The sequence below is a fragment of the Rhea pennata genome, chromosome 21, assembly GCF_028389875.1.
Source record: "Rhea pennata isolate bPtePen1 chromosome 21, bPtePen1.pri, whole genome shotgun sequence".
Classification (NCBI taxonomy): Eukaryota; Metazoa; Chordata; class Aves; order Rheiformes; family Rheidae; genus Rhea; species Rhea pennata.
This window is the reverse complement of record NC_084683.1, coordinates 3,035,302-3,176,418: the sequence shown is the minus strand read 5'-3', so window position 1 is coordinate 3,176,418 and position 141,117 is coordinate 3,035,302. Positions and strand designations below refer to the sequence as shown.

At 52.7% G+C, this 141,117-nt stretch overlaps 3 protein-coding genes and 2 pseudogenes across 3 annotated transcripts; 3 read left to right on the top strand and 2 right to left on the bottom strand.

Annotated features, from left to right (window-relative positions):
• The first annotated feature begins 40,403 nt into the window (after nt 1-40,403).
• On the top strand, nt 40,404-53,739 carry LOC134149713 (alanine--tRNA ligase, cytoplasmic-like; annotated as a pseudogene).
• Nucleotides 53,740-53,897: 158 nt separating this feature from the next.
• On the top strand, nt 53,898-54,693 carry LOC134149712 (exosome complex component MTR3-like; annotated as a pseudogene).
• Nucleotides 54,694-58,924: 4,231 nt separating this feature from the next.
• LOC134149711 (heterogeneous nuclear ribonucleoproteins C1/C2-like) lies at nt 58,925-67,200 on the bottom strand. The gene is given in 7 exon segments (XM_062592925.1): nt 58,925-58,963; nt 60,872-61,038; nt 61,417-61,476; nt 61,479-61,529; nt 62,034-62,182; nt 62,605-62,655; nt 67,193-67,200. Coding segments are annotated over 7 exon segments (525 nt in total).
• An 8,119-nt stretch (nt 67,201-75,319) lies between these two features.
• Nucleotides 75,320-126,630, top strand: LOC134149710 (heterogeneous nuclear ribonucleoprotein C-like 2). Its single transcript, XM_062592923.1, has 11 exons — nt 75,320-75,337; nt 76,228-76,291; nt 76,493-76,605; nt 83,392-83,502; nt 85,918-85,995; nt 120,810-120,922; nt 122,884-122,934; nt 123,356-123,504; nt 124,014-124,137; nt 124,506-124,671; nt 126,592-126,630. Exons 1-11 carry the CDS (start codon nt 75,320-75,322, stop codon nt 126,628-126,630), a joined length of 1,026 nt encoding a protein of 341 aa, XP_062448907.1.
• Nucleotides 126,631-130,818: 4,188 nt separating this feature from the next.
• LOC134149709 (exosome complex component MTR3-like) lies at nt 130,819-131,640 on the bottom strand. The gene is given in 3 exon segments (XM_062592922.1): nt 130,819-131,014; nt 131,016-131,523; nt 131,526-131,640. Coding segments are annotated over 3 exon segments (819 nt in total).
• Between the last annotated feature and the right edge of the window lie 9,477 nt (nt 131,641-141,117).

The following is a 141,117-nucleotide window of genomic DNA, read 5'->3' as shown; positions in this document are numbered from 1 at the left end:
ATCTGATTGATGTTTTGTTTGCACAAAATGTTTTGATGCCTTATGATGTGGAAAGTATAACTGCGTTGATTTTAAGTCCTACGCAAAAGCTGATATTTAAAGATGATTGGAAGCAACGTGTTGAGGTTGCTGCAATGATAATATAGACTTAGCTGATGGCGATCTGTTGAGTACAGCTACGGTTGATATGTTGCTTGGGCAAGGGCAACACGCTACCCCTCAAGTGCAGGCGCAACTACACCGTCTCATTTTGCAGCAATCCCAGCAGTTGGCACTTGCTGCATTGAAAGCTGTACCGCAAATGGGAGCTGTGGTCCCTTCTTACGTAAAAATAATTCAGGGCTCTTCAGAACCCTTTACAGAATTTTTGGATAGGTTGTGACTAGCAATAGAAAAATCTCCTAATTTATCACCAGAAGCGAAGGCAGCGGTGGGGAAGGATTTAGCTGTTCAGAATGCTCGTACGGCATGTAAACGAATACTTGCTACATTACCTCGCACAGCAGGACTTCTTGAAATGATAGAAGCGTGTAGCCACGCTGATCTATTAACAGAACAAGATAAGGCAGCTGTTCATGCCAAAGCTTAGGCTTCTGCTTTCGCTGCTGCCCTAAAGCCGCTTTTGCAAGCACAGGAAAATCCTAGGCAGCATCTGGGGGATTCCTTTTTGTGTGGGTAGTGAGGTCACTTTCGTGATAGGTGTCCTCGAAATAATAATGCTGGAGATTTACGGCTGGGAGGAAATAGGGATTCTAACTTGGTATGCTTCTGATGTGGAAAGCCCGGGCACATTGCCCGAATGTGTAGATCTAAAATGCATAAAAACGGCACTCAGCTGGGGGTGAATGATCTGAACAATCCGGGAAACTTATCATTGAGCGCCCAGAAGGGGGGCGTTATGAAACAAATACCCTTTCAGACCGGCACTATGGATGCCTTTCCCAATTTCGATCTGCCACGCGAGGAAGTGCTGGACTAGATTTGGCTGTAAACGAAGGAGTTACCTTGATTAATGATCAAGTTCAAGTAGTAGAATCTAATATGAAAGGACCCTTGGGATTTGGGTTGAGTGCCCTTTTGATTGGTCATTCGTCAACTTCTGTGCAGGGGATTTTTGTATTACCTGGCTTAGTTGATGCTTATTATACAGGACCGATAAAGATTATGATTAAGGCCTTTTTCCCTCCAATATTTATAGCAAAGGGTACCTATATTGCTCAGCTAATTCCCTTTTGAAGTATGGTTCCAAATCCTGGAGCTATAGAACGTCAGGAAGGTGCGTTTGGTTCTACTAATGATCCCCAGGTATATTTTTCTATTCCTGTATCTAAGGAAAAACCCATGCGGTGGGTAACCTTTTTAAACCCGGATGGACAGTTGTGGTAGGCGACACGGGGCGCTGCGGAAGATCACGGGATGTGACGTCCTGACGAGGCAGGGCTAAGACAGGAAAAGACAGTGCGAGCGCGTATATAAAGAATTGTAACGACGCAATAAACGCCATTTGCCGCATCCTCCCTAGGGAGTCAGTGTGGTGTGGCCCAGGGGCGGGTGGGGTTGCGGGCTCCTGACCTCACCCTAACTCTGGGTATTGTTGCGATGGCAACAAAGTGGAGACCCCGACGTGATAGGGTGAGGGTGGTCGCCGGGGCGACGGGGGTGGCGCCAGACAGACGATGGAAGCAGTGATTAAGGTAATTCAAATGTGCGCGAAGGAATGGGGAACTTCTGTGAAGTCGAGCGCAATTTCGGCGTGTGTTGAACGCCTAATCCAGAAGGGTGCTGTGCAGCGCCCTGCTGACATTCTTATCTCATCAAATTGGCCTCGGTGCTCCGAGGTGTTAGCAGAGCGGACTATGTCCGGCCACTCGGGAAAAGACCTTAAGGCTTGGGGTGTTGTGCTTACCCTGCTTCGCCGAGCGCGGGAGGACCAGGAGGCTTGGCAGGCAGCACGGGGCTTGCTGTATAACTCACAGCCGCAGGGCACCCAAACAGGGGACCCCTCGAACTCGCCGGGGGTATCCAAATCGGTGACGCGAGCGGCTGACAGCTCCGATGAGGACCATTTGTCCCCATTGGAGCCGCAAGTTCTGCCGGTGCAGCCCGTGTCGGCTGCAGCGCTGCAAACACGTAATTCTACACCTCCTGGTTATCCTTGGGAGGAGTTGCGAGCCACCCATTACACTCCGAGCGAGGGAGGATTGCCTCCTGTCCTGGAAGAGCCTGAGAGTGAGGCAGACGCCTCGCGTCCATCGGCCCCCATCGACAGGCGTCCGGTGGTGCCTGCCGATGACTGGTTGCCGGGATGCTTGATTAAATATAATTGGGGAGCTGAGGGAGCACCGTGGGGAGAGAGGAGCAGGACAGAAGCTGATGCAGACATGCAGAAATTAACGGAGCAGTTACAGCGTATGCGCGGTCCATCAGCAGCTACGCACTCGTCTGAGCGACAAGATGTGGGCACAACGAGGGCGGGGGGTGAAGGAGAATGGAAAGAACAACAGGACGTGGGGAGAGGTGGTAGTCAAGACAACCCAGACAGTCAAGGCCACTCAGAACTTAGCTCAGACTTGCGCAAGGTGCTCGAGGTGCTGCAACGATTGGAGGAAGAAGTTGGGAGGCAGAAACGTATAGTGCAGCAAGGGGGTGGGAAGCGAAGCAGTGACACAATCCAGCTGCCCAATTGGGACCTTGTTGCTAAAGATGTGTTGCTATCTGGTTTGGCCGTCCGCCCGGGAGCAGCAGTACAGATGTTCCCTGTGACTGTAACTGCAGCGGGGACGGAGTGGCGGCCTTGGGATGCTAAAGTGATTACACAATTGATTAAAACAAAGGCAGAACACGGCCTGAATAACCCGCTCATGCAGGCAATGCTTGATAACCTGTTGGGTGCAGGCCCGGCCACCCCGGCGGACTGCCGCCAATTAGCGCAGATGATTTTAACACCGACTGAGAATGTCCTGTGGAAAGAGCAGTGGGCGAGTAGGCTACATCAAACGTTGATACAGGCGACGCAAGATCCGCAGAGCCCCCTCAGGCACTCCACTTTGGGGCGCTTGAAAGGGTCTGATGCAGGGCTAACCGCCCAACAGCAAGCGGCCGGTCTACGGACTGCAGAATTGAACGCCACAGCGCGGGCAGCCCGTGAAGTGTTCAATGATCTGCAGCGTTATGTGAAACCCCCCGAACCATGGACACAGGTGAAGCAAGGATTAACGGAAAATTTTGCCGATTTTTGCAACCGTTTGCAGGCCTCCCTAGAATCGGCAGCAACCTTGCCGGGGGAGGCCAAGAACGCAATTATGCTAGAGTGTATTCGTCAGCAGGGCAATGAGCAGACTAAGAGCGCACTGCTCACGGCGCCAAAAGGAGCGTCGATAGGGGCAACCATAAAGCATGTCTTGGAGCATGCCCAGAATGTGCCGTCCAGAGTAACTTTTCCTCGCAAATGCATAATGCATTTGTGCCCCACTCTAGTGTGCTAGCGGCCATGATAACGAAGATGCGGACGGCCGCTCTGCGTATGTTTGGTACCGAACCCTCCACTCTCTGGCTCCCGTATAAAACCCAGTGCTGGGAGGAGCAATTATGCAACCAGGAAAAAATAGTGCTAGCTTTAGAAGGATACCCTGGGAAGATACGATGTGGGCCAATGCTCCAAGGTTGGACTCACTTGCGCATTATTCACCCATCCGCGTCAGTCCGAGTACTGACGCGACCTCAACCAGGCCTGACAGTCTTTACAGACGCCTCGTCACAAATGGGCCGAGCGGTAGTTGTATGGCAAGACAAGGGTGAATGGCAGTCTGTTTCTGCCCAAGATACCGCTCAATCAGTACAATTTTTGGAGGCAAAAGCCATGTGCCTGGCTCTCGACTTACCGTATGAGGGCCATGTAAACATTGTCACAGATTCTATGTTTGTCTTTAAGCTCCTGGCCTCCATGGCCACGCCCGGCTGGGCGGGCACGGATATTGCCTGTATGCTTGAGAACCATCTACAGGATCGCGGAAGTACTGTGTCCATATTACATGTAAAGAGCCATACCAATGTCCCTGGATACTACCAAAGGGGTAACGCAGTGGCAGACCAAGCCGCGACACGGGTGTACACCCTTCAGGATGCGCGCACACTCCATGACCACTTTCACATAGGTGCACGTGGACTAGCCAAATCGTGTAACATTTCTATCTCGGAAGCCAGAGCAGTGGTAGCCACAAGTCCATACTGTCAACATAGCCCTTTGTGGGGGGCGGGAGTTAACCCTCGAGGTCTACAGCCTAACCAGATCTGGCAAACTGACTTTACCTGGTATGCGCCCTTCCAACCGCAAGCGTGGCTTGCCGTCACCATTGATACGGCCAGCACGTACCTTGTGGCTACCTGTCACCGTAAAGCAACCGCCAAAGCCGTACAATCTCATTGGGAAACAACAATCGCTGTCTTGGGACTTCCTGAGGTCATCAAAACAGACAATGGAGCCGCATTTGTTGCTCATAGTTCCCGGGAGTGGGCCAACAAATGGGGCATCCAATTAAAACAGGGAATTCCATATAACAGCCAAGGTCAGGCCATAGTCGAATGTACCCATCAAGTTCTGAAGCAACGCTTACGGGCGCTTGGGGAGGGGGAAGGATTGGGCATAGGTGGGAAGCGTGTCCCCTTACCCCTCCAGGCCAACCTTTTAGCTCGCGCACTATTTGGCCTGAATCATTTTGTGCGCGGGGAAAATCGAAATGCTCCGGTCGACAAACATTGGGCCAAAGCAGCGGTGGAAGATGGCCCTCCAGTCAGGGTTCGAGATCCTGAGTCAGGGGTCTGGGAGGATGGTTGGACCTTTATAACAGGAGGAAGAGGATACGCGGCGATCCGCAAGGGAGAGGCAATACGCTGGGTACCAGCGCGGTGGATACGTCCTGATGTCCATCAATAATACTCACCTTAGTTCTCAAGTGTCTTTTGCAGGTTCCGTAAGGAGGAAATACGTTCTTGTGACTGGCTGATATCATGAAAGCAGCGTCGCGGGAAAGAGAATGATGCCGAGTGCACAAGGATTGGGAGTTGCTATGCACGCTTAGCTTTGCTTTAGGGCTTTCACCCTGGCTTGAGAATTACAAGGCTGCAGCCCGCTTACAGCACTGGCATCCCTGGCCTTGCCGCATGTGTACGCAGCTTGCGGCGTACAATTAATGAGTTACGGCGTCCTCACTCTGGTTATCAACGTCTCCTGATGATTCAAGAAACAACGACTGTATTGTAGCATGGAGAGGGGGACTTGTGGTAGGTGACATGGGGCGCTGCGGAAGATCACGGGATGTGACGTCCTGACGAGGCAGGGCTAAGACAGGAAAAGACAGTGCGAGCGCGTATATAAAGAATTGTAACGATGCAATAAATGCCATTTGCCACATCCTCCCTAGGGAGTCAGTGTGGTGTGGCCCAGGGGCGGGCGGGGTTGCGGGCTCCTGACCTCACCCTAACTCTGGGTATTGTTGCGACGGCAACAGACAGTCTTTTTCTTGCGCTGCTCTTCTTGACACAGGGGCTGATGTAAGTATTGTTCCACGAAAAATTTGGCCTGTTTCTTGGCCACCGCAGGTTTTACAGATGTCTATCATGGGGATTGGTGGGTCTCAGCCCACTTGTGTAAGTGAGAACTTTATAACAATACAAGATACTAAGGACTTAGCTCTTACTGCAAAAATAAAGCCATATATAGTGGACACCCCTATATTACTTCTGGGGTGAGTTTGTTTATCGCAATGGGGTTTAACAGTAATCACATCTCCTTTTTAGTTGCGGTCACTGATGAGGGACAACCACCCTTAATAAAATTGACATGGTTAATTGACAAACCTGTTTGGGTAGATCAGTGGCCGCTTACCCAAGAAAAGTTGTCCCATCTGCATGTGCCAGTTCAGGAACAACTTCAGTTAGGGCATTTAGAGGAATCTTTCAGCCCTTGGAATACCCCCGTATTCGTAATTCCTAAAGAGTCAGGAAAATGGCGTTTGCTACAAGATTTGCGAGCTGTGAATGCAGTAATGCAAACAATGGGAGCACTTCAGCCAGGTTTGCCAAACCGTACTATGATTCCTAGTCACTGGCAGATTGTGGTGATTGATTTGAAAGATTGTTTCTTTACAATCCCACTTCATCCTGCTGATAAGGAGAAATTTGCCTTTAGTGTACCATCAATTAATAAACAGGAACCTTATCGTCGATATCAGTGGACGGTACTTCCCCAAGGTATGAAAAACTCTCCAACCATTTGTCAATATTATGTGGCTTGGGCTCTCACCCCTGTGCGCCAACAGTATCTTCAGTGGTTGATTTATCATTATATGGATGATGTCCTTGTTGCAGGCTCGACCCTGCCAGACGATGTAATAACTATATTGCAAAATGCTTTGGCTCGCACCCATCTTGTGATAGCAATAGAAAAAGTCCAATGTTTTCCCACTTATAAGTATTTAGGATTGACAATTACTGATACTATAGTGCGACCTCAAAAACTACATTTGATTACTAAGATTGACACCTTACATGATGTACAAAAGCTTGTAGGTGATCTACAATGGTTGCGACCTTATTGTGGGATCACTAATGAGGATTTACTGCCTTTGGTCGAACTGTTCAAAGGAGGCGGTGGTGCAGAATCTAAGCGTGTGATTACTAGTAAACATCAACAAGCTATACAAAGAATAGAGCAGAAAATCTCCGCAATCTATAGCGGAAGACGAAAAAAGGGTTTAGCGTATCAGTATGCTATTTTAAATTCAGAAATCACTCTCGCTGCAGTTATTATGCAATGGGATGAAAAGGCACAGGATCCTTTAATAATTCTTGAATGGATTTTTCCACCATCACATTTCTATAAAACTATTGTGACAAGATTGGAGGGAATATCCTGGCTGATTAGAAAAGGATGCCAGCGGATTCATGAGCTGGCTGCAGGGGATTTTGAGCTTATTTACGTGCCTTATACTGAAGAACAGATTGTGTTTTCATTACAGGAATCTCTACACCTTGCGCTTGCGTTACAGGGATTCGCAGGACAACTGTCTTCCCGATATCCTTCACATGCGTTAATACGAGCGCAGCTTTCTATGGAAAAAATGGGACTGTTATCTAATGCCCCTGTAAACGGGATCACTGTTTTCACGGATGCTAGCTCAAAAACGCGAAAAGCGGGATATGTTTGGCAACAAACATATCAATGGCAGGAGATGGTGGTAGTGGGCGAAGGTTCTGCACAAGCGTTAGAACTTCTTGCTGCGCTAAAAGTATTTCAGCGCTTTGATAAACAACTTATAAATATTGTATGTGACTCATTATATGTAGTAGGTATTGTTAAAAGAATTGAGCGATCTTCTATTCGACAAACTGTTAATACTGTTTTGTGGGATTTGCTTTCGTGTCTTTGGCATGTGTTAGATGCGCAAACCTTCTCTTATTTTGTTACTCATATTAAAAGTCACACACCTATTTTAGACGGCTTAGCAGAAAGTAACATTAGAGCAGATAAATTAGTTTCCATGGTAACGATACCTGATATATTTAAACAAGCTGTACTTTCACGTGATTTTTTTCCATCAGTCTGCAAAAGCTCTTAGTCGGCAAGTTGGCTTAACTATGTCTCAGGCGAAGAATCTTGTATCAGCATGTCCATCTTGTGCCCCTTTTTCTTCGGTAATAGTTGCTGGAGTCAACCCGCGTGGTCTTGGACCTTTAGAATAATGGCAGACAGATGTAACGATCATACCTAACTTTCGGAATCAAAAATATGTACATGCTACGGTTGATACTTACTCTCAAATGTTATGGGCATCAGCCTTGACTAATACGTCTGCCCGCGCTGCACAGAGGCATTGGACACAGTGTTTTGCTGTTTTGGGTATACCGAAAGTGATAAAGACTGATAATGGTTCTAGTTATATAGCTCATTCTACTCGTCGTTTTCTTCAGCAGTGGGGGGTGAGGCACCTCACTGGTGTACCTGGAAATTCGACTGGACAGGCCATTATTGAACGAGCACGTAAGACATTGAAACAACAATTAGACCGTTTTGGCATTATCTGTCCTTAATTGGTTGAACATCCGCAGTGATTTGCGAGAACCTCCAATATTGCGACATTTACGACAAAGGGCTGAAGAATCACAAGAAAGACCTCTGGTGAAATGGTTTCGTGTACAAAGAAATGAATGGGAAGGCCCAGTTAAATTACTAACATGGGGTAGGGGCTATGCTTGTGTTTTGACAGATATCGCTCCTGGGTGGATACCTTCGAAATGGGTGAAGCCTTGGAAGGAGCTTCTCAGACAGCACGAGCAGCAAGAGAATGGACCATAATAATAATAGTAATATGTGTGTTTTTGTGTGTTCAAAAAACAGCTACTCTCCCCTTTGCAATGGTGCAAACACAGCAGAGACCAAATATGTGGGTCACATGGGCGAGAACGGTAGGAGTGACTGATTTTTGTTTATCTCTTTCACAAGCTGGTAGTCCATTTCGGACCTGTCTCCTATAATCGTGCCTGGCCCTATGCATTACCTCCTGGTTATTTTTCTTTTTAATCTGTGGAGCTCGTGCATGGGCAGGAATTCCAGCTTTGCTTTTTGGAGATCCTTGTTATTTAGGGAAATCAGCCTTTTTAGTGCCCCAGAGACAACACTTGTAATATATAGTTGAAGCTTTAAAAGGATCTAACACAACATTTCCCTGTAGAGTGAAAAGGGCTGTTTTAGATGCAAGTTGTAGTGATACAGTATCCCTGAGGGGCCTGCCCTGAATATAATAAGCTTGATATTTGTACCCCAACTTACTGCTGTACATAATGCCAAAACAATTTATGCCTTAACATGCTGGGCAGGGAAACGAGTAAATTTAACATCGAAAATTTTGTATGACTTGGCCGTCGATTTAGATAGTGTTCAAAAAGCTACTTTACAGAATCGAGCAGCCATTGATTTCTTGTTGTTAATGCATGGAAATGGGTGTGAAGACTTTGAGGGTATGTGTTGTTTTAACTTGTCTGATCATGCAAAATCAATTCAAAAACAGTTACAAGAACTGTGGGATAATATGGGAAAACTACATTTGGAGTATGGTTTAGATGAATGGTTACAATAATTGGGGCTTCAAGGATGGTGGAAGACATTGATAAAATATTTGTTCATTGGTATAATAGTGTTCCTGGTATTTCTTATTGTCTTTCCATGTATGATACAAGGCATGTCAGGACTTCTAAATAGTATGATCGAGGCGGCCTTAAAATCAAGAAAGCGGGGAGGTGTGGGATTTGCTTGTCTCAAATAAAACAGAAGAATTGTGGTATAACGACAGATGTGATGGAAATACACAAGTATGAGAATTTCTGGTGACCTTGTGAAACCAAAACAAGATGTGAAAAAGGACATGGAGGAGTTCTCTGGAAGGATAAGCGGCTTTTGATTTGTTTTAGTGGACTTCTTAATGAGCTCCCATTGTACTCTTCCTGGATTCTTGCCAAATATGCTGTTATATGCTCTCACATGATCTACAAAGACTCTGCAGCTTGATTGCAGCTTATAAGTACGACCGCTTGCACAATAAAGATGGACATTCTCTAGCATTCACATTGAATGTGTGGTGATGTCTCATTTTCTTCGCAACATCAGCCCTAGTCCTGGGGGTGCAGCTGGCAAGTGGCAGCATCACCCCACTGCTCAGATGCCTCCCTCCCATCTGACCACAGTCCCTTTCCTGTGGGGGGTAAGAGGAGCGCAGAGCAGACGCATCCCATGACTCGGATGGCAGATCACCAATAGCACCTGTCTCTTCCTTTGGCTCAAGACCAGCTTGGAAGGTTTTCTCCCTGGAGCTTTCCAGGGACAGCAGTGTCTTCCCTGCGCTGGGGAGCAGTTGGCCAGCTGGCACAGAGCAGGCTCTGGCACTGCCACCACCACCCCTGCCCAATGCATACTGACCAGCTCCCTGCAACCCCATCTGCCTGCTCTCAGCACGCAACAAGCCATGAGTCTGTGTCCCCCCTGCCTGCTCCCAGCATGGCAGCCATCTCTTCATGGGCACTGCCACTGGGTGCTCATGGGGCTTGGCAGCCTCGCGCCCAGCAGCACTCGCATCAGCGCCTGCTAGGGTACCACAGCCAAAGATGCCACAGTGCCGTCAGCATCCCGCCTGGCCTAGTCCTCCAGCCAAGGCCCTGCGCATCCACCACATCTAGGGCCAAAGGGCGAGTGGGCCGTGTTGTGCTCAAGACAGCTCCTTTATCACCTCCCACTTTCTTTCCTCCACAACAGCAGTCAACCAGATGCACCTGCTGCATCCTGGGCCACCCTCTGCCTTCTACACTCTCATACAGTTACCCAGCTCTTAGGGGGCCATCAGCCCACTTTTTTGCTACAGATGCTCAAAGGCCCCTGCCTCAAAGAGCTCACTGACCACAGACACGATCTCCGAGCACTACACAGGATCCTTCCAGGCAAAATCAAACAGGCACTGCCCCATCTCTCTCCAGACTCTCCCACTGCCTGCGCCAACTCACAGGGTGCTGTGCACACCGCAGAGCGTTTTATGCCTCAAACACACAGGCACGTGCTTCTAGACTTCGCTGCGCACACTCGGTCTGAGACTCGGCAGGTTGGCGCTGTGCTGGGACCAGTCGTGCCCAGCTTGGGGGCCTCTTTTTCACCTCCAGGAGGAAAGGCAGTCTGCTCCCATTTCCTGGGGCAGCAGCATGGCACACCTCACAGCACGCTGTGCTGCCCTGGCCCAAGGCCTCACCAGCTTTGGCATCTCCTCTGCACGAGCCGCTCCATCTTCCTGCATTGCGGGCAGCCTCCGTGGCGTCTCCTCGGTCGTGATGGTAGTTTCTCTGCGCAATGCCTGCAAACGCAGCAAGGGCACATTGTCCCGGAGCTCACTAGAGCAATGAGGCCAAGGTGCTGCTGGGTCCCCACAACAAGCCGCACAGAGGGCACGCATGTTCTGCACATGCAGGTCCTGCTCAGGCGGCATGTGCGTCCCCTCCCAGGACCGCAATTGCTCCTGCCTGCCTCGGGGGCACCCAGCACAACAGGGCCCTGCTGCCAGCTGCACCCAAACACGGGCACGCTCCAAAGGCCTGAGGACCCTCATCAGGCACGGGCTGCCCACACCACCCGCAAAGACAGCCCGGCCCCATGGGCACGCCTCACTCGCATAGTGTACGCGCTAGTGCTAGCTCTTGCACACTGTCTCACAGGGAGACTACGTGCAGAGCCTCCACTTCTCTCACTGCTTTGACTAGGCCCCTTTTTTCAGCTGTGCTACAAAACCTCCACCAACAGACTCATCTGCAGAGCCCGGCCAAGCTACGCCTGCAGGTAGAGCAGCTCCAGAGTAAGGATGTTGGGGGCTATGATAGGCGCTTACCTTTTTCTTGGATGCTCTGGGGACTGCACTTGTCTTTGGAATCCTTGGCAGGGGCTGGAAAGGAAGGAATATTTGGCACAATGAGTTGGAAGCAGCCTTCTTTGGCCTTGTGCAGATTAGAAGGGTGCTCCCAGGGACAACCTGCCTATCCCAGCTCAACGGACTAAAACTCTAGAGGAAAGAAGAACAAGTTAATAGCCCAAGACCCTCAAATCCTTTGAAGTCAGTCCCAACACTAACTGCTCCCACCCACTGTGCTCCACGGTGCCCCTGGTGTCAGGGCTCAACAGCCTGCCTCCTCCACAGCATCCCAGATGGAAAACCTTACAAGGACAACAGACGCCTTGGCTGCAGGGATACCCATGGCAGAGGGCAGCTGCCCATGGCCACGCTGAATACTAGGCCGCCCCCACAGCCTCGCTAACACCTTTCGCAGGAGCGTAATGGAGCAGCTGCATGGCCAGCCTGCAGCTCTGAAGGCAACTTGTCCTTCAGGGAAAGGTGCAAATGCACCACAAGCCTGCCCCAAGCCCCACGCAAAGGTGGGTTCCCAGTGAGGCAATCCAGAAACGATGAAAGGATGGGTCTGGTTGTTGGGGCAATGAGACAAGGCAAGATGATCTCCATCTCTGCCCCAGAGCCATGCCTCCTCTGATACACATGTTCTGGTGCAGGAGCTGAACGTGACACTGTGTTCCTACACGCACCCATGACCAGTGCCTGGTCGCACAGCCCCTCCAAAGTCCTTCCCGACAAGGTCTCTGGCCTCAGTTGACTGCTTTCCTGATACCTGCACACCGATGACGCTGCTCACCACATCCTGCTCTGCCTTGTGATCCTGTGTGTCTCCTGTCGTGCCCTTCAGAGCCTGAAGGAAGGAGGCATTTGCAGGAAGGGGGATGAAGCCAGCCCTAGTCCTGGGGGCACGGCTGGCAAGTGGCAGCATCACCCCACTGCTGAGACGCCTCCCTCCCATCTCGCCTCAGTCCCTTTCATGTGGGGGTAAGAGGCGCACAGAGGAGAGGCATCCCACGACTCTGATGGCAGATCACCAATAGCACCCGTCTCTTCCTTTGGCTCAAGACCAGCTTGGAAGGTTTTCTCCCTGGAGCTTTCCAGGGACAGCAGTGTCTTCCCTGCGCTGTGGAGCAGTTGGCCAGCTGGCACAGAGCAGGCTCTGGCACTGCCACCACCACCCCTGCCTGACGCATCCCGACCAGCTCCCTGCAACCCCATCTGCCTGCTCTCAGCATGCAACGAGCCAGGAGTCTGTGTCCCCCCTGCCTACTCCCGGCATGACAGTCATCCCCTCGTGGGCACTGCCACTGGGTTCTGCTGGTAGTGTTCACTCTTGCCTGCTGTCTATGTGCAGACCCTCGATTTTTCTCACTAGTTTGAATACAGCTTTTTTTTTTTTTTTTTTTTTTTTTTTTAGTCCATGCTGGAAATCTGCACTCCTCTACAGAGGCTGACCAAGCTACCCCTCCGTAGAGCATGTTGAGATATACGATAGATGCTTATGTTGTTTTTACTTGCTGTTGGGCCTTGGATTGTCGTTGTGATCCTTCCTAGGAGCTTAAAAAGAAGAATTATTTGGTACAATGAGTCAGAAGGTGCTTTCTTCAGTCTTTTGGAGATTGACAGTAACCTCCCAAGGACAACATGCATATCCCATCACAGGGAATAACTCCAAAGAATAATCACAACAAAACAGCCCTCAGCAGGTCCCCAGTCTGTGCGGACTCACCACAAACCGATCCCATTGCCCTCCTCACTTGCCACGCTGATTAAGGCTGCTGAGGTCTGGCTGTTCCACTGCATTCCAGTCCCCTCCATGCACTGCTGCCCGCCCCAGGGACACAGGGAACCCCCTTTAGCTGCAGTGAGGTTGAAGGCTTCTCCTGGCTCTGGGTGATGTCCTGGGCCCAGCAGCCAACCGGGTCCAAAGTGGGGGCTGTCGGTGGTGTGGTGTCGATGGCAATCGGCAGGGGTGAGCAGGCCTGTGGCTCTGGGCTCCTTGCCCACTACAGCATGGGCTGTGGACTCCTGGCAGGGCTTGGCACAGCAGGTGGCCTGCAGTGCATGGCAAATCTCTGGCAGGACCCATCAGAATTAATGCTTTTACTTACCCCTGCACTCTATAGCGACAAGACAAGGGACCAGTAGCCTGCACGTAACATCCTCCTTCCCACTGGTGTCTGGGGGAGTCTCCTCTACTCCTGACTTTCCTAAACACTTGCATGGGGACATTCATCCTTGGGATGCTGATGTGCTGCTTGCCTCTGGGTGAGATGGAAGTGAAACCCTCCCTTCCTGTTAGCTACTGACCTCTGCCCATAGGGAAGACTCTACAAAAACCTGCTCACCAATCAACACCCACTCCAAAAATACCCTGATACCGCCCAATCCTTTGCTCCAGAAGTGGGTCCAGACCTATCAGAAAGCCCCATCTTCCAACAACACCCTGTACCGTGGCTCCCACCCCACATGGCTCAGCTCACTCGTCTGTGATCCCCCCACCCAGGGCTTGTGGGGCCCCCAGGGCCTCCCTTCCCTCCACTCCCCAAGCCCTTCCTTGGTTGCAGCAGGGAACCCGCTGTCCCGATGCCTTGCCCCCAGCATGCCAGTCTTACGCAGGCAGGATGTCAATTCAACGAGCGGCAGCTCGGTGCCCCACAGGTGCCCCCAGGATCACCATCGCTGCAGACACAAGCTCTGGGAGGCTGCACACCCAAGCTCTGCTTGCCAGGAGAGCAGCCCAGAGCTGAGAACATGGAGGGCTGTGAGGGGCGCTTACATTCTTCACATTGGGTTTGTGGACTGGGAGCCACATCCTGCCTGGCTCCAGAGTCTGCCAGATTAGAAACTGTCAGGTCAGTGGCTCAGAAGGAGCCTTTTATGACGCTTTCAGAGAAGAAAAAGAATTACAGTCTCGGCACACAGGGAAGCTGGAAATAAACCTGTGCATTGCCCCAAAGCACTGAGTAGGCTTTAACCCTGAAACACCCTCATTTCACCCACTCCTTTGCTCCAGACGTGACAACCTGACTTAATCCTCCCCTTTTAGCTCCAGAAGTGGGGAGAAACCCACCAGTTACCCCCATATTCTGCAGTGCCAAGCACCGATGCTCCCACCCCAGCTGGCTAGCTAGCATGGGCTTCTGACTCTCCCCTCCACGGTCTGCCGAGTGCCCAAAGCTGCCCATCTCCCCACTCCCCCAGCCTTTCCTCAGCACAGCAGTACATGCTGCCGCTGTGCCTTGCCCCAGCGTGCTTCTCTTACGTGGACGGGATGGGATAACATTTCAGCAGTCACCATCATGGTGCCACCCAGGTTTCCCCATCGGCCTGTCGTCCTGGTCTGCTTTGGTGTCTGGAAGCTTGCCATCAGGGACTGCAATGACACACGGTTGCCCGTGCTGAGCAAAGGGGCAGGTGGGAAGCTGGGGGATGGGGCTCCCCCCGCCCCCCCAACAAGGAGGGACCCACACCCAGGGCTTGCAGAAGATTCTGCTCCAGGGGCAGCTGGCAGTCCTGGCACTGCCAGCAACCCTGTCATTCCCCACGTGGCACCGCACAGCTCTCTTGCCCCACATGCTGACCCATGACAGCCCCACCATCCTGCCCCACAGTAGCCCGCTGCCCTGCATGCTGCCCCATGACACCCCTGTCCCCCCACAAGCTGCCTCACAAGGGGCCCTGGCACCCTGCATGCTGCCCCATGGCAGCCCCAGCGCTTCCTGGGGAACCAGGCAGCTGCTCCTTGTGCTTGTGTTCCTTTTTCAGTTCCAGCTTTCTGTAGCACCCAGGCTATTTGCACTTTAAAAGCACAGCTGGCGAGGCACCCACAGGTTCCTCTGAGGGCACTCAGGACTTTCTATGAAGAGGCACATATTTCCAGAGCTCCCACTTTTGCACTGACACCCTGCATGGTGCTGTGTCTGCCTGGGCTCTCTTACCCTCACTCTACAGACAAGCAACCTCTCCTGCCCCTGGGGGCTGCCCTCACCTCAGCCTCCTCAGTTCCACCAGTGGGCAATTGCCCCTGACTGCTGCTCTTGGGCTGCCCTCACCACTCCATCCCAGCCTCCATCTTGGTTCCAATCTTGATCCTAGGCCCCATCCCATTTCCAGTCTCCATCCTGCTCTGAGGGAGGTTTGGCACCACAACCCCCATCCCATACGTGCCTGGGCAGAGCACGCTATTTGCAGTCCAGGATGGCTCCAGACAGAGCCTCTTTTGTTAGACTGTTTCCACACTGTTACTCTGCACAGCCCCATTCCTGTCTGATACTATCACTGGCTTGAAATGTCCTCCCTGGAGACACCCCGAGGAGCCCTGCTACAGCCTGAGCTTTGGCCAGCACCTTGAGCTCAAACCTTGCTTTTTGAGAGCCTCGAGCTTGGCTCTCCTCCCACCTAGCCTGCAAGCTGCTGGGGGGCAAGGACTATAGCCAAGATGGGGAAACTGAAGCAGGGAGGTGGTGCTGAAGGCACAAAGATGGAGGAACAAGGGCACAAAAGAGCCCTTTCTCCTACCTCACAGGGAACACGTGTATCTGGCGGTCTTCGCCACAGGATGCCAAAAGCCTGGGTTTTCTTTTGTCTCTGCCCAGTAGTAGGAGCCGAGGTCTGAAGAAAAACAAGTGAGCTGCCATCAGTGATGGGGCACTGGTGGGGCACCACAGCCCACACCAGGCTGGGACTCATCAAGGCACACACGATTTCAGCCACAAAGGAGCCAGTCTCTGTCTTTCCCTGGAGAGCAGGTCTTTGTCTGATGACGCAGGGCTGCACACAGCACTCAGATGTGGCTCCTGCAAGATGCACCAGGCTGGTGTGTGATGGACCTGCCACAGTTGGTGTTCCCCAGCAGGGATTCTCCTCATGGGAGGAGAAGGGCCACGACACACTCTGACCCCAGATTCTGTCCTGGGAACCGGGGGTGGGGGAGGCAGTGCGTCTTCCCCATTGCCTCCAGTGCCAGGAGCTAGGGGTGCTTCTGGCCGTGAGGCTCTTACCCAGCTGGCTGTGCTGCAGCTTTGCCTTTCCTCCGCTGGCTGTCCGCTTGCCCGTCCCCCAGCCCTTCAGCTGGCTGAGACACCAGAGCCACAGGTCCCAGAGGACGGTCCCCAGCAATGTTAGAAACCGCCTCATGGTTCCCTGCTGGGGAAGGGGACAGAGCACAGCTGAGTGTCTCCGTGCCTTTGTTGTGGCCTCAGTCAAGGACAGGGCAGGGACACACCTCTCCAGGGGAGCAGGGCAGAGTGCCTTGAGGAATGGAGGTGCTATCCCCGAGTGTATGGCCAACAGAGAGAGGAGCCCATCTTGTGGACCCCCAGCCCCGCAATGGGGCTGCTGCAGTGTGACGGACTGCATCCCTGTGGCTCCAGCCCTGGAGGATGCACCACCCTGAGCCAGGGCTCTTTGCACTGGTCAGTGGCAGCCTTTTGCCTTCGTGTCAGCCTTGTCTTTGCCCAGAGGCTTTATGGGGCTGGTGCTGGGCAGTTTCAGGCATTTTAGGACTGAAGGAAACGTTCTTTCTCTTTGATGGAAAGAGTCCCTGCTACAGGTACTCTTGCCACATGCTTGCACCCAAAGCTATTGCTTGGATTTTAAAGGAGAGCATCAGCCATGTGTGTGTCCCAAGGACCCTGACCAGCAGGAGCATAAGCTCCCCGCAAAGCTCTCCTGCGATGGGGAGGGTGCCTCAGGGGGGATGTCTGCAGCATTCAGGTTGGAAGAGCTGTGGGGACCCAGGACAGGACAGCTGTCATGGCAACAGCACCCAAGGTACTGCTTTGGTCCCCATCTGCCACCCCCCCAGCAGTCTGGAGATGCCGGGAGGAATGAACCCATCCCCCAGACCCACAGCCCTGGCCTGCTTCCCATCCCATCCCAACACATCCAGCACCTCCTACTGGCTGGGGCTGTGGCACCCTCCTCTCCATCCTGACTCGCCTCCTCATGGCTTGCGCTGAGGGGGCAGGACCCTGTCCTGCTCTGGGGAGAGCCAGGACCCTGCTGCTGCCCCACGCAGCGCCAGGGACTGTGCCTGCAGCCTGGCGCATCCGTGTTGCCATGGCGATAACTGTCCCACAGCGATGGAATCAGGGCTGGGCTGGACCACAGGGCCGAGGGGGGCCCATAACATCCCCTCGCAGGCAGGACGGGGGCTCCCAGCAGGGATCGGCCTCAAAAACAGGCAGAGTCCCCTCCTCCACGGCATCTGGCCTCAGCCCTACCACCACTGTCCTCGCAGGATGGCTCGGAGGGGGTAACTGGGGATCCCATAGTCCTGGGGCACCGCTCGACCCCTGTTGCAGCCCATGCTGTGGCACATGCTGCCCTGGGCTGTTCCTTGTGAGGGCATGGGGGGGTTGTCACACATTTTGCACAGATTGGTGCTTCCCAAGCAACACATTTTTTACTTAAAAATGCCGTTACCAACACTGTAATTGGAGAAGATCTTTACCTGTTTTCTCTTGGGATGCCAGAAGGTTAATAGCTGGATTAAAAAAAAAAAAATCTCCAAAACTTGTGTCTCTCTTGCCTTGAATTAAGGTCTCTGAAGTTGCATGCAGACTGCTCTCATTACCACGCTGCTAGTGAAAAGAAGGCTTCATTCTCTGGTGATAATTGGAGGGAAAGCGCTCACGTTTCCCAGGGAGTTTGCAGTGAGCATCTGTGCTGGGCATCTCAGCATCTGCCTTCCCCAAAAGGGCAGGCAGGAGCTGTGGGCACAGAAGCGGTGCCTCCAGTCCCCTTGTGATATGCTCCAACAAACAATCCTTTCTGCCCCTACAAACAACAAAAAGGGGCCCGTGCCCACAGAGCTCTTGCCTGAGCAGCTCTGCTGATGTGCACACACCAGCCCTGCACAGCACTTGTATAAAACCACCAATCTGCATTTACCTCGACGGCCTTTGCCCACAGCCCTGGGCAGCCCCTTACCCATAACAGGCACACATGAGTGCTGCCTGCTCCACATTTACTGCACAACTAGGCTGCTTCTCCTCAGGGGACTGCTGGTGTCTCTCATTTTGGCACTGGGTGTAGGTTTGCTGAGGGGCACTCTCCAAATCTACCACCAAGAAGCAGCCTGTGACCTCCTTGGGGGCGGCCAGAGAGATTTTCAGTTTCTTTGGCACTAGGGTTGTGTGCAACAAACTCCTATCTTTCTTCTTTGGCCTGCAAAGCCACTCTGGCTTTATTACACTGCATTACATTTCCAGCCTTTTGTAACATTCATAGTTCCTTCCAATGTGCCCAAGATGGCAAGACAGTTTGCTCTGAGCCTGCTGTGCACTTGTGACACTGTCAGAAGAGGTGGACTGCATGCCAACACGTAGAGTTTGCGCATGCATGAAGGGGCAAGAGCAGGCATCATTTGGAAGGACTGGGAAAACTGCAGGAAGGCAATGACACAAAATCCCAGCCACGCTGTGCATTCGAGCAGTACCTGAACTAATTATTCTGCCTTAGGGTACCTCTTGGGTTTACGTGGGAGCATAGCAAAACGGAGGCAGTCCAGAAGGAATCCTAAGAGCAATTTAGCAAACATTGTTTAACATCTTCAGTAAGGACCTAGGTAATAAGACCAAAGGAATCCTAGACAAGTTGGCAGATGACAGAAAAGGGAGGGGAGTGGCTGATTCAGCAGATGCTTGTGCTGCCAACCAGAGGCACCTGGACAGGCTGGAGAAATGGGCAGAGAGGAACCTCACCGAGTTCAGATGAGAAGCAGCTTTCCAGAGAAGGACCCGGGGGTCCTGGTCACAAGTTGGTCAGGAGCCAGCAATGCGTTCACGTGGCAAAAGGGGCCAACAGCATCCTGGGCTGCATTAGCAAGAGCATTGCCAGCAGCTCAAGGGAGCTGATCCTTCCCTTCCACTCAGCACTAGTGAGGCCCCACCTGTGGAGTGCTTTTTCCAAATCTAGGCTCTCCTGTACAAGAAAGACATGCACCTGCTGGAGAGAGTCCAGGACAGGGCTATCAAGACGACTACAGGTCTTGCACATCTCTCATCTGAGGAGAGCCTGAGAGAGCTAGGACGGCTTAGCCTGGAGGCAGATGGCAGTGGATGGATTGCTGTGAGCAAAGGAGTTGGCCAACATGGCAACAGAGACAAGAAGGTGCTCCACTAGCAGGTGAGTTTTCCAAAGGATGAAAAGGAAGTACAAGGGGCCTCACATCTGGATGCCGAGCATTAGAAATGCTAGGACTAAGAAAAATGCAGAACACACTCATGCACACCCATCCTAGCCACTTCTAAGCTAGACGAGTCCTTGCTTCTTCACATCAGGAAATTGTTTTCCTGAAAGAAAGAAAACTACCCCACAATAGCTCTAGAGCAAGTGAGCACCCCCACCACTTGGGCCTCAGCATCTCAGCTGAGCAACTGCTCTTCCCAGGCTCTCTGCCTCAGGAGAGATAGTGAAATCCTCTCACAAGGGCAGCCCGAGGAACAAGCACATGCACAAATTCAGCTGCACCAGGCAGATGAGGCAGCTGCTGCCTACAGGCCCCTCTGCTGTAGTCCTTTGACCCCCTCTCCCTAGCCCCCTCAGTGTGCTCTTGTCCTGACAACAGCCTTGTATTCTCCAGCTCAGATGGGGAGTGCAAGGAGTCATGGGTCAGTGCCAAGGAGCAGGAACCTGGTCGTCTGAGGTTGCGAGAGCAGGAATCTGCTCACTGATTTGGTGCTGACGTGATGTAGTGTGGAAGGAGCAGTTCGAATCTCCTGAAGTGCATCTGCACAGGCCCTTCTTTCCTCTCTTTGCAGGCATTCCTGCCCTGGGAAGCTCGAGCTCTGAGCTGAGCTGCAGCAAGGCAGCCATCATCAACATGTCCAGCATTGTTGATGGCTGGACAATTGTTGGCTCCATTGAGAAAATATGTTTCTGGGATAATGTGCAGTATATCTCATACCGCTGCAGCAAGGTACTGCCACGCTGTGCTGGCACAGCGTGAGCCCCCAAGCTTTTTATCTCCCAACCCCCCCTCAATCCCTCTTGTGACTCCCCTCCCTCCCTCCTGCCATCTCTTTCCACTTGCAACGGTTCTCGGGAGTCCCTTTCTCCCTCCCACGGCACTCGCTTCCTTCCTGTCCTTGCCAGGAGATGCTGTATGCCACTTCCCAGTGCCGTTCTCAGCTGTGCTGAGTGCCTGTGCCTTGAGACTATGGCAGCACTGTGTGTCGCAGGGAGCTCTGCTTGCCTGCCCTCCTCTGCCCCTGCCTTGGGGTCTGTTCACGTTCCCTAGGGGAGGGCACTGTTTTCCTCCCCACAGTGATCCTTGTGGTGCCTCCTTGCAGGCTGCTCTGAACATGCTCACCAAGTGCCAGTCCTTGGAGTACCAGTAGCACAGCATCCTTTGCGCTGCTCTCCACCCTGGCTGGGTGCAAACGGACATGGGGAACTCAGCAGGACACAAGGTAGGATGTTTTCTGGGCAGGTCCAGAAGAACCTCATTGTTCAGGAACCCAGAGCATCCTGAGAGCTGCGGGGCTCCAGTGGAACTGTGTGGACAATGCTTGGAGCTTGTAGCACAGGAGGGAAGGAGAAGGCAGGCAGGGAGCCTTCCTGCAAAGTGCTAGTGTCTCCTCGCTTCACTCACCCCAGTGAGCTTCAAGCCACGGGCTCAGGGAGGCGTTGGCTGAAGCAGGAGCCTGCTCAGACCCTTAGAAGGCCTTGAGCACAAAGTTGTGTTTCTCCTCTGTCCCTGCAGGCCCCACTGACGGTGGACATGAGCGTACAAGGAATGCTGAATGTGCTCTGCTCCCTCTCCGAGAAGGACACGGGGACTTTCCTGGACTGGGAAGGGAAAGCACTGCCCTGGTGAGACACCAGCCCAGCGTCATGCCCAGATCCTGGCAGCAGGTCCCTTTGCTGCTGCACTGTGCCCACGTCCTCAATAAACCCGTGTCCATGAGCAGCAGTGCTACCGTGTCCATCTGTGACTGCAACCGGATGTGTGTGGGGGGTATGAACTTGCCGAGGGCAGCCTTCTTCCTAGGCAGGACTCCTTAGCGTTTTGTGTAGCAGTGCCACCAGGCTAGCTCTCCTGACTCATGGCTGTGCATGGGGATCCCCATGAGTGACGGCCTGTGGGTTCTGTGGGAAGGTAACCATGCTCTGGAAACATGGTCTCCAGGAAGCAAATTATCCTGGGGCAGGTGTCCCAGGCTGGTGCCCATTTCTGAGGAGCTGGGTCACGCAGGGGCTATGGGGCCCACATGGGTGCTGAGGAGAGGCAGCACAGGGCTGGCAAAGACCCTGAGCAGCCATCGGGCTCCCTTTCCCCCAGCTGGCTGTGCTCGCATGCCACATGGACACCACTCCAGCCTGGGATAGCTCAGTGGGGCTGGGGAGTCATGAGAACTCATGCGCCCTCTCCCCACATGGCACTGCAAAAGGGTTGCTCTACAGCAAACTGTGTCCTGCCTCCTGCATCCTCTCCCATGGGTCCAGAGCCCACCGGGAACTCCTGGTCTTAGCGATGCAAGATGGGACGCAAGGCACTCGCACGGTCAGGGGGCAGAGCAAGGAGAGCTGGCCTTCAGGCTCAGCCAGAAGCTACCAACCCATCAGGGAGCTCAGGATGGCATGTCCTGTCCCTGTCTGGATGCTCTGCGGATGCAGCTCACCCAGGATGTGGAGGCTGTTAGCTGAGGCGAGGGCTGGGGAATGGTGCCCGGGGCATGCCCAGCTGGACAAGGTTCCTGCAGGGAACAGGGGAGCTCTAGCCTGAGGACAGTGACCCCCAGCCCCTGGGAGGGCAGGAGGGAGGCTCAGTGCGCGTGAGGCCACCCGCTTCAGAGAGGGACTGAGCACATGCCCCAGGCATTGCTGGCAGCATGCATGTCGAGGGTGGAGAAGGGCTCCCAGCACGTCCCTGGGGGTCGCCAGCAGTTTGGGCATTGGATATGTGGGGACATGACAGCTCAACTGGGTCCTCACACTTCCCCTGGGGCCAGCTCTACAGTGACAGCCCAGGGCCAGTGAGACTTGGCCCCACGGTGACAGCCTGGGGCCAATCGGATCTGACTCCATGGTGACATATGGGGCTGACAGAGCCTGGCAACAGTCAGACCTCACGATGACAGCCTGGGGCTGCTGGGGCCTGGCCCCTCTCCTGCCTGCAGGCTCCGTTGTTCCTCAGAGATGCCTGAGCAGAGAGACACTTCCAGCTTCTGCTTGTGGCCCTTGGCCTCCACTGGGAGGGCAGCAAGAGGCACCAGGTCCCAGCTGGGCCAGGAAGGGCTGAGGGCCCGTGCATCTGCCCAAAGGGTGGGCTGCAAAAGGCTGCGGGCAGCAAGCTAGCATGGGTGCATGGGCAAGGGAAGGGCTGGCTGGGTAGAAACCCCTTCACAGGCATTGCTGCAGGGACACAGCCTCATGCCAGTGGTGACAGGGGGATGCCCTGCCCCATGTCTGGGAGGGCACAGAAGCAGGTCTCGTGGCGGGGATAGACACCTGCCACTCACAAACAGTAACCAGGATGGGGGACCAGGAGCACACTGGTAAGGGCTACCCGCTCACAGGCAGCCTCTGTGGGGTACAGGAGCAGGGAGCTGGGTCATCACAGGCACAGGCCACCTGGCACAAGCCCCATACTGCCAAAAGGCTGTGCATGCCGAGCCAGAGGAGAGAGGTGTCAGCTCCCGCCATTTACAGAGGCAGGGGGACAGGGGCACTGCAAGACTCCAGACATGGGGTAAGAAAGAAGGGAGCGAGAAGCTGACTCTCATGTCCTTCTTGTCTCCCTGGCAACCTGAGTCAAGCAAAAGATGAGCAGCAGACTGTAGGCGCTGCAGCGGACAGGTGAGGGGAAGGCTGGCAGGGACAGCGGATATGGAGCTCCAGTACAGCTCTAGCTCCTGGCCAGCAGTCTATCACCAGGACATGCTGTTTCCTTCCTGGCTGAAGAAGGTACCTGTAGTGTCCTGCTAGAGGCTGGCCAGCATGGTTAGGATGCCCCATACACTGTGCTCCACCATCAGAGGGGCCTGCAGAAGGGGACAAGGGTCAACATCACTGCTGTGGACCAAGACTTGCATGGAAAGCAGGAGGGTCTGACCAGAGAGTCTGGCTATCCATGTACCTGGCCACATCTTATTGCCCGCTTGCTGCCAGCTCTGGCCCACCATATTGTCCTAGCATCAGGTGGCATCACACAATATCCTCTCTTTCAGGATACTCTGCCACATCTGCTGCCGTGGCACAGCTACGGCCCTGTAATCACACCTGCAACTCTTCTGCCAAGGGCAGCACATCTCTCATGGTAGCTAGTCTGTCCTGAAACACTTCAATCAAGGTAGCATGTACACTGCAATAGCAGATACAGCATGGCACCTCTATCATTGGAGTTTCTACAGTGGTGACGTATCCATCACAACAGCACATCTGCTGCAGTACCCCATGTCTCATAGAAGGCTCTGCTCAGGGCTGCACACCTCTTGCGATAGCACATCTATCCTAGTGTTTCATCAGCATGAATCTTGTCCCTTAGGCCAGCACACCAATCCTCCTGGCACATCCCCAGGCTATCACAGAACGGTTGAGATTGGAAGGAGCACCTGGAGATTATCTAGTCCAACTCCCCTGCTCAAGAAGGGTCATGATGCACAGGATCACGTCCAGGCAGATTTTGAGTATCTCCAGAGAAGGAGACTCCATCACCTCTCTGGGCAACCTGTTCCAGTGTTCTGTCATCCTCACTGTCATAAGTTACTCTCTTGAAGGTTAATTCAGACAGAGAGTTTGTTAAATCATGTGAACAATTTATTTAATTAAGTAAGCAGCCACAAGCAAAACAGCGCTGGGCAGCCGGGGAGTCTCAGCTCCGCCAACGGCGCGCGCCTCCTTCACATACAGTCCCCTTTTTGTAATCTGCGTTGTAATCTCCTGGTGCGTCCCGCGCATGTGTGAGTTGCTGGGGGGTTCATCTGAAGCTTTCTGGTGGTCGTGGAGAGGAAGGCCGTGGTCGTCTTCTGTCTCTTTATTTTGGTTTGTCTCCTTGTGAGTGATCACAGGGGTTTGCTTATCTGTTGTGTTGACTCCCTTTTGGGATGCTGTTCTGTGAGAAAATTACAGGCGCCTGCTTATCTTTTCTTTATCCTTTTACCTTCAAAACCTCTGAGCAGTTTGTTGCTTACTTCAGCTCTTCATAGTCCTGCAAGATAGCTAGGGCCCCGACACTGGTTCCACAAGGGGTCATATAAGCTTTTGTGCTTACCATAATTTATTTGTCTGACAGCATGTCTCAACCCTGATTGTTGTAAAACCTCCTCCTCCCCCTCGATCGGCTTATTCCTCCTTCTAAGCAATGAACAAATAGTTACAATTTATTACACTCACAGTAAAGAAGTCTTTCCTCATCATGAAGCTCTTCTCCTGACATGCATCACAAATGACATGTGTTCTGCAACTACCCATCTGTCACAGTTACGTGGCATGTGAGCCGATGCCTGCGTTGCTGATGAGCAGGTTCAGGCCCTCGCCTTTCAGATGGGTCTTCATAGCCTGCCCCTGGGATGCTCTGCAAACTCAGTGTGTCTGCCAGCGTAAAAAAGGACGTGGAGGAGAGCTCTGACAGTTTCCACAGCTGCGGGAGTTGGGTACTGCCTGGCATCCTGCCCTGTTGTGGGATAGGGTCCTTGCCTCCCTAATGGTACTACACCGCTCATCAGCTCTCTAACATAGCTCACTTCTTCCCACCTCCAATTTGCAGCACCAAAATAACCCTGAATACCCCATGCCTTCCTTGTGTGCCCTCAGAAATATTGCTGTGGTTGGACTAACTCTTTTTAAACAAGTATTATCCAAAAAGGAAGGATTGGTCTGAGTAGATCAGAGTGCTAAACACATCAAAATGAGCAGCAGCTTGTCCTTGCTTATTGGTTTTGCCCAGAAGCCTGGGCTTCACAGACTTAGCTGTGAATATATATAACGCATCCCTCGGGAGGATGTCTAGCTGAGTTTATGGATATAGCCTTACTGCTTGGATGCTTTAACAAGACATATTTTCACTTCAAGCAGGCTGATTTGTTTAAAGTAAAGCAGTTTTTATGAAGGTTCATCCAATGTTTCAAACTGCTATCCAGCTCTTTTTTAATGATATAGGAGACCACTCTTAAGAGGAGTTTAACTACATTTGCTTCATATATTCAAGGAATTTATGACTGCACAGGCCTTATTTTATAACAGATTCTTGGTCCTTACATACTGAGGCTCTCACATTTATTTTACATGTCATTGCCATTAGGAACCAACCCCAGTTGGATGTATGTGTTTCAATGATAGACATCATCTTTGGGGAAACAATTAAAACTATGCTCTAGAGTCCATCCATACTGCACAGCAGCTATAGGGGCTGCTAAAATCTGGTGGATAGATTAATTTTATCTTTGAATTACGTGAAGATACAGATCTCTCAACCAGAGATCTGGTTGACATCTTTTTTCCTTTTTAGCAATCTGTGCTTAAATTGATCTTCCACAACACAATTTCCCATAGTTTTGCAGCTGTTTCAGGACTTCATAAAGGTGTGATGAAAACAAACTGGGAGAATTTGATGAGCAAATTTGTTTTGGGCTTGCCCTATGTGAATTAAATACCCTTAGGGGCAGCACAGGTCTTTATAAGATTATTATTGCTGTTGCCTTATAAAATCAATGGCTATTTCTCAACATTAGGCTCAAATTTTAAATTGTTTCTGATTTTGAATATTGAGTTAGGCTTTCCTTTGTGCTGAGGTTTTTGGACCCAGCACAGAGCTTGGACACATTCAGGTGCTGCTCAATTTGGGACTGATTTTGCTGGAAGTCCAAATCCTTTCCCCAGCTGACTCATCTGCACTCTCCATGCACAGTATCAGCATCTTTGGTGTGTGCGTGTAGCTTTTCCCCAGGATTCAAGAGGGCACTTGTGGCTGGGTACAGGACATTTCACAGCATACTCTTCAGTGACCTTTTGAGGGGATAAAATTAACCGATTTCCAGGCACTGTCACTCACCATGAGGGATCTTTCACCACTCTGGTGAATGATTAATTTCTTTGGACTAGCTGAGTCATTGCAACAAGGAAAAGTCATGGTATGCTTATCGGTAGCCTTTTGAGACCCAAAGCACTTGCATAGTAGAGCGCACACTTGCCTTCCCACACGCCAGCAGCCCAGTGTGCAAGGTGCATGCAGGATCAGAGCCAGGTGTGTGGGATGAGCTCATTTCTTTTGCTACGCCAACCAAATCAGCTTCCCCTATGCAATGGCTGAATTGGTTCCTAAAAGCAAAGTGAACAGCTGAGAGTCTCAACTTTGCCACAGTCAAAGAAATAAAAGGATAAGAAAGGGAAGGAAGGAAATGGAATGAAGAGACAGGTGTTACACATTTTAGAATTGATTTCTAACATCCATTTTTGAAAAGTGTATTCCTGTTATTGGTTGGAAATTACCTTTTCTTAATATGGAGAAAGAACATTTGGAGTAGCTTCTCTTTTTGAATCTTTTTTGTTGTTGTAATAGGATTTTTCATCAGTTTTTAACTTAGTTGGAGAGTTGACTCTCTTCTGGATTGTACACGTTTTAGTAAAGACTTTATATTGAGTGGCCAGCCCCCTGAGATGTCCCTTTTATGCTGGCCAAGCTTTGGTGAGGAGAGTGAATGTGCTCTTTGCATCACATATTGTAATAAATTGTAACTATTTGTTCATTGCTTAGAAGGAGGAATAAGCCGATCGAGGGGGAGGAGGAGGTTTTACAACAATCAGGGTTGAGACATGCTGTCAGACAAATAAATTATGGTAAGCACAAAAGCTTATATGACCCCTTGTGGAACCAGTGTCGGGGCCCTAGCTATCTTGCAGGACTATGAAGAGCTGAAGTAAGCAACAAGCTGCTCAGAGGTTTTGAAGGTAAAAGGATAAAGAAAAGATAAGCAGGCGCCTGTAATTTTCTCACAGAACAGCATCCCAAAAGGGAGTCAACACAACAGATAAGCAAACCCCTGTGATCACTCACAAGGAGACAAACCAAAATAAAGAGACAGAAGACGACCACGGCCTTCCTCTCCACGACCACCAGAAAGCTTCAGATGACCCCCCCAGCAACTCACACATGCGCGGGACGCACCAGGAGATTACAACGCAGATTACAAAAAGGGGACTGTATGTGAAGGAGGCGCGCGCCGTTGGCGGAGCTGAGACTCCCCGGCCGCCCAGCGCTGTTTTGCTTGTGGCTGCTTACTTAATTAAATAAATTGTTCACATGATTTAACAAACTCTCTGTATGAATTAACCTTCAAGAGAGTAACTTATGACAAATTTGGTGCAGTGAGTCGGATGAAGGCAATGGAGTGAAAAGCTCTTCGGAAGGGGAGGCGCCCCGCCGAGTTCGGCGGCCTCTGCTGAGAGCGATTTTCACTTAAGCCCTTCACCGACGAACCCTAAATTAGCCACAAGCAAAAGGAGCCCGCAACCCCAAGTAATCTTTGTGCACAAAGACCGAATGAAGACTCAGGATTGAGTAAGTATAGGCTGGTGATCCATTCGGTTGGGGTTGGGTATCCCGGAGTACACGTGAGAGACGTCCAGTAAGGACGAAGCGAGTGCGGACCCCTCGGTAGTGCGGTTCCCATATCCCGCGAGGGACTGGGCCACGAAAAGGGGGAAGCGGTGTGTGTGTGTGTGAGAAGGTACTCCGGAAGATGGGACAGAAGAAAAGTAAGCCTTCTGGTCCCATGGGTGGGGGAGTTTGTAGTGGAGGCTTACTTCCCATTCCCCCGGATAGCCTACTAGGATTGATGATTAAATATTGGGATGATTCCCCTTCTAGGCGGGGAAAAAGTAAAGTTAAGATGATCCACTATTGTATTGAAGTCTGGGGCAACAAACCTATAAAAGGAGAAAGTGTTTTCTGGCCCCCTTTTGGTTCATTTGAGGACTGGATATGCCAGGCCCTAAATAGATACGTAAATTCAAAGGAGCCCTTCAGCTTAGAAGAGAGCGAGTATGCACACCTCTGGATAAATCCAGAGGCAAGAACCCTTTTATACCCATTAAAAGAAAAAGGAGGGCAGGGGAAAAAGAAGCGAGAATTAGAGATCCCATTATCGCCACCCCCTTATATACTCCCTCCTATACCTACGGCCCCTTCTCTTCCCGGGCCGACTGAACTTCCGTCCTCGGGGGAGTCGGATGGCGAGGCTAACCCTAGTCCCCAGAGACCAGTAACTAGGAGTCAGACTAGAGCACAGGGGTTAAGTCTCGAAGGAGGATTATATCCACTGCGGGAAATAGCTATGGGAGGACCCCAACGAGGGACGGGATATGTAGCCGTCCCCATTAATTCTGGGGACGTGAGAGATTTTAAGAAGGAAATGGGAAACCTACTAGAAGACCCACTGGGAGTGGCAGAGCAGGTGGACCAGTTTCTAGGACCAAATATTTACACTTGGGAGGAGCTACAGTCCATCCTGGGAATCCTGTTCACATTTGAGGAAAGAGGGATGATTAGGTGAGCTGGCATGCGAATCTGGGACCAACAACACCAGCAAGGTCCGGCAGCAGATGTTAAGTGGCCGATGCAGTCGCCTAATTGGAATAACCAGGACCCAATCCATCACGGTCATATGCAAGACTTAAGAACCATTATCATTCAGGGGATAAGGGAATCAGTCCCAAGGGGACAGAATATTAATAAGGCTTTTAATGAACAGCAAAGGCGGGATGAGACCCCGACAGAATGGTTAGAAAGGCTGCGAAAAAGCTTGCAGTTGTATAGTGGCTTAGATCCAGGGACTCCTGTGGGAGGGGCCTTACTTAAAACTCAGTTTGTGGCCAAATCCTGGACGGACATTAGGAAAAAGTTAGAGAAAATAGAGGACTGGCAAGATAAGGGTTTAGATGAAGTCCTGAGAGAGGCACAGAAGGTGTATGTTAGGAGAGAGAACGAAAAAGAGAAGAAACAAGTACGAATGATGGTGGCAGCAGTACGGGAAAGTCAAAGAGGAAGGCCTAGGATGGTGCGTGGGAAGCTTGAGAGAAAAGAAGGGAGAAATGGTCAGGGACAAAGAAATGTGATCTGTTTTTATTGTAATAGAAAGGGTCATATTAAGAGAGAATGTTGACAGAGAAAAGAGGATGAGCAGATGTTCAAGGATGAGTAGGGGTGTCAGGGGCTCTATTTGCTGGGGACCCGAAAAAAAAAAAAAAAAAAAAAAAAACGAGCCCTTGATAAAATTAAAAGTGGGTCCCTAGCGTGAGGAAATGGAATTCCTCATAGACACAGGGGCTGAAAGATCTACGGTCCAAACCTTACCTTTAGGGTGTAAGGCCTCGGCAGAAAGGGTACAAGTAATTGGGGCAAAAGGAGAACCATTTGGGGTTCCCGTTATAAAAGAAGTATTAATCGAATCAGGTTCCAAGATAGGTGTGGGACCTTTACTTTTGGTACCCGAAGCTGAGTATAACCTGTTAGGTAGAGATTTGATAATAGAATTAGGCATAAGTTTAGAAGTGATAGATAATAGACTACAAATTAAATTGTGTCCTCTCCGAATAGAGGATGAACAAAGCATAAACCCAGAAGTTTGGTATACTCCAGATAGTGTGGGCAAATTGAATATTAAACCTTTTAAGGTAACTATAACTAACCCGGGTGTACCAACGAGAATTAAGCAATATCCCCTGTCCGAAGAGGGCAGGCGGGGATTAAAACCTGAAATTCAGAGGTTACTACAACAGGGGCTATTGGAACCTTGTATGCCCCTTTTAATACCCCAATATTACCAGTAAGGAAAAAGGATGGCAAATATAGATTGGTGCATGATTTGAGGGAAATCAATAAGAGAACTGTGACTAGGTTCCCAGTAGTAGCAAATCCACATACTCTGTTAAATCAGTTACACCCGGATGATCAATGGTACAGTGTGATAGATTTAAAGGATGCGTTTTGGGCATGTCCTTTGGATGAGAGCAGCAGGGATTATTTTGCCTTTGAATGGGAGGACCCAGATACCCATAGAAAACAGCAACTAAGATGGACTGTCCTACCTCAAGGATTTACTGAATCCCCAAATTTATTCGGACAGGCCCTGGAACAGATTCTGCAGGACTATAATAAAGTGCCGGGAGTGACGTTAGTACAGTATGTGGATGATCTGTTGATAGCAGGAAAGGATGAAGAAGTGGTAAGGCAGGCTAGCGTCCAGTTGTTAAATTTTCTTAGCCTGCAAGGGTTGAAAGTTTCAAAATCAAAGTTGCAGTTTGTAGAGAAGGAGGTAAGATATCTGGGCCATCGATTAAGTGGGGGGACTAAGAGACTGGATCCGGAGAGAATTAGTGGTATCCTGGCTCTGAAGGCCCCAACGACAAAAGAGGCAAGTACGGCAACTGTTAGGATTAACTGGGTATTGTCGGCAGTGGATAGAGGATTATAGCGGAAAGGTCAAATTCCTCTACAATAAATTAAATAAGGATGGATTACTTAAATGGACAGAAGAAGATGAAGAGCATTTAGAAAAACTAAAAGAGGAGCTAATGCATCCCCCAGTATTAAGCTTTCCAGATTTAAGAAAGCCATTCTTTCTATTCGTAAACAGCACTGAGGGTACTGCCTATGGAGTACTTGCCCAAGAATGGGCAGGAAGTAAAAAGCCAGTTGCCTATTTATCCAAATTACTGGACCCGGTTAGCCGGGGCTGGCCTAGCTGTCTGCAGGTAGTGGTGGCAGCCACCTTATTAGTAGAAGAAGCGCAGAAGATTACATTTGGAGGAGAAATTAAGGTAATATCCCCTCATAATATACGAGGGGTACTACAACAAAAAGCTGAAAAATGGATCACGGATGCTAGATTATTAAAGTATGAAGGAATATTAATCTCCTCTCCAAAGTTAACCTTAGAAATGACTTCCTTACAAAATCCTGCTCAGTTCCTCTATGGAGAACCAAGCGAACCCTTAGAGCATAATTGCCTCCGAAATATAGAAGCACAAACAAAATTGCGACCTGACTTGGAAGAGGTGGAGTTACCTGAGGGCGAGCAAATATTTATAGATGGCTCTTCAAGAACAGTTAAAGGAAAAAGGAAATCAGGGTATGCATTGGTGAATGGGAAGACACTCGAGGTGGTAGAATCAGGACCTTTGAGTCCAAGCTGGTCTGCTCAGGCTTGTGAGCTATATGCTATGCTGCGAGCTTTAAAGTTGTTAAAAGGCAAAAGCGGCACGATATACACAGATTCTAAATATGCTTATGGGGTAATACATACTTTCGGTAAAATCTGGGAAGAGAGGGGACTTGCAAACTCGCAGGGGAAGGGATTGATACACCAGGAACTGATTACTCAGGTCCTGCAGGCTATTAGAGAACCAAAAGAGATTGCTATAGTCCATGTGAAAGGACATCAGCGAGGTTTTACTCCTCAAATTAGAGGAAATAATTTGGCAGATCAGGAAGCTAAACGAGCGGCCCTGATGAGTTTACAGGTTATAAAGATGAGGGAAGACCGTCTACAGAACTTCCAAAAACAGGACGGTACAAATATATGCTTGTGATTGTAGACCATCTCACACATTTTGTTGAAGCATTCCCTACGGCAAGGGCTACAGCTCAGACTGTGGTAAAAATATTGCTTGAGAATATAATTCCCAGATACGGAATTGTAGAAACAATTGACTCTGATAGAGGTCCCCATTTTATATCTAAGGTGTCCCGAGAAACTGTGAAAGCTTTAGGAGTAAGCTGGGAATATCATACTCCGTGGCATCCTCAAAGCTCTGGAAAGGTGGAACGAATGAATGGTGAAATTAAAAAACAGTTAACAAAACTTATGCTAGAAACTAAGGCGTCCTGGGTAAAATGCTTACCGCTTGCTTTATTAAACATACGAACGCAGCCCCGAACTGACGTGGGGCTTTCGCCTTTCGAAATGCTTTATGGTATGCCATATGATTTAGAGATGCCTCTTGACCACCCCAATTTGCAAGATACTCAATTACAGCCCTACCTAACACAGTTAATGAGCCGACGTAGAGAGTTACAGAAAAGAGGCCTAGTGGTGCAGCGACCCCCATTAGATATAGCCATACACCGAGTACAGCCCGGAGATAAAGTTCTAATCAAAACATGGAAAGAGACTTCATTAGCACCTCGGTGGGAAGGCCCCTACGTTGTTTTGCTTACTACAGAAACAGTTGTTCGGACTGCAGAAAAAGGGTGGACTCACGCCAGCCGTGTGAAAGGACCGATCCTGGGAGAAGAGTGGAGGGCGGTTCCAGGCTCCGCCGACTTAAAATTAACGCTTAAACGGACTCGATAAGTATTATTTCCCCTGTCCATGTACCGTAACGAGAGAAGGGGCCCCACTCCTAGACAAAGGCTCTCTAACAGATTCCCCTGAAGAACACTACTGCTGTCGAGAAGAACCAATACCTTGTAGTTCGCTGCAACCGAACTGACAAGCGAGGCAGAGGAGTGCAGACGGTGGGGAGGTTAAGAGGCCAGGTAAAACATAACATTAGGAGAAATGGGCCCCGACTATCTCTTGCGGTACACGGGAATTAGTGTTATTAGCATGGTCAGCTGCGGTATCCTACAACCACACCACCCCCATCGACCTTTTCGGTGGAGTTTAATTAGATATGAAGATCAACAGATTATACAGCAAGTAACGACAGCAGGTGCCCCTAGTTTCCGCACTACACCGTGTAACCTAACTACAGGAACAATGTGTTTCAACCATAGCAGGGCCTTTACTACTGTTAATAATAACATTAACTTTTGGACCATGTATTTTTAATAAAATAATGGAAATTGTAAAAAGCCGCCTAGAAGCTATACACCTAATGCTGGTACGTGCTAAGTATGAAGCACTTGAATTAGACGATGATGCGGACGCATTAGCGTTGAGTTGCCGGGCGCTCCAGGAATTCGATGAACAAAATAAGTAACCATAAAGAAAAAGGAGGGATTGTAATAAATTGTAACTATTTGTTCATTGCTTAGAAGGAGGAATAAGCCGATCGAGGGGGAGGAGGAGGTTTTACAACAATCAGGGTTGAGACATGGTGTCAGACAAATAAATTATGGTAAGCACAAAAGCTTATATGACCCCTTGTGGAACCAGTGTCGGGGCCCTAGCTATCTTGCAGGACTATGAAGAGCTGAAGTAAGCAACAAGCTGCTCAGAGGTTTTGAAGGTAAAAGGATAAAGAAAAGATAAGCAGGCGCCTGTAATTTTCTCACAGAACAGCATCCCAAAAAGGGAGTCAACACAACAGATAAGCAAACCCCTGTGATCACTCACAAGGAGACAAACCAAAATAAAGAGACAGAAGACGACCACGGCCTTCCTCTCCACGACCACCAGAAAGCTTCAGATGACCCCCCCAGCAACTCACACATGCGCGGGACGCACCAGGAGATTACAACGCAGATTACAAAAAGGGGACTGTATGTGAAGGAGGCGCGTGCCGTTGGCGGAGCTGAGACTCCCCGGCCGCCCAGCGCTGTTTTGCTTGTGGCTGCTTACTTAATTAAATAAATTGTTCACATGATTTAACAAACTCTCTGTATGAATTAACCTTCAAGAGAGTAACTTATGACAATATTACCAGTTGGGGATCTCAGGTAATTTTAAAGATGCTATCACTTACTACAAAGAAGGCATTCTACTTTTAGTATTGCGAGAGAAAAATTCACTGCCTATTGTTAGTAAAGATTGACTTCAGAAGTGTCTTTTTGGCTAAGAAATGTTGAACATTTACTTGAACTTTTCAGATGAATTTTTAACAAATAAACAGGTAGGTAGAAATTGATACAGTATCTGCATTTCTTTGATTCAGTTTCCTTATTATTCACTCTACGGAAGTACTTTGGGAATGAGCTCTGGCTACTTCTTATTTCAGTTATTACAGTGGTGAAAATTTTATTGCAAATGTTCCCTTAGCTGCATGTTTTTATTGATTTATTACCAATTCTTTTTAAAAACCCTCACTCTGAGCAGCCCTCACTCTCTTAAGATACTACTGTCTGCCTCCCCAACACACACCTGCAGGAAAACATACTCCAGCACTTTCTGCATATTTAACACTTCACCCCAACTCCAACCTTCTCCGGGCACCTTACATCCTTACCCACCACCCCGGCAGGCAAGTGCGCACAAATACCCTATCTTTAGACACATGAAGTGCTGTCCTGTCTTCTCTCCCTGTTCCACTACAAGCCTTTATGCTGTCCAGATCTGCTTGCTACCTTCTCCTGTTGCTCCCCAGTACTGCTGACAAAGGTCAACAAATTTGGTCACCTTTGAAAAGGATAGGAAAACTCCCCAGTCCAGGCTGCAAACATCCCAAACCAGACTGTGTCTCTGGGCCTGAGCATCAACCTGTAATACCAACACCAACAGAGAGACAGATTTCCCATGTGAATCCTTTTAGCCTATTTCTTCTCCCTTTCTTTGCCAGCAGCAAAGGAAAGGATGACCAGAATCACCTCCAAACAGGCATCAAACCAATCCTTCTGCTCAGGAACTGTCCAGTAAGTTTGAATGTTGTGTCCTGCCTTACTTTGGTTTGTGAATCTATGTGTCACAGTCCAAAAAGCCAGGCAAACTCAAGTACTGCATTCAGCACTTTTGGGAACTGGTGTGGTACCTTTCTCATAAAACTTGCTTGGTCAAGTTGTCCAGACCCACCTCCGCCTGCCTCTGAAGCTAGTTTGACTGCTGGTTTGAAAGAGGACAGTGCTGCTTGGCAGGAGGGAGTGGGCCATTCATGAATTTCCTCCCTGCCTGGCGGGGTTAGAGCTGTCTGGCTGCCAGCATTAAGGCAGGGTATCTAACAAAGCTGTCCTCTGGCCCCGAGGAAAACAGAGGGCTAGAGACAATACTCAGTGCAGGGAGAAAGATTGCTCCATACCTAGCTGGACCAGTTTCACATTGGAGTGCTGGGCAGGTAATTCTCTCAGGGCCTGGAAGCGAAGTGATGGAGCAGGGGTTAGATGGCACTGGTGACCAACAACATGGCTATGTATCCCAGATGCAGGACCACTCATCTAAGCCAGCCCAGCCGTCAGGTCAGCCCCAGCCAGAGCCTGTCCAAGATGGCTTTGCACAGGCTAGGAAAGGATTTTGTGGCCAATACACCTGAGGGCTGTGCTGCCATTCAGAGAGACCTGGACAGGCTGGAGAGCTGGGCAGAGAGAAACCTAATGAGGTTCAACAAGGGCAAGTGCAGAGTCCTGCACCTAGGGAAAAATAACCCTAGGCACCAGTACATGCTGGGGGCTGACCTGCTGGAGAGCAGCTCTGCAGAGAAAGACCTGGGAGTGCTGGTGGAAGACAGGTTGACCACGAGCCACCAATGGTGGCCAGGAAGGCCAATGGTCTCCTAGGGTGCATTAGGCAGAGTGTTGCCAGCAGGTCGAGGGAGGTGATCCTGCCCCTCTACTCAGCCCTGGGGAGGCCACATCTCGAGTGCTGTGTCCAGTTCTGGGCTCCCCAGTACAAGAGAGACATGGAACTACTGGAGAGAGTCCAGCGTAGGGCTATGAGGATGATCAGAGGGCTGGAGCATCTGCCCTATGAGGAACGGCTGCGAGAGCTGGGCCTGTTTAGCCTGCAGAAGAGAAGACTGAAGGGGATCTAATCTGTGTATAAGTACCTGAAGGGAGGGTGTCAAGGGGATGGGGACAAACTCTTTTCAGTTGGCCCATGCAAAAGGACAAGAGGCAATGGGCAGAAACTGAACCACAAGAAGTTCCGCCTGAATGTGAGGAGGAATTTCTTTACTGTGATAGAGTAGTGGAATAGGTTGCCCAGAGAGGTTGTGGAGTCTCTTTCTCTGGAGATATTCAAAACCTGCCTGGATGCAACCCTGTCTATCATGCTCTAGGTGACCCTGTTTGAGCATGGAGGTTGCACTAGATGATCTCCAGAGTTTTCTTCCAACCTTACCCATTCTGTGATTCTGTGATTTTAGTGCATTCCCAGCAGACAGGGCAGCGCAGTGTTCTCCCGGATGGCATTGCCAGGGATGTAGGGAATTTTGTCGTCCAACCAAGAGGCTGGCAGGAGAAGGGGTCCTGCTGGATTCAGGCTCTCACACAACAGCTTGGGTGCCCCTCCAGTCTCCTCACATGCAGCTGGGTTGAGCACAGCCATAACCATGAGGCTGGCCTGGGCCCCAGTTGCTGGCCAGGGGGCTGGCAGCTCCCCAGAGACATAGTGAGAGTGTCACATGGGAGTGACTCAGCCAGCCTGCTCCAAGCTGGGAGCCAGACCCTGCAGAGACCTGGCAGGGCCATGGGGTCTGCAAATTCCCCTTCGCTCACCCAGCTTGTGGCCATCCCTGTGCCTTACTCCTGCACTGACCTCCCATCAGGTTCGCGGCAGGTGGCAAAGATGTGCTAGGGGGCCTAGGGGCTTGTGGCAAGCTACCTCACCAGCTCCAGCCCAATGTCTGGGTTGGACCCTCCCACCAGGACACTTTGAGCCAGCACAGCCACTTTCTATTTACTGGGTGGTGACAAACAGGCTGCACCTGGCAGAATTTCTGGCTGTTCCGCAGGAACAAGAGATGGGGAACAGGCCATGACATGGCTCCGGGCTCCTGTGGGGATGGTGACAGTGCTGGCAGCAGCTTCCCAGGCTCAGGTTTGCCAGGCTAGGGGCTGAGGTTGGGCCAGGAGCTCCCCAGCATGGTGAACAAGGGGCCAGATGTCCCCTGTCTGGCAGCATCACCCAGTTTCCCAAGATTGGATTCCTTCCCTGAAGCCCCAGCTGCAGTCCCTGTAATCATGGAATAAGGATCACTTCCATTCAGTGCTTGGAAGGATGCCTGAAACGCAACCACAAACCAGAAGATACCTAAACAGGTGTGAAATCTGGCATTTATTATACAAGCTGGCAAGCTCAACTTGTATAAATGATCTCCCTCAGAGCACCCAGGAGCCAGCAGAGGAGGCCCCCAGCTCTCAGCAGGCAGCTGTCTAAAGCTGTCAGGGCACTAAGCCTACAGCCATCACCTTTCTCCCTGCTGGAGGACAATGCAGGGAGAATTATCAGACCAACACATCTCTGCTAAGCCAAGGCTCCTGCAGCCAATACCAGCCCAGAGGCATGGATTTGGGGAAGGAAGAAGTGAGTAACATGCTCAAAGAAACAAGTGACTTCCACATAAAAAGTCTCAACAGAAGTCTCACAGTCTGTGTTTGGCCCAATATTTGGGGCAAGCTGAGCTTAAGATCGGGGAGGAAATAAGAGGAAAGTAGTGGGGATGGGTCTGTTATATCTGGATGTGTCTAAGAGCATCTCTGCTGCTCAGCCCTGCTCAGCCTCTCAGAGGAAAGTGACAGGCTGGCTATTCCTTGAAGATCCAAGTAGTTTCAGACCTGGCACTCACCAGAGAAATATTCTGGCTTCTGCCAGCAGCTGCTAAATGGTGGAGGGGCAGCGAAATTTAAAAACCTGTTTTCAGCTGACACAGTGCATGGGAAGAAGAAGCAATGTTTCCTTCCATCTCAGTGGGTAGACTAAGGCCTCCATGCAGGGTGTACATTTCGGAGAATGGCTGGCATTAGACTGATCCACTGTAGAAGGCTTTTATTATGGGCATAATCACCCATGCAAGCAATTGCACTATACAGTCTTGCCTGTTCCTGCTCCTATCTACAAGGCAGCACCTAGAGCAGACTTCCCATTAGAAACCATGACTAGAGTTTCTTCTTTTTCTTTCTAGGCTCCTGGGAAAGGAGAAAACAGACATGAGAAAAAGGCAGCTGAAGGACCAGGTCTGATGAGAACAGCTGCCGGCCAGCCAAGCACAAAGCTGAGGAAGCCAAGCAGCAAGCAACCTTTGGAAATGTCCAGCTATTAGCCAAGGTAATTGCCAACATTTCGGCCATCTTCGCCATTTTGGCCAACCAGACAGCAGCACAGACATGCCAGGGCACAGGTCATGGCTCAGGAAACACTACTTGAGGGCAGGTTTCCCAAGGGTTGCTGTGGGAAAGAGATGAGACAAATATAACCAAGATCTCCATGCTGTCAAAGCACCCTATGACTCTCAAGAATGGGGAGGACATCAGGAGGACTCAAATCCAAACCCCCTTCAGAGGCAGCTCAACACAGACTTCACACTAAGTTGCCCGGGGCTTGATCAAGCCAGGTCTTAAAACCCCCACGAAAAGAGATCCCACAGCCTCTCTGGGCCCATCTTTCAATGTCTGACTATCCTCACAGTGAACTTTTTTTTCTTTAGGTCAACCTTCTCCATTTCTACCTTATAAACACTGCCCCTTTCACTTAGGCTGTGCACCTCCGTTACCTGCAGCTCCCTGACTGCGTGAAGTGAGCACAATTGCTGCATATTGAACAACTGCAGTACATCTTGTTTGCGAACTGGTCCCCTCAGACCTGCTTTGCAACTGCTACATCCCACGCAGGCGGCCCTGCCATATTGACAGAGAGGCAGGCAAGGAGGGCCTTGATCACTGCTGGCAGCCACCCAGTGGATCCACCCTTCCTGCACTGGCTCTTTCTCCCCCTTATTACCCTCCTGGCCATGGCCTTTCTAGCAGCCTGTCGCCCCTCAGACGCCAGCACCTCAGGCCTGCGCACCAGAGCGAGCCCGCGCTGAGCTTCCCGAGGCCTTATGGTAAGGCGGGATCACAGCGCCCGCAGAGAGCATGCGCAGAGAGCATGCACGGTGCTGCCCTCCCGGCGCCACCAGCAGCGCTCTACACCGGGGCCGCAGCACCTCAAATGGCCGTGCCCTGCCCAGCTTCCGCCCAGCTTCCACCCAGCCGCATCATGTGGCCTCATGTCCTGCCATTGCATCAGTCAGCCGCTGCCCCGCCCCTCGGCCTGGCAAAAGGGGCGGGGCTTATCCTGAGCGATGACGATGACGACAGCCAATCGGAGAGGGGCACCCGGTGCCGTCGGCGGGGCGGGGCAGCTCTTGTGGCGTGGCTGGTGGTGCAGAGCAAGGGGCTGCGGCAGGGGCCGTGCAGGTAGGGGGTTGGGGGGTGCCGCGCCAGACTGGGGGCTGGCGGCAAGGCGCTCGTGGCATGCATGGCACTGCTGGGCGCGAGTCAGCCGCAAAGCGTGCCGGGAGCCTGCCTCTGTCAGCGGCCATGGTGGCTGCGGGGGCCGGAGCGACTGCGTTGGCCTGCGGGACCTCTGCCGGGGCTCTGGGCGGCTTGGGGGGCCATCGGCACTTGGGCTTGCCCCCGCGACCTCTCTTTGCCTCCAAGAACGGTGCGGGCCGGGGGAAGATTTCCCGCAAGGGGGACGGTGGTGAGAGGGTGGAGGCAACGGCACCGCTGGTACTGGAGCCGCTGGGAGAGACTTTTCTTCTCACCTCTCTCGGAGGCCGAGGACAGTGCTAAGTACCAGGTACAATATACAGGAGCTCGTCTTCTGTCACTGGTGTGGGTAAGGTAATGTGACTGCTTGCAGGGGTGATTTCCAGGCATCCTTACAGCTGACCCAGCTTGGAGCAGGTGGGTTGGAGCAGGCGATCTCCAGAGGACCTTTCCAACTGCAGCCATTCTACGATCCTATGATTTATTCACCTTGAATGGTTGTAGGACTTAACAGTTCTCCCCAGAGATAGGGCAAGGCAGACGCAGTCTCTGACTAACAGTTCATTATCCAGGTGAACTTGGGATCTTCAAATACATAGTTTCAAAAAACAGGTAACTAGAGCTAGAACTGCAGACATCTGGGAGGTTGGAGGGGGTAGGTTTTGGATCAGCACCATTTGGGACTGACTGATGATTAAACTGGGGAGTTGGTGAAAGTAATTGTTAATGTGAGGAACCCCTTTTAAGGGATAAAGGCAGTGATCCTGATGTTACTGCTTGAGTTTGACAACGTGATGTCTTGATGTAAGAGCCTTGTTCTTTGCTGTCCCCTCAGATTGCACCAAGGCCTGGCTGCTTTCCCTTACACTTGCTTTTGACAGCTGTGGCTTGCAGTTTTAAGATGGAAGTTACACTAACAGCTAGCCAGATCAGGCAACGATTTATTGACTTCTTCAAGGAAAACAAGCACACTTATGTGCACTCTTCTTCTACAATACCCCTGGCTGATCCCACACTGCTTTTTGCCAATGCTGGCATGAATCAGGTAGGATTCCCACTCTGGTACTGTGGTTCTTATGGACATTGCCTGTAGCAGTTGAAATCTATGAAGCTGTCTGCAGAGTTTTGGGAATGCCCTCCCCTTTTTAATAAGCTCCTCCTGGATGCCTGAACTTACCAATAGTTTGTCAAGCTCTAGGTGCAGTCTAAAGCCTCTTGTAGCCTCTTAGATGGCAATGTGTTTGCCTTTCTCCTCTTGGATAAATGCCTGCTCCCGGTGTGACTAGCTCTGTAAACACTTCAATTTGCAGGGAATTCAGTTTTCTCTTCATATTTTAGTGGCTGGTCTCTGGGCTGAGCTTGGTCACATTCCTCTGATTTCATTTTAGTGAGATTAAGATTTGTCCCTTTATATCCTGAAGACAGGGTTTTCAAACAAACTACAATCTCTTCCATGGATTGTTGGAAAGTTGTTACTGTTTTCATCTCTTTGTTATAAAGAGGTAGCTGGTGCATCTCCTGGCGTCCCCTGCTCTATTGCAGAGTTGGTAGAAACACTAGGAGAAGTTCCTGAGTCTGCTGGGTTGACTGTGCAGCCGTGGGAGCACTGCCAGTATCCCTTCCTTGACCCTTTGGACCACAGCTGGTGCTGCAAATAGGTGCATGAAGAATCCTGGCACAAATGACTAATAACTATTTTAATGAGTGGTTGGGGCTGGGCTACTGAAAGTGCTCTGCAGGAGATCAGCACACAGTTTTTGCTAACTATATTGCCAGCTGGTAATCTGGCTGCTTTCAGTCCCTTTGGAAGTCCTGGCGCTTGATGTGCTCCAGGAACATGTACATGTGCTGAGTTACAGCCAGTTTTACTCCTCCTTCCATGTAGGAGACAGCAGCCTTGATGTTTCTGAATGCTACTTCAGGTATGTCCAGGCTGGTGGCATATCACGAGGTGGATAAAATTCATTGCCTTGCTTTTGCTAGCAACATTTGAAAGTGAGCTTATGATATTTTTCCTTCATTTAGATTTCTTTCTTCTTTTTCCTCTCAGTTCAAACCCATCTTCCTCAATACTATTGACCCCTCACACCCACTCGCTAAACTGAACAGAGCTACCAACACTCAGAAGTGCATCTGAGCTGGAGGCAAGCACAATGACCTGGATGATGTGGGAAAGGACGTCTACCGCCACACATTCTTCGAGATGTTGGGGTCCTGGTCCTTTGGGGAGTATTTCAAGGTAAAACTGGCAGCTCTGAATCTTTAGCGCAAAGTTGCCCATCTCCATGATTTCAGCAAAGTGTTTGTCTACAAATGTACCAAGAGGAAAGAAAAGACCTCTGCTCAAGAGTAGTTCCAAAGGTTCCCAAGGCATGTTGTGCTCCTTTGGAATAGATGAACATGGAGTAAAAACCCCACACTGCAGGATGTTTTGAGATTAGTCTCTTAGTGTTTACAAAGGTGCTTATATTCTCACTGCTGGTTTGGTGTCTTCAGGTAGAGGTTTTATTGGCTGTAGCCATGGAAAGTTGCGTATGCTCTGACTATGACCTCAAAGAGAAGTGATCATAACATAATGATATTGTTGCCCAAGCTTCTTGCTAGAGGAGGGTTCAACTTCACAAAGGGGTGTTAAGAATACAGTATAACAGCAGATTTCAAAGGGTTTTTTTTTAGGCAGAGAACCTTCTAGGGGCTAATTTGACTGCATTTGGAAAGACATATGAGATGTTCCGTGTACCTTGTGCATTACATATATTAGTTTGCATATTTCTTATAACAAAAGTCTGCAAATTCTTGACTGTTTCCTCTGTGGAGAGCTGTTCTGGTCCAGCTTCTGTCTGGTAGACCTAATAGCAAAAGGAGACATCTGGAGAGACTTGGCTGAAATGTTGTGTGGAGACTAGTTTCCTGATCTTCTGAATGACCCTAAGTCAGGCATAGAAGGTTTCTGCATGTTTGAGAGACTCCCTGGGTAGACTGTAGTCAGCTAGTGAGTACAGCAGCTGATACTCTGCATGGGCAGGTGTTGCATGTTGAAGAGAAGCTTCCTTTTACTTGCTTACTTCATCTTTCCTTCTACAGGAACTTGCTTGCAACCTGGCTCTGGACCTTCTCACCAAGGAGTTTGGCATCCCTATTGAAAGACTCTATGTTACTTACTTTGGTGGAAATGAAACTGCAGGGTTGCAACCAGACCTGGAGTGCAAGCAGATCTGGCTGGATCTGGGGTAAGGTCCTACAATCAAGGAAGCTGCATGTTTTGATAAGCAATAGGGAAGGTATCAGCTAGGCAGCATTGGAGGCTTCTTTTGTGGCTTGAGGGGGACAGATGTCTCTGGTCCTGCTTGCCCAAGTGTGAGTGCACTTCTAAGTTTTGGTAGTTCTACCCAGTTTAGCCAGCAGATGCAAGACGTCAATACTGTTGAGGAAGGTGGGTTTGAACTGAGAGGAAGTCTAAACCAAGGAAGGCATCTGGGACCTGTCTCCAGCACTCAAAAGTACAGCTTTGTGTTGACAGGCGCTCCTTTGCATCAGGAAATCTTTAATTTTTCACAATTTATGCAACTGTCTGCCTTTGTTCGGAGAAAGGTGGCATGCCTTATGTGGCAGAGTAACAGGCGTATCTGGCATATCACAAATAATGTTTGCAGGGTGGTAGAACTGCAAAGCCAAAGGGAAGCACTAGTGTTAGATGGAAGAGGCCAAGACCTGTACCCTAGATCTTCCAATTCAAAATTTCTTGTATAAGCTTAAGAACATAAGTGCCCTGCTAGGTCAGACCAACAATCTTTTCAGTTCAGTGTGTTGTCTCTGACAGCAGGAGGAGGAGAAGCTATTCAAAAAGAACAGGCGGGCCTGGCTGTGGTCTGCACTCTTTTCCTCATCCATTTCCAGCATCTGCAGTTGTTGGATTAAGGACAATAGAGCGTGTGACCACAAGGCAGGCAAGGAAGGGTTGGCTACTGGTGACACTCAGAGTTCATGAGGGGTTAAACAGGATAGATTTAATAAAGGACTTAACGCTCCAAACCGCACGGGAAGCCCTGGGAATTGCACAGAGGAGTCACTGATGGGAGGCTGCCAGAGGCATGGGTCAGACACACGAGTGGGACGCCCAGACAGGGCTCCACTTGTATCCTAAGGGCTTCTTAGTCTACTAGAACTGTTCCCTTGTCTCTGCTTTGCTAAGCCTGAGTAGCTGCTGGCCGGGAAGCAGCTAGACATTGTTGACAAAATGGAATGTGCATGCCTGGGCATGATGGGAATTTGGTCAATGTGTAGTTTCACACGCTGGGCCTGCTATCATGTACTCTGCCAGTCACTGACTCTTCAACAGATCTTCTGCAGGTGCTCTCACTGCAGAGGGATACCCTTCTATTCTGTTTATGTTGTAGGGACCTGCACCTCTAAAGTATATCTGATCCTACTTTGAGCCTGTTGGATTTTTGTAACTCTCAGTCATAGTCCACCCTCAACCTCCTCGCCTCCAAACTGAAGACTCTTACTATTTCCAGCTTCTCTTTGTAAAGCAGAAGTTGTACCCCTAGGTAGTTTTAGCTGCCCTCTTCTGTTCTTTCTCTGCCTCTGCCTCACTCTCCTTGAGATGTGGAAACCTGAACTGCACTTAGCAGTCAAGCTGTGAGTATGCCGAAATTTGATGTAGCAATGAAATGCCTTTGGTATTGTGGCTGTTGCCCCCTGTGAAACCTGTTGTGAACCCCATGACACAGATCTAGACTGTGGGGCAAAACCTGCCTAGCATGCATTAAAGTGAGATAGCCACTTTTGTTCCTGACTGAGGCTTCACTGAGAAGTTCTGTAGGCCTCTGCCTACTCAGCAAGGAATTTGGGTGGTAGGATCGTGAGAATTAAGCTCTTGGCTTGGTCTGTCACAAGGCCCTGACCACTCCTCTGCCCATTCAGGGAATTGCTGAACTGAAATCTCTTTGATATAGTCCTCAATTCAGGGGATTCCTGCCTTACCATGAGTCTCTGTTGTTCAACAGGAGTTTCTTATTACCGGCTGGCTGAGAGTAGGATTCTGCCTGGCAATATGAAGGAGAACTTCTGGGAAATGGGAGACACAGGCCCCTGCGGCCCTTGCAGCAAGATCCACTATGACCGGATTGGGGACAGAGGTGCCTCGCACCTGGTCAATCAGGATGACCCCAATGTCCTGGAAATCTGGAACCTGGTGTTCATACAGTTCAACAGGTGGGTGAGACCTGCATTTCCAGGTGGCTCCGGTTTTGCTCAGGCTGTGTAGTTAGTGATGACTCCTAGCACAAGACCACATTTTTGACCGTTCTGCCCATTTTTCTTCTGAGCTGCTGAATGGAGAGCACAGCTGAACTATGAGTCCTGGGACTTGCATTTATCCATGCTGTCCCTCGTTAGATGTGTAGAGTCCCATTAACCACAAGCCATCTCTCCTGTCAGCCTTAACCCCAACTTAGCAGTTTGGCCACTTTCTCGGCCCTCTGACTCAGATGTCTCTTTACTGCTTTGCTGTTTGCTACAGCCTCATTCCTGTACCTACAAACACCTTCAGCAATTTAAGCCTTGTAGAAAGCTTTTGAACTTTGGTATTGCAGCACTGAGAAGTTAGAGGAGTCGTGGCGCTTGGAGGCTGGGCACGCTATCATTGACTGAGGGAGAATCCATATGAGCCTTGCTCTTCATTCAGTCCTGCAGGGTCACCCTTCAGTGTCTCCCTGTCTCCCATCAGGCTCTTGAGGTCAACAGGTTTGGGACTGCTGACCATTCCTTTTTTTCAAGAAGCTGTGCACTTTGCAATGTTCTGTCTCCCAGCCAGCTTGAACAGAAGAGGTTGGTTATACCTGATTTTGAGGGCAAATTAGGAATGATTCCTCAGCTCACAGTAGGGGTTAAGTAGGAAAGAGATGCCATCCTGATCTGGGTCTAGGTTGTTGTTGAGGTTCTTGTTAATTATATTTTATCACAGTTCCTCTGTATGTGATTTGTGTATGGGCCTGTCTCTTAAATCTTATGCAACAAAATCTCATGGAGAGGAGAGATGGGCATGTCTCTGCAGTGCCTCTCTCCATAATGGCTTGTCTTTCCTTTTGGGTTTGGACAGGGAAGCTGATGGGAGTCTGAAACCTCTTCCCAAGAAAAGTATTGACACTGGGGTGGGTCTGGAGAGGCTGGTTTCTGTGCTGCAGAACAAGATGTCCAACTACGACAGTGACCTTTTCATTCCTTATTTTGAAGCCATACAGAAGGTATGAACAGGGTAGTCTGGGCTTGAAGACTGACCCAGCTTTGTCTGTTTCCCTATTTCCTGGACCCTCAGGGAGATGTAGGGAGGTGATTGGGCAGGGATAGTGTCTGCAGATCTCTGCTTTCCCAGCTATGGTGAGCTCTGCAGATTTGTGCTTTGCTGAGGAGGGTAGAAACTCAGGCTGGCCCAACTGATTGCTACCTTGGGGTATGTTTCCAGGGCAGAGTGAGGGACATGAGCAGTGCAGCTTTCCCATCTATTTCCTGTGAGCTGTCCTAATCGTGTACTCCTTGGTCATCTCTGACAGCGGGAGATGCTCTGGCCAAGAGCCACCCTTTTGCCAATGATAGATAGCACATGTTGCCACTGAGTACTAGACTCAGAGACAGAATTTGTCCTTCAGACTTCTACCCAGAACCTCAAGTTGTGCTAATCTGCAGAAATCCCCTGCAGAGAGGAGATCTCTGCCCTAAACCATGAATGGTCACTTGCAGAACCAGTGTGCAATTACTCTGTCTTCCTGGGTGGGGAGGGCTGTTACCAGTGCCAGGAACTAACTGTCATGAGCCCTCTGTGTAATACACATTTATTCCTATGGAAGTGTCAGAGCTCTCCAGGTGCAGATTGTACTGGAGAAAACACGGAATGCTCAGATACTTCCTGATCCTCAGAAGGATGTGGGGCAGAACTTCAGAGTTAGAGCTAGAGGGCCACCTTTCCATATGTTAAAGCCATCGGCTAGGCAAAGCAAGTGTGTTCTTGTTGTTTTCCTGCTGTGTGTGGATGTGCTGGAAGCCTGACTGTGAGGACCTTGGCCCATGGTGCAAGATTTGCACCATGTGCAGCCACTCCATTATTACAGCAGTGTCTTTCTCATGGGTAGAGATAGAGACATCCCTAAAAAAGGGAAGCTGGGACCCACATGACAGAATTGGAAAAGCTTTTTCCTGGGCAGGTTAATGCCAGGCTGGAATCTATGAGCCTATGCACAAAACAGATGTTTTCTTCTTTGGATCTCCATCCACTCTGTCCCTCTCCCTGCTCCCGTGGGTTTTTTATGCTGTGGTAATTTTACTCTACCTCCCTCTGGCCCTGGACATCCTTTGGCCCTGCAAATGCAGGCTGTGGCACCATGTGGAGCCCAGCAGCTCTCTGTCTTCCCTGGATACATCAGAACACCTTCTTGTAAGAGTGTGCTGTCTCTGAGCCCTGGGAAGGGAGGGGAGATGAGGCTGACTTGTTAGGTGCTTCCCCTGCTGTTCTGCCACAGTGCTGATCCCCCCCGCTGTGCCAATTGCCTTCTCTCTGCACAGGGCACTGGTGCCAGGCCGTACATGGGACAGGTTGGTGCTGATGATGCAGATGGCATAGATGTGGCCTACCGTGTGCTGGCTGAACCATCACGCTGGCCCTTGCTGATGGGGGCAGACCTGACAACACTGGCAGAGGGTAAGAAGGGAACTGCCATGCTGCTGCTGCTTCTGTTTTGTTCAGTACAGCTTTCCTGAGGGGAGTGGAGTCTTGTGAGTCTGTGAAATGTCTTTGAAGGCATCACTAGAGCAGTAGATAGAGGAGTGTTTGCCACAGTACATTTGACACTTCAAAAAGCCCTGCAGCACAGTCCCCCAAAAGATGAAGACACGTCAGTCTGAATGCTCTAGTGAGTACCAGTCCCACTGTATCAACCCCCAGAAAGGATCATTATGGACAGGTGGACACAGAACTACACTTGCAGTAATGCTGCTGTCAAAAATGTAATGAAATTTGGGCTGGGGCACTGTGTAGTGGGTACCGCTCATAGGACTGGTTCTGGGCACCTAGTGAGTCTGAGGAACAGGGCTGAGGCCAGGCACTTCACCTCTGGCTTGCTGCTGGTGAGAGCAGTTAGTTGAGAGAAAATATGGAGAGAGGGTAAACAAGCCTTCATTCTTGGTCCTGGAAGGGGATGCTGGTAGGTGGATACAGAGGGATCTTATGAGCATGAATCGGAGATGTAATGTTAGCATGAGGGCTTGTGCTATCTCCTAGGTATGTGCTGAGACGGATTCTCCGACGGGCTGTGTGCTACTCCCATGAGAAGCTCAATGCCCCCAAGGGCTTCTTTGCTACACTGGTTGATGCTGTGGTATAGTCATTGGTAAGTTCTCTTTTCACTCTGCTATATGTGCTAGCTTGTGCAGATCACCATGCAGAAGGGCTAATCCTCTTGGCTGTGTAGGGAGGTGCCTTCCCTGAGCTGAAGGACCCAGATATGGTGAAGGACATCATCAACGAAGAAGAGGATCAGTTCCTGAAAACGCTCGCCAGAGGACGTCGCATCCTGGATGGGAAGATCCAGAGCCTGGGAGACAGTAAAAGCATCCCCGGTAAGGCTGTGACTTCTTTCCAGATGCACCAAAAGATGTTTATCATTTGGGACTGAGTCAGGGCTTGGCTGGGCTGGGAGCTGCGAGCTGGAGTCAAAAGCCTGTTGCTCAGCGTAGGGCCACCCCATTTTTCTTTTCTCTGTGTTCGCTTCCTTAGATCTGCAGCAGCTCAGACACAACATGGTAGTGTGATCTCTCTGCCCTGAGCATGCCAGTGAAGAGCTTATCAGGTGTTCATGTTCACCAGGGACTTGTTTTCTACCCTGCCAATTACTGACTGCCATGGCACAGAGCCAATTGGGTGGGACAACCAGTTGAGAGCAGGAAAAGGGATATTGGCTCAAGGAACAGGAGTGCTGACTGCTGTTTTTACTCTGCAGGTGACACTACCTGGCTTCTGTATGACACCTATGGTTTTCCTGTGGATCTCACTGGGCTGATTGCAGAGAAGGGCTTTGTTGTGGATATGGAGGGCTTTGAAGAAGAGCGGAAAAACGCACAGGTAGACAACAGCTCCAGGGGGCACTGGTCTGAGAGGATGCAAGGAAAATTCCCAATCTTTAAGCTTCTGGTCATGAGACTGCTCCTTTCTTATGTGTACACTCACACTTCTGTGCCCTATGGGAGAGTCCGGAGCACACCACGAGACTTCCTATGGGACATGCCTTTCCTGTGTAGCTGAGGCTGTGTTTGTACACTAAGGTTGTGAGGCCTGTGGCCTCGAACTCAGCCTTCAGACAGAATTACTGAAGTCCTGGGAGCACCTTCCCTTGTTCCCATGGAAGTCCTGGGTCTCCCTGTCTGAGAAGCAGAGCGTCCAGTCAGGCCTGTAGCTTGGATGTGTCTCCTGACACATGCAGTACAGCAAAATAGGGTAGCATGGATGAGCAGGCCAAGTACTTGACCTGCCTGTGCTGGGCTCAGACTTGCTTTGAGTGCCTGCTGGCAGTGCTGGAACAGCCTGCTCTGAAGCCAGAAGAGGTGGGAGCATTCTACCAGGTGGCTGGTGTTTGCCCAGAGCATAGCTCTGAGCCAGGTGATCCTAGGAATGCGAGAGTGAGAGCTGTGTGTCCAGGCTGGTGTGTGCAAGCCAGTGCTGAAGTGGGTTCTCTCAAACTTCTGTGCTTGTCACTTGCAGCTCAAATCCCAAGGCAAGGGTGCTGGAGGGGAGGACCTTCTAATGCTGGACATTTAGGCCATTGAAGAGCTAAGGGCCCGAGGGCTGGAGGTGACTGATGACTCACCGAAATGCAGCTACGCTTCAGATCCAAGTGGTGCCTATGGTATGAGAAAGCCTTCTCAGAACCATCCTCTGCTGCGAAACCTTTCCTCATACATCTCACAGGCAGGAGCTTCTTTGTCAGGTCTTCCTGGCATTTGCCTCAACAAGGGTCCCTCTGAGTTTACCTTCCTTGGGGCATGAAAGTGGGTGAAATGCGTGCACATGAATAGCACATTTGTAATAACTTGAGCAGAGAAAGAGAATTGCAGACTGTCCAAGGGCTGCTGTAGGGACTGTTCACATCAGTTGCTGCTAACCTGATCAAAGAGACCTAAGGGGACTCTTCCCCGCAGCTTCTTGTCTCCACACTACAGTGTCTGCATTTCCTACATGCCCGTTGCCAGTACCACACAACTTTGCAGATGCTCCTCAATCTATTAGTGTCCTTGGCCTGCTTGCTGGTTTTGGCTCTTGCTGCTAATTCTTTGATATAGCCACACGTGCTGCTGGCTTGTATTGTGAAAGTGTGGAAAGAAGTGTCATTCTCTGCCTTGAAAAGTATTGAATCAAATTCCCTCTTCCTCAGCTAGATGTTGTCCTAGTTCTTCCTCTTTACACCTGTTTGTGTGTATAACTGCCATGAGCTTGTGCAATAACTGGGAGCCTTTGCTATGAAGTTCTGCTTCTACATGGTATCTGCCAGGTTTTCCTATTCTACTGACACTGCCTGCCCTCCCGGTGACAGATTTTGGGAGCCTCTTGGCCACAGTGAAAGCCATCCGCAAGGAGAAGAAGTTTGTGGAGGAAGTGTCCACTGGCCAGGAGTGTGGGATAGTACTGGACCACACTTGCTTCTGCGCTGAGCAGGGTGGGCAGATCTATGACGAGGGCTACATGGTCAAGGACGACACCAGCAGGGAGGATGTGAGTGGGCTTGAGAGCCTGTCATAGTCTGAGCTGGGGCCTGGGTGGGTGCGTTCAGAGAGGAAGAAGGTGTCAAACAAGCTCTAGTAATTCCATGTCCATAGCAGGCATCAGACATTGCACAGGTTTCCTTTTTGGGGGTGCAGCATAGCACAGGTGTGCTGGGGTTTGCTCCCCTGCTTCTTGGGAGGCTTCACTAAACTTCATAACTTCATACTGCAGTGTTAGGCTGTCACCAGGATGCAGATGCCTGCAGTGGTGGTGCTGGGACATGGTGCTTCTGAGCCATGAAATGGGGAGCTGATTCAGCTCTGCCATGCCCCATAACTGTGCCTCACCTTGCCCTTCATTCAGTTCTCTGCTTTGCAGCCTGCATACTATGCCTGCAGGTGCTTAGCTTGCTCATATCACATGCAGCAGTCCAGCTTTCCCTCAGCTGAGACTTTTCCAGTTGCAGTCAAGGCCTCTGGCTAGACTGTCTGTCTCCCCCTTGGTCTGTCTCCCTCTGCTCACTGAATGCCTTTCCCTCCTTGTACAGAAAACAGAGTTCACGGTGAAGAATGTGCAAGTCCGAGGGGCCTATGTGCTTCACATAGGAACTCTGTATGGGAGCTTGAAAGTAGGAGATCAAGTCCATCTGTCTATTGATGAGGTGAGTTAAGACACAGTATAATAGATGGCTTCACCTCTCAATTCTGGGAGGTTTTAGCCATTTCCTTCCATTAATGCTGCTCTGGGATGAGAGTCTGCTCTCCCTGCAGCATGTGGTGCAGGCAAGTAGCATGGCTCTTCCAGTTGAGCTGGAGTAGTGGCCCTCCTGCCTGAGATCTGGCTTCCTCCTTCTGCAAGGCAGATAACAGGCTGCTGGCTCTGAGCTACGGACACTGGCTTTTGCTGGTCCGTAGCAGGGCATGACTGGGAGCTGAAACATGTATGCTGCCCCACTGGCTTGGGGATGACAGCTGAGAGCCTGGGTGGGCTGCCCTAGTCCAGACATTGCTATAGCAGGCTCAGCCTGACAAGTGAGCGCTAGGCTAAGCCCAAGTCTGCAAAATGCTTTTCCCTTCCCTGAAGGAGCTCTTCTGGAGCAAAAAGGAAGGCTACCATCTTACAGCGCTTTTACCTATTGAGGAGGGGAGACAGTGTCTGTGACCTGGTCTGTCCCTGGCCTCTTTCCAGACAGGCCCAGTGAGGGGACATCCTGGGAAATGCTGTGTGCAAGTTGGATGGGAAATGCCCTACTCCCTAAGCCAAGGCTCCAGGGCAGTGGATTTGATGAGCTGTTTCTGGTCTCCTCAGGCTAGTTCAGTTTCTCTTGAAGCTGCACCATAAAATGCACTTCCCTTGTTAGAGACTCTGCAGTGCAAGGCCCTATTTAACAGTGGCTTCCTCCCCCAGACCAGGCGGAGGTCAGTCATGAGCAACCACACAGCCACCCACATCCTCAACTTTGCCCTGTGCTCAGTGCTGGGGGAAGCTGACCAGAGGGGGTCATTGGTGGCACCAGACAAGCTGTGGTTTGACTTCACGGCCAAGGGAGCCTTGTCTACCCAGGAAATCAAGAAAGTTGAAGGGATTGTCAACCGGATAATCGACGAAGCGAAGGTGGGTATGGCTGTCAGGTTCAGAAGGACCTTGTGGGCTGGGATGGTACTCAGTCAGTTCACTGTCCCAATTCTGTAGAAAGGATCCTGTTCTTTTCCTGGCAGACCCAGGCATAGGCTTGCCACAGTGTCTGAACCAGCCTCAGTGGATGACTGGGGCACCAGTTTTCAGAAGAAATCTGGTGTGAACCCCATTCATTCTGTGCTTTCTCCTCCCTGTGACTGAACTGTGCAGTGTAACGTGGGTTTATGTTTGTTGCCATTCCCCAAAATGTTTCTGGTCAAAGATAAGTTTTGCCTTGGTCACCAGTTCCCATTGACTCTTCTCAAATGAGAAGGCTCTCTGTGTTCAGTCTTTATGTTCAGCTGGATAGGGACATAGGGACGTAGTTAGGAAAAAATGCCTTGGGTCAAGTTTTTGTATGATCTGGGATGCTGGAAGTTTGGCCCAGCAGGAGTTTGCTGAGCTACTGATGCAGCATTGTGCACAGATCTGAATGACCTCAAGAAAATTTTGATTGATACCTTGCTCTGTTCACTGGTTCTGAGGCCTCTCTAGGGGTAGAGTAATTCCTTGCCTGCTCTAGTGTCGTATTAGCTATGAGAGCCAAGGAGAACTTGACAGAGTAGTTTCTCAGGCCTGGCTGGTGATGTGAGCCAGACCCACTATGATGTGAGAGAGTTGCTCTGCCCAGCACAAGCCCTGTCTCAGAGCAGACCATGGAAGGAACCCTCCGCTCTGCTTGGGAGTTTGCAGTTAGAAATCACTGAATGTGCAGGAGCACACAGGGTCTGAGCAGGCCCTGGTATCAGGAAACTTGAAGATGGAGTAGCTGTTAAACAATTTGGGATCCCTGCGGCTCAACAAACTGTCACTCCTGTGAGGTACATAACTTTCCTTTTAGGATATTTCAGAGGAAATATCTTAGGCTTTCCCTCTTAGGCTTTTGATGGCTGAGTTGAGTCCTGTCTCCACTCTTGCTGCATCTCCTTTTTTATTTTTTTTAATATTTTTGTTCCCGTGCTGATACCTGCTGAGATTTTTAACTCTCTCCTGTGAGATTGTGTCTGGGTTCTTTCAAAGGCACTTGCAGAACTCCAGCCATACTGGCCCCTTTGTGATTGTGTCAGAAGAAGCAATTGCTAAAGGCATCCGGAGGATAGTTGCAGTCACCGGTACTGAAGCTCGAAAGGTAAAGGAGAGGCAGGAGATAATCTTCTGTGAAATCTGTGCACTGCAGGAAATCACTGGAGCATGCACACACACATGGTAACCCTCTACCGAGGTTCTTTTCAGTCAAGTTTGGCCAGTATTTCTACTGCGATAACTCGGCACCACAGGGTATCGTTATGAGTACGTAAAGGACTCCTGGCTTGAACTCCACCAGCCCAGTCACAGAAAAGGATGTTGCTGTCAGTGAAGGTTGTGCTGGAAGTCTCTGTGTATGACATAGCGGGAGGAGAGAGCTGGAGGAGTCTAAGCTCTAGCTGCCGTGTTAGTGGGGCAGAAGGGCATAGGGTGGATCCCAGAGGTGGCTGCAGGGCGAGCTCACATTGATTTGCAGGATAGGCTGCAGATCTAAAGTCCTCTTGGGGGCGTAAGTGTCAGAATTTATTCGGGCTTGGTACTGTGCTCTCCGTTGAGTGTGGGAATGGCAAGGAGTCTCCATGTCTGGAACTGCAGCATATGGTTCTGGGCAGAGGTCAGCTTGGTAACTCTCTCTGCAAAACATAACTTGAATTTTATTCTGCTAGGCCCTCAGGAAAGTAGACAGCCTCAAGAAATTGCTGTCTGACCTGGATGCCAAAGTGAAAGTGCAGAGAGCTCCCAACAAGGATGTGCAGAAGGAGATTGCAGATCTTAGTGAGGTGAGGATGGGGGCACTAGAGAGGGGTTCGACTCGGCTAATAAAGGCCACCTGTCGCGTGCACCGCTGGCTGTGCTTGGGGGACCGGGCCGGGCCAGGCCGGGCTCCTCCCTCCCTCCCTCCCTCTTTCCCTGCTTTCCTTGCGGGGTGGCTGGCCGGAGGATGCCCCTGGATCACCGCCGCCTGCAGGGCCCCGAGGAGTCACAGCCGCCGGAGGTGTGGGCAGCGGCGGCGAAAGAGGAGGAGGAGGAGGAAGAGGAGGAGGAGGAGGTGTGGGACCCGTGCGCCTTGCGGCCGCTGTTCACGTGCATGGGGCTGCTGAGCCAGGCCGAGGGCTCGGCCTACGTGGAGCTGGTGAGCGGCACCAAGGTGCTGTGCGCTGCCTGGGGCCCGCGCGAGGCGGCCGCAGTGGGGTGGTTGGTGTGTGAGTTCCGGCGTGCTCCCTTCGCTGGGAGTGGGTGACAGGCAGCAGCGCGTGAGGCGGCGGCGGAGCGCGAGGCGGCTGTGACAGCACTGCGTGAGGTGCTGGAGCCAGCGGTGCAGCTGGCGCGTTACCCGCGTGTGCGCCTCGCCATCAGCGCGCTGCTGCTGCAGGACGGCAGATCTGCCCTGGCTGCCGCCGTCAGCGCCGCCACGCTGGCGCTCACCGACACCAGTGTGGAGATGTACGACCTGACATTGGGCTGCGCCCTATGCCGGCCGCCCAGTGCCACCGCCGCCTACTGGCTCCTGCAGCCTAGTGAGGCCGAGGAGCGCCGCCGCCCTCCTCACCGTGGCCCTACTGCCCTCCCTCAACCAGGTGTCAGGGGGGCTGCTGGGCTGTGGCCAGGGTGGCCCCCCTGACAGCTGGGCCCAGGCCCTGCGCCTCAGCCTCGATGGCTGCCACTGCCTCTACCCCGTGCTGCGGCAGAGCCTCCGGTCCGCTGCCCAGCACTGTGCCACCCCCTCCACTGCCTGAGCTTGCCTGAAGGGCCCCCTCCGCTGCCGCAGGCCCCAGAGGCCAGCAGAGTGGCCTCGTACTGCTAGAGCCCCCGGATTTGTCCCCCTGCACTGCCAGAGGCCTCTCTGGAGCAGCCCCCCACTGCCCGAGCCTGCTGGAGCCCAGCTGAGCAGCCGCCTGACTGCCAGAGACCCTCAGAGCCTTCCTGAGCAGCCCCTCGCAGCACCGCAAACCTCCCAGAGCACCCCAGCTCCTGCCTGAGCAGCCCGTCCATATTGCTAGAGGCCCCCCCAACCTTGGGTGGCCTTCACACCACCTAAGCCCCCCAAAAGCAGCCCCCCACACACACACATTGCCTGAGCTGCTGCGGAGTGGACCCCATATCACCTCAGCTGCCAGAGCCCGCCTGTGCCCCCCACCCCTCCACGCCACTGGAGTGCTCCTGGACACCCCTCCAAGGGACTTCCCCCACTGCTCAGATCAGCTGATTTAACCACTGGATCCCCCCAAGAGCATCTTCACACCTGCTGGAGCCCCCCAGTCAGCCACCCGCGCTGCTGGAGCCCACCAGAGTCTACTAGGCCACCCCTGGACTCACCAAGGCCCAAAGCTTGGAGGTGGCCCTGGTGCCAAGGATGAGACTGCCATGTCCAGCCTGTCCATTACCAACACCCCACCACAACCATCCACACAACAGGACTCGAGCAGCCCTGGCAGGAACCATCTATCACTACAGCCTGTGCATCGCTTGGACTTTACAGAGACTTGCCTGGACAGTGCTTCGGTGTGGTAGAGAGACATGTTTTGGCTGTTTTTTTTTTTTATATATATATAATAAACCCAGCTTTTCTAATGAGTCTTTGGCCTGCTTGGGTCTGCCAGCAAGACACTGAAGGATGTGCTCATTTGCCTGGCACTGCTAGTCCATGGCTACTTGTCCAACTGACTGCCAAGCAGCAGGTTCAGTCCTTCACAAAGAGGGGGCTCTGCGCACACACTTGGACTTTCCTCTGTTGGCTCCTGGTTATGTGCAACTTGGTGTTAGAAGTGGCAACTACAGCAGCAAATTTTGCCCAGTGTAGTCTACCTCTGTTCCTGATGCAGGCAAGACCTGAGATCAGGGCTGCCCTTACCACTGAGCCCAGAGGTGGCCTGGGCCAGGCACTGCAGGGAGGTTGTTTCTCTGCCAGGAGCACAGCTCACTCAAGTGGCCCTTTTTTCCCCCATCAAACCCCAAACTGTTTTTGGAAAACAAGTAGCAGGAGTCACACTTGACTCCCTCCTGGTTGTGTTGTGCTGAGCTGTCCCATGAACCAAGGAGGTGCCCCGGCCCTGGGTTGTCACAAGGAGAGAGCAGCACTGAGGCCAAGCAGGGCTGTGCGCAGCCCAGGAACAACTTTTCTTGTGCATTGTGCTGTCAGATGCTTGGGCTGATGCAAGGCAGAATCTTGCGGGCAATGGTAGCAGGGAGGTGCAGAGGCAGATGGGCGCTGACTTGCCAGACTCTGAGCTTTGAGTTGTTACTGGGGATGGAGTGGAGCTGGTCCTGTGAGGCCGACTGCGTCATGCTGCACCAGCCTTAGGACACTGAGGCTTGCCTCAGCCCATTGAGAAGGAGTATCCTGGGCGAAGACTGTGACTGATGTGTTTCCACTGAGAACGCCAACTTCGTGTTCACACAGAAAAGCCAAGCTGTGCTTGGTCTTGTGACTCAGCAGGGCTGGCTTGTCACACCTACGCCCACACTGCACCATCGCTGTGGTGAGCTCTGGGCAGGTGAATGGGAGTGGAACTGGGAGCACTGCAGTGGATGCTCATCTACGGACAAAGCAGCTGCTTACAATCCCACAGCCGAGAAATTACCTTGAGGACTGGGGATAACTAGTACATTCTCAGAGTGGGGGGCGATGGATAGCAGTAACATAGAGCCTAAGAGAAACCAGGCTGGTACCAGCCTAGGGTTACAGGACAGCCAAAGCCCAAGGCAGCTTCACACCATGCTTGGTCCTGGGAGTGATAAATGCTGCAGCTACTTTTAATCAGGCAGCATGAAAAGCACTCAGTTGTAGGCCAGGAGGGTGCCTTAATCCTCTTCCTCCTAAAACCATGAAGTCACAGGAGCCCATGCTGAGCTGTGGGGCAGTTGCGTGGCTCTTCTTGCTGTCAGTGTTTCCTTCCCACAGGTCCATGGGAGGCTTGGGCTCGACTGGGGAGCTGGAGGTAGAAACCACACAAAGTGTAGTGTTCAGACACTCCTGCACTTGGGCCAGGCCCAGCACCAGTTGCACAGCTAGGCTGGTCAATCCAAGTCTGCCACATGCCTGTCACTGACTGTACGCCCGTAGAAAGTGTTAAGATTTCAGTTTTAATCACATGCACCCAGGAGCTGCAATGGCACCTCTCACACCTTCCACCTGCCTGAGACCACGTGGATCCAGCTCAAGAAACCTTTGCTTCCTTGAGCAGCCCCCAGTGCACATGTGCATCCATGGAGGACTCAGAGGCCTGCTCTCTTTAACGCCACTTCTGCCACATGGTATTGTGGAGAGGCAGCTAGCACCTTTCCAAGGAAGTAGCCAGTATATACTGCACAGTATATCCTAGGACTGTGTGTGGCAGCTGCTTGGCAAAGTCATTCTCTCATGGATGCAGAAAAGCAGGTGCATTTAAGCTTGTTAAAAAGTACATCAGACTCAAATAACCAGAGAAAAGAAATACAAATTTTATTTTGTTTTCCTTCCAACACAATACACTCTTTTACCAAGGTAAATTAGAAATACAGAACAATTTCCTACCAGCAAGAGAAGGACGACCTAGAAATGAGAGACATTGAAATAAGATACAACTCTGCAGAACATGGAGAATGAAAGGGACTACGAGTCCCTTGCCTGAAGATAAGTCCCAAAGCACTCTCCTGCCACTGTCTACACAGCCAAAACGTGCCTGATGGCAAAGCAAACACCTCCCATTAATGATGACAAAGCTGCTCAGTGGGAGTCCTGGTGACTGCAAATGCTGCCGGGTAGCACAGCAGAGAACAGTCAAGGAGTGACCAACAAAGACGACACATTTGTGAGTGTGGGTGACTGGCAGCAATTGGGCTTGCACTACACCGCACTAGGCTGCTGGCGTCGAACTGCAGGGAGCTGCCAGACCAAACAGGACGGGTTGCAAAGGCCCCTTCCATGTGCAGTTCCTGATGACTGGGCCTCCCATAAGCAATGAGGGGTATTTCCAACCTGTCACCTCCCAGAAGAGACAGAGCTGCAACTTTGCCCTGTTTTGTGATGCCAGTGACACGGGTGGAAAACTATAGCTTACACCAGCCTTCTGCATTCGTCTGCCAGCGCTGAGGCTGAGCTCAGTGCGCAGACCCAGCTCCCTCTCCGGAAACACTCAGCCCTTGCTGTGAAGGCCCCCTGGAGCCACCTCAGGGCGGTACTCATCTGCACAGCCTCTGATGGTACAGCAGAAGGACGACCGCACAGGGGTTGTCACGACATGATGCCATGCAGCTCTGAGCGCCTTGGCCTGCTGTACTGGCACTCGCTGAACTTTCTGAGAGGCCACACTTTCTGAGAGGCCACACAGTGCCATGGCTGGCACAAGTTCCCTGTGGGGCTCAAAGTGCGCAGACAAGGGCTGTGGGAAGGGCAGGCTGGCGGACATGCTTTCAGGGCAGGCTTGAGGACATGCTTTCAGGGCAGAGGAGGTTGACATGTGAACTGTGTAGCACACAGAGGCGTTGGTGCAGTGCCTGGCATGGGGAGAGCTAATGGTGCTGGGTCCTTTGTGATACAGTGTGCTAAGCTCCACTAAGCTTACACTAAGCTCCAGGGCCTCCTTGCTCCCTTGGCAGCACAGTGCGAGAAGAGGGTGGACCCTTGCTCACAAGGTGGCCTAGATTTCTGCTCAACATTGATGTTCCTTTGGGACATGATTCTTTCTGCTTCTACCCTCTAACCCTCCCTCCCTCCATACACATTTATTTATCCCTAGTCTAAAAACAGAAAGTAGGGGGGGGGAAAAGCGCAAACACAAAGGCTTCTCTTACTACAGCAGGCCAAAGTCTCGTAGGAGCGGGACATGGGGCTGCTCGCAACAGTGGCAGGGGATGCCCATGCTAGACATGAGTGCTGAGAGTGGGTACTTCGCATCATGTGTGGCACTAGGTGAAGGCCTCAAAAGAAAGACGAACACGAGACAGGAACTGCTGGCCCACCAGGAACGCCACGGTATCCCAGTCCATTTACTGACTCCCCTCGAGGTCTGATGTGTGATTTTTCATCTGCAAGAAAAAACATACAGCACGGCCTTTCCATGAGGAGCCCTCTGGCCCTGTCGGCAGGACCAGACACATCACCCTGCCCAGCACAGTGCGCAGCAGCACCACGGCCTGTGCATACGTGCCTGTTCTGCCTCAGAGACAAGGGAGGGAGCCTGGAGTCACTCCTAACAGTCTCAGTGCCAAAGCAGCCTCAAGCTGTTCCCTCTGTATTGCACAGGGCACAAGAGCTGCAGATCATCACTGTGCCCAGCTGACAAGTCAGGCTAGGCTTTGCCAGCATCACAGCTGCAGCCAGATAGGGCTCTGCAGTGAGCTGGCCAGGCAACAGTGCATGCTGCTGTGTGCCCTCAGGGTAGCAGGGTGAGGGGTGTAGCAGCCTGCACTGGCATCCAGGGGCATCCCAAGGCAGCCCGCCCTGGGGAAATGGATGTCTGTGCCACCACATGCCCAGAGACCAGTGGCACACTCCAACTCATGAGTCCATTTCTGCCTCAGGTGGGTAAAGGCAGGTCTGCCCACTCAGGCATGGCTTGTATGAGGTGATCAGAGAGCAGGGGGTATTTTTAGGATTAATTCCAGCCTCCTTGTCACAGCTGGCCACACGCCACCACTGTTTTCTCTGGACACCGCTTCCACTCCTCATGACAGGAAGCCACCAGAGAAGTGTCCCAACAGAGCGGGCGGCTCCCTAGCCCTAGCCTGGCCACAGTCCCTGCTTCCCCATCCTCCTTCTGGCTGCAGTATCTTTGCAGGTACTGAGAGAGCCACAAGTGGTTATCTCCACTCCCATTGTCACCAGCCTGTTGGTCACCCCAAGATCCTGCACTGCTGGGGCAAAGAGAGCTGAAGGTGCTGAGTCCAAATGACACAGAGCAGATGCTGCCAACACTGCACATCATCCCAGGAGCTTGGATCCCACAGCCCTACAGGGCTGTGTGATTACATGGGAAAGTGCAGCCCCCCCTGGCAGATGGCTACCTCTGACTCAAAGCTCAGAGGAGGCACATGTGAGAAGCAGCTGCAGGTGCTTGTTGCGTTGAACAGCTTTGATAAAGGATATTTGCACTCTGATGGTTTTTGCACCTTGGGCTAACCCCTGCACTGCTGGAGTAGGACACTCACAGCTGTTAGCTGCATGATGCACAGGTATGGGGCAGGGGCTGTCTGCTCGTTTGCCCTGCCTGGCTCTCTTGATCACCATTGCTGCGAGGCAGGAGTTCCTGTGGCCATGCTGGTTCAGGGCTCCGGAAAGGGGCCAGCTCTGTCTCCGTGTTCCTAAGGACCCTGGGCACAAACATATCCTGGGAACACAGCTTGATCTAGTGCTGCAGAGCACAGGCCCTGGGAGCCAAAGCTGTGCCCTGGACCTGGCGTGCTGGCAAGGGCCAGTCTGGGCTGAGCAGGAGTGGTCCTGGCAGCAGTCAGCACGGGGAGGGCTGGCCGCAGGCCTGGTAAAGGGCCATAAACTGCACGGGCAAAAATCACCACCTTCCTTGGGCCTTTCCCAAACCTACAAAAGTTGTAGCCCCAGACAGCACGTCAGGGCAGTTCAGGTGCCCTAGAACTCTGAGGCAGGGACAGCCATACTGATTAGGCATCTCCTCTGCTCCGGGCATATCCCAGCAGAGCCCATACAGGCAGTGGCAGGGCCACAACCAAGAAGTCCCTTCTCAGGGCTCCTCCAGCATCTAGGCACTGGTTATGGCTGCACATCAGCACAACACAGCACTTGCTCCTACACCTCGTTGTGCAGTAGGTCAGCTCTAAATCCTCCCCCAAGCCCACCAAGCCCTCACAAACCCCAGGCCAGAGAGATCTGGGCTCAAGTAGAGATAAGTTTTGGTAAAGGAGATAACTAGGGCCACGGTGCACCCTGCCTCCCAGTACAAAAGCTGGCCCTGGCCTTACCGTCTCCTCAGTGTCTGTGCTCTCTTCTGCACTGTCGATGTTGCGCAGGTCACTGTGCCTATCAGCTCTGGATCCCTCCTTCCCTTGGGGCTCCCGTGGCCCCTCTCCTGCTGGGGATGGCAACTCTGCACCCACTTCGACCCTTTTCTTCTCGATCTCCTTTGATCCTGCAGGGACAGAGACTGCAAAAACTTGGAGTGCCTGAGCAGAACAGTAGTCTTATCCTCGCAGGGCAGGGGGTAAAACTCCATGATGCCGAAAGTCTGTGGTCAGCTTTCCCATTACTAGGAAGGAGGGAGGCCCAGGGAATTTTCCAGCAGGCTCTGGAGGCCAAGCTCACTCCCTTGCATGCAGAGATGGTGCCCACCCCTCAACTTCGCACTGCCTCGCAGCTCCTACTTGGGGTTAGGCTCACCCTTTGGCATCCAGGCTTCCTTGTACCTGCAGAATGGCCTTGTACGAGCTCTGTACAGACACATGCATGTTGGAGCCAGCTGGGATTCTCCCCATCATGATTAAGTATGACATGTATAACATCCCCTCACCTGAGAGACAGTCTCTCCGCTGGTCCATGCGGTCCAGGCTTTCCAGCAGACTGTCCACCATGCCTTGATCTGACTCAGCTCCCCTTTGATCGAATGCAGCTCTTCGGCCCACACTACAGGCAGTGTGGGCAGAGGAGCTGTTAGAGTCCCAGACAGGGAAAAGGCAGAGCCAGGTAAATCCACAATCCGGGGGCAGCATGCTCCAAAGCATCCTCCCACCAGGCTCCTTCAGCCTTCCCAGGGCAATCGCGTCTCTTGGCAGTGGCAATGGTTTCAGGAGACAGCCCCCAGACAGGCAGCCAGCCCAGGATGGGCTGTTTCTCTGCTGGAGCAGGGGACTCACAGCAGCAAGGTTAGCACCGAGCAATTCACTCAGGCACAGGCACTGCTGTCAAGCATCAAGAAACATAACCTAGGCCTCTGTGGCTTAGCAACTACCAGGGGAACTGATACTTTGTGAGTCTGTGTCACTGTGTTTCTCCCCCCCACAGCACAATCTTGCCTCCATGAGCAAATCCCCAACCTCTGTGATCACCAAAATGCTTCCAGCATCCTCAAGGGCTTAATGGAACTATCACCTTGCTCCTTCCCTTCTACCCAGGCCACGTAACACTTACACTTTGTCCGTCCTGTCATGGAGCTGGTGCTGCTCCTCGTCCCAGGCTGGGGGCTTAGACTACTTTTGCCTCCTGCCCCAAACTGAGTTCGTCTGGCCTTGACAGGGATGCGATTAATGAGGGGTGGGATCTTCCAGTACTCATATACCCTACAAGAGCACAAAACCACAGCAGTGTGAGCAGGGCCTAGAAGGCATTGCAGCAGAACAAGTTAACATCTCTGGCTCTGTTCCTTCAGGCAAAACCGACGGGTGAGGGATTGTGCCAGGCAAAGGTACGCCTCCATTACAGGAGGTCACAGTGCCTACCCTGGCCTTGCCCCTTGCTGGAGCAGGCCAACACACTGTCCCTGTCCCAGCTGCTCCACCCTCAAGGTATGCAGCCCCGGGAGTCTGGGTACAGGTGTTCCTTGAAGAGGGCAGTGCTGCTAAACTTCTCCTAGAAGTGGGGAACAGATGCCTGGGGCTGCCAGCCTGGGACACCCAGCTCACTGCTATCAGTCAGCAGAGCTGAGATCATTTGCCAACCCACATGCAATCAGCACATCCCAGGCCTGGGAGGCCACACTCACCGGTATGGGAAGTCATCCCTGTAGAGATTGTAGTCCAGATCACAATTACTGCTGCAGGAGGTAAAAAGAGAGAGTCACTCACACTGCAGTGACCACTGACGTGCCACAGCATGGCACAGCACTGCTGTGAGACAGCCACATTGAGCAACATGTGGGCACAGCAGGACAGGGACATCCACTCATCCTGCACAACCTGCTCCTCTGCCTGGGGAGCAGGAGGCATCTTAGAGGGTAACAAGTAGGCTTCCATGCAGGACAGCACCGGGAAGGTGGCTCTGTGCTGGCAGCAGTCTGCCCCCAGAGCCAAGCAGGGTATTTGGGTGCCCGCAATGGAAAGATCTCCCTGTGTAGCACCAGCTGGAGCAGGCCTTGCTATCTGGAAATCTGCATTCAGCGCTCTCTGATGTTAAATTTCACAGTCCCTTGCTGTCTGCTCACTCAGCTCCAAATTAAGAAGTGATCTGTCAGGAAATCACCTCCAGTGCATGCAGCTGACATGGTTGTAATAAATCATGCTCTGTGAACCAGGAGGGGATTGGGGGAAGAAAGATGCTGAAGCTCATTTTGCCATTTCAGCTCTTGCAGAGTTGGTGAGTGTTAGATTAAACCTAGCACAAGGTGAGACAAAGCTCTGCTTGGAGCATCATTGCTCTGCTGGGAGTGGGAAGCCTTCTCCAGCTATGTGCCAGAAGGGCAGTTGAAGACAAGGTCCCCCTAGGGTCAAGGATGTCGCTGCAGGCAGCAGGAGCAGCTGCAGCTGCCCACAGAGGGAGCAGTGCTGGAGCTTGGGGTCTCTAGAAGAGCTGAATGTCTGCTGGAGGGTTCAAAGAGCAACCTTAGCTTCCCTGTCTGTGCCACTAAGCTGTAGCCACTTGGGCTGACACTTGGGTGTCAGGCCATGGGTGCTGCTAGTGCTTGGGAGCTGGCCTGTGGTGCAGTGCCTTTGCGGGCAATGCTTGTCAGGTGCTGCTGTCAGTTGTTGCCAGGTGACTTGTGCAGTAGTGTGTGCTAGGGCCAAGCTAGGCCTGCGGCTGCTCTTTGGGCTTGTGAGGCGACTTTGGTGTGAGGCCCTCCTTGGCAGTGCTGTGGCCGTTGGTGCCATGGCTGGTTCTTTGCTCGCTTGTGGCACAGTGGCTGAGAGGCCAGAGGTGTAAGCAGGCTTTGTGCTGAGGTGCTTTGTGCCTGCGTGCCTTAGTGGGCAGTGGCAGGCACGTGGCTGCTGTTAGTGTTTGTGCGAGGTGACTTGTGGAGCAGTGCATGCTCGGTCAGTGCTAGGCCCCTGGCTGCACTTTGTGCTTGTGTGGTGAGTTGTGCCCAAGGCTCTGATTGGCAAGGCTGTGGCGCTTGCTGCTGCTAGTTGCTGGGAGGCTGCTTGTGGCAGAGTATCTGCTAGGCCAGTGCTCTGTGGGGACCTGTGAGGTGCCTTGTTGCTGTGTGCTTTGGAGGCCAGGGCCAGGCCCCTGGATGCTGTTGGTAGTTGTGAGGTGACTCGTGCACTCGTGCGTGACTGTGGTGAGCTGTGGGCAGGCTTGTGAGGTCCATTCTGCGTGAGGCCCTCGAGGCCAGTGCGAGGCGCGTGGGTGCTCTTGGTGGTGCTGAAGCGGCTAGAGTTGTGCGTGAGTGGCATGCCGAAGAGGGCAATGCTAGGCACATGGCTGCCGTGTGTGGTGCTGAGGCGACGTGTGCCTGAGGCCGTCGTTGCCAGTGCTGTGGCCCTTGGAGCTGGTGGTGGTTGTGAGGGCCCTTGTGGCACCCTGCGTTGTAGGGCAGAGCTGTAGGCAGGCTTGTGAGGTGCCGTGTGCCTTGTGTGTCAGCGGTCAGTGGCAGGCCACTGGCTGCTGCTGGTGCCTGTGAGGTGACTTGTGAAGCAGTGCCTGCTCGTGCAGTGCTGATTGCAGGGCTGCTCTTTGCTGTTGTGAGGTTGCTGCTGCTTGAGGCCCTGAGAGGCCCCTGGCAGGCCAGCAAGCTGATGTTTGTGATGGTGAGGTGGATATTTTCGATATTTTAAAACTAAGATATTGGACTTCCTTCTTCGCAATCTGCGCCTTTTTCTTTGAAATACGATACCCTGCAAGTCCCAAAAAATTTAACAGACTCACTGTCGCCTCTAAACATATTTGCTCTGAATCCGCTCCAATCAAAATGTCATCCACATACTGTAAAAGAGTGACGTTGTTGTTACCTTCCTGCCATTGGGCTAGTTCTTTGGCCAAGATCTCACCAAACAGGGTAGGACTGTTCTTGATTCCTGAGGAAGAACCGTCCAGCATAACTGCTCCTTCCTCCTCGTAGTGGGACTTTCCCATTCAAAGGCGAAAATTGTCTGGCTTTGTTCTTCTATAGGAATACAGAAAAAAGCATCTTTTAAACCTAGTACTGTGAAACAATTGTTAGTCTCAGGCACCGAGGCTTAAAGAGTAGATGGGTTTGGCACGGTTGGATGGATATCTTTTGTTATTTGGTTCACTGCCCTTAGGTCCTGGACTAGTCGATATTCTCGGGAGCGCGGTTTCCTTACTGGCAGGATTGGTGTATTGAATTCAGACTGACACTCTCTAAGCAAGCCATTTTGGAAGAAGGCATTAATTAGGGTTTTTTATACAAATCTTTCTATTGGTTACAGTTTCATTACCTCAGGTAATCGCTCTGCGCTTGTGCTTTCACATTCTTGTTAATTAGCATAGGACGCGAAGAAGAGGCGGTAACATCATTATCATGTCATTTTCATCTCATTATTCATTTAGGGGTGTGAAGTTTAATATGTTAATAAGCCTTAATGAACCTAAGGTCACTTCTGGGTTATTCTGCTGGTTTTGTCTTAACTACCCCTCGCAATCTTCAAAGCGCTGTGGTTTCATCAAGGTTCTTTAGCCGGAGCTGGTTATCCTTTGCAGTACTGTTTTTCTCTCTCCCTTGTCCTTGAGTCTTGTTAACTATCTGCAAGGTTTTTCTCACAGTATCTCTCTAACATTGGGGGTTTGCACTTTTGAGCAGCTGACAGGTCAGGAGAAGCCACGTGTCCTGGATGGTGATGGTGAGGTGACTCCTGGGTTTGTTGCGTGTGCCCAGAGGAGGTATTGACCGCTGCAGAGCTCTACAGCAATACAGAAAGTCAACTAATTAATCAAGCAGATGTTCCCCATTGTCTGACACAAATTCTATTGCACTCCATCATCCTGAGTTAGTACTACTACTTTTAAAATGCGAGTGATGTTCTCTAGTGAATATGGACATGGAGTTTTTTTTCCCCTTGTTGCTAAGTAGAAGCTTGCAGGCTGCTCCCAGACAGCTAGGGAGTCCAGCTAGGCTTTTTAAACTGCTAAATCAATCGAATGCTGGTGTAAGCAGTGTTAGTAATCTCCTATCTCCAGCATGTGTGTGTGTGTGCTTTGGAAATCCTTCCTGTGGAAACAGGAAGGAGCTTGTGAGATGTTCCTGCAAGGTCTAAATGCTGTGCCTGTCTTTCAGGTGTCCACGTGCTTTTATGACACATTTGGATCTGTAGCACCTTAGAAGTTGATGATTTTTTGTCTGAGTGTGCAGCCAGTGGAGAATGGGTGCAAAGTCTGTTGGAGGAGACAGAAGGAATGTCACCCCCAAACAGGTACTGGCCACATTTTGAAAGAGATTTCTTGTTCAGGGAAGTTGAGGCAAGAACGAATGGCAAGAGGTGGCCTGATCAGGGCTTGTGAGAGCACTCCTCTGCTTCCTGGAGAAGGGAAGTAACCATGTGTAGGACTGTGAGTGGATGCTGAGAGGCAGTGGGTGTTGCAAAGCCTTGGAGGACTAGAAGGGAAGTGAAGAGTTGGAGAGTTAGGCTTTCTGTGTTGTGGGGCACTTGGGGTGCCCTGTGCATTGCAGATGCAGAGGTGTACGTTTGCTGTACCCTCTGTGAGGCGAGCAGTGGTGTGTGCAGGATGTTGCACTGCAGGGGTGCCCTGTGGTGTAGCCAGGTGGTGGTCCCAGTGTTTTGTTGTTCAGCATGGGAGGAGATAGCTGGCGAGGGCGGTGCTGTGTGTGGGCAGTGCTGCCAGAGTGGGGAGCTGGGGAGCACTGCAAGGTGAGGGTGAGAATATGCTGGCTGGGCCTAGGCTTCCCTGGTGTCATGGGCCAGAGTTGCTGGCAGCCTGCTGCCTTTGATGCACTGAGGTTCAGGCCTTGGGGATGCTAAGTGATTTCCAGGATTTGCAGCATGGATTTTTCCTGAAGGCCAGGGAGTGTTTCTCCTTGCTCTGTGATGTGAACCAAGCCTGTGTTTTCCCTCCTTTCCTCTCATTTCCTCTTGGTCGTAAGAGCTTTGGTCTGCAGCAGTGTTTGCTGAGAGGAGCGGACGTTGTGGGAGATGTGCTTTTCTGGCTGGGCATTAGCCTGCTGGATGCTCTTTGGAGGAGTGAAGGCCTTGTGGTGTGGTGGTCTTTGGAGAAAGGCAGGTGAGTTCTTGGGAGTTGACTGTCAAGGGGCTGAGTCCTTCCTGTAGGAGATCTGTTTGGAGGAGTGCATTTAAATGGGAGAAGCAAGGCGAAAGTGTCCTGCAAGGGATGCGCAGCCCAGGTCTCTCTTCCTTCCAGGTGCAGTCTCTGCACGTTACCTCACCATCCTGCTGTAGTGTGACCTTTCTGTGCAGCAGTGGGGAAATAAGAAAGCAGCCATTTGTAGACATCGATGTGCTAAGTGTGGTGTGGTTAGGTGCTGACCCTGCTGACCTTGGCAAGGGACTGGATTTTGCCTGTGCTTTGGGTGGTGGTGAGGAGCCCCATGTAGCTCTAGCTGCATTGCTCGGAGTAGTCAAGGCAGTGGTGGTGAGCACATACATCCCACCACTAGCCTCCCAGCTGTGTGGCATGCATTATGTCCCCTCTGTTCTTGAAGCCTTTTACCGCTGGCTCCATTGTGGGAAGGCCTAAGTTCAGGAGCTGTGTCATGGTGGGTACTGCTCTGGAGATGGCTCAGCACCACGTTTTGTCCTCTGGCATCACTCCCTGGATTCCCTGAGGATGATCGATGGCAAATGGCAGGTCATCAAGGCCAGGGCCCAGGTCTGTGTGCTCCCTGACTGAGTTTCAGTGCCAGCCTCAGCTGTCGAGTGTTGTGGAGTGGCTTGTGAATTGGACAGTCAAGTCCTTCTGCTCCTTTCAGGCAAAGTGGGTCGTGCTTCCTGGTGTACCTAAGACATGGAGCACCATCTTTGACCTTTTGGGGCCAAAAGCATCCTTCTGGCAGCAGGCGATACTCAAGCAGCCTTGCATTTATTTCAGAGATTCACAAAGCTGCCATGAGCTCCAGCAGTCTCTGAGGCCACTGCATTTTCCTTGGTGCTGAAGCCTGCCCCCAGCCTGTCATCTCTGGGTACCTTGTGGGCTGTCAGGGGCAGTTGTAATCTGCATGTGGAGAGTGAGCCTGTGCATCTGTCCTTCTTTTTGTTCAAGTGGAGCTGCCTTTTGCCATTTCAGAAGAAAGTGTTTGTCCTGCCTCCCAGCTGTAGGGAAGAGAAGGCCTGAGGATGGGCCTCCCTTTTAAGGCTCTAGGGGCCTGTCAGTAGGGAGGCCCCTTTAGGTGAGTGCCTTGAGGGCATGTGAGGCAAAAGTGAGCGGCAAGAGCTGACCCGATGAGCAGCTGTGAGAGCGCTTGCTCTCTGCTTCCTGGAGATGCAAAGTGACCAGGTCAGGACTGTGAGTGGATGTTCACAGGAAGAACTGTTTCCAAGGCCTTGGAGGCCTAGAAGGGACTGGAAGGGCTGGAGAGTTGGGCTTTCTTTTTTGTGGGGCACTTGGGGCTGTCCTGTCTTCTGCCATGTGTGGTGCTGTGCCCTGTGCACCACTGATGCACAGGCACATGTTGGCTCAGTGTTTGGCTGCTCAGCATGGGAGGAGGTGTCTGGAGAGAGCAGTGCTCTGCTCCCGGAGGCCAGCCTGCCATCACAGTGTCCTTGTGGGAGCCCTGGGTGAGCACTGGTGCTGGCTGTGCTCCCTCCTTGGAGCATCCTGGTGTGAGCCAGGGATGCTTGCAGTTAGTTGTTTTCTGTCAGCTGAGGTTCAGGCTTGCAGTTTTTGAAGGTCTTGATGCTTCCTGAGTCTTGGGGGTTTTACAGACTCTGCTGGAGAAAGTGGTCTTCTCACTGCTTCAAGGCTTTCTGTGGAATCTGGACCCTGATTGCATCTTCCCATCTCAGACCCTAATCCATTTTGATCCATCCGAGAGATGGGTAGTTAAGGAAAGCAGTCAGAGCCATTTCTGCACTTTGTGCCTATCCAGACACTGGCAGATGAGGAAGATGCTACCTCAGAAGAAGTCAGGGCGCTCAGGGTGGTGGGCGACTGTCCTTATATACCCCACGCTCCAACGCCTGACCGTCTTGGTATGCCTGTGCTGGACTATCTGCTGTGTGCTTGTGCCTTTGCAGAATTGGAGAGCCCGGACGGGACCCAGTATACAGACACAGTCTCACCAGTGACAAAAAGGTGGATAGAATATGTCAGTGGCCCTGCTGGCTGTGCTCTCACAGAGGCAACTCAGCACAGAGAAGAGACATTTGCCCCAGGCTGTTGCAACTATGGAAGGACAGCAGGACTGACAGTAACACGCCAATTCTTTCTCTCTTTCTAGGTTGCTCCAATTGTAGAGGCTCCCAATGCAGTCCTCGAGCCACTGAGGATGGAGGCAGCATGCCAGGGTGTGTCCCTGTACCTGTCAGCATCTTTGCCATCATTGTGAACCTCTGTGAAAGTACCTGCAAGTGAATGAGATGAGGCTAGGTATGGATGCGAGGGGTTCAATAAATGCGCTTGGCTTCCATGGGTGACCTGGGGTGAGGGTTCACCTCCTGGTACCTCTGCTGCACATTCTGCATCCCAGAAATGTTTTTACTGCCAGCCCACTCAGCAAATGCTAGTGTTCCCCTTCCTTTTCCTAGAAGGTGGTGGTGCCCTGTAGGATGTGTGAAAGACCCCCTGCAGGATGTGTGAAAGACCCTTATAATGAATGGCAGCATGTGTTGAGTGCCTTTGTGTGAGTGCCCCAAAGCCTTGGTAGCTTGAACTGAGGAAGTGTCACAGTTCTTAGCCTCCTGGCTCTGTGAGGGCTGAAGATGTGCCCAAGGTCACATTTTCCATGGCAGCAGCACTCAGTGCTGTGTGATCCCAGCTGTGGAGCCCAGACTCCTGCCGCAGAGGCTGCGCAGCCAGGAGAGCTGGCATTCCAGCAGCCCTCCAGCCTGGGGCTGTCTCTTTGTTTGGGCCTCATTTCAAAGGCTCTGCATCCTTTTTCCCTTCACAAGGGCTCCATGCCCAAGTAAGGAAAGGAAAGGAACTGAAGTTACTTTGGGCTCAGGGGGTCCTCAGGACTCTACATTGTATCTGCAACTTCTGTATTCCTAAAGAAAATCCACATGCCCTCCCCTCACCACCTTCCTAGCTGGAGGTTCCTGAGGGCATGGAGGTGGGAAGCAGCAGCCTGCTCTGCCCAAAGAGAGCAGGATCCTGCCCAGTGTAAAGAACTGCATCATGCAAAGAGCCAGCTCTGTGCCTGATCTTGTGCTGATCATTTGCACGTGCCTTGTGAGCCTGGAGTGCCTTGGCCACCTTTGGTGTTAGTGCAAGAGTGTCCCTGTGTGTCTGGGTTTTGGAGTCAAGGGAAGGCAGTGAGGAGAGCAGTGCCAGGGGAGTGTGCAAGTGGGGCGTCCCCTGCATGCCTGTCTTCTTGCTGGCACTTGGTTGCATGTAGTAGACGAGGCAGCTGTGTGGGGCAGAGACTGGCACAGCTGGCACAGCAGAGGTCTGGCATTATGTTGAGGGCTGTTGCAGTGCTGAGTTGCTCTGTCAGTGTCAGACAGCCTTTCCTGTGCAGCTGCTGCCTGGGCTGATCTCTCAACGTTGGCCCTAGAAATGGAAGTGGCATCCTGCTGTCAATTTGTGGGTGCTTGTATCTGTACTGTGTGATACTTGATGGGAATGGTCGGTGTTATAACTTTTTAGTGCCTAGAACAATACCGCTGTGTTAAGCAGAATACAAATAAGTAATTAACAAGGTCTTGGAAATCTGCGAGAAAGAACAGCCGTTGGTTACATATGGATTCTGTGGCTTCCAGCCACAGAATCACCATGAGAAGCAGTCAACATGAAGGTCAGAAGTTGAAGAGTAATGAAGTAGCGACCCCCCAGAGTCAAATGTGGCCCCCAAAATAAGTCTGCACACGTGCACAGTATCATAGCCCGGTGATGCAACCAGGGCGGAGTTGGGCTAGACTCCCTGCGCTTGTTGGCCCCATGTGCCAGGACTCCCACCTACTGCAAATAATCATAAATACCGTAATTTTTCCAAAGGAGGGAGAGGCTGCTACACAACAGAGGACCACGTTGCCCCCTCGGGGACGCTCGAAAAGATTGTGCCTGCCAACTATCTCTCTCATCATGCAGATGATCGGGACAAGCACTGGAGTGGTCCTTCTCGAGATTACCATTGTGTCGGTCTGTTTGTAAGTATCTCCTAATAAACTGCTTGCTACTGCAGAGTGTTTGGGTGTGTGTGTGTGTGTTTGTGCTGGCTTGCCAAACCGGATGTTTGGCCCCCAGGAATCTAACTAGAACAGTGTGGGGGAAAGCTAGTCCAGCTCCTTAAGCGCAGCACTGGAGCTCAGCTTTCTTTGCGCCTGTCATGGTGGCAGGTTGGGAGCTGTTGACACTTGGAGCTGAGGGGGCAGGGGGTGTCAAAGGCTACTGCAGCAGGGCCCAGTGCATGGCGACCAGTGCTGCTCTTAGCCCCTAAGAGTCCTTCCAGTTTTGTGGCGAGAAGGAGGGAGTTCTGGTGGGAAAAGAGCCCTGTGAGTAGGAAGAGGCTCAGAGGAGAGGGGAGCAGATGCTGGCATGGCAGACCAGGGCTTGCAGCAGCTGGAGGAGGTGCTGAAGGCCAGCATTGGGCGAGGGTGTCAGGCTGTCTTTGGCAGGAGACTGTTGCCAAGTGCTGAGCTGATGGTGAATCAGCTGGGCAAGCTGGTGAGGAGAGACTTGTAGCAGCAGCAACCTGGAGGAGACGGTGACTGCAAGAAGAGTGAGGAAGTGATGGCCTTGGATGGCAAGCAGAGGTGCCAGGTGGTGTGGGGAAAGGCAAAGCCCTTAAGAGAGCAGCAGGAATGCAGGGAGCTCTGGTGTGGGCTGCACAACGAGCCACTGGAGAGGGCTGAGGATTAGCAGGCAGAGCCAGGGGTGGCCTTGGAGTGGCTGTGTGCTCTGGAGTGCCTGAAGAAGGGCAGCCTGTGCAAGGGGCATGGAGTGCAGGGGTGGAGAGAGGAACCTTGGTGGTGCTGCCCAGCTCTCAGCTGCCAGCCTGACACCAAAGGTGAAAGCAGAGGCTTGGAGGCAAGGCCATGGGAATGGGTGTGCCTGTGGGGACTGCCAAGGCTTTGTGCTAGAGGTGCCCCCAGAGATCCCCCAGGGCTTGGTGAGGGGTGTTGCCATGGTGAGCAGCAGGGCTTTGTGATGGTGGTGGCATGGTGCCTCCAAGGCCATGGTGATGGGGCGGTCTGCATGGGGACTGTGTCCCTGCTGGGAGCAGAGCCCCTGGGGTCCTCCCTCTGAGCAGAACCGCTCCCTGAGGTGGCAGCAGCAGCCGTTGGGGCCAGAGCAGCAGGTTGCCAGCAGAGGATCCTGCAGAGGGACAAGGGGCAGCAGCAAACGGCTGCTGCCAGGCTGCACAGGCACTGCCAGGCATGCCAGAGGACAGGGGCGAGGTGAGCCATGGGGCTGGAGGCAGAGGCAGGCAGCAGGCATGGGAGCAGCCGTCTGGTTTGGCAAAGGAGCTGGGGTGAAAGAGGCAGGCAGGAGCTGCTGCGGACAGGTGGGAATTTCTTGGTGGCCCTGGGGATTTTCCCTGGGACAAAGCACAGCAACCTGCATGCTCCAAGGCCCCCATGGAGCCTGTGAGCTCTGTGCTGAGGGGCAGAGAGCAGCTCTGGGCCCAGCTCAGCCAGGCCGTGTGCAGCCAGAGCTTCCCTTGCCCACGGGCCTCAGCTTGCCTGCTCTTAACCAGCCACTCAGACCAAGGCAACTGCTTCTACCCTGTGAGTCCTTCTGCCCACAGGTGGCCAGCAGCAGCTGCACACAGCAGTACAGCGCAGCCAGAGCCCAGTTTGCTCCCACCAAAGGCACAGACTGCCTCGGCTGCCCAACGCACAGGGCTCACGGGATTCTGCACATGTCCTCATAAAGGTGCAGAGCTCAGCCATGATGGTGGCTTTGAATGCCTCTGCCTGACTCCCTGGAGCTGCCAAAGAGCAAGTGGGAAGTGCTGGCAAGGAGCATGAGGTCTCTGTCTGCCGGGAGCCTGACTGCATGCTCTGCGTGGCAGGCTGTAAGGACATGCCTGGGGGTGCCCAAGGCAGCTGCCTTTGTCTGTCTCTTGCCCCACGCTGACAAAGCCTCTGCCCAGCCAGCCTGGCTAGCAGGAGAAACAGAGCACCCTCAAGACCCCTGCCTTGCTCTCCCCTGCTCCTGCCAGGGCTCAGCTCCAGCTGAAGCTGCCTCCTGCAAGGCTTGGCCCTCTCCCAAGTCCTTCTTACAGCCCTGTGTCCCTGGCATCATGCACAACCAGAGGCACCAAATTCCACAAGCCTTCAGAATTGTTTAGCTTTGTAGGTCATTTCCACTTGGCAGATTTTGGAAGGACATGACTTCTTTGGGGTGTCTGACATGGCGTTTTCATACACCACCTGCTTTGCCATCCCACTGCTGTTTGTGCTGGCATCTCGTTATTTATTTTATTTCCCTCACATACACACCCCACTTAGGCGTTCTCAATCTTAGCATGCTGCTGGAGCAAAGGAAAGGAACTGGGGTGTTAGGGGGGGCGTGGGTGGGGGAGACAGAGAGTGTTGAAAAAGTGCAGAAGTAGGGGTATAAGTATGTAAAAGTAGGGGACTCTGCTGAAAGAGTGAGATTTTTCTGCTGTCTTGCTATGTGAAAAAGCAGGAAATGGAGAGCAAGAAGAGAAAAGAAACTTCGGTCTTCCATAGCAGCTCTATGGAAAGGAGTGGGGACAGGATGCAAGGGGGTCACATTGGGGCCCCTCACCAGCAGGCAGAGGGGCAGGGGCTCATTGTAAAGGGGTTTTGGGTGCTGAAACAGGAAGAGCATCCCTCCTCCTCAGCTACAGAGGTGAGCCAAGGACAAGCAGCAAGTGAGATGGAGGACTGCTGGACCAACACCATCAGCCCAGGCAACAGTTCCTTGTTCCCAATGCTCCTGCAGCTCCCTGGGAGCCTTCTGGGGCTCCTGTTTGAGGAGGCACACAGAAAATTGAACTGAAAAAACTGCTGTTGGATCCCGGGCAAAATCCTTCCCGAGAAGCTTGTCTGGCTCGGGAGACCGTGTGGCAGCCAGGACTCCTTGGTCCTGGGGCTGGGGCTGCCCTGACGCCCAAGGCCCCTCTGGAGATGAAGGAATTTAACAGAAATGTTTGGGAAATAACTGGGGGAAGGGAGGGGATTGCTTTCCAGGAGGTGAGAGGAAATCTCTCTGCTCCCTGGCTGGGCCATCTCCATGGCAATGGCGTAGTGAGCCCCCACATGACATGAACTGAGGTCACAGCAGGATGTGCTGCATCACAGGGAGGTCTCCCTGGAGCCATGGGTGGGGGCCCTCACTTCCCTGCGAGGCCCAGGCGCTGCTGGGCACTGCTCACGCAGTCCCCACCACTGTCCTTCGTAGTGGCTCCGTGGCAATGACAGGGGACAGGAGGCAACAGGGCTGTACTAGGAGCCTTTGTCGACATGCAGAGGAGCAGCAGCATGTTGGAAAGGAGTATTGGGTGATGAGATGGGAAGAGCGTCCCTCGTCCTGGGCTTGAGAGGTGAGCTGAGGGCAAAGGGACAAGCGAGATGGAGGACTGCTGCAGGGATGCCATCAGCCAGGAATGCACTTGCTTGTTTCCAGTGCTTCTGTCGCTCTCCAGTGAGGATTGATATCGTTTGTATCCTTTTATGATTCTAACTTGGCAGAGCATATTTGAGGCTCAGAGATGCCATCTTGAGATGGCCACAGCCCCTGTCCTCCTGCAAAACGGGCTCCAGCCTCTGCACCCAAAAGACAGCCTGTTTGGGAGAGCACTTTGTGAACAGGTGGGGGCGACATTGTCACCTTGTAAGACCTGGCTACCCCAAGGACTTTTCTCTGTGGAGTGCACTGCTGGGGTGACCCCAACATGGCCATCTCCCCCAGCCCCCTCCTGACCCCACACCTCCACTCCCCGGCACCAACAGGCCCACAGCTGATCTCCCCCTCACTGCCCCGTGCCCCCATGGGGCTCCTCAGCCCTCCGGAGTGACCCCTCGGGGCACAGCCTGGCCCCACACAAAGCAGCCCCTGCTTGGCTGTGGCCCAGCCCTGCCAGAGGCAGTGGGAGGGTGCTGAGCCCTGGGGCTACCCTGGGGAAGGGGCTGGGGCAGAAGGGCCGAGAGGACACTGCCCTGCCCTGGGGGCAGCAGCATGTCGCCTGCAGGCTCCGACACCCCGGCCATTCCCAGGGCCCCAGCACCGGCACCAGGGCTGGCACCAGCACAGGCCCCAGGGCCGCACTCCAAGCCCAGTAGGGCCCCCAGGGTGCAGGGCAGCGAGGAGCCCCGCAGGCCCCCTGCGGCAGAGCGGCTGGGCCCAGGGCCCACACTGCCTGGGCACCCGACGCGGGGCTGCCCTTAGGCCCCACCGTGCCCTGTGCTGCCACCCACAAGATGGCGCTGTCCTGCGAGGTGAGGGGGCAGAGCTGTCTTCCAGGGCAGGAGGGCGCAGCGTTGCCATGGCATTGCCTGAGTGCAGCCCTCCTATTGGCTGTCACGAGGAGCATGGCAGGGACGGATTGGAATGATGGATGTCTCAGCCAATCGGAGTCCAGAGTGGGAAAAGACCAAGAGAAGGGAGACCTGCAAGGGACGAGGGAGTGAAGCAGGGGAGAAGGGAGTGGGATTGAGAGCGGGTGCGAGTGGGGCTGGTGAGGACTGCGGGTGCGTTCAAATGCTGGCGGGTGTCCTCTCACTGCAGCAGGGTCAGCGCTGCTGGTGAGGGGGCTGCTTTCCTGCAGGAGCTCCCAAAGGGGCTGCTGGGGCTGTGACCAGGGGACGCAGTGCCCTATCACCAAGGGGAACTGACCTGCAAGCCAGGTGTGCCGGCCTGCCCCGAGCATCTGGGCCTGGGCAGCTTGGTGGGGTTTGGGTGCAGGAAGCTTTGAACGTTTTGTGGGTCTGAGATGCATTTGCAAGCGTTTCCCTGAGCTGTTGCTGCCCCCACAGCCTCCAGATGTTGCTCAGAGGTGTGTTTGGGATCTGCTGGGCAGAGTGTGAGCAGGTTGCTGGTGTCCTCACGAAATGCCCTTCCCAACGGTCTCTTTTGTTGTGGAAACTGCATTTCAGAGTGTCTCTGAGAGAGGATGTCCTACATGTCATGTCGTGTCCTTGCTGTTGCTTTGGGGACCTGGTATAAAGACATGGTCTCACCTATGCCAAAAAGAGGAGTAGGACGTCTCAGTGGCTGTTCTCTCACAGATACAGCTCAGCATGGTGAGGAGACATTTGCCCCTAACTGTTGCGACTATGTAAGGCCAGCAGAACTGACAATAACACTCCGATTCTGTCTTTCTTTCTAGGTTGCTCCAGTGTACGTTCCCAGTGCAGTCCTCAAGCTGTTAAGAATGGAGGCAGTACACCAGGGTGTGTCCCTGTAGCTGTCAACATCTTTGCCAGCATATTGAGCCCTCTGTAAAAGCAGCTGCAAGTGAATGAGATGAGGCTATGTACGGATGCAATGGCTTCCGTGAATGTGCCTGGCTGTTTCAGTATTGGAGAGGCCAGTGGTAGGCACATAGCTGCTGTTTCTGCTTGTGAGGTGCCTATTGCCTCGCTCTCTGGTAGGTCAGCAGATGCCCAGTGGCTTTGATGAAGCCTGCGAAGTCACTACTTCCTCCGAACCACAGAGGCAAGTAGCAATTAAGTCATTTGATACCTATTTGAAAGACTTCTGCAGGGTAAATTCCGGAGGACAAGGAGACACATTATTAGTCTTTGTGGTTGTGAGGTCAGTTTAGCCTGACTGCCTGTTAGGGCAGTGGCAGGCCCATGGCTGTGGGCTCTGCGTATGAGGTTTCCTGTGCCTCAATGCCTGATGGGGCAATGCCAGGCATACAGGTGTTGTTTATGCTTGTGAGGTCACTTCTGCCTGAGGCCCTGCTAGGCCAGAGCCAGGCCTATGGACGCTATTTGTGGGTGTGAGGTGACTTCTGCACCAGTGCCTGACATGACAGTGCTGTTTGCATGGCTGCGGATAGTTGCTGTGAGGTCCCCCGTGCCTCGGTGCCTGACAGGCCAGTGCTGGTTGAAAGGCTGCTGTTAATTGCCGTGAGGTCCCTTGTGCAGCAGTATTTTATAGGACTGTAGTAAGCCCATGGCTGCTGCTTGTGGCTGTGAGGTCACTTCTGCCTGCGTGCCTGATAGGTCAGCGCCAGGTACACAGCTGGTGTTTATCATTTGTAGGTTACTTCTGCCCCAGTGTCTGATAGGCCAGTGCTGGGCACGTGGCTGCTTTTTGCGGTTGTGAGGACACTTGTGCCTCAGTGCCCAATCGGCCAGTGCCAGGCCCCTAGCTGCTGGCTGTGCTTGTGAGGTCTCTTATGCCTCAGTGCCCAAAAGCCAGCACTGGTCACTAGGCTGCTGTTTGCGGTTGTGAGGTCACTTATGCAGTGCTGCCTGATGGGCCAGTGCCAGGCTCATGGCTGTTGTTTGTGGTTGTGAGATCTGCTCTTGTGGTTGTGTGGATCGTCTCTTTCTAATGATCCCCGAAAAGCAGTCTATTCTGCATCTCGAGGTCCAGAAAGCGGTCTATTCTGGATCTCCAGCTCCAGAATGCATCCCTGCATCTCCTCGGCATTTCTCTGGGTCATGTCTGTTGTTGTTGTGGGCCTCAAAGACGGTGCTGTGTGTCACAAAGATGACTGAAAGGTCCCATAGGAGGAGATGCTGAGAGGGCTGGGACTGTTTTTCTGTTGTAAAACAGACTGCTAGTGTCTTTAGACATCCTTTGAGGGTGTCTAAATATCTGGTGGGAAGGTGTAAGAAAGATGAGAGCATGGCTCTGAGTGTTTCTCTGTGGTAGCCAGGGAGAGGAGGAGAGGCAATGGGCACAAAATGGCAAATCATGAATTTCCACATGAAGGTAGGAAAATACCTTCAGGTATTGTGAGGGTGGTTAAACGCTGGAAGAGGTTCCCTGAGAGGCTGTGGAGTTTCGACTTTGTGAGATGCTCTAAACCTGCCTGACCTAGTCCTGGGTAAGCTGTTGTAGGTGCCCCTTCTTGATCAGGGGGGTTGGAGCAGGGGATCTCCAGAGGTCCCTGCCAATATCGTCTATTTTGTATTCTGTGAAAAAAATAAAACTCACACTGAAAACAACCATTCCAGGAAAAAAAGGAAGAAGCCAAAGGGTTGCTAGCAACAACTAGATTGGCTCGTTTGTTTTCAGTGTTTGTGGATGTGGAAGGGAAAGAAGAGAGTTTTTAATTTCAAGTCTGTTCTTTTCATACCATGTTCATTAAGAAAAACAAATCACTAGTGGGGATATCAGGATGGAGGCAGCTGTGGTGTTGCTGGCAGGGTGGGGGGGGAGGAGTCAAAGGACTACAGCAGAGGGGCCTGTAGGCAGCAGCTGCCTCATCTGCCTGGTGCAGCTGAATTTGTGCATGTGCTTGTTCCTCGGGCTGCCCTTGTGAGAGGATTTCACTATCTCTCCTGAGGCAGAGAGCCTGGGAAGAGCAGTTGCTCAGCTGAGATGCTGAGGCCCAAGTGGTGGGGGTGCTCACTTGCTCTAGAGCTATTGTGGGGTTGTTTTCTTTCTTTCAGGAAAACAATTTCCTGATGTGAAGAAGCAAGGACTCGTCTAGCTTAGAAGTGGCTAGGATGGGTGTGCATGAGTGTGTACTGCATTTTTCTTAGTCCTAGCATTTCTAATGCTCAGCATCCAGATGTGAGGCCCCTTGTACTTCCTTTTCATCCTTTGGAAAACTCACCTGCTAGTGGAGCACCTTCCTGTCTCTGTTGCCATGTTGGCCAACTCCTTTGCTCACAGCAATCCATGCACTGCCATCTGCCTCCAGGCTAAGCCGTCCTAGCTCTCTCAGGCTCTCCTCAGATGAGAGATGTGCAAGACCTGTAGTCGTCTTGATAGCCCTGTCCTGGACTCTCTCCAGCAGGTGCATGTCTTTCTTGTACAGGAGAGCCTAGATTTGGAAAAAGCACTCCACAGGTGGGGCCTCACTAGTGCTGAGTGGAAGGGAAGGATCACCTCCCTTGAGCTGCTGGCAATGCTCTTGCTAATGCAGCCCAAGATATTGTTGGCCCCGTTTGTCATATGAACGCATTGCTGGCTCCTGACCAACTTGTGACCAGGACCCCCGGGTCCTTCTCTGGAAAGCTGCTCCTCATCTGAACTCGGTGAGGTTCCTCTCTGCCCATTTCTCCAGCCTGTCCAGGTGCCTCTGGTTGGCAGCACAAGCATCTGCTGAATCAGCCACTCCCCTCCCTCTTCTGTCATCTGCCAACTTGTCTAGGATTCCTTTAGTCTTATTACCTCGGTCCTTACTGAAGATGTTAAACAATGTTTGCTAAATTGCTCTTAGGATTCCTTCTGGACTGCCTCCGTTTTGCTATGCTCCCACGTAAACCCAAGAGGTACCCTAAGGCAGAATAATTAGTTCAGGTACTGCTCGAATGCACAGCGTGGCTGGGATTTTGTGTCATTGCCTTCCTGCAGTTTTCCCAGTCCTTCCAAATGATGCCTGCTCTTGCCCCTTCATGCATGCGCAAACTCTGCGTGTCCACCTCTTCTGACAGTGTCACAAGTGCACAGCAGGCTCAGAGCAAACTGTCTTGCCATCTTGGGCACATTGGAAGGAACTATGAATGTTACAAAAGGCTGGAAATGTAATGCAGTGTAATAAAGCCAGAGTGGCTTTGCAGGCCAAAGAAGAAAGATAGGAGTTTGTTGCACACAACCCTAGTGCCAAAGAAACTGAAAATCTCTCTGGCCGCCCCCAAGGAGGTCACAGGCTGCTTCTTGGTGGTAGATTTGGAGAGTGCCCCTCAGCAAACCTACACCCAGTGCCAAAATGAGAGACACCAGCAGTCCCCTGAGGAGAAGCAGCCTAGTTGTGCAGTAAATGTGGAGCAGGCAGCACTCATGTGTGCCTGTTATGGGTAAGGGGCTGCCCAGGGCTGTGGGCAAAGGCCGTCGAGGTAAATGCAGATTGGTGGGTTTATACAAGTGCTGTGCAGAGCTGGTGTGTGCACATCAGCAGAGCTGCTCAGGCAAGAGCTCTGCGGGCATGGGCCCCTTTTTGTTGTTTGTAGGGGCAGAAAGGATTGTTTGTTGGAGCATATCACAAGGGGACTGGAGGCACCGCTTCTGTGCCCACAGCTCCTGCCTGCCCTTTTGGGGAAGGCAGATGCTGAGATGCCCAGCACAGACGCTCACTGCAAACTCCCTGGGAAATGTGAGCGCTTTCCCTCCAATTATCACCAGAGAAGGAAGCCTGCTTTTCACTAGCAGCGTGGTAATGAGAGCAGTCTGCATGCAACTTCAGAGACCTTAATTCAAGGCAAGAGAGACACAAGTTTTGGAGATTTTTTTTTAATCCAGCTATTAACCTTCTGGCATCCCAAGAGAAAACAGGTAAAGATCTTCTCCAATTACAGTGTTGGTAACGGCATTTTTAAGTAAAAAATGTGTTGCTTGGGAAGCACCAATCTGTGCAAAATGTGTAACAGCCCCCCATGCCCTCACAAGGAACAGCCCAAGGAAGCATGTGCCACGGCATGGGCTGCAACAGGGGTCGAGCAGTGCCCCAGGACCATGGGATCCCCAGTTACCCCCCCCCCCCAGAGCCATCCTGCGAGGACAGTGGTGGCAGGGCTGAGGCCAGATGCCGTGGAGGAAGGGACTCTGCCTATTTTTGAGGCCGATCCCTGCTGGGAGCCCCCGTCCTGCCCGCGATGGGATGTTCTGGGCCCCCCTCGGCCCTGTGGTCCAGCCTGGCCCTGATTCCATCGCTGTGGAGCAGTTATCGCCATGGCAACACAGATGTGCCAGGCTGCAGGCACAGTCCCTGGCGCTGCGTGGGGCAGCAGCAGGGTCCTGGCTCTCCCCAGAACAGGACAGGGTCCTGCCCCCTCAGCGCCAGCCATGAGGAGGCGAGTCAGGATGGAGAGGAGGGTGCCACAGCCCCAGCCGGTAGGAGGCACTGGATGTGTTGGGGTGGGATGGGAAGCAGGCCAGGGCTGTGGGTCTGGGGGATGGGTTCATTCCTCCCGGCATCTCCAGACTGCTGGGGGGGTGGCAGATGGGGACCAAAGCAGTACCTTGGATGCTGTTGCCATGACAGCTGTCCTGTCCTGGGTCCCCACAGCTCTTCCAACCTGAATGCTGCAGACATCCCCCCTGAGGCGCTCTCCCCATCCCAGGAGAGCTTTGCGGGGGGCTTATGCTCCTGCTGGTCAGGGTCCTTGGGATACACACATGGCTGATGCTCTCCTTTAAAATCCAAGCAATAGCTTTGGGTGCAAGCATGTGGCAAGAGTACCTGTAGCAGGGACTCTTTCCATCAAAGAGAAAGAACGTTTCCTTCAGTCCTAAAATGCCTGAAACTGCCCAGCACCAGCCCCATAAAGCCTCTGGGCAAAGACAAGGCTGACACGAAGGCAAAAGGCTGCCACCGACCAATGCAAAGAGCCCTGGCTCAGGGTGGTGCATCCCCCAGGGCTGGAGCCCCAGGGATGCAGTCCGTCACACTGCAGCAGCCCCATTGCGGGGCTAAGGGTCCACAAAATGGGCTCCCCTCTCTGATAGCCACACACTTGGGGATAGCACCTCCATTCCTCAAGGCACTCTGCCCTGCTCCCCTGGAGAGGTGTGTCCCTGCCCTGTCCTTGACTGAGGCCACGACAAAGGCACGGAGACACTCAGCTGTGCTCTGTCCCCTCTCCCAGCAGGGCACCATGAGGCAGTTTCTAATGTTCCTGAGGACTGTCCTCTGGGACCTGTGGCTCTGGTGTCTCAGCCAGCTGAAGGGCTGGGGGACGGGCAAGCGGACAGCCAGCGGAGGAAAGGCAAAGCTGCAGCACAGCCAGCTGGGTAAGAGCCTCACGGCCAGAAGCACCCCTAGCTCCTGGCACTGGAGGCAATGGGGAAGACGCACTGCCTCCCCCACCCCCGGTTCCCAGGACAGAATCTGGGGTCAGAGTGTGTCGTGGCCCTTCTCCTCCCATGAGGAGAATCCCTGCTGGGGAACACCAACTGTGGCAGGTCCATCACAAACCAGCCTGGTGCATCTTGCAGGAGCCACATCTGAGCGCTGTGTGCAGCCCTGCGTCATCAGACAAAGACCTGCTCTCCAGGGGAAGACAGAGACTGGCTCCTTTGTGGCTGAAATCATGTGTGCCTTGATGAGTCCCAGCCTGGTGTGGGCTGTGGTGCCCCACCAGTGCCCCATCACTGATGGCAGCTCACTTGTTTTTCCTCAGACCTCGGCTCCTGCCTCTGGGCAGAGACGAAAGAAAACCCAGGCTTTTGGCATCCTGTGGCGAAGTCCGCCAGATACACGTGTTCCCTGTGAGGTAGGAGAAAGGGCTCTTTTGTGCCCTTGTTCCTCCATCTTTGTGCCTTCAGCACCACCTCCCTGCTTCAGTTTCCCCATCTTGGCTATAGTCCTAGCCCCCCAGCAGCTTGCAGGCTAGGTGGGAGGAGAGCCACGCTCGAGGCTCTCCAACAAGCAAGGTTTAAGCTCAAGGCGCTGGCCAAAGCTCAGGCTGTAGCAGGGCTCCTCGGGGTGTCTCCAGGGAGGACATTTCAAGCCAGTGATGGTATCAGACAGGAATGGGACTGTGCAGAGTAACAGCGTGGAAACAGTCTAACAAAAGAGGCTCTGTCTGGAGCCATCCTGGACTGCAAATAGCGTGCTCTGCCCAGGCACGTATGGGATGGGGGTTGTGGTGCCAAACCTCCCTCAGAGCAGGATGGAGACTGGAAATGGGATGGGGCCTAGGATCAAGATTGGAACCAAGATGGAGGCTGGGATGGAGTGGTGAGGGCAGCCCAAGAGCAGCAGTCAGGGGCAATTGCCCACTGGTGGAACTGAGGAGGCTGAGGTGAGGGCAGCCCCCAGGGGCAGGAGAGGTTGCTTGTCTGTAGAGTGAGGGTAAGAGAGCCCAGGCAGACACAGCACCATGCAGGGTGTCAGTGCAAAAGTGGGAGCTCTGGAAATATGTGCCTCTTCATAGAAAGTCCTGAGTGCCCTCAGAGGAACCTGTGGGTGCCTCGCCAGCTGTGCTTTTAAAGTGCAAATAGCCTGGGTGCTACAGAAAGCTGGAACTGAAAAAGGGACACAAGCACAAGGAGCAGCTGCCTGGCTCCCCAGGAAGCGCTGGGGCTGCCATGGGGCAGCATGCAGGGTGCCAGGGCCCCTTGTGAGGCAGCTTGTGGGGGGACAGGGGTGTCATGGGGCAGCATGCAGGGCAGCGGGCTATTGTGGCACAGTGTGCAGGATGGTGGGGCTGTCATGGGTCAGCATGTGGGGCAAGAGAGCTGTGCGGTGCCACGTGGGGAATGACAGGGTTGCTGGCAGTGCCAGGACTGCCAGCTGCCCCTGGAGCAGAATCTTCTGCAAGCCCTGGGTGTGGGTCCCTCCTTGTTGGGGGGGGGGGGAGCCCCATCCCCCAGCTTCCCACCTGCCCCTTTGCTCAGCACGGGCAACCGTGTGTCATTGCAGTCCCTGATGGCAAGCTTCCAGACACCAAAGCAGACCAGGATGACAGGCCGATGGGGAAACCTGGGTGGCACCATGATGGTGACTGCTGAAATGTTATCCCATCCCGTCCACGTAAGAGAAGCACGCTGGAGCCAGGCACAGCGGCATCATTTCCCGCTGTGCTGAGGAAGGGCTGGGGGAGTGGGGAGATGGGCAACTTTGGGCACTCGGCAGACCGTGGAGGGGAGAGTCAGAAGCCCATGCTAGCTGGCCAGCTGGGGTGGGAGCATCAGTGCTGGGCACTGGAGAATATGGGGGTAACTGGGGTAACTGGTGGGTTTCTCCCCACTTCTGGAGCTAAAAGGGGAGGATTAAGTCAGGTTGTCACGTCTGGAGCAAAGGAGTGGGTGAAATGAGGGTGTTTCAGGGTTAAAGCCTACTTAGTGCTTTGGGGCAATGCACAGGTTTATTTCCAGCTTCCCTGTGTGCCGAGACTGTAATTCTTTTTCTTCTCTGAAAGCGTCATAAAAGGCTCCTTCTGAGCCACTGACCTGACAGTTTCTAATCTGGCAGACTCTGGAGCCAGGCAGGATGTGGCTCCCAGTCCACAAACCCAATGTGAAGAATGTAAGCGCCCCTCACAGCCCTCCATGTTCTCAGCTCTGGGCTGCTCTCCTGGCAAGCAGAGCTTGGGTGTGCAGCCTCCCAGAGCTTGTGTCTGCAGCGATGGTGATCCTGGGGGCACCTGTGGGGCACCGAGCTGCCGCTCGTTGAATTGACATCCTGCCTGCATAAGACTGGCATGCTGGGGGCAAGGCATCGGGACAGCGGGTTCCCTGCTGCAACCAAGGAAGGGCTTGGGGAGTGGAGGGAAGGGAGGCCCTGGGGGCCCCACAAGCCCTGGGTGGGGGGATCACAGACGAGTGAGCTGAGCCATGTGGGGTGGGAGCCACGGTACAGGGTGTTGTTGGAAGATGGGGCTTTCTGATAGGTCTGGACCCACTTCTGGAGCAAAGGATTGGGCGGTATCAGGGTATTTTTGGAGTGGGTGTTGATTGGTGAGCAGGTTTTTGTAGAGTCTTCCCTATGGGCAGAGGTCAGTAGCTAACAGGAAGGGAGGGTTTCACTTCCATCTCACCCAGAGGCAAGCAGCACATCAGCATCCCAAGGATGAATGTCCCCATGCAAGTGTTTAGGAAAGTCAGGAGTAGAGGAGACTCCCCCAGACACCAGTGGGAAGGAGGATGTTACGTGCAGGCTACTGGTCCCTTGTCTTGTCGCTATAGAGTGCAGGGGTAAGTAAAAGCATTAATTCTGATGGGTCCTGCCAGAGATTTGCCATGCACTGCAGGCCACCTGCTGTGCCAAGCCCTGCCAGGAGTCCACAGCCCATGCTGTAGTGGGCAAGGAGCCCAGAGCCACAGGCCTGCTCACCCCTGCCGATTGCCATCGACACCACACCACCGACAGCCCCCACTTTGGACCCGGTTGGCTGCTGGGCCCAGGACATCACCCAGAGCCAGGAGAAGCCTTCAACCTCACTGCAGGTAAAGGGGGTTCCCTGTGTCCCTGGGGCGGGCAGCAGTGCATGGAGGGGACTGGAATGCAGTGGAACAGCCAGACCTCAGCAGCCTTAATCAGCGTGGCAAGTGGGGAGGGCAATGGGATCGGTTTGTGGTGAGTCCGCACAGACTGGGGACCTGCTGAGGGCTGTTTTGTTGTGATTATTCTTTGGAGTTATTCCCTGTGATGGGATATGTGTGTTGTTCTTGGGAGGTTACTGCCAATCTCCAAAAGACTGAAGAAGGCTCCTTCTGACTCATTTTTAAGTTCCTGGAAAGGATCACAACAACGATCCAAGACCCAAAAGCAAGTGAAAACAATGTAAGCATCTATCGTATATCTTCTCCTTCCTCTTCTGTTGCTCTACCTAGGGGTAGCTTGGTCAGCCTCTGTAGAGGAGTGCAGATTTCCAGCATGGATTAAAAAAAAAAAGAAAAAAAAAAGCCATATTCAAACTAGTGAGAAAAATCGAGGGTCTGCACATAGACAGCAGGCAAGAACGAACACTACCAACAACACCCAGTGGAAGTGCCCGCGGGGAGATGGCTGCCATGCCAGGAGCAGGCAGGGGGGACACAGACTCATGGCTCGTTTTGTGCTGAGAGCAGGCAGATGGGGTTGCAGGGAGCTGATTGGGATGCATCGGCCAGGGGTGGTGGTGGCAGTGCCGGAGACTGCTCTGTGCCAGCTGGCAAGCTGCTCCCCAGCGCAGGGAAGACACTGCTGTCCCTGGAAAGCTCCAGGGAAGAAACCTTCCAAGCTGGTCTTGAGCCAAAGGAAGAGAAGGATGCTATTGCTGATCTGCCATCAGAGTCGTGGGGTGCGTCTCCTCTGTGCTCCTCTTACTCCCATAGGAAAGGGACTGTGGTCAGATGGGAGGGAGACGTCTCAGCAGTGGGGTGATGCTGCCACTTGCCAGCCGTGCCCCCAGGACTAGGGCTGGCTTCATCCCCCTTCCTGCAAATGCCTCTTTCCCTTTTTCAGGCTCAGAAAAGGATGACAAGAGACACACAGGATCACAAGGCAGAGCAGGATGTGGTGAGCAGCGTCATCGATGCCCAGGTATCAGGAAAGCAATCAGCTGAGGCCAGAGACCTTGTCGGGAAGGGCTTTGGAGGGGCTGTGCCACTGGGCACAGGTCATGGGCTCATGTGGGAGCACAGTGTCACGTTCAGCTCCTGCACCAGAACATCTGTATCAGAGGAGGCATGGCTGTGGGGCAGAGATGGAGATCATCTTGCCTCGTCTCATTGCCCCAACAAGCAGACCCATCCTTTCGTCCTTTTTGGATTGCCTCACTGGGAACCCACCTTTGCATCAAGCTCGGGGCAGGCTTGTGGTGCACTCGCACCTTTCCCTGAAGGGCAAGCTGCCATCACAGCCATGCAGCTCCCCCATAACGCTCCTGAGAAAGGTGCCCTAGAGGCTGTGCTGCCAGTATCATATTTAGCCTTGCGTGCCAGCCCGCTCACCTCTGAGGCAGAGACCCCCACAGCCAAGGCATGTCTTGTCCTCCTAGGTTTTCACCACCTCCCTCCTTGGGGCTCCTGTTGAGTCAATGGACTGGTTCTGTGAAGGAGGGGCAACAAGGAGAAAAGTAAGACGCCACTGCCAGACCAAGCCAAGAAGGTGAGAGCCTGTGTAAAGCAGGCATCATGCATGCACAGGGCTGTTAAAGCCTCCCAGGTGCTCCTGCCGTATCCCCGAGCCCAGCCAACCGCCAACATTGCTCACAGGTCAGGAACAGACTGGGGCTGGCAGTGGGGCAGACATGGGGCTCCTGCTTAGTGCCCACAGCTGAGGCAGATACTCGCCTCCATGCAAGCTGTGGTTAGGGGTTACAAGACAGGCCCTGTGCTGGCAGGCTCTTGGTTGCTCCTTTTCCCAAGAGCCAAGTCACATGGCAGCCTGGGCCATGCTTCACCAGCCCCTGGTGCCAAGGCCATGCTGCCACCTGCGTGGTGGCAGTGGGCCTCAGAGGGATGTGGGGGGATCACTCTGGGCTCCTTCCCCAATGCTGAGCCCAGCACACGTGACTGTAGGACACAGCAATACCTGGCCAAGCTGACATCAGGAGCCCAGATCCCTGCACTGGTGACCTTCATCACACCACAGCAAGGAGGTATGCTAAGGGCCGTGCAGTTCGGGGGACGTCACCCTGTGCCCCCGCTCCCCACCACTGCTGGGGAAAGGGTCTCCGTGGGAGGGAGCAGTGGGGAAGAGGAGTGCTCAAGGGACAGCTCCTGCCAGCAGAGAGCTCAGCCATGGGCGCCCCTAGTCCATCGGGCTGGCATGCACTAGTGACACGAGAGGAGAGCACACCAGCTGCCACCAGCTTTACCAGTCCCCTCCCCAGCACAGAGACTGACCACAGCCGTGTTCACAGCCAGGAGAAAACAAAGTATTTGATTAAGGCAGCTACAAATGGACTTCTGCAATGCTGCTCAGGGTTTTAGCAGTCTGGGAAAAGGGGCCTCAATCTACTATCTAAAATACTGGAAAATGCTGGGATGGTGCCCAAAGACAGGGATTGCTGCAAAGGACAGCACTGTCTTGTATGCTGTAAAACCTGGCAAAGCAGACGGGGCGGACGCTAAGCCCCAGCCCTTCATGTGCAGCACCAGCTTCTGCTTCTGCTGCAATTCAGCATAAACGCACTCCCGGGAGGTTGTTTTGAGGAGCGCCCTGGTTGGAAATGCTGTCGTGGGAGAATAACCTCCCGGTAAAGACACTTACAGGGACCCAAGCCTTTCACTGCCACCAAAATAATGGGTCTGAAGGCCTCCTTGATCATTCTCTTGGCAAAAACAGGAATTTAAATCAGAAACAACTGTTGTAATCTCTAATGCATCATTGTCTTTAGCCTCCAGAGATGGGCGGCGTTGAATTGCGAACCTTCAGGAGCCACCGGGAAGATAGAGCGTAGCCAGCAGTCATCCACCGCAGCAGCCCACAATTGCCACTTCAGTCACTAGTGAGAAAAAGAAAATCAAGCATATAGTAGAGGGGAGAGCCAAGATACAGCACAGAAGGGCTTTAAGGGAAAAGGCTCATAAGGCAATAGGCTCATGTATCCGTACTACGTGATACTTGATGGGAATGGTCCGTGTTGCAACTTTTGTGTCTGTACTTGGTGAGAATAGTCTAGTGCTGTAAGTTTTTAGCGCCTAGAACAATACTGCTGTGTTAAGCAGGATACAAATAAGTAACTAACAAGGTCTTGGAAATTTGTGAGAAAGAAGAGCCGTCGGTCACATAGATTCTGTGGCTTCCAGCCCCAGAATCACCATGAGAAGCAGTCAACATGAAGGTCAGAAGCTGAAGAGTAGTGAAATAGCGACCCCCAAAGTAAAATGTGGCCCCCAAAATAAGTCTGCACGTGTGCGCAGTATCATAGCCCGGTGATGCAACCGGGGCGGAGTTGGGCTAGACTCCCTACACTTGTTGGCCGCAGGCGCCGGGACTCCCGCCTACCGCAAGTAATCATAAATGCCGGAGTTTTCCAAAGGGGGGAGAGGCTGCTACACAACCGAGGACCACGTTGCCTCCTCGGGGATGCCCAAAAAGATTGTGCCTGCCGACTCTCTCTCTCACCATGCAGACAATCGGGATAAGCATTGGAGTGGTCCTTCTCGAGATTACCATTGTGTCGGTCTGTTTGTAAGTATCTCCTAATAAACTGTTTGCTACTGCGGAGTGTTTGTGTGTGTGTGAGAGAGTTTGTGCTGGCTTGCCAAACCAGATGTTTGGCCCCCGGGAATCTAACTAGAACAGCTCATAATTTTGTACTATACTACATGCAGATTTCTAATAGATACAGTTCTGTGTAAATTGTACCGTAGTCTGATAGAGTAAACTATACTATAAATTTTACTATATACTGTTAAGTTGTATTGCAAGTATGTAATGATGAATACATAAATAAAAATGTATGGCATTCTCCATGGGGAGCTGAGTGATGCTGCTGGGGAGGCCCTGAGAAAGGAGCTCTGTGTAACCCAGGAACTCACCGAACGCTGCAGGGTCCCTCTTCCAACATTACCTGGGAGCGGGGCAGGGAGGAGGTAGCAGGATCCCATGGCAGGGCCTGATCCCTACTGCCCCCTCCCTGCCCGGCCCCCACAGCCTCCAGAGCTTCAGTGAGGCACCAGGAGGCCTTTGGGGGGATGTGAGGATGGCACAGCTGGCTCTGTGCCCCGAGCAGGCAGGTGGACATGTGGCCACTGGGGCCGGCAGTGGACGGGCAGCTGTCCAGATGAGGCTGGGTGCCAGGGACCTTCCTTGCACTGCTGTGCCCTGCAGCTGGGTGCTGGCAGGTCACTGTCACCCCGGGAGCTGAAACCGGCTGGGCCGTGGGGGCCTTCTATGCCCCCGGCCTCCAGTCAGGGTCTGCTCCTCTCGGGACCCCTCATCTGCCCTCTCGTGCAGCCCATGCCCCCCCCCCCGCCATGTCCTGGAGGACATGGTTAGAGGTTAGAGGATTGGGTTCAGGCTGGACTTTGGGGCTTACATATTCAGGCTAGGCATAAGAGCTAGCAACTAGAGTGACTCTTGGGGGAAGTGTTGGGCATTATCTGTAAGTAATTACGGGTTTGGGTTTGGGCTTTGTGATCAGAGTATCAGATGGGGACTAAAATGGGGCATTGGGGGAAGGGTTAGGGTAGGGTTTAGGGTTAGAGGTAGGACTGGGAGCAGGTGTTTGCCTGCTGCTTCTTCTCCCTCTTCAGGATCCTCTCCTGGGGACCTGCCTCTCTGGCACCAAAGGGAGCAGCTCCCTCCTGACCCAGCCGCTCTCCTCAGAGTGAGGACCCCAGTGACCCTGTTCACAGCAGGAACACAGTCCCCATGGAGACCGCCTCATCACAGTGGCCTTGCGGGCACCATGCCTCCACCATCACAAAGCCCTGCTGCTCACCGTGGCAACACCCCTCAGCAAGGCATTCCTGCATGGGAATACCCCTCTGCTGGGATTTCAGAACGTAAAATTCAAGGTGACAAAAAATGCTTGTGTCCTCCAGTTCAGCTTTTACCCAGAGACATGTTTAATGCGGATCCTTCATTCACACCTCGCCGGCATCGGTCTCCCAGCAGACACAAAGCACAACCCAGTCCCCTCCAGGCGACGTCCAGGGATAACTACAGACAGGATAAACACAGTCTGGGGAAGCTCGGGGGGGGGGGGCAGGACCAGCCCCTGCAGGGCAGGCTCATTCCCCCATGGAGAGGGGGCTGCATGGGGCAGGGCTGCTCATAGCTCCTGCTCGACCCCAGGACACTTCCCAGTCCCCAGCATGGGCTCAAAAGCTGTGGGCAGCCAGGGGCCGGAGGTGGCCCAGGCCAGGTCGGGCCTTCCCCAGCCGCTGCTGCCACACAGCTGGGCCGCAGCAGCTCCGGTTGCCCCCGCGTGCACGGCCACTCGCTCTGCCCAGCCCGTGGCCCTCGGCCCCAGCGCAGCAGCTCCCGGCGCTGCAGCTAAAGGCTCCGGGCGGTCCCAGGCCGGGAAACGCTGCCCTGGGGCAGCTGCCACCTCTTGCCCCCTCCCTGCCCGCAGGGCCAGGGCAGCCCCGCCCCCACCCCGCCCCTCACCGCCCTCCTCTGGGCCACTGCGCATGCTCTGACCTGCCGGCCACACCCCTACACTCTTTGCCACGCCTCTCCTCTCCCCTCAGGGCCCCTCTCCTTGGCTCCCCTGCCCACCCCTCCCCACCCGGCCCCTGCACAGCACACATGCACTGCCGCCTCCCTCCTGCCCCTCCCTGTTGTCCCGCCCCACGAGGCCACGCCCCACGTGAGCCAATGGGGAACAGCGGGGTGCGAGAGGCTGTGGTGCAGGGGGCGTCACTTCCGGCTGTGGGGGCGGGGCCTGTGTGTCCCTGGCTGCTGGTGCTGGTGCTGGTGCAGGGGGAAACGCTGCTGCTGGGCGCTGCTGCCGCAGGGCCCCGGTCTACTCCGGGGCCTGGGCGAGTCTGCGGGAGGAGGGGGGAGGGACGGGAGAGAAACCTCTGTGCTGCACTGGGGGCAGCTGCTGCCCATGAGCACCCCGGGGACACAGCGAGGGTTTTCAGCCTGCGCTGCGGCCTGGCAGGTGCCGAGAAGTCCTGAGCTGTGAGAGCTGCAGCACTAGTGACTGCGCAGGCATCAGGGCAGGAGGGAGAGGAACAGAGCAGCTGCTTCCTGTGCTGCTTCTGTGCTGGGATGTTGTCCCCTCCTGGAAAGCTGAAATGCCCTGGGTGTGTGGGGGGAAACTGTTGGGGAAAGCGGACGGGCAGGAGCTGCTGTCGTACTGTGCTGGGGCAGTGCAGCATTCCATTTTCATTATTAACTTGTGAAAATGTGATTTATTTTCAGCTTAACCTTACAAACCGTAGCAGACTGTCCTCTGCAGTAATGAGGAAAGAAGATGGCTGTGAAAAGAGCAGGGCCTGAGTCCTGAGGTATGTACATGTAGAGCTCTAGTGCTTTTTTGGTAGCTTCCTCTCTTCCTGCAGTTGCTAAGGAGGAAAGGAAAAAGATGGCCACAAATGGACTCTGTCCTTGCTAGACCGAGGAGAAGGATGTGGACACACCCTTGCATGGACAGCTATTTCAGACAGCTTCCAAGTCAGGACCTGTTGTTTCTGTTTATTTCTACTCTTCCTTGACCCCAGTGTCCTTATTCCTTTCTCCCAGGCCCTTGGTTAAACCTACATTTTAAAGCCAGAGCATAAGGTGTGCATTGCTGTTGGAGACAGAGGTATCCAAGCAGAGATACATCTTTTTCTTGCGTCTGCGTGGTGGCCATCCATGTTCCCTGGCTGCGGCTGCTTTAGCAAATCCAAGCTCTCTCCATTCATTCCTGAATATGAAGAGAAGATGGCTCTTCCTGTATGGTCAGACTACTTCTGACCCCCAGAGTGTTTGATAAGGGCAGAACAAGGTCTCCCGCATGGTGAGTGCTCTCCTAAAACTGGAAAAAGGTGTGCTTCTGTTCAAGAGCAGGTATTCTTACTACAGCCAGGTATTTAAACTGTCATCATCCCTGAATGTCACCTTGAGCAGGTTGTAGTGTTCTTTCTCTCTGCTGGCAGGCAGATGCTGGCCAGTTGTCACTGAAGAGAGCTCGGCAGAAACTTGTGTCTTGCTGAAAGTTGACCTGGGGGACACAGAAATGTTTTGCGTGCTTGAGTTTTACTTTCTGAAGTAGCAAACCCTACTGAATGAGAATGTATTTGGGGGCAGGTTTAGCTCAGTTGGTTAGAGAATGGTGCTGCTAATGCCAAGGTCGTGGGTTCAATTCCCATATGGGTTATGCTGAGCGTTGGACTAGATGATCTCCCGAGGTCCCTTCCAACCTTACCATTCTATGATTCTGTTTTCAGAGGAATAGATTTATGTTTGTCGTCTAGCCCCCAAAGATTTCTGCTTGGCTTGAGTAGTCTTTTGACAGCAAATACGTGGAAAGTGCAGCTAAGGATCTTAGTTCTGTGGTAGGAAGTTTCTGTGCACCTGACACAAAAGGGAGGTGGTCCTGTAGTGATGATACCAGCTGGGTTTGGGAGCAAAAGTGTTGAAAAGAAGTGCTTTTATTGAAGAAGGTTTGAAGAACCCCTACAGTGTTGCCTAGTCTTTTGGAAAGCAAGCAGAAAACTTGTCAACAGCTTTCAGTCTCTGTACCTGAAGCAGGACTACTTGCAAGCCTCCATCTTGGTATCTGCTGACCAAATGCTTCACCTGAGTATTGCCTTCCTCACTGCCTGGTAAGGAAGTGTGCAGCTGAGACTTACTGAAAGGCCTAGCTCCTGAGGCCTCTTTTGGTAGGACATGACTTCCATGGGTGCCTGTGAGTTGCTTTTCTCTTTCTGGAGCTTACAGAAGGTAGTGATTTACATGTTTCCTTCTGCTCTGAGCTGGCTTAGTAATCTTTAGTGTGTTGCTTTTCTTGAGGAAGGAGGCAAGCTTTATGTCTGGGCCGGGCTAGTCTGTTGTTGTTAGTAGCACCAGAAATCTTGGGTGTTCGAGAGGGGTGTTACTGGGAGGCCTGTGAGAAAGAGGCTGAAGTTGCTATGCAGGGAGAAGTTGCTGTGTGTGAGTGGTCTGTTGCCTGGGCGAGGTGTGGGGTGTTGCTGAGATGCTGCAGTGGTGGCAGTAGCTGCTGCTGAAGACCTTCCCGTGTTTGTGTGGGAGATGATCCATGAGGTGCTTGGTGGGGACAACTTTGGGTCCAGAAACATAATATTAGGAGTGTGGGTGCTGTGCAGGGCCCTGGATCTCTGAGACTTCCCTGTGGCTGCCAAACCCTGTTCTGCCTGTTTATCCTCAGCATAGAGGCATGTGTGGAGGGCCCTGGCCAGACTCGGAGAAAGAAGTAAAAATCAGGAGTTACACAATGTTCAGGTAGTTAATATGCCTTACTGTTCTTCGGTGTCATGTACCTTGGAAAACTCTGGGTCTTCTGCTAAACCAGTGTTACTGCAGTTGTGCGGATTTTCATCCGTTCTTGTCCCTTTGTGACCATGTGTGTGGCTCTCGGGAGGTGTGGCTCATGGAGTCAGCACCAAAAACACCAAGAGGCCCATTCAAATGCAAAAAGCCCTGATAAACCACATCTACCTATAATTTTCTTCAAGTCCCGTATAGCTAAGTTGAGGAGGTTTCTGGCATGTACTGAAAGGTGGAGACTTCAATAATATACAAGTATTTCTGCTTTTGAAAGATGTATGATCATTTTTATAGTTATTGTTATATCAGCTTTTAGAATAAGTGACAGCAACATTCTCCAATGGATATTGCTCTGCCTGTCCCATCCTGCTCGCAGGAGACATCTTGGGCTGAGCGTTCACATGCGGCCAGAACTGTGCTCCAGGAGAAACATGCAGGGCAGATGCCATCAAAGTCAGGGGCAAGGGAGGTCCCCAAAGGTACTGCTGCCACGTGGCAGTTTCCAGCTGCATGGGGGCAGGAAGCCCCACAATACACGAGTGTGGGCACACACACGGGCACATCTGTGCACACCAAGGGGGTGCACAGTCCCTATGCCCTCGGCTGTGCTTTACTTCCCCTCCAAAGCAGCCACACTGCAAAGTGCCCATTTCACATCCCCTCCAACAAAGTTCCCCATGACCTGGCCACTTGGTTTAATGCAACAGAGGAAAATCCAGAGCGCAGCAGCCTGGCTGGGGATCAGCGGTACCTCTCCCTCTCTCTCCCTCGGCAAGATGTCTGCCGAGGGCTGCGGAGTTAAACAGGAAGGGGCTGAGCATGAGGAGAGAAGCCGAGAAATGCTGTTGGCCACGCTCAGGCCATTGCTGATGGTGAGAAGCTCGCAGCTTCTTCTCTCCTTCTCAGGGCCTAACAGCGGGGAATGCCAGGGTGTCCCACTCGGGCACCAGGCTCCCAAGCTTGCTGTGCTCCCAGGCCAGGGCTGCCTGAGGAGCAGACCCTCTTTCCGAAGGGGAAGCAGGGGAGCAGGAAACACCCCCGTGTTGGCAGGTACTTATGCAGGGAAGTGCTGCTACCGTAGGTTTTGCTCCAGGAGTTTTCGCTGGGCCTCCAGCCACTTCTCCCGTGGAGATGCCTGGGCGCTGAGCGGGGGCAGAGCCTGCGTTCCCCACGGTGAAGTGCTCCCGTGACAGCGGTGACAAATTCTCTCTCACTCCATGGCTGGCAGCCCTGCTGCCACTGCCGTCCCGCATCCCTAGCACATGCCGTCACTTTGGTACCCAGAGCCCCCTTTGGCCCTGTAGGGATTTGGGGCTTGAAGTTAGGGTATCAGAGAGGCTCCTGGAGGGAAGGTCTCCCCCAGGTCCTTTGGGACCCCCAGAAGCCAGGGAATGCTACCCCCAGCCCCGCGGATGAGGGAGAGGGAAAGGGGACGTCGCGTGCGCAGGGCTATGGCACTGGGCTGTGCCAGGCCTTTGCTGCAGCTGTGCACACTTACTCTTGCCAGGCTTCGGCAGCTGGAAAGTCACTCTCTTCACTCGAGCAGGTGGCTTCCTGCCCTGCATTTTCAGTTTGCTCTGTCTCCTGGGCTCGTCTGGAGGATGGGGAACCTTTCACACCAGAGGGCCCAAATGCTGCCAAGGAAGTGAGGCCAGAAGTAAGACTGCAAGCAGTGGGGCTGTTTCCTGGGTGCCTTGGGGCAGAGGTGCCCTCTGGCACCCATGCTGCACCTCCAACATGAGATCTCCACGCACCATCTTGTGTGGAGTGCACCAAGCCTGGCTGCTCTTCCTTTGCCTGTCACCTGGGCTTCTGGAGAAGAGCTCTCGAGCTTTGACGCAGAAGTGCCCACGGTGGCCTTAAGGGCCTCCTTCCACAAGAAAAGCCTTTCGTAATGGTCTTGCATGTTGGCCGTGCTCTCCAGCCTTTCCCTTTTGGCCGGCAGTGGATCGCACACATCCAGGGAAGTGTCTTCCACACTGATCCCTCCGTCCAGTGGTGATGCTGTCAGGCAAGGGAGGGAAAAGAGAAAGCAGTGGTGATGGAGGTGCAGCGAGAAGTAACTTCACGCCACATGAGGCGGGCGTGCAGGGCTGAATGGCTTCAAAGGCTGCCAGTACCTCGTTCCTCCAGCCTGGCCGTGTAGTTTGGTTGGCATATGCGTCCCAGAAGTATCCCATATCCCACTTCTCCAGAAGCTTGTGGATTTTCTGCAGGGCCACAGCATGGCAATACCATCAAGCATGAGTTGGGTAGCTCTCCCTCTCTCTCCCGCTCTCTGGCACAAACCTTTCCGCCCATGGGGTTTTGCTCACCACTGCTGGGGCATGGACATATGGTAGGCTCCCAAACCCTATCCAGCCACAAGGGTCTCTTCTGCCATGAGCAGTGACCACAGCAGTCAATGCGCTCAGGAGAGCCGGGACTCTTGCCCTCACAGGAAAGCCCACCATTGCCATTGCTGGCATCAACAGTGCCCACAGAAGGGACCCTGCAGTGCTCCACAGAAACGCAGGAGGCAACAGTGTCCTGCAGAACTACAGAGCGGTTTCCCTCTCCTGCAGCAAGGCCCGAAGGAAGCATTTTTCCAAAAGGGACTGCCAGGCAACTAGGCTTTTCTCCAGGGACAGCTGCCATAAGAAACGCATCCAGCCAGAGCACCTGCCGCCGCTATTTCCTGTCAGGTTTTGCACTCCTGCAGCATCTTCTGGACTTCAGCTGGATACAGGAGTCTCCTTTTGCCATCCTCCTCTACCCAGGGGCAGCCGGCCACACGGGGCACGTGCACTCTAGGGAGAAGCACCATGGGCAGTGGGTAGGTGCACAGGAGGACTTTGCTCTCCACTCCATGCTCACAAGCTATGCGCTGCCTTTGGACACATCCTTCCCATTGCAACCAACAATCCCAACAGGCTCAGTCCTCTCTCACTCCTCTCTGGCAAGAGCCCAGTGCTGAGCACAGCGCGCAGAAACACTTACCCCTTGGCAAGCCAGGAGAAAAGCCTCTGCCCCCCTTGCCCCTGCTGCAGTCTCCAGGCACTCTGAGCACAGGTCCCTCAGGCAAACACATCCTGCTCAGCCCCAGACAAAGAAGCCAACGAGGCACCACTTCCCCCTTCCCGATTCCCAGGGCGTTCCCCAAATGCTCTGCCTACTGCGAGCAGAGTCAGCACAGAAATGACACTGTCCTCGGTGGGAAGAAAACTACTCATTCCCCTTCAGGCTTCACAGGGACATTGTGTGCAAGGCAAGAGCTCACTCCCCTGGTGACAGCAGCACCCTCCCCAGCAAGTCTCACCTGGCTGCTGGCATTTTGATCTGGACTCTCTCCTCCCTGGGTTTACTTTCAGTGGCCTTGGGTATTTGGGGCAGATGGTGCTTCCCTTGGGAGCGGGAGTCCTTGGTCGCACATTCCTCTGCGCGAGCTGAAAGAGGAGACCCTTCAGAACAGCACTTGCCCTGTGCTGGCCACCTTGGGCCACGTGTGGCTTGCCAGGAGCTTCTGCGGACCTCATGGAGTCTGCTTTGGGGGAAAGCGTGTCCCCCAGGGAAGAGTGTCTGGGACAGCCTTCCCTCTCTCCTCCTCCGTGCATCGCTTCCCCAAAGCACCTGCCATGCGGTGCCACTGCCTCCCTCAGCCTTGGCCGTCTGGCTGCGGAGCAGCTGCTGCCGAGCAGGCAGGGGCGAGAGCAGCCCCCCATGTCGGGGCTGTAGGAGGCCTGGCAGGGAAGTGTGGGGTGGGCGCGGGGCGCCGTGGGGAGAGGGCAACTGTCACTGTGGTGCGGGAGAGCCCCAAAGTGAGGCCAGCCTGTGCCACAGAGGGGCTGCAGGGCCCCGCAGGGCCCCCACCCCGGCCAGGGGGCCATGCCATGGGCAGGGGCTGCCCAGGGCCTAGTGGGGAGCTGCCTGAACCCCCTTCCTGCTGCCTGGGCAGGCTGTGGGGCAGGGAGAGCCTCAGAGGGATCCCTAGGCTGGGGTCACCCCGAGCATGCTGAGGGCTGAGCCCTGCAAGGTCTTCTGAGCAGGAGACATGGAGGGGCTATTGCTGGAGGGAGAGAAGAGCCCTCGACACAAGGAAGGAAAAGGCAAGATTAGGGGAAAAAAAGGCAGGAAAAGAAGGAGAAGGAAGGAAGGAACAGGAAGAAGAAAGAGAAGGAAGGAATAGGAAGGAAGAGAGAAAGAAGAGAAGGCAGAAAGGGAGAGGAAAGAAGAGGAAATGGAAGGGCAAGGAAGGAAAAAACAAGCAAAAAGAAAGGAAAAGCAAAAGCAAAGAGAAGTAAGGGAAAGAAGGAAAAGGAGGAAGGAAAGGAAGAAAGGAGGGTGAAAGGGAGAGATGAAGAAAGGCAAGGGGAGGGAGAGAGGGCAGGTGGATTTCAGGCAGAGCTGCCATGAGAGTCTCCAAACAGTGCCCAAGTCTGAGAAACACCTCCAGGCGTCCTTGGGGGAATTCCTCCCTTTTCCGTCTTTCCTGGAAGATTTTGGCACTGGGAAACGCTTGTGGGCATGCTTCCTTGGCCCCGCTGGGGGGATTATTTTCTAAAATGATTCACTGAAACCCACCTGGGCACTCTTGCAGTGGATTCCTGGGAGCCGCCTTCCCTCAAGCACCCTCCTTTTTCCACGGGAGATGCCAGCACGTGGGTTCCCTGGGCCCTGGGAGGATAACCAGACTCCCTCCACCCCCACAGAGGTCTGGGGTCACTAGGGACCTCTAGGACCACCCCCCCTCCCACACACACATGCATGCTGGGTTCCCTGTTGCAGCAGAGAGCCCAGGGTGTCTGTGCAGGGAGGAAGAGGGCTGGTGTCTCCTGGCTCGGGAAGGAAGCCAGATGTACCAGCTTGGCCCCTCAGCATCTGTCTGGCCGCAGCTGGAGACCCAGCAGCGTCGCTGGTGGCATCGGTGCCCGTACCCAGTTTTGATGGGAGATAAGCAGTTAGAGGCTGCCTGGGAGTGTCCCTGTGAGACTGTAGGAGTATTGAAGGTTTCTGGGGGTTCTTGAGGAATTTCCATTGGTCCCTGGGCCTCTGTGGAGGTGCCTGGGCTTAGTCCTATGCTCCTTGGGGCTCCCCGGGGTGTTTGGGGGCAGTTTGGGCTTCCTAGGCAGTCAACCAAGGCACCTCGAGGCAGGCTTTGGAGACTTTGGGACTGTCTGGGTGCCCCATGGGTGTGCGGGGGGCCTTGGAGGGTGCTGTGGGAATGCCTGGCAGTTTTGCACAGTGCAGTGGGGAACCGTGGGGAGCAGCGAGGGCGTTCACAAAACCACACAGCTACTCACCATAGAGTGATGCCTTTGACACCATGGCCCCTCCCTTCCCACGCTCCTCCAGTTGGCTCCTGTGGGGCATGGCCTCCCAAGGCAGGACACCAGGAAGGAGTGGGAGGGAGGCGGCAGTGCATGTGTGCTGTGCAGGGGCCAGGTGGGGAGGGGTGGGCAGGGGAGCCAAGGAGAGGGGCCTTGAGGGGAGAGGAGAGGCGTGGCAAAGAGGGGAAGGGTGGGTTCGGGCAGGTCAGAGCATGCGCGGTGGCCCAGAGGAGGGCGGTGAGGGGCGGGGTGGGGGCGGGGCTGCCCTGGCCCTGTGGGCGGGGAGGGGGCAAGAGGTGGTTGCTTCCCCGGGGCAGCATCTCCTGGCCCAGGGCCGCCTGGAGCCTTTAGATGCAGCGCCGGGAGCTGCCGCGCTGGGGCCGAGGGCCACGGGCTGGGCGGAGCGAGCGGCTGTGCGTGCAGGGGTAGCCGGACCCGCCACGGCCCGGCTGTGTGGCAGCAGCGGCTGGGGAAGGCCTGGCGTGGGCTGGGCTGCTTCCAGCCCCACGGGAGCTCTCCACTTTTGCACCCCTTCCCCTGGCAGCCCTGCAGCTCGGTGCCAGCTGTGGAGGCCGTTCCTCTGCGCAGTCCCAGCTGTGAGAAGAGGGTGCAGGTATAGTGGTGCTGGTGGTGGCTCCAGATGCCCCACAGACGCCTCCTGGCAGCGGGGCAGTGTCGAGGGGCATCTGCCTGTTGGCAGGTGCTCGGGGCCATGGGGACAGATGCTGCTGGGGACAGCAAAGGTGCTGGTGCTGTGCATGGGCAGAGAGTGGGAGAGGGCACTTTCTGAGCTTCTTCACAGACCTGCTGGTCTCTCTGTTGGCCTCAGGGTCTCAGGCCCAAGGGTCCAGGAAGATCTGCAGGGAGAGCAATGGATTTGCTACGGGTGGGATGGATTTCCCTTGGCATCCCCAAGTCTGTATCATGTGCTTTATTTTATTTTATTTTATTTTTGCTTGCAATTAAGAAAAATCTGTGTCTATTTTCAGCTAGTTCTCTAAGGAAAGAAGGTGGGAATCAGGGCATATGTGTTGTAACATTCAGTTGCAGAGTTCAGTGGAATAAGGGCAGCTTGTTGTGGGAGTCATGTGAGTGCCAGGTGACCGATGAGAGAAATGGCAGGGTTGGGGAGATGAGGAGGAAGATTGTCTATACAGTGTCTGATGTCCAGGATGCTGTTTTTCATGCATGTCCAGACTTCATTAGGAGACTGTCTGGATCGATGTCAGCTGGAGAATGTTGACTTCACTTCTTCTGACAGCTGAAAAATAATAATCATAGAATAAAAACCCTTTTAGAAATACTTGTAGATTGTTGCCATCTCCATCTTTCAGCTACATGACAGAGACCAATTAGCCATACAGGTCTTGAAGAAATTAAAAGGAAAGATGGCTCTGCCATCTCCACAGCGGTGACCTAGTGTTGTAACTTTATAGTGCCTAGAACAATACCGCTGTGTTAAGTGGCATACAGATACGTAACTAACAAGGTCTTGGGAATCTGTGAGAAAGAACAGTGGTTGGTCACATATAGATTCTTCCAGCCACAGAATAACTGTGAGAAGCAGCCAACATGAAGATCAGAAGTTGAGGAGTAATGAAATAGCGACCCCCAAAGTCAAATGTGGCCACCAAAATAAGTCTGCACACGTGCGCAGTATCATAGCCGGTGATGCAGCCAGGGCAGAGTTGGGCTAGACTCCCTGCACTTGTTGGCCCCATGTGCCAGGACTCCCGCAAATAAATACCAGAATTTTTCCGAAGGAGGGAGAGGCTGCTAAACAACAGAGGACCACGTTGCCTCCTCGGGGATGCCTGAAAGGATTGTGCCTGCCGACTCTCTCTCTCACCATGCAGATGATTGGGACAAGCGTTGGGGTGGTCCTTCTTGAGATTACCGTCGGATCGGTCTGTTTGTAAGTATCTGGTAATAAACTGCTTGCTTCTGAGGAGCGTTTGTGTGTGTGTGTGTGTGTGTTTGTGCTGGCTTACCAAACTGGATGTTTGGCCCCTGGGAATCTAACTACAACAAGCCCCCAGATGACACGAGCTGAGGTCACAGTGGAATGTGCTGCCCCACAGGGAGGTCTCCCTGCTGCTGCGGTGATGCCCTCCCTGCCCACAGCTGCCCTGTGGAGGTGCTCCACAGCAAGCAGTGGGGACAGGAGGCAGCAGGGCCATGCTGGGGCCCCTTGCCAACATGCAGAGGAGCAGGAGCATGTCAGAGAACAGCTTTGGGTGATGAGACAGGAAGAGCATGCTTTTTCCATAGCAGGAGAGGCAAGCTAAGAGTAAAGGGGCAAGCGAGATGAAGGACTGCTGGAGCGGTACCATCAGCCTGAACTGCAGTTCCTTGTTTCCAGTGCTCCTGCTGCTCTCCACCAAGGGTAAGGCCTTGGGGAGCTCGTTCCAGAAGTGTTGCATAGAGATGCAAAACCTGTTGTGGATCCCAGTCTGTGGGGGTGACTGGACAGGGTGGAGAGCCTTCTTGAGAGCCTTCTCTGGCTTGGGAGACAATGTAGCAACCAGGACTCGTGGGTCCTGGGACTGCCTGAAGCCCCAAGGCTCCTCAAGGGATGGGGGAAATCCAGGGCCAGGTTTCCCTGGGAGTGGGACATGCTTTGGGGTCTGGCTCTGGCAGGAGAGGGGTCCTGTATTCTAGAAGCTGGGGTCTTGCAGCTCCTGGGGGGTTCTCCAGACCTGCTGGAAATGCCTTTGCTGGAAATGGATCCTTCACTTTGTATTAACTTTGAATCATCTGTCATCTGTTTGTTTGGGAGAACCTTCGATCCTTTCCCCCAGATGCTCTTGTGCTTCTAGCTTGGCAGAGCATGTTTTGGGATCTGAGGTGCCATCTTAAGATGGCCACCACCCCTGTCCTCCTGGAAATTGGGCTCAAACATCTACACCCAAAAGACAGCAAGTTTGGGAGAGCAGCCCGTAAACAGATAGAGTCCCATTCCCACTGCACCAGTCCTGGCTGTCCTCAAGGATTTTTCTCTGAGCTGTGGTGGGTGGTGCTGGGGTGAGTCCAGCAGAGCCATCTATCCCAGCCCCCCTCACAACCCTACATCACCTCCCCCCAGACACTGGCAGGCTGAGAAGGGTCTCCCCGTCACTGCTGCATACCCCGTGGGGCTTCTAAGCCCTCTGGAGCAACCATCTAGGGCACAAGCAGTGGTCACACTTTGTGTTTTTCAATCCAACGTGACTTTGATCCTGTAAAAATGCCAAACCCCAAACCAACTCCAACATCTAGATCCTTGCACAGGTCTGCCCAGTGCAACAAGCTGCCAGTGCATGATCCCAGAGGTGACTTTTCCAGTGCCCCCTTTGAGGTATTTCACTGGTTTTGGTACTATCTGGAGATGTTTCTGAAGGATTCATCAGAAAATTATGGAAAATAATTGTGGTAAAGGGAGGTGACTGCTTCCAGGATGCCACCCACAAGATGGTGCCGTCCCACGGGGGAGGGTGCAGAGCGGGCTGCCAGGGCAGGAGGGTGCAGCGTTGCATTACCCCAGTGCAGCCCTCCTATTGGCTGTCATGAGGAGGCGCGAGCTGATGGATTGGAATGATAGCTGTGTCAACCAATCACAGTCCAAGATGTGAAAAGGAAAAGGAAGGGTACAAGAGGGGAAGGAGCAAAGGAGGCGAGAAGCGAGTGGAGAGAAGGGGTGTGAGTGGGACAGGTGGGGGCTGCGGGTGCATTGAAATGCCAGCGGATACCCTCTCGCTGCAGCAGGGGCAGCGGTGCTGGCAAGGGGGCTGCTTCCCTGCAGGAGCTCCTAAAGGGGCTGTTGGGGCTGTAACCAGGGCACGCAGCACCCTGTCACCGAGGGGATCTGACCTGTGGGCCAGGCGTGCTGGCCTGCCCTGAGCAGCTGGGCCGGGGTGGCTTGGTGGGGTTTGGGTGCAGAAAGCTTTGCCCGTGTTGTGGGTCTGAGATGCATTTTCAAGCCCCCAGGTGCTGCTCAGAGCTGTGTTTGGGATCTGCTGGGCAAAGTGTGAGCAGGTTCCTGCTATGCTCGCGAGGTGTCGTGCCCAAGTCGTTGTGCTTGCTCCATATGTCCTGGTTTGCTCCAGGACCTGTGACCATGGGAGCAGCCTGAAGGGTGTTTGCAGAAGAGCTCTGTTAAGTGTGAGGTGTTCTGCTTTTCAGGTGCCTTGGAAGTTGACGAATGTCCATGTTCACACTCGCCATTGTTATTCTCATAATCCTAGATGAGGAGGAAGAGTTGCTGAATTCTGGCTCTGTTGGTTTCAGCAATTGACATGTCCTGCACAGAGTCTGTTGCCATGTCTCAAATTGTCAGCGCATAAAATAGGAGAGCGCTTGCTGTGCTTGATGTGTAGAGGATTTGCTGTGCTTGTTCAGCACTGGGGAAGGAAGTAGACTTCTGAGCTGTGGGAAGGCTTCTCCCTCTGACTGGGACGTGAGGCCCTGCTCTCTTGCTACATACAGAGACTGCCTAGGCTAAAGCTAATGCATTTTCTGGGGGGCTGCGACTGCTACGTAATGGGTGCTTTGCTGCACTGTGAGCATTGCGAGGCCAGGAAGTGAATCAGGGAGGCCATTTGGGAGGTGGCTCAGCCGTGGGAAAGGGCAGGGGGAGCTGCAGGCAGTAGCAGGGTGGGCAGTGAGGTCCCTAGTGTTTAAAAGGGCTGTATCAGAAAATGCCCTGTGCCCCATCAAGTCTTTGTAGGTCGCTGGTAGGGCTGGAGGAGGCCCATGGCTCAGCTGTTGATGGTGAGGTCAGTTCTGCCCGAGTCCCTGATAGGCTGTCTGGAGAGAGAAGGCGTGGCTGTTGCTTGTGATGTCACTTGAAGTGGAGCAGTGGATAGGGCAGCAGCAGGTCCGCACTAGGATGTGTTTTTGGGATGGTTTCTGCCTGAGCAGCGGATCAGCCAGGATTTGTCTGCTGGCTGCGGAAGCTATAGTGAGGTAATTCCTGCCTTAGAGTCTTCTTGGCCAGTGACAGAGACCTGGTTGTGTTAGAGAAATACTGTGAGAAAAAACCTTGCAAATAGTTAACAAGACTCAAGGACAAGCGGGGAGAAAAACAGTACTGCAAAGGATAACCAGCTCCGGCTAAAGAACCTTGATGAAACCACAGCGCTTTGAAGATTGCAAGGAGTAGGTAATACAAAACCAGCAGAATAACCCAGAAGTGACCTTAGGTTCATTAAGGCTTATTAACATATTAAATTTCACACCCCTAAATGAATAATGGGATGGAAATGTCATGATAATGATGTTACCGCCTCTGCTTCGCGTCCTATGCTAATTAACAAGAATGTGAAAGCGCAAGCGCAGAGTGATTACCTGAGATAATGAAACTGTAGCCAATAGAACGATCTGTACAAAATACTCCCTGAAAAGTGTGCATAAATCAAGAATGAGAGGGGGAGAAGGTGTGCTAGCTTTGTGGATTTACCACCTCGCACCCATCTCTGCGCAGAAAGCAAATAAATATCTCGACCCTGTGTGCCTATTGGTTGCTAGCACTCCGGGTAACAGAACCCAGATTTTGGGACAACAATTGTGCAGGTGACTGTGAGGTCCCATCTTTCTGAGTCCTAGATAGACCAGCAGCAGGCAGTTAGGCATGGGCGTTGAGTGTGAGGTCTCTTTTGTCCGAGTCCCTGCTCGGGCAGCAGTGGCTTGTGGCTGGGGAAGTTATTTTGAGGCAACTGGTGTCTCTGAAGCCCAGCAGGCATGTGTTGGGGGTTTGCCCTTGTGAGCAGCTGACAGGTCAGGAGAAGCCACATGGCCTGGATGGTGGTGGTGAGGTGACTCCTGGGTTTGTTGCATGTGCCCAGAGGAGGGATTGACCGCTGCAGAGCTCTACAGCAGTAGGGAAAAGCAAGTAATTCATCAAGCAGAAGTAGATGTCTCCCATCAGCTGGCCAAATTCTATTCTTCTCTGTCATCCTGCGTTAGTACTGCTATGTTTAAAATGTGGATGATGTTCTCTGGTTAATATGGACATGGAGTTTGACTTTGCATTTGCTAAGTTGCTAAGTAGAAGTTTGCAGACTACTCCTGGTCATCATGGGAGTCCAACTAGACTTTTTAAGCTACTGAATAAATCTAGTGCTGCTGTACGCAGTGGTGCTAGTAATCTCTTCTTCCCAGAGTGTGTGTTAGGCAGAGGCGTTGAGTGTGAGGTCTCTTTTGTCCGAGTACCTGCTCGGGCAGCAGTGGTTAATGGCTGGGGAAGTTATTTTGAGGAAACGTGTATCTCTGAAGCCCATAGCAGCTGTAGACATGTGTTGGGGGTTTGTACTTGTGAGGTCAGCTCTCTGAGTAGGTGTTAGATCAGGAGAAGAGACATGGCCTGGATGGTGGTGGTGAGGTAACTCCTGGATTTGTTGTGTGTGCCCAGAGGAGGGATTGACCACAGCAGAGGTCTACAGCAATATGTAAATGTAACTACTCAGTCAAGCAGATGTTCTACATCGTCTGACACAAATTCTGTTCTGCTCCATCATCCTGACTCAGTACTACTACATGAAAAAAGTGGGTGTTGTTCTCTGGTGAATATGGACATGGAGTTTGACTTTGCACTTGTTGCTAAGTAGAAGCTTGCAGGCTGCTCCCAGTCAGCTAGGGAGTCCAGCTAGAGTTTTGAGGCTGCTAAATCAATCTGATGCTGGTGTAAGCAGCGGTGTTAGTAATCTCTTCTTCCAATTCTCTGTCTGTGCTTTAGAAATCCCCCCTGTGGAAACAGGAGGGAGCTTGTGAGATGTTCCTGCAAGGTCTAAATGCTGTGCCTGTCTTTCAGGTGTCCACGTGCTTTTATGACACATTTGGATCTGTAGCACCTTAGAAGTTGATGATTTTTTGTCTGAGTGTGCAGCCAGTGGAGAATGGGTGCAAAGTCTGTTGGAGGAGACAGAAGGAATGTCACCCCCAAACAGGTACTGGCCACATTTTGAAAGAGATTTCTTGTTCAGGGAAGTTGAGGCAAGAACGAATGGCAAGAGGTGGCCTGATCAGGGCTTGTGAGAGCACTGCTCTGCTTCCTGGAGAAGGGAAGTGACCATGTATAGGACTGTGAGTGGATGCTGAGAGGCAGTGGGTGTTGCAAAGCCTTGGAGGACTAGAAGGGAAGTGAAGAGTTGGAGAGTTAGGCTTTCTGTGTTGTGGGGCACTTGGGGTGCCCTGTGCGTTGCTGATGCAAAGGTGCACGTTTGCTGGCAGCCCTCTGTGAGGCGAGCAGTGGTGTGTGCAGGATGTTGCACTGCAGGGGTGCCCTGTGGTGTAGCCAGGTGGTGGTCCCAGTGTTTTGTTGTTCAGCATGGGAGGAGATAGCTAGCGAGGGCGGTGCTGTGTGTGGACAGTGCTGCCAGAGTGGGGAGCTGGGGAGCACTGCAAGGTGAGGGTGAGAATATGCTGGCTGGGCCTAGGCTTCCCTGGTGTCATGGGCCAGAGTTGCTGGCAGCCTACTGCCTTTGATACACTGAGGTTCAGGCCTTGGGATTGCCAAGCGCTTGCCAGCACCTGCAGCATGGATTGATCCTGAAGGCCAGGGAGTGTTTCTCCTTGCTCTGTGATGTGAACCAAGCCTGTGCTATTTCCTTTGGTTCATAAGAGCTTTGGTCTGCAGCAGTGTTTGCTGAGAGGGAAAGACTTTGTGGGAGATGCACTTTGCCAGCTGGGCATTAGCCTGCTGGAATCCCTTTGCAGGAGTGAACGCCTTGTGGTGTGGTGGTCTTTGGAGAAAGGCAGGTGAGTTCTTGGGAGTTGACTGTCAAGGGGCTGAGTCCTTCCTGTAGGAGATCTGTTTGGAGGAGTGCATTTAAATGGGAGAAGCAAGGTGAAAGTGCCCTGCAAGGGATGCGCAGCCCAGGTCTCTTCCTTCCAGGTGCAGTCTCTGCACGTTACCTCACCATCGTGCTGTAGTGTGACCTTTCTGTGCTGCATTGAGGAAATAAGAAAGCAGTCACGTGTAGACATCGATGTGCTAAGTGTGGTGTGGTTAGGTGCTGACCCTGCTGACCTTGGCAAGGGACTGGATTTTGCCTGTGCTTTGGGTGGTGATGAGGAGCCCCATGTAGCTCTAGCTGCATTGCTCAGAGTAACTGGAGTCAAGGCAGTGGTATTGAGGACATATATCCCACCGCTGGCCTCCGAGCTGTTTGGCATGCATTATGTCCCCTCTGTTCTTGAAGCCTTTTACCGCTGGCTCCATTGTGGGAAGGCCTAAGTTCAGGAGCTGTGTCATGGTGGGTACTGCTCTGGAGATGGCTCAGCACCACGTTTTGTCCTCTGGCATCACTCCCTGGATTCTCTGAGGATGATCGATGGCGAATGGCAGGTCATCAAGGCCAGGGCCCAGGTCTGTGTGCTCCCTGACTGAGTTTCAGTGCCAGCCTCAGCTGTCGAGTGTTGTGGAGTGGCTTGTGTATTGGACAGTCAAGTTGTTCTGCTCCTGTCAGGCAAGGTGTGTCCTAAGAGTCCTTGGAGTTTTGTGGTGATAAGGAGGGACTTCTGGTGGGAAAAGAGCCCTGTGAGTAAGAAGAGGCTCAGAGAAGAGGGGAGCAGGTGCTGGCATGGCAGACTGGGGCTTGCAGCAGCTGGAGGAGGTGCTGAAGCCCAGCACGGGGCGAGGGTGTCAGGCTGTCTTTGGCAGGAGACTGTTGCCAAGTGCTGAGCTGATGGTGAATCAGCTGGGCAAGCTGGTGAGGAGAGACTTGTAGCAGCAGCAACTTGGAGGAGATGGTGACTGCAAGAAGAGTGAGGAAGTGATGGCCTGGGATGGCAAGCAGAGGTGCCAGGTGGTGTGGGGAAAGGCAAAGCCCTTAAGAGAGCAGCAGGAATGCAGGGAGCTCTGGTGTGGGCTGCACAACGAGCCACTGGAGAGGGCTGAGGATTAGCAGGCAGAGCCAGGGGTGGCCTTGGAGTGGCTGTGTGCTCTGGAGTGCCTGAAGAAGGGCAGCCTGTGCAAGGGGCATGGAGTGCAGGGGTGGAGAGAGGAACCTTGGTGGTGCTCCAAAGCTGAAAGCTGAGGCTTGGAGGCAAGACCATGGGGATGGGTGTGCCTGTGGGGACTGCCAAGGCTTTGTGCTGGGGATGCCCCCAGAGATCCCCCAGGCTTGGTGAGGGGTGTTGCCACGGTGAGCAGCAGGGCTTTGTGATGGTGGTGGCATGGTGCCTCCAAGGCCATGGTGATGAGGTGGTCTCCATGGGGACTGTGCCCCTGCTGGGAGCAGAGCCCCTGGGGTCCTCCCTCTGAGCAGAGCCGCTCCCTGAGGTGGCAGCAGCAGCCGTTGGGGCCAGAGCAGCAGGTTGCCAGCAGAGGATCCTGCAGATGGACAAGGAGCGGCAGCAAACGGCTGCTGCCAGGCTGCACACGCACTGCCAGGCATGCCAGAGGACAGGGGCGAGGTGAGCCATGGGGCTGGAGGCAGAGACAGGCAGCAGGCATGGGAGCTGCCCGGAGAGCAGCCGGCTGGTTTGGCAAAGGAGCTGGGGTGAAAGAGGCAGGCAGGAGCTGCTGCGGACAGGTGGGAATTTCTTGGTGGCCCCGGGGATTTTCCCTGGGACAAAGCACAGCAACCTGCATGCTCCAAGGCCCACACAGAGCCCGTGAGCTCTGTGCTGAGGGGCAGAGAGCAGCTCTGGGCCCAGCTCAGCCAGGCCGCGTGCAGCCAGAGCTTCCCTTGCCCACAGGCCTCAGCTTGCCTGCTCTTAACCAGCCACTCAGACCAAGGCAACTGCTTCTACCCTGTGAGTCCTTCTGCCCACAGGTGGCCAGCAGCAGCTGCACGCAGCAGTACAGCGCAGCCAGAGCCCAGTTTGCTTCCACCAAAGGCACAGGCTGCCTCGGCTGCCCAACGCACAGGGCTCACAGGCTTCTGCACATGTCCTCGCAAAGGTGCAGAGATGACCATGATGGTGGCTTTGAAAGCCTCTGCCTGACTCCCTGGAGCTGCTGAGGAGCAAGTGGGAAGTGCTGGCAAGGAGCAGGAAGTCTCTGTCTGCCGGCAGGCTGACTGCATGCTCTGCCTGGCAGGCTGCAAGGACATGCCTGGGGGTGCCCAAGGCAGCTGCCATTTCCCGTCTCTTGCCCCACACTGACAAAGCCTCTGCCCAGCCTGCCTGGCTAGCAGGAGAAACAGAGCACCCTCAAGACCCCTGCCTTGCTCTCCCCTGCTCCTGCCAGGGCTCAGCTCCAGCTGAAGCTGCCTCCTGCAAGGCTTGGCCCTCTCCCAAGTCCTTCTTACAGCCCTGTGTCCCTGGCATCATGCACAACCAGAGGCATCAAATTCCACAAGCCTTCAGAATTTAGCTTTGTAGGTCATTTCCACTTGGCAGATTTTGGAAGGACATGACTTCTTTGGGGTGTCTGACATGGCGTTTTCATACACCACCTGCTTTGCCATCCCACTGCTGTTTGTGCTGGCATCTCGTTATTTATTTTATTTCCCTCACATACACACCCCACTTAGGCATTCTCAATCTTAGCATGCTGCTGGAGCAAAGGACAGGAACTGAGGTGTGTGAGGGGGGCATAGGTGGGGGAGACAGAGGGTGTTGAAAAAGTGCTGAAAGCTGGTATGTGAAAGTAGGGGACTAGTGAGATTTTTCTGCTGTCTTGCTATGTGAAAAAGCAGGAAATGGAGAGCAAGAAGAGAAAAGAAACTTCTGTCTTCCATAGCAGCTCTATGGAAAGGAGTGGGGACAGGATGCAAGGGGGCCACATTGGGGCCCCTCACCAGCAGGCAGAGGGGCAGGGGCTCATTGTAAAGGGGTTTTGGGTGCTGAAACAGGAAGAGCATCCCTCCTCCTCAGCTACAGAGGTGAGCCAAGGACAAGCAGCAAGTGAGATGGAGGACTGCTGGACCAACACCATCAGCCCAGGCAACAGTTCCTTGTTCCAAATGCTCCTGCAGCTCCCTGGGAGCCTTCTGGGGCTCCTGTTTGAGGAGGCACACAGAAAATCTGAACTGAAAAAATTGCTGTGGATCCCGGGCAAAATCCTTCCCGAGAAGCTTCTCTTGCTCGGGAGACTGTGTGGCAGCCAGGACTCCTTGGTCCTGGGGCTGGGGCTGCCCTGATGCCCAAGGCCCCTCTGGAGATGAAGGAATTTAACAGAAATGTTTGGGAAATAACTGGGGGAAGGGAGGGGATTGCTTTCCAGGAGGTGAGAGGAAATCTCTCTGCTCCCTGGCTGGGCCATCTCCATGGCAATGGCGTAGTGAGCCCCCACATGACATGAACTGAGGTCACAGCAGGATGTGCTGCATCACAGGGAGGTCTCCCTGGAGCCATGGGTGGGGGCCCTCACTTCCCTGCGAGGCCCAGGCGCTGCTGGGCACTGCTCACGCAATCCCCACCACTGTCCTTCGTAGTGGCTCTGTGGCAATGACAGGGGACAGGAGGCAACGGGGCTGTACTAGGAGCCTTTGTCGACATGCAGAGGAGCAGCAGCATGTTGGAAAGGAGTATTGGGTGATGAGATGGGAAGAGCGTCCCTCATCCTGGGCTTGAGAGGTGAGCTGAGGGCAAAGGGACAAGCGAGATGGAGGACTGCTGCAGGGATGCCATCAGCCAGGAATGCACTTGCTTGTTTCCAGTGCTTCTGTCGCTCTCCAGTGAGGATTGATATCGTTTGTATCCTTTTATGATTCTAACTTGGCAGAGCATATTTGAGGCTCAGAGATGCCATCTTGAGATGGCCACAGCCCCTGTCCTCCTGCAAAACAGGCTCCAGCCTCTGCACCCAAAAGGCAGCCTGTTTGGGAGAGCACTTTGTGAACAGGTGGAGGCAACACTGTCACCTTGTAAGACCTGGCTACCCCAAGGACTTTTCTCTGTGGGGTGCACTGCTGGGGTTACCCCAACATGGCCATCTCTCCTGATGCCCTTCGTGACCCCACACCTCCACTCCCTGGCACCAGCAGGCCCAGATCTGGTCTCCCCCTCACTGCCCTGTGCCCCCATGGGGCTCCTCAGCCCTCTGGAGTGCCCCCTCCAGGACCCCCTCCCAGCCCTGCCAGAGGCAGTGGGAGGGCTGCCAAGCCCTGGGGCTACCCTGGGGAAGGGGCTGGGGCCGGAGGGTCGAGAGGACACTGCCCTGCCCTGGGGGCACCAGCACATCACCTGCAGGCTCCGGCACCCTGGCCATTCCCAGGGCTCCATTGCCAGCACTAGGGCTGGCACCAGCACAGGCCCCAGGGCGACCCTCCAAGCCCAGCAGGGCCCCCAGGGCATAGGGCAGTGAGGAGCCCCACAGGGCCGCTGAGGCAGAGCGGCTGGGCCCGGGGCCCCGCACTGCCCGGGCACCTGGCGCCGGGCTGCCCCGAGGCCCCACCGCACCCCGCGCGGCTGCCCACAAGATGGCGCCGTCCCACGGGGTGAGGGGGCAGAGCTGTCTTCCAGGGCAGGAGGGTGCAGCGTTGCCACGGCATCGCCTGAGTGTGGCCCTCCTATTGCCTGTCCTGAGGAGAAGGGCAGGGATGGATTGGAATGATGGATGTGTCAGCCAATCAGAGTCCAGAGTGGGAAAAGGCCGAGAGAAGAGTAACAAAACTGTCACTCTTTTACAGTATGTGGATGACATTTTGATTGGAGCAGAATCAGAGCAAATATGTTTAGAGGCGACAGTGAGTCTGTTAAATTTTTTGGGACTTGCCGGGTATCGTGTTTCAAAGAAAAAGGCTCAGATTGCGAAGAAGGAAGACCAATATCTTGGTTTTAAAATATCAAAAGGACAACGTGCACTAGGAGCGGAAAGAAAAGAGGCTATATGCCGAATTGCAATACCCCGCACGGAAAGACAGCTGAGGGGATTCTTGGAAATGGCAGGATTCTGCCATATATGGATCCCTAATTTTGGGCTGATAACTAAACCTTTATATGCAGCCCTAAAGGGTCCAGGAGAATGGTTAGAGTGGACCCCAGAATGCCGTGCTAGTTTCGATGAAATAAAAAAGAAATTGATGGAAGCTCCAGCCTTGTGACTCCCAGATATGGCTAAACCCTTTCAATTGTATGTACATGAGTGACAGCAGGTGGCCTCAGGAGTAATGACCCAAACACTTGGGAGCTGGAAAAGACCAGTGGCTTATTTTTCTAAACAATTAGACGAAGTAGGTAAAGGATGGCCGTCCTGCCTCCGGGCTATAGCAGCCACCATCTTATTCATACAAGAGGCCCGCAAATTGACTCTGGGACAGCCCTTAACTGTTTTTGTACCACATGCAGTATCAGCAATTTTAAATCAAAAGGGGCATCATTGGATTTCCCCGAGCAGACTGGTAAAATACCATGCTGTCTTATTGGAACAAGGAGATACTACCTTAAAGGTGGTACCGACCTTAAACCCTGCTACTCTGCTACCTGGTGAAGAGCAAAAAGAGTCACAGCATGACTGTTTGGCCACTATAGAGCATGTATACTCTAGCCGGCCTGATTTAAAGGATGAACCTTTGCAGAACCCAGATGTGGAACTATATACAGATGGTAGCAGCTTTGTACAGAATGGAGAGAGAAAGGCTGGATATGCAGTGGTGACTCAATGGAAAGAAGTAGAAGCTAAACCATTGCCACAAAACACCTCAGCACAAAAGGCTCAAATCATTGCCCTTATCCGAGCCCTTGAAATCGGAAAGGGCCAAAGAGTAAATATATATACTGACTCAAAGTATGCTTTTGGGGTAGTTCACGCTCATGGAGCGATTTGGAAAGAATGAGGGCTCTTAAATTCTCAAGGAAGTAATATAAAGTATGGGCAAGAGATATTAAGATTGTTACAAGCAATAATGGAACCCAAAGAAGTAGCTATAATGCATTGCAAAGCCCACCAAAACGGAAATAGTGAAGTGGCACAAGGAAACAGGAGAGCAGATGCGGCAGCCAAAAAGGCAGCACTAGCAGGACAGGTGATTGGGGCTTTATTACCTAGTAGAAAAATACAAATGAGACCTCCTGAATATTCAGACAAAGAAAATCAATTGGCAGAAAGGCTAAAATGTACAAAAAATGGTGAAGGGTGGTGGGTCACCCCAAATGGACAAGTTTTAACTACAGCCAAAATGATGGAAGTGCTGCTCAAGAGACTGCATGAAGAAACTCGTATGGGAGCAGATGCTATGATAAGCAGCGTAAAAAGATATGCTGTGGGATCAAAGATGCTATCAAATGCTGACCTTATTGTAAAAAGATGCCCCACCTGTTGTGCAAATAACCTCAAAATTCAGAAGAAACCACCTATGGGAGAACTAAGAAGAGGATTAACCCCAGGGGAACACTGGCAGATAGATTTCTCTGAATTGCCTAAATGTGGTCGGTTTCAAGATTTACTTGTTTTGGTAGACACTTTTTCTGGTTGGCCAGAAGCCTTCCCATGCTCCACCAATTGTGCAAAAGAAGTAATTAAAATTTTACTAAAAGAGATAATTCCTCGATTTGGGATTCCTGAAGGTATATCTTCAGATAATGGACCTCATTTTATTTCAGAGGTGGTTCAAGGAACATCCAAATTTTTACAGATGAAATGGGAATTACACACTCCATGGAGACCCCAGTCTAGCGGTAAGGTAGAAAGAATGAACCAAACACTTAAAAGACGTATTTCAAAACTGTATCAGGAAAACCATCTTAAATGGGTAGATATATTACCAATGGCCTTGATGAGAATATGAATAACCCCAAGAATAAAAGAGGGAGTAAGCCCTTTTGAAATACTTTATGGGAAACCTTACCCAATTAATGAAATAGGGGGACGAAGTGATCAAATGCATGTAAGAGGGGAAGAAATGTTGAGAGAGTATTTATTGTCTTTGTCTCGGGTACTAACATCTTTACATAGGTACCTTAATCAATGTACTCCCCTTCCATTGGATTCCCCTGTGCATGACTTCAAGCCTGGGGATCTGGTTTATATTCGGACATGGAAGCAAGAACCACTAAGAGAAAAGTGGAAAGGACCTTACCTGCTGCTTCTGACAACTCATACTGCAGTAAAGGTGGAGGGAATAAGTCCCTGGACCCACTACTCCCGAATACAGAAGGCACCTTTGAATGATTCATGGACTCCACACCCACAAGATATCTCTCAAGATAAGAATACAGAAGTTACAAAAGTGATGAATTGCACTTGGAAAATTGAACTCTTTTATATGGAATTAGAGTGCTCTTAAGTGTTATTAGGTGTTATTTTGCATTCTGATAGCATTGTTAATAATAGGTAGAGCTGATTTATAATAATATTGATTTGTTTAATTTAATTTGTTTGCTATAGAGTTAAGATGGAAAATGAGGACACTATTAATTTTGTTATGCATGCTCATTGGTACAACTAACCTGACTTTGTAGCTTATACGGGCCTTCAGAAAAAGTGACTCAGATTACTGCTTGCTTATCTGTTCCCCAAATCTCCCGGATTACCCATGCCATGGGAAATACTTAGAATTAACTTAACATCCATGTAAGAATAACTGAAGTTAAATTTAAATGAGACTTGCTAGATAAGTGATATTAACAAGTCTCAAAGGGGGGAATTGTTAGAGAAATTCTGTGAGAAAAAGCTTGCAGATAGTTAACAAGACTCAAGGACAAGGGGGAGAGAAAAACAGTACTGCAAAGGATAACCAGCTCTGGCTAAAGAACCTTGATGAAACCACAGCGCTTTGAAGATTGCGAGGGGTAGTTAAGACAAAAACAGCAGAATAACCCAGAAGTGACCTTAGGTTCATTAAGGCTTATTAACATATTAAATTTCACACCCCTAAATGAATAATGAGATGAAAATGACATGATAACGATGTTACCGCCTCTTCTTCGCGTCCTATGCTAATTAACAAGAATGTGAAAGCGCAAGCGCAGAGCGATTACCTGAGGTAATGAAACTGTAACCAATAGAAAGATTTGTGTAAAATACTCCCTGAAAAGTGTGTATAAATCAAGAATGAGAGGGGGAGAAGGTGTGCTAGCTTTGTGGATTTACCACCTAGCACCCATCTCTGCGCAGAAATGAAATAAACAAATATCTCGACCCTGTGTGTCTGTTGGTTGCTTGCACACTGGGTAACAGAACCCAGATTTTGGGACAACAGTTTGGCGACCCAGATGGGACTTGCCAGAAGGCCTTGCCCGGATCATCTTGCCATTCCTGAGAGTGGACTGGATCGGATCGAGCTCCAGCGCGTACCGACCTGTTGATCAGGGAGTTCTCCGACCTCCCTCCGAAGTCGGGATGCTGAGAGACTCAAAGGTGCAACGCCAACCAGAGATATTTGTGCCAGGGCGAAAGGGGGGTGAATCTTTGGATTGGTGAGTATAAAATTTACTTACTTCTGTGGAAGATTATGTTGAATTAAGTCGCACGTAGACGCTTGGCAAGGCTTGCCTTAAATTGACCAGAGGGGTCAGAGCTGCGTGCGCACAAAGATATGGAAAAAAAGGTATTTCTAGGTAATAAGGTTGGTATTTCTAGGTAATTGACATGGGATCAAGCCAATCCATTATTCCTCCCTGTAGCCCTTTGGGTTGTATTTTGAAACACTGGAATATTTTTGGAGGAGATCGGATGACAAAAAAAAAGAATGAAAAGATGTTGTCATCAATGGTGGCCAATGTATAAGTTGGAATGTGATGAGCAATGGCCAAAAAATGGGACCTTGAATCATAATACTATATTACAGTTACTGCCGTTTTGTTGCCAGAAGGGGAAGTGGGATGAAATACCCTACGTGGAGGCTTTTGTGTCACTATATAAGGAACCAGAAATTCAAAGGGAATGTGAACTTACAAGTAAAGAGGAATCTGTAATGGTTGCAGTAGCAAAGAAGGAAAAGAACAGGTATTGTGCTAACAGAAAAATTCTGAATGGAGAGGAGCAGGAGGATCTACAACTACTGACAATGCCCCCCTCTTGTGGAAACGATTCCACCTCAGTTGAAGCATCGGCCCCCCCGCTAGAAAGCCAAGAGTCCAGCCCTGTTTCTGGCCGAACTAGGAGACAGAAACAACCTGTTATACAGGCTCCTTTGAGACAAGCAGTGGGACCAAAAGGGCTGCCAGTATTTGTACATGTTCCTTTTACAACCTCGGATTTACTAAACTGGAAGCAGTCTATTGGATCACGTAGGGAAAATCCTGAAAAGCTGCATCAACTTTTGGAGACTGTTATGATAACTCATAATCCTAACTGGGGAGATGTGCAGGCGCTGTTGAATACTTTCCTGACAGGAGGAGAAAGGAGGCTGGTAATTGATAAGGCAAAAGAAGAGGGTGAGAGAAGGGACAGAAAGGGGGATCCTGAGGTCTATTTACCCACCAGAAAGGATCCAGAGTGGGATCCAAATAGGAGCAGGGGTAGGGAGCTATTGAGGCAGTATCAACAGCTAATTTTATACGGGGTTCGGTACGGGGTTCCGAAACCAAAGAATGTATCAAAATTGAAGGAAGTAATGCAAGGGCCTGAAGAAAATCCCTCGGCCTTTTATGAAAGATTATGCGAAACAGCCAGAAAATGGACAGGCCTGGATCCAAATGAGGAAGCAAATCAAAGACTGTTTAATATGCTATTCATTGGCCAGTCAGCTCAGGATATTAGAAAGAAGCTACAGAAGGTAGATGGAGCTGGGGGAATGTCTATTTCACAGCTGATAGAAATAGCGTATAAGGTATAGAATAATCGAGATGAAAAGAGAACAAGAGAAACACAAAATCGAATGAAACTACAGGCTGCTATCCTGGCAGCTGTCCAGAGGAATGAATTCCAAGGCAGGGGCAGGGGAAACAGAAGAGGTAACAGAGGAGGAAGAGGTGGAAGGGGAGGGAGGCCGGGAGGAGGCCTCCCTAGACCTGCTTTGGGTCCAAATCAATGTGCAATTTGTAGACAGGAAGGGCACTGGAAAGATGAATGTCCAAATCGAAGAAGGATAACAAAGCTACAGAGCCCAGCAAACACCGACCTAATTATGTTAGAGGAGTCAGATATGGAATGAAGGGGACGGGGGGAGAAAATTAGAAATTCCTCAGCTGATCCCCTGGTTCCAGTAAAGCTGGGGAACGAAACTATAGATTTTTATTAGATAGTGGAGCCACTCATTCAGTGATAACTAGTTGTAAAGGACCCTTAAGTAAGACTACTACCACCATTGTTGGGGCTACAGGAAGGAAAGCTTTGATGCCCTTTTTGCAACCAACGGAGTATAGGATTGGAGGTACTAAATTGACTCATGAATTTCTCTCTATGCCAGTGTCCCCTCCCTTTATTAGGATGGGATTTACTATGCAAACTGAAAGCGCAGGTGACCTTTTCTGAGAGTTCCGTGCAGCTCCACATCCCTCCAGAATCGGCATGGAGAGCACAAATCTGCCTTTTGATGGGATCAGCTCCATTCGATAACAGTGCAAGTATCCATTCAAGTGTATTCGATGCGGTGATTCCCTTCGTTTGGGCCTCAACAAAGCCAAGTAAAGCAAAAAACGCGACTCCGGTCAAAATAGAGCTACAACCAGGAGCAAAACCAGTTAGGGTGCATCAGTACCCTATCAAGCTAGAAGCATGTAGAGAATTGGAACCCCTAATTAATGCCTTCTTCCAAAATGGCTTGCTTAGAAGGTGTTAGTCTGAATTCAATATATCAATCCTGCCAGTAAGGAAACCATGCTCCCAAGAATATCGACTGATCCAGGGCCTAAGGGCAGTGAACCAAATAACAAGAGATATCCATCCAACCGTGCCAAACCCATCTACTCTTTTAGCCTCGGTGCCTGAGACTAACAATTGTTTTACAGTACTAGGTTTAAAAGATGCTTTTTTCTGTATTCCTATAGAAGAACAAAGCCAGACAGTTTTCGCCTTTGAATGGGAAAGTCCCACTATGAGGAGGAAGGAGCAGTTTTGCTGGATGGTTCTTCCTCAAGGATTCAAGAACAGTCCTACCCTGTCTGGTGAGCTCTTGGCCAAAGAACTAGCCCAATGGCAGGAAGGTAACAAAGATGTCACTCTCTTACAGTATGTGGATGACATTTTGATTGGAGCAGATTCAGAAAATATGTTTAGAGGCGACAGTGAGTCTGTTAAATTTTTTGGGACTTGCAGGGTATTGTGTTTCAAAGAAAAAGGCTCAGCTTGCGAAGAAGGAACACTAATTTCTTGGTTTTAAAACATCGAAAATATCCACCTCGCCATCACAAACATCAGCTTGATGGCCTGCCAGGGGCCTCTCAGGGCCTCAGGCAGCAGCAACCTCACAACAGCAAAGAGCAGCCCTGCAACCAGCACTGCACGAGCAGGCACTGCTTCACAAGTCACCTCACAGGCACCAGCAGCAGCCAGCAGCCTGCCACTGACCGCTGACACACAAGGCACAAGGCACCTCACAAGCCTGCCTACAGCTCTGCCCTACAATGCAGGGTGCCACAAGGGCCCTCACAACCACCACCAGCACCAAGGGCCACAGCACTGGCAACGACAGCCTCAGGCACATGTCGCCTCAGCACCACACACAGCAGCCATGTGCCTAGCATTGCCCTCTTCGGAATGGCACTCACACACAACTCTAGCCGCTTCAGCACCACCAAGAGCACCCACGTGGCTCGCATTGACCTCGAGGGCCTCACGCAGAATGGACCTCACAAGCCTGCCCACAGCTTACCACAATCACGCACGGCTGCACGAGTCACCTCACAACTACCAACAGCATCCAGGGGCCTGGCCCAGGCCTCCAAAGCACACAGCAACAAGGCACCTCACAGGTCCCCACAGAGCACTGGCCTAGCAGACACTCTGCCACAAGCAGCCTCCCAGCAACTAGCAGCAGCAAGCGCCACAGCCTTGCCAATCAGAGCCTTGGGCACAACTCACCTCACAAGCACAAAGTGCAGCCAGGGGCCTAGCACTGACCGAGCACGCACTGCTCCACCAGTCACCTCACACAAACACTAACAGCAGCCACGTGCCTGCCACTGCCCACTAAGGCACACAGGCACAAAGCACCTCAGCACAAAGCCTGCTTACACCTCTGGCCTCTCAGCCACTGTGCCACAAGCGAGCAAAGAACCAGCCATGGCACCAACGGCCACAGCACTGCCGAGGAGGGCCTCCCACCAAAGTCGCCTCACAAGCCCAAAGAGCAGCTGCGGGCCCAGCATGGCCCTAGCATGCACTGCTGCACAGGTCACCTGGCAGCAACTGACGACAGCACCTGACAAGCACTGCACGCAAAGGCACCGCACCACAAGCCAGCTCCCAAGCACTAGCAGCGCCCAGGGCCTGACACCGGCCTCCAAGCGACTGAGGCCCAAGTCACCTCAGAGCCACAAACAGCAGACACGGCCCTGCCACCGGCCTGCACGCCGCTCAGCCACAAGGCATCTCACAAGCCTGACCGTTCCACTGGCCTATCACGCACGCAGGCACAAGGCACTTCCCAACCAGCACCACCACCAGTGGCCACAGCATCGGCCTGTCACGCACGCACGCACAAGCCACCTCACAGCCACCACCAGCAGCCTGCGCAGCAGCGCTCGCCTCAAGGACACTCCGGCACTATGCAATCAAGAGATGCAAAGAACAACAACTTCACCCCACTGGCCTAGCAGCCGCTGCTTCTCAGCTCACCGCACAACCACTAGCACCTGACAGGGGCCTGCTGTTCTAGTTAGATTCCCGGGGGCCAAACATCCGGTTTGGCAAGCCAGCACAAACTCTCTTTCACACACACAAACACTCTGCAGTAGCAAGCAGTTTATTAGGAGATACTTACAAACAGACTGACACAATGGTAATCTCGAGAAGGACCACCCCAATGCTTATCCCGATTGTCTGCATGGTGAGAGAGAGTCGGCAGGCACAATCTTTTCGGGCATCCCCGAGGAGGCAACGTGGTCCTCTGTTGTGTAGCAGCCTCTCCCTCCTCTGGAAAACTCCGGCATTTATGATTACTTGCGGTAGGTGGGAGTCCCGGCACCTGGGCCAACAAGTGTAGGGAGTCTAGCCCAACTCCGCCCTGGTTGCATCACCGGGCTATGATACTGCGCACGCGTGCAGATTTATTTCGAGGGCCACATTTTACTTTGGGGGTCGCTATTTCACTTTCTTCAGCTTCTGACCTTCATGTTGACTGCTTCTCATGGTGATTCTGGGGCTGGAAGCCACAGAATCTTTATGTGACTGACGACTCTTCTTTCTCACAAATTTCCAAGACCTTGTTAGTTACTTATTTGTATCCCGCATAACACAGCGGTATTGTTCTAGGCGCTAAAAAGTTACAGCACTAGACTATTCTCACCAAGTAGCAGGTAGTACAGATACAAAAGTTGCAACACGGACCATTCCCATCAAGTATCACGTAGTACGGATACACCTGCCACCGGCCTGCAAAGCAAACAGCCCAAACTCAAGTGCACGCTCCCAAACATCACACAACAGCCTCACACTGGCCTCTTATGCCCTAACACAGCAGCAACCTCACAACTCCGGAGAGCAGGCAGCATCCGAGCATTGCAGTGTCACGCACTGAGGCAAAAGGCACCTCACCATTGCAAACATCAGCTTGCCGGCCTGCCAGTGGCCTCTCAGGGCCTCAGGCAGCAGCAACCTCACAACAGCAAAGAGCAGCCCTGCAACCAGCACTGCACGAGCAGGCACTGCTTCACAAGTCACCTCACAGGCACCAGCAGCAGCCAGCGGACTGCCACTGACCGCTGACGCGCAAGGCACAAGGCACCTCACAAGCCTGCCTACAGCTCTGCCCTACAATGCAGGGTGCCACAAGGGCCCTCACAACCACCACCAGCGTCACCCCTTGGACTTCCACAGGCCTGTTTGAATATGGTACTCCCGCCTTAAAGGGCCGTTACTGGTTTTGTGGTCAGTATGCATATAAAATATTACCAGCAAATTGGTCAGGTACCTGTTATGTTGGGATAATCCATCTGTTGTTCTTCTTATTCCCTGGACCAGTGGGTGGAGGGTTGAGAGTAAGGCTCTATGAAGACCTGGGAAGATCAAAATGGTCACTTGATCAATCCATAATGGCTGGGGGTGACCAGACCTGGGATGAACATGAATGGCCCCCAGAGCAGATTATACAACATTATGGGCCAGCTATCTGGAATCCTAATGAACCTATAAGTGGGTCTGGAGCACCCATTTATAATTTAAATTGGATTATTCGATTACAGGCTGTCTTAGAAATCATTACCAATCAAGTGGCAAAAGCCCTTGACCTATTGGCTGACCAGGCCACTCAAATGCGAACTGCAGTATTGGAGCACCGCATGGTTCTTGACTATCTGTTAGCTGAAGAAAGCAGAGTGTGTGAGAAACTGAATGGGTCTAACTGTTGTCTTAAGCTTGATAATAATGGATAGGTAGTGAAGGAAGCCACTACTGCAATCTGAAAACTTGCACATGTTCTGGTGCAGACTTGGAAAGGATGGAATCTTGAGTTTGATTTATGGTCTTGGCTTCCAGGACCTAAGTTACTGTTTCATTTCCTATGTTGTCATGTTAACGACACTTCCTCGTTTAATACCCTGTATAGTTAAATTTCTTCAGAAAACAGTACAGGAGACATTAAGGTCTATGAACGTGGTCACAATCACCACTGGACAAGAGCAGAAAATATTATTACTAACACAGGATCCAGCCCTTGAAATTAAAGTTGTCTAGTAAGATTTATGGAATATGAAAATGCAAAAACAACAATAAAAGTAAGGGAGGGGGAAGGAGGGGGCATTTGTCAGAAGTAAGAGTATAAGTTGGGTTTTTTGCAGTAGAACCCTCCACCAGAATTGCTTAAGTTGAAGCAGTTACGCATGTTTGAAATGCGAAAAAGACCACAAGTGTAAAGAAAAGGGAAATCAGTACTGGAAAACTCCTCTAATCAAAAGGCTACGATGGCAAGGTTGTTTAAGTGAAGTGGTGGAAAAAAAGATTAAAATGCTAAAACAGGTGGTCCTGTAACAGATATGTTTGAGCAAGATAGCAGTCAGCAGAAATGCAAGATAAGATAATTCAAAGTAAAAAGGAGAAACTAAGACTTGGTCAAACAAATCTGTATATACGGGGCAAAGTAACAAGCATCAGGTGAAGTACTCAGCCGATGAGGAAATGGGAGGATCTTAGCATCGGGAAATACGGGATATAAGGTTCCTAAGGCTATGATGTATTGCCTCTGGGCAGTTCTGCTTGCAGAACCAGCCACGGCACCAACGGCCACAGCACTGCCAAGGAGGGCCTCACACCAAAGTCGCCTCACAAGCCCAAAGAGCAGCCGCGGGCCTAGCATGGCCCTAGCACACACTGCTGCACAAGTCACCTGGCAACAACTGACAACAGCACCTGACAAGCACTGCCCGCAAAGGCACTGCACCACAAGGGAGCTCCCAAGCACTAGCGGCACCCACGGCCTGACACCCAAGTGTCAGCCCAAGTGGCTTCAGCTTAGTGGCACAGACAGGGAAGCTAAGGTTGCTCTTTAGACCCTGCAGCAGACATTCAGCTCTTCTAGAGACCCCAAGCTCCAGCACCGCTCCCTCTGTGGGCAGCTGCAGCTGCTCCTGCTGCCTGCAGCGACATCCTTGACCCTAGGGGGACCTTGTCTTCAACTGCCCTTCTAGCACATAGCTGGAGAAGGCTTCCCACTCCCAGCAGAGCAATGATGCTCCAAGCAGAGCTTTGTCTCACCTTGTGCTAGGTTTAATCTAACACTCACCAACTCTGCAAGAGCTGAAATGGCAAAATGAGCTTCAGCATCTTTCTTCCCCCAATCCCCTCCTGGTTCACAGAGCATGATTTATTACAACCATGTCAGCTGCATGCACTGGAGGTGATTTCCTGACAGATCACTTCTTAATTTGGAGCTGAGTGAGCAGACAGCAAGGGACTGTGAAATTTAACATCAGAGAGCGCTGAATGCAGATTTCCAGATAGCAAGGCCTGCTCCAGCTGGTGCTGCACAGGGGGATCTTTCCATTGCGGGCATCCAAATACCCTGCTTGGCTCTGGGGGCAGACTGCTGCCAGCACAGAGCCACCTTCCCGGTGCTGTCCTGCATGGAAGCCTACTTGGTACCCTCAAAGATGCCTCCTGCTCCCCAGGCAGAGGAGAAGATTGTGCAGGATGAATGGATGTCCCTGTCCTGCTGTGCCCACATGTTGCTCAATGTGGCTGTCTCACAGCAGTGCTGTGCCATGCTGTGGCACGTCAGTGGTCACTGCAGTGTGAGTGACTCTCTCTTCTTACCTCCTGCAGCAGTAATTGTGATCTGGACTACAGTCTCTACTGGGATGACTTCCCATACCGGTGAGTGTGGCCTCCCAGGCCTGGGATGTGCTGATTGTGTGTGGGTTGGCAAATGATCTCAGCTCTGCTGACTGATAGCAGTGAGCTGGGTGTCCCAGGCTGGCAGCCCCAGGCATCCGTTCCCCACTTCTAGGAGAAGTTTAGCAGCACTGCCCTCTTCAAGGAACACCTGTACCCAGACTCCCGGGGCTGCATACCTTGAGGGTGGAGCAGCTGGGACAGGGACAGTGTGTTGCCTGCTCCAGCAAGGGGCAAGGCCAGGGTAGGCACTGTGACCTCCTGTAATGGAGGCGTACCTTTGCCTGGCACAATCCCTCACCCGTCGGTTTTGCCTGGACAAACAGAGCCAGAGATGTTAACCTGTCCTACTGCCATGCCTTTTAGGCCCTGCTCACACTGCTGTGGTTTTGTGCTCTTGTAGGGTATATGAGTACCGGAAGATCCCACCCCTCATTAACCGCATCCCTGTCAAGGCCAGACGAACTCAGTTTGGGGCAGGAGGCAAAAGTAGTCTAAGCCCCCAGCCTGGGACGAGGAGCAGCACCAGCTCCATGACAGGACGGACAAAGTGTAAGTGTTACGTGGCCTGGGTAGAAGGGAAGGAGCAAGGTGATAGTTCCATTAAGCCCTTGAGGATGCTGGAAGCATTTTGGTGATCACAGAGGTTGGGGATTTGCTCATGGAGGCAAGATTGTGGTATGGGGGGGGGGGGGAGAAACACAGTGACACAGACTCACAAAGTATCAGTTCCCCTGGTAGTTGCTAAGCCACAGAGGCCTAGGTTATGTTTCTTGATGCTTGACAGCAGTGCCTGTGCCTGAGTGAATTGCTCGGTGCTAACCTTGCTGCTGTGAGTCCCCTGCTCCAGCAGAGAAACAGCCCATCCTGGGCTGGCTGCCAGTCTGGGGGCTGTCTCCTGAAACCATTGCCACTGCCAAGAGACGCGATTGCCCTGGGAAGGCTGAAGGAGCCTGGTGGGAGGATGCTTTGGAGCATGCTGCCCCCGGATTGTGGATTTCCCTGGCTCTGCCTTTCCCTGTCTGGGACTCTAACAGCTCCTCTGCCCACACTGCCTGTAGTGTGGGCCGAAGAGCTGCATTCGATCAAAGGGGAGCTGAGTCAGATCAAGGCACAAGTGGACAGTCTGCTGGAAAGCCTGGACCGCATGGACCAGCGGAGAGACTGTCTCTCAGGTGAGGGGATGTTATACATGTCATACTTAATCATGATGGGGAGAATCCCAGCTGGCTCCAACATGCATGTGTCTGTACAGAGCTCATACAAGGCCAGCCTGCAGGTACAAGGAAGCCTGGATGCGAAAGTGTGAGCCTAACCCCAAGTAGGAGCTGCGAGGCAGTGCGAAGTTGAGGGGTGGGCACCATCTCTGCATGCAAGGGAGTGAGCTTGGCCTCCAGAGCCTGCTGGAAAATTCCCTGGGCCTCCCTCCTTCCTAGTAATGGGAAAGCTGACCACAGACTTTTGGCATCATGGAGTTTTACCCCCTGCCCTGCGAGGATAAGACTACTGTTCTGCTCAGGCACTCCAAGTTTTTGCAGTCTCTATCCCTGCAGGATCAAGGAGATCGAGAAGAAAAGGGTCGAAGTGGGTGCAGAGTTGCCATCCCCAGCAGGAGAGGGGCCACGGGAGCCCCAAGGGAAGGAGGGATCCGGAGCTGATGGGCACAGTGGCCTGCGCAACATCGACAGTGCAGAAGAGAGCACAGACACTGAGGAGACGGTAAGGCCAGGGCCAGCTTTTGTACTAGGAGGCAGGGTGCACCGTGGCCCTAGTTATCTCCTTTACCAAAACTTATCTCTACTTGAGCCCAGATCTCTCTGGCCTGGGGTTTGTGAGGGCTTGGTGGGCTTGGAGGATGATTCAGAACTGACCTACTGCACAACTCTGCATGATGAGGTGTAGGAGCAAGTGCTGTGTTGTGCTGATGTGCAGCCATAACCAGTGCCTAGATGCTGGAGGAGCCCTGAGAAGGGACTTCTTGGTTGTGGCCCTGCCACTGCCTGTATGGGCTCTGCTGGGATATGCCCGGAGTAGAAGAGATGCCTAATCAGTATGGCTGTCCCTGCCCCAGGGTTCTAGGGCACCTGAACTGCCCTGACGTGCTGTCTGGGGCTACAACTTTTGTAGGTTTGGGAAAGGCCCAAGGAAGGTGGTGATTTTTGCCCGTGCAGTTTATGGCCCTTTACCAGGCCTGCGGCCAGCCCTCCCCGTGCTGACTGCTGCCAGGACCACTCCTGCTCAGCCCAGACTGGCCCTTGCCAGCACGCCAGGTCCAGGGCACAGCTTTGGCTCCCAGGCCCTGTGCTCTGCAGCACTAGATCAAGCTGTGTTCCCAGGATATGTTTGTGCCCAGGGTCCTTAGGAACACGGAGACAGAGCTGGCCCCTTTCCGGAGCCCTGAACCAGCATGGCCACAGGAACTCCTGCCTCGCAGCAATGGTGATCAAGAGAGCCAGGCAGGGCAAACGAGCAGACAGCCCCTGCCCCATACCTGTGCATCATGCAGCTAACAGCTGTGAGTGTCTTACTCCAGCAGTGCAGGGGTTAGCCCAAGGTGCAAAAACCATCAGAGTGCAAATATCCTTTATCAAAGCTGTTCAATGCAACAAGCACCTGCAGCTGCTTCTCACATGTGCCTCCTCTGAGCTTTGAGTCAGAGGTAGCCATCTGCCAGGGGGCTGTACTTTCCCATGTAATCACACAGTCCTGTGGGGCTGTGGGATCCCAGCTCCTGCGATGATGTGCAGTGTTGGCAGCATTTGCTCTGTGTCATTTGGACTCAGCACCTTCAGCTCTCTTTGCCCCAGCAGTGCAGGATCTTGTGGTGACCAACAGGCTGGTGACAATGGGAGTGGAGATAACCACTTGTGGCTCTCTCAGTACCTGCAAAGATACTGCAGCCAGAAGGAGGATGGGGAAGCAGGGACTGTGGCCAGGCTAGGGCTAGGGAGCCGCCCGCTCTGTTGGGACACTTCTCTGGTGGCTCCCTGTCAAGAGGAGTGGAAGCGGTGTCCAGAGAAAACAGTGGTGGCCTGTGGCCAGCTGTGACAAGGAGGCTGGAATTAGTCAGTCCTAAAAATACCCCCTGCTCTCTGATCACCTCATACAAGCCATGCCTGAGTGGGCAGACCTGCCTTTATCCACCTGAGGCGGAAATGGACTCATGAGTTGGAGGGTGCCACTGGTCTCTGGGCATGTGGTGGCACAGGCATCCATTTCCCCAGGGCGGGCTGCCTTGGGATGCCCCTGGATGCCAGTGCAGGCTGCTACGCCCCTCACGCTGCTACCCTGAGGGCACACAGCAGCATGCACTGTTGCCTGGCCAGCTCACTGCAGAGCCCTATCTGGCTGCAGCTGTGATGCTGGCAAAGCCTAGCCTGACTTGTCAGCTGGGCACAGTGATGATCTGCAGCTCTTGTGCCCTGTGCAATACAGAGAGAACAGCTTGAGGCTGCTTTGGCACTGAGACTGTTAGGAGTGACTCCAGGCTCCCTCCCTTGTCTCTGAGGCAGAACAGGCACGTATGCACAGGCCATGGTGCTGCTGCGCACTGTGCTGGGCAGGGTGATGTGTCTGGTCCTGCTGACAGGGCCAGAGGGCTCCTCATGGAAAGGCCGTGCTGTATGTTTTTTCTTGCAGATGAAAAATCACACATCAGACCTCGAGGGGAGTCAGTAAATGGACTGGGATACCGTGGCGTTCCTGGTGGGCCAGCAGTTCCTGTCTCGTGTTCGTCTTTCTTTTGAGGCCTACACCTAGTGCCACACATGATGTGAAGTACCCACTCTCAGCACTCAGACTAGCATGGGCATCCCCTGCCACTGTTGCCAGCAGCCCCATGTCCCGCTCCTGCGAGACTTTGGCCTGCTGTGGTAAGAGAAACCTTTGTGTTTGCGCTTTTTCTCCCCCTCCTTTCTGTTTTTAGACTAGGGATAAATAAATGTGTGTGGAGGGAGGGAGGGTTAGAGGGTAGAAGCAGAAAGAATCATGTCCCAAAGGAACATCAGTGTTGAGCAGAAATCTAGGCCACCTTGTGAGCAAGGGTCCACCCTCTTCTCTCACTGTGCTGCCAAGGGAGCAAGGAGGCCCTGGAGCTTGGTGCAGCACACTGTATCACAAAGGACCCAGCACCATTAGCTCTCCCCATGCCAGGCACTGCACCAACGCCTCTGTGTGCTACACAGTTCACATGTCAACTTCCTGTGCCCTGAAAGCATGTCTGCCAGCCTGCCCTTCCCACAGCCCTTGTCTGCGCACTTTGAGCCCCACAGGGAACTTGTGCCAGCCATGGCACTGTGTGGCCTCTCAGAAAGTGTGGCCTCTCAGAAAGTTCAGCGAGTGCCAGTACAGCAGGCCAAGGCGCTCAGAGCTGCATGGCATCATGTCATGACAACCCCTGTGCGGTCGTCCTTCTGCTGTACCATCAGAGGCTGTGCAGATGAGTACCGCCCTGAGGTGGCTCCAGGGGGCCTTCACAGCAAGGGCTGAGTGTTTCCGGAGAGGGAGCTGGGTCTGCGCACTGAGCTCAGCCTCAGCGCTGGCAGACGAATGCAGAAGGCTGGTGTAAGCTATAGTTTTCCACCCGTGTCACTGGCATCACAAAACAGGGCAAAGTTGCAGCTCTATCTCTTCTGGGAGGTGACAAGTTGGAAATACCCCTCATTGCTTATGGGAGGCCCAGTCATCAGGAACTGCACATGGAAGGGGCCTTTGCAGCCCGTCCTGTTTGGTCTGGCAGCTCCCTGCAGTTCGACGCCAGCAGCCTAGTGCGGTGTAGTGCAAGCCCAATTGCTGCCAGTCACCCACACTCACAAATGGGTCGTCTTTGTTGGTCACTCCTTGACTGTTCTCTGCTGTGCTACCCGGCAGCATTTGCAGTCACCAGGACTCCCACTGAGCAGCTTTGTCATCATTAATGGGAGGTGTTTGCTTTGCCATCAGGCACATTTCGGCTGTGTAGACAGTGGCAGGAGAGTGCTTTGGGACTTATCTTCAGGCAAGGGACTCGTAGTCCCTTTCATTTTCCATGTTCTGCAGAGTTGTATCTTATTTCAGTGTCTCTCATTTCTAGATCGTCCTTCTCTTGCTGGTAGGAAATTGTTCTGTATTTCTAATTTGCCTTGGTAAAAGAGTGTATTGTGTTGGAAGGAAAACAAAATAAAATTTGTATTTCTTTTCTCTGGTTATTTGAGTCTGTACTTTTTAACAAGCTTAAATGCACCTGCTTTTCTGCATCCATGAGAGAATGACTTTGCCAAGCAGCTGCCACACACAGTCCTAGGATATACTGTGCAGTATATACTGGCTACTTCCTTGGAAAGGTGCTAGCTGCCTCTCCACAATGCCATGTGGCAGAAGTGGCGTTAAAGAGAGCAGGCCTCTGAGTCCTCCATGGATGCACATGTGCACTGGGGGCTGCTCAAGGAAGCAAAGGTTTCTTGAGCTGGATCCACGTTGTCTCAGGCAGGTGGAAGGTGTGAGAGGTGCCATTGCAGCTCCTGGGTGCATGTGATTAAAACTGAAATCTTAACACTTTCTACGGGCGTACAGTCAGTGACAGGCATGTGGCAGACTTAAATTGACCAGCCTAGCTGTGCAACTGGTGCTGGGCCTGGCCCAAGTGCAGGAGTGTCTGAACACTACACTTTGTGTGGTTTCTACCTCCAGCTCCCCAGTCGAGCCCAAGCCTCCCATGGACCTGTGGGAAGGAAACACTGACAGCAAGAAGAGCCGCGCAGCTGACCCACAGCTCAGCATGGGCTCCTGTGACTTCACGGTTTTAGGAGGAAGAGGATTAAGGCACCCTCCTGGCCTACAACTGAGTGCTTTTCATGCTGCCTGATTAAAAGTAGCTGCAGCATTTATCACTCCCAGGACCAAGCATGGTGTGAAGCTGCCTTGGGCTTTGGCTGTCCTGTAACCCTAGGCTGGTACCAGCCTGGTTTCTCTTAGGCTCTATGTTACTGCTATCCATCGCCCCCCACTCTGAGACTGTACTAGTTATCCCCAGTCCACAAGGTAATTTGCTCGGCTGTGGGATTGTAAGCAGCTGCTTTGTCCGTAGATGAGCATCCACTGCAGTGCTCCCAGTTCCGCTCCCATTCACCTGCCCAGAGCTCACCGCAGCGATGGTGCAGTGTGGGCATCGGTGTGACAAGCCAGCCCTGCTGAGTCACAAGACCAAGCACAGCTTGGCTTTTTTGTGTGAACATGAAGTTGGCGTTCTCAGTGGAAACACATTAGTCACCGTCTTCGCCCAGGATACTCCTTCTCAATGGGCTGGGGCAAGCCTCAGTGTCCTAAGGCTGGAGCAGCATGACGCAGTCGGCCTCACAGGACCAGCTCCACTCCATCCCCAGTAACAACTCAAAGCTCAGAGTCTGGCAAGTCAGCGCCCATCTGCCTCTGTACCTCCCTGCTACCATTGCCCGCAAGATTCTGCCTTGCATCAGCCCAAGCATCTGACAGCACAATGCACAAGAAAAGTTGTTCCTGGGCTACGCACAGCCCTGCTTGGCCTCAGTGCTGCTCTCTCCTTGTGACAACCCAGGGCCGGGGCACCTCCTTGGTTCATGGGACAGCTCAGCACAACACAACCAGGAGGGAGTCAAGTGTGACTCCTGCTACTTGTTTTCCAAAAACAGTTTGGGGTTTGATGGGGGAAAAAAGGGCCACTTGAGTGAGCTGTGCTCCTGGCAGAGAAACAACCTCCATGCAGCGCCTGGCCCAGGCCACTTCTGGGCTCAGTGGTAAGGGCAGCCCTGATCTCAGGTCTTGCCTGCATCAGGAACAGAGGTAGACTACACTGGGCAAAATTTGCTGCTGTAGTTGCCACTTCTAACACCAAGTTGCACATAACCAGGAGCCAACAGAGGAAAGTCCAAGTGTGTGCGCAGAGCCCCCTCTTTGTGAAGGACTGAGCCTGCTGCTTGGCAGTCAGTTGGACAAGTAGCCACGGACTAGCGGTGCCAGACAAATGAGCACATCCTTCAGTGTCTCGCTGGCAGACCCAAGCAGGCCAAAGACTCATCAGAAAAGCTGGGTTTATTATATATATTAAAAAAAACAAAAAACAAAAAACAGCCAAAACATGTCTCTCCACCACCCCGAAGCACTGTCCAGGCAAGTCTCTGTAAAATCCAAGCGATGCACATGCTGTAGTGACAGATGGTTCCTGCCAGGGCTGCTCGAGTCCTGTTGTGTGGATGGTTGTGGTGGGGTGTTGGTAATGGACAGGCTGGACATAGCAGTCTCATCCTTGGCACCAGGGCCACCTCCAGGCTTTGGGCCTTGGTGAGTCCAGGGGTGGCCTAGTAGACTCTGGTGGGCTCCAGCAGCATGGGTGGCTGACTGGGGGGCTCCAGCAGGTGCGAAGATGCTCTTGGGGGCATCCAGTGGTTAAAACAGCTGATCTCAGCAGTGTGGCCAGTCCCTTGGGGGAGGAGGGGTCCAGTGGTGTGGAGGGGTGGGGGGCACAGGCAGGCTCTGGCAGCTGAGGTGATATGGGGTCCACTCCGCAGCAGCTCAGGCAGTGTGTGTGGGGGGGGGCTGCTTTTGGGGGGCTTAGGTGGTGTGAAGGCCGCTCGAGGTTGGGGGGGCCTCTAGCAATATGGACAGGCTGCTCAGGCAGGAGCTGGGGTGCTCTAGGAGGTCTGCGGTGCTGCGAGAGGCTGCTCGGGAAGGCTCTGGGGGTCTCTGGCAGTGCAGACGGCTGCTCAGCTGGGCTCCAGCGGGCTCGGGCAGTGGGGGGCTGCTCCAGAGAGGCCTCTGGCAGTGCAGGGGGACAAATCCGGGGGCTCTAGCAGTACGAGGCCGCTCTGCTGGCCTCTGGGGCCTGCGGCAGTGGAGGGGGCCCTTCAGGCAAGCTCAGGCAGTGGAGGGGGTGGCACGGCGCCAGGCAGCGTGCAGAAGGCTCTGCAGCAGCACGGGGTAGAGGCAGTGGCAGCCATGGATGCCGAGGCGCAGGGCCTGGGCCCAGCTGTCAGGGGGGCCGCCCTGGCCACAGCCCAGCAACCCCCACGCTTGGTTGAGGGAGGGCAGTAGGGCCACGGTGAGGAGGGCGGTGGCGCTCCTCAGCCTCACTAGGCTGCAAGAGCCAGCAGGCGGCGGCGGCACCGGGCGGCCGGCACAGGCCACAGCCCACCGCCAGCTCGTACATCTCCACGCCGGCATTGGTGAGCGCCAGCGCAGCGGCGCTGACGGTGGTGGCCAGGGCGGAGCCGCTGTCCTGCAGCAGCAGCGCGCTGATGGTGAGGCACGCGCGTGGGTAACGCGTCAGCTGCACCGCTGGCTCCAGCACCTCACGCAGTGCCGCTGCCATCGCCTCGTGCTCCGCCGCTACCTCGCGCGCTGCCGCCTGCCTCCCACACCCGGCGAAGGGTGCGCGCCGGAACTCACACACCAACCGCCTCGCCGCTGCAGCGCCGCCCGGCTCTGCTGCCGCGGCCACCTCGCGCGGGCCCCAGGCAGCGCACAGCACCTTGGTGCCACTCGCCAGCTCCACGTAGGCCGAGCCCTCGGCTTGGCTCAGCAGCCCCATGTGCATGAACAGCGGACGCAAGGCGCACGGTCCCGCACCTCCTCCTCCTCTTCCTTTTCCTCCTCCTCCTCCTCGGCTGCCGCTGCTGCCCACACCTCCAGCGGCTGCGACTCCTCAGGGCCCTGCAGGCGGCGGTGATCCAGCGGCATCCTCTGGCCAGCCGCCCTGTGAGGAAAGCAGGGAAAGAGGGAGGGAGGGAGGGAGAAGCCCGGCCCGGCCCAGCCCGCTCCCCCAAGCACAGCCAGCGGTGCACGCGGCGGGCGGCCTTTATTAGCCGAGTTGAACCTCCCCCTAGTGCCCCCATCCTCACCTCACTAAGATCTGCAATCTCCTTCTGCACATCCTTGTTGGGAGCTCTCTGCACTTTCACTTTGGCATCCAGGTCAGACAGCAATTTCTTGAGGCTGTCTACTTTCCTGAGGGCCTAGCAGAATAAAATTCAAGTTATGTTTTGCAGAGAGAGTTACCAAGCTGACCTCTGCCCAGAACCATATGCTGCAGTTCCAGACACGGAGACTCCTTGCCATTCCCACACTCAACGGAGAGCACAGTACCAAGCCCGAATAAATTCTGACACTTACGCCCCCAAGAGGACTTTAGATCTGCAGCCTATCCTGCAAATCAATGTGAGCTCGCCCTGCAGCCACCTCTGGGATCCACCCTATGCCCTTCTGCCCCACTAACACGGCAGCTAGAGCTTACACTCCTCCAGCTCTCTCCTCCCGCTATGTCACACACAGAGACTTTCAGCACAACCTTCACTGACAGCAACATCCTTTTCTGTGACTGGGCTGGTGGAGTTCAAGCCAGGAGTCCTTTACGTACTCATAACGATACCCTGTGGCGCTGAGTTATCGCAGTAGAAATACTGGCCAAACTTGACTGAAAGGAACCTCGGTAGAGGGTTACCATGTGTGTGTGCATGCTCCAGTGATTTCCTGCAGTGTACAGGTTTCACAGAAGATTATGTCCTGCCTCTCCCTTACCTTTCGAGCTTCAGCACTGGTGACTGCAACTATCCTCCAGATGCCTTTAGCAATTGCTTCTTCTGACACAATCACAGCATCCAGCTGCTTGCTGGGACTGGCAGGGTTGCATCTGTGGTCCCAAGGAGCCACAATAAGCCTCTTCCCGTAGTATCAGTATCATGAGGACTATTGTGTCAAGACCACCTGGCACAATGTGAGAAGGATGTCCTTCCCATGCTACCTGAGCTTTGTGTTGATTTGCAGGGCTTTGGCTAGCATCTTGGCACCGGTGTCTCCCATGGCATTGCCACTGATGTCCAGAGCAATGAAACTGGTGTTACTGCCCAGGGCACTGAGCAGGACATTGGTTCCCAGCTTGAGGCATGATTCAGCCGCAGACAGGGACTGGAGAGTCTGGAAGGGGGAAGAGGAGGGAGAGATGTGTCTGTCACGCCAAGTTGGACAGCATCCCTGGAGCGGAGTCTGCACAGAGCCCTGGGGTCATGGCGGTTGACGAGAGGCAGGGCACAGGCAGGATGGCTGGGGCAAGTAAAGGCCCCTGGTGCAGCAGGAGGTACCTACACAGTCATCCTCTTGGGTAATCTGGACAACGCGGTGCAGGACATCCACCAGCCCATCTCTGCAGGAGAGGCAGATAGTTACACATGCATCCCAGCATCACTTCCCCCAGAACAGCAAGAACAGCTGGCAGAGCTCAATCCTTCTGCCTTTGCCCAAAACCACCACACATCTGTCAGCCTCCTGCCTGACTCCTACCTATGTTTCAAGAGGCTGTGACCTGTGTCTGTGACGCCTGCTCTCCAGCACAGACTGGGTCAGGAGCAGGTGACAGTCCCCCCATGAGTCCCTGGTACAGTAGAGCAAGCAGGCCTCTGAGGGAAGACGAGGCAATTCCTTGCATTCCGGATTGGCCCAAGGCTCAGATGGAGAGAAAGAGAGAGAAGTGAGGCAGGTGCATGGTGCTAGAGCAGCCACTGGCCTGAAGACAATGCCACAGGTTGCACTTACTTGGATTTGATGTTAAAGCTTTTCCCCAAAGAGACATGCCTAATGGACTTGCTTCTGCCAATGGACAACATCAGCGTCACCGTATCAGAGTCAAAACCTGTGAGAGATGAGTGCAGCCATGAGACACCCAGTAGGATGCTCTGAGTAGTCTAGACCACAAAAGCTGGACCAAGGTGATTGTGTGGCCCACGAAGGGCAACCCACAGACCTGCCATACTGCCCCAGTAGGCTGGCAGAGGGGAATCCCAGGCAGACCCTGAACATCTTCATCCTCTTCATGGCTCTCCCACGGACCTATTCATCTGCCCCCGAGAGGGCAGGTAAAACCAGGGGCTGAGAGGAGTCTCACCCAGCAAATAAATATCCCCTGTGAGAGTCTTGTGATTTGGAACTAGGGTGGCAAGGCTGTGCTGAGCTGCAGGGAGCACTTATGGCACTTACGGGGCTACAGAGGAATTGCTTTCTGCTGCCTTCTCCCCTCAGCCCAGAATCCCAGAATGCACCCAGACATCCTTCCTGTAGTTAGGGCCTGTACCCCCATTCTCATGACTAGAGCTTTCCCAGGAAAATTCAGCAAGCAAAGGTTATATCCTATCGACAGCAAAACACAGAGTATCCCCATACTCCCACTCTGGTGATCCCCAGAAACTGGGAAGGAGGTCAGCAGGACTCCAAGGGACTGGTGAACCCCAACGCCTACAGAGGAGGTCAGTGGGTTCCCAAGTGGCTAGAGTGTGGCTTATGGCCCTGCTGCTGCACATGTATCTGGGCAGGGACCTCTCACCCCATTACTCCACCGTCCCAGGGCAAGGGGCACCCAAGACCTACCAGGCAAAGCCCAAGACAACATAACTCCAAGAGGAGTTTTCTCCAGCCCAGTACCACAGATTTGTCCTTGACTGCCTTTGCACACACGGAGTGATGGAGCTGTGGCCGGGGAAGGGCCCTCCCTGGCATCGTCATCCTCCATGCAACCCCCATCCAACACAGCAGAGAAATCAGTGGCATGCCAATATGCTTTAAGAGTCCTTGATCTTTGCAAAAGGGGTACTGCATTGGCTGTGACCAATGTTTTAGGGGCATCTGTCTTTCCCTCTCCCTTTTTTAATTTTTAACTGGAGCACGATGGAGCAAACAATTGCTGTTATTAAATAAACTCTGCAAAGTCTGCGGTGCTGAGATATTAGCTGGAGGACTACTGGGCTGCATGCAGCTCTTAGGTGCTCACTATCCCTCCAGCACAGAGTTTCTATTTGGGGAAAAACAAAATAAAACTACATTTTGGAAAAGGTTGGCTAGAGATTTTTGGAAGGCAGCAAGTTTTTGGAGCATTTGTGAGTCAGGGAAGCCATGAGCTGATTTTTCACAAGTTTCTGAATGACTGTAGAACACGTCAGCTTTCCTAGAGTGATCCAGCTATAGAGGCACTTCATGATATACTGTGAGATCTTTGTGAGGCCAGTTTAAGATATTACAAGGACTTGCAGGTGGAATTAAAAAGGCTGTAGAACTGATGCTTGCAATAAGTAGGATTGCTCTCTCGCAACCCTGTGGCTTCAGAGGCTGTGGCAGGCTGAGGTTAGACGGGGCAGGGATCCTGTCAGGGATTGAGTTTCAGCTCAGACAAAGCTTTTAAACATCTTGGTTAATTTCAAAACTCGAGCTTGCAATGTTAGATTACTTTGAATTAAGTGAACTGTAGAAGTTTGTGGCAAGAAAGATGTGAAATGAGAATTATACAGAGCCTGAGGAAAGAGAAGTCAGTAGCCAAATAAGTTATCCCACATCCTGTGATGAAGATGCTATCCTTCAGCTGAGTCTTGATCGGATCCATCCCATTCCCCAGCACAGATGGAGGAGGATTGCCCTTCTGTTAGTGATACTGGGGCACACATAAGCCCTGGCCGCTGCTGGAAAAGAGCCTGGGTCGTGGTTACCTGCTCCACTTAAAGGAAAGCTACCAGGGGAGCTGAAGGCTCAGAGTACATGCCCTGCCACGGGGCTCTCAAAAGCTGCAGCTTTTGCATGGGCATCACCTCCTGTCATTCCTTGTGCCAAAGGACAGTCAAAGCAACTGAGGTGCAAATAACCCAGTCAGATCCCCCACAGAATCACAGAACCATTGGCTCTAGGTGACCCTGCTTGAGCAGGGAGGTTGGACCAGATGATCTCTAAAGGTCTCTTCCAACCTTACTGATTCTATGATTCTATGTAAGCTGATGAAGCTCAGGCTAGATGAGCAACCAATGAGGTTGGCCTTTGGCCTTCTTGGCCACAGGGACACGTTGCTGGCTCATAGTCAACTTGTCATCTACCTCCACTCCCAGGTCCTTCTCTGCAGAGCTGCTTTCCAGTAGGTCAGCTCCCAGCTCATACTGGTGCCTAGGGTTATTTCTCCCTAGGTGCAGGACTCTGCACTTGCCCCTGCTGAACCTCAGGAGGTTCCTCCCTGCCCAGCTCTCCAGCCTGTCCAGGTCTCTCTGAAGGGCAGCACAGCCCTCAGGTGTATCAGCCACTCCTCCCAGCTCGGTATCATCAGCAAACTTGCTGAGGAGGCACTCTGTCCCTTCATCCAGGTCACTGATGAACAAGTTGAACAGGATGGGACCCAGTACTGAGCCCTGGGGGACGCCACTAGCCACAGGCCTCCAACTAGACTCTGTGTCACTAAGCACAACCCTCTGAGCTCTGCCATTCAGCCAGTTCTCAATCCACCTCACTGTCCAGTCATCTAACCCACACTTCCTGAGCTTGCCTAGGAGGATGTTATGGGAGACAGTGTTAAAAGCCTTGCTCAAGTCAAGGTACACAATGTCCACTACTCTCCCCTCATTTACCCAGCCAGTCATTCCATCATAGAAGGCTATCAGGTTGGTGAAGCAGGATTTCCCTTTGGTGAATCCATGCTGGCTACTCCTGGTCACCTTCTTTTCCTCCATATGCTTACAGAGGACATCCAGAATGAGTTGTTCCATCACCTTCCCAGGGATGGAGGTGAGTCTGACTGGCTTGTAGTTGCCTGGGTCCTCCATCTTGCCCTTCTTGAAGACTGGAGTGACAACGGCTTTCTTCCAGTCCTCAGGCACCTCTCCGGTTCTCCATGACTTTTCAAAGATGATGGAGAGAGGCCTGGCAACAATGTCCGCTAGCTCCCTTAGTACTCCTGGGTGCATGCCATCAGGGCCCATGGATTTGTGGATGTGAGGCTTGCCCGGAAGTTCTCTAATCCTATCCTCCTCAACCAAAGAAAAGTCTTCCTTTCTCCAGACTTTCTCCCTTACATCCAGGATCCGGGATTCTTGAGGGCTGCCCTTAGCAGTGACGACTGAAGCGAAGAAGGCATTCAGTAACTCTGCCTTCTCTGCATCCTTCGTCACCAGGGCCCCCACCCCATTCAGCAGTGGGCCCACATTTTCCCTAGTCCTCCTCTTGTTACTGATGTATTTGAAGAAGCCCTTCCTGTTGTCATTAACATCCCTTGCCAGACTCAATTCCAGATGGACCTTAGCCTTCCTCACCGCATCTCTACATACACTGACTGCATTCCTAAAATTCTCCCAAGTAGCCTGTCCCCTCTTCCACATTCTGTGTACTTTCTCCTTCTGTCTGAATTTGGCCAAGAGCTCCTTGCTCATCCCTGCAGGTCTCCTGCCCCATTTGCTGGACTTCTTACTCATACGGATGCACCGCTCTTGAGCTTGGAGGAAGTGATGTTTGAATACTAGCCAGCTCTCCTGGACCCCCCTTCCTTCTAAGGCCTTAATACATGAGATTCCTCCAAGTAGGTCTCTGAAGAGACCAAAGTCTGCTTTCCTGGATGAGATACACATGAGGACATTATGGGAGACAGTGTCAAAAGTTTTACTGAAGTCAAAGGAGACAACATCCACTGCTCTCCCTTCATCTGCCAGGCAGTCATTCCACCCTAGAAGGCTTTCAGGTTGCTTAAGCATGATTTCCCCCTTTGTGAATCCATGCTGACTACTCGTGATCACCTTCTAATCCTTTACAATGCTTGGAAGTAGTATTCAGGATTAGCTGCCGCAGCACCTTTCCAGAGATTGAGGCAAAGCTGACTGGCCAGAAGTTCCCTCCTTCTTGCCCTTTTTGAAGACTGGAGTGGCATTTGTTTTCTTCCAGTCCTCAGATACCTCTCCTGATCACCATGACCTTTCAAAGATGATTGAGAGTGGCCTTGCAATGACATCAGCCAGCTCCCTCAGCACTCATGGGTGCATCCTGTTAGGACACATGGACTTGTGTATGTCCACATTTGGTGAGATGCCCTGTGCCATGTGGCAAGGTTAGCTGGTAAGTCGAGGCAGGCTTGATCTCTCCAGAGTGTTGGAAGAAATATTGGAGAGACTGCACTTGACTCTCTGTAGGCTCAGCAGTGAGCACAGAAGGAGCCAATGCCACACAGGCCCAATACTGCCTTGGCTCCACCAAGTGTCCAGCTAACCTAGTCACCACTTTTGAAGCCCAGAACTGAACTCTTGTTACACATTTCCCCAATAATTTTGCCATTTAACTAACTGATCCTGATGAAGTGCAGGAATTAGACTGCAATGGGTACATGGAAAATGAGCACTCATATATTTTTAACATGAGTCTGATGTTGCGTGGTTGAAATTACTAGAAGGCAGACCTGTACAGGGAAGAATGTCATGGACATGAGAGGTGAGGGCCACTGTTGCTGGCCAAAATTGGATGCAATGATGGAAAAGGTCTGGCGCATTAGGAGACTGCTGGATAGCAGGAAGGAGATCATTGTGGGGAAGAAGAGCACAAACAAGTCTTTCCTGTCTTGGGGAAGGCATGTAGGTTTTGTTTTTAGGGTAGAAAGACAAAAATCTCAGTGAAGTGATAATTTGCCTCGGAGGAATCCACTCCAGGTGTTTGGGTACTCACATCCTTGTGGAACACTGGTATGACTTGGTTGTCCTTTTGTACTTTGTCCACTAAACCTTTAGCTTAGATGCTTGCATAGCCTGTACTGTTGTGGCTGCTGCTAGTGAAAGACTAAGCACAGTCTAATTTTGTGTTAAGCAGCATGGTCAAAAGATAGACAAGCATAGAAGGCGCAGCCGTAGTTCAAGGTGGGGGATTTCACAGCCTTCTGCTGAGACAAAGCTCTGGACACCAGGTGGGCACCATAAAGTGGGTACACTTTGAGCCTAGTATAGGTGTGCAGTCATAGGCAGGCAAGGGCAACAGGTCAGCTATGGCTCAAGAGTGCAAAGAGTATCTCTGACAGCCTGATGTGACCCTGCTCAATTCTCCAAAGCTGCTCCATCTCCCCAGGATACTTCTACAAGCTTAGGAGATGCCGGGTCTAACTCAGCCTCTGCCGAACACCCTGAGGCAATTGTGCCCACAGGTGGAGGACATTGCACTCCCAGATAAGGAAAAATGACCTACCGTTATCAGACAAATCCAGGTCACTGGTGGAATTGGCATCAGAGATGAGATCCTGGATGACTTGGGCCCCCGCTGACCTCAGCTTGAAATAAACAGAAACATGTCAGTATATGGGAAGGTGCCAAGCCCTGCAAATATAAGCCTGCTGTCAGGAAGGTCACCTCAGCCCCATGGTAGTTGGGGATGGAACTTCCCATATGGGAATGAGCACCTGCCTCCCCTGCCATGGCCTCTTCCCCTCAGGGATGCACACCCCTAGGGATACCCTAGGTACCCTGACTGGAGACTGTGCCTCTAGTGCTGCTGGGCGCATACAACTCACGGGTGTTCACTATACACAGGCTGCTCCCTCACCTCACAGCTGCTGAGATCCAGGTGAAGGTCACTGATGCAACTGTTGTACGCCAGTCCTTGCAGCAAAGCCCTGGAAAAGTCACTAAAGCCATTGGCTAGAGCAGTGTGGGTGCCATCCACCTGCCATGGGGCACCCTCTGTGGGCTGCCAAGTGGGACAAGGAGGATAGGGAAAGGGTTGTTTCCCAGCATGCAGAGCTCTGTATTTTGCCACTCTTATCCAGCATCCTCATCTGTCCCCTCTAACTTCAAAGTCCTAAGCCATGTCCCACTGGACAAGGCTCACCCATAATCTGCTCCCATTGGTAGACCCAGAGCCTCTCCATCACCCTGCTGAGCCTCTACAGGGGTAACAGGGGTGGTCAGGCCCTGGAGCTGGACTCTGAGTGGCTGGATGTCTTGCCAGCATGCTGCTCCCATCTTACCTTACAACATCTGGAGGCAGCTTTGTACCTGCCGGTGAAACATGCCTGAGGGCACAGGCCTTGCTGAAAAATATCTTGATGGCAGGAGAGACATCTTTCACCCTCCTGAAGGGAAAAGCACAAAATAGCATCATCTTCTGTGCATGCCTATAGCTGGCACTGGCTGCCCACTGCCTCAGGAGATGCCGGGCAGTCACTGCCAACTGGGCCATGATGAGCCATGGCACAGATTCCCTCCCTTTCATGTGCTGGGCTTACTTGTGTGAGTACACATTTTTGGAAAGATCCAGATGGACAAGGCTGGTGCAGCATCCATGGGTCAGTGCTCCAAAGAGCTGCAGGAGGGAGTAAGTTGAGATAGGTCAAGGATCCAGCTAGCACCATGGCACCTCATGCATGCCAGATGAGAAGAGACAGTGTGCGAGACCCTAAGGTAGGAGGTCTGCCCATGCTTGGGCTGCCAGCTACCACCATTGCTCCTATTTCTCTTCTTCCTGCTGCTGAAGCTGGTGTCTCCCAGCCCACCCAGGCCACGGGATGCAGAACAATGTATTGCTGAGTTGGCTGCCATCATACCCCTCTGACCCAACAAGTTTCCTGTTCCTGGGCCTATGTAGCCACATGCCACATAGGATGCAGGTAGTGGTGCTAGGGACACCTGTTGGGGTATGGCACAGCTTCTGGAGCTGGGCACTGATAACTATCTGGGGTCCCCCTGCTTGCGTACTCACAGTGTCTAAAGAGCAGTCAATGCCAGACAGGCTGAGGTGAGAGAGTGAGTGGCACCGGCAGAGGAGGTTCTGCAAACTCTGTCAGGAGAGAGGATTCAGAAGCTCATCCAGGACCCCTGGTATCCACCTTGGGTACCCTCTGACTCTGGGATTCCTCAAGAATCCCAGCCAATCTGGCCAACTTCCTTCCTTCTAACTAGGGAGCAGAAGTGAAGATGGTGATGAATCACACAGTGACCCACACTCCATGCATGGGCCATTCGGTGCCTGGGGTGTCTCCTTGCTCAAGATGCCATCTCCGATCCTCACGTGAGGATGGGGAGGTGTCTCCACAGCAGAGTCCCACAGCTGCTGTCAGATAGGCAGGAAGATGTCACAGCCATGGCTTTCCAGAGAGCCAAGCACCTCTGCGCAAATGCACCTGGGGATGCCAAGCAGCTTGGTTTCAGACCCTCCAGCAACAGCCACTTCTGAGTGCCTGGGCCACTACAACGCAGAGATCAGCCTCTAAATGAACCAAGGCAAGCCCTCTCAATTCTCTCCTAGAAGCAGCAAGGCCACCAGAGGAAGAGGTGCCCCCCATGTGTGCAGGAGACAGTCTATCCTACAATGTCAGAGCATTGACCCTTCTCAGCGCTCACACTAGTGTCATCCATGGCCAGGGTGCTGGGGTTCCCGGAGAGGTCCAAGTGCCGGAGG

Bases quoted from the DNA above. Each gene is read 5' to 3' on its own strand.
- LOC134149710 (XM_062592923.1), top strand. The intron at 76,606-83,391 runs GTAAATTCCGGA...GTGTCATTGCAG, and splicing joins ATTTGAAAGACTTCTGCAGG to TCCCTGATGGCAAGCTTCCA. The intron at 120,923-122,883 runs GTTAGCTGAAGA...TACCTCCTGCAG, and splicing joins CGCATGGTTCTTGACTATCT to CAGTAATTGTGATCTGGACT.